Genomic DNA, 144,179 nt, shown 5'->3' on the forward strand with positions numbered 1-144,179 from the left:
TCCCACTTTATCTTTAAGTGTTACAAAATTTACTGATCTTTATGGCCGTGAAAGGCAAGAGGAAATATATTTTCGGTTCACGCCTTTCATGCTGACCCAGCTGACCATGTGAAACGGCTCAGATTTATCATCACCTCTGGTCGCCAGCATTTACGGCCACCTTTAAACATGTCATCTGACCTCGGACTTCTCAGGATTCGGGACACTTTGGGAATTTGTTGAGCAACTCTGATTTCAGGACCAGAACACATAAATGGTTTAAGTGCTTTTGCAGCTCACTGGAAAGAGAATTTGAAATTCACTTGAGGAGATTGTGAACCGTGGGCCACAGAAGCCTAAGGAAGGAGCATATGCTCCCCAAATTTACGTCTCTTCCATATGGGAATAAAAGGAAAGACTCCCTCTGCTAACAGAGGTTCCCATGCTCCCGGTGGGCACCTCTGCTCCCTCTGGGAGGTTTAGGAAAATGGTATTGGGGCTGGCCCCATGGCATAGTGGTTAAGTTTGGCACACTCCGCTTCAGCTGCTCCGGGTTCGTGGGTTCAGATCCGGGCCGCAGACCTACACCACTCATCAGCCATGCCGCGGCAGCAACCCACATACAAAATAGAGGAAGACTGGCACAGATGTTAAGAAAATGGTATTCAACAGCACCTCCATTTTCCAAAGAAAAAGTTATTCCTGATAAATGGAAAGGGAAGTTTTGGTTTCTTTAAAAATGTCCTTGAACGCTGTTTGCCATTAAGCGAGTATAAACAAAACAGCCATTGCTGTGCATGGAATTCAGCTTTTGTTTATGATAAAAGCAAGAGATGGTTTTAAAAATACCAACATTTATGGAAAAAGAAGCACTCACAGGTGTCAAACTCAGTGTGTTCTAACGCGATCCGTGTTGAATTTCGCCAAGAAAGTGGGGGCTCAGTGGTGTCTCCCTTGGCCCTTCACCCCTTCAAGTGCACATGTCCAGCCAGCCTGAGTCCCAAGGTGTGCTTCGTGCATATGTCTGTTCTCTTCCTGTCACTTGGCTCAGTCTACCCTGCCCCCCAACCCACCTTCCTTAAACTTGGTTTTGTGATGTCACCTCTAGGCTCAAATACCTGTAGGTTACTCACTGCCCAGACCCAGATGACAAATGTGGGTCCTGTCTGTGTATAAGGCAGGAATTATCTCTATGTATGTCCAATCTTACACCCCATCATGAGATTTCTGCTCCAAGCAGCCCGGTGAACCCAAACACACAGCTGCCTCCAGACTTTGCTTATAACACCCCACAACCAGAATACCTCCCAATCCTTCTAAAGTCTCCCCACCTGCCAAGAACAGAAGGAACGCCCACCCTCGCTGGATGAGACTGCTCTCACTCCACTAAACCACCGTGGATGTACGCGTCCGAGGCAGCACTGCAGCGCTCTGGGCAGCCGGCCCCTCCCTGCTCCGTCCTCTATAACTCACGTAGGACCCTCAGCCTCACGCTGTCTGTAATTTTCCGTGCATGACATCTCTCCCTCACAAGATTGTACACCTGAGGGCAGGTACAATGTCCAACACCCTGGATCTAGTCCCATGCTTACAAAGAGTAGGTAGGGAATAGACAGGTTTTGAACAGAACTAAATTTATCTACAAAAATAAAATATTCAGGCTCTAAGCTAGAAAAAAAATGATGCAAACTTATTCACGTCGTAGAATTCTGTGGAGAGTTTGTACATGTTCAATTTTTTAACTCACTGTAGTGGTCACCTTCACTGAAGGTCTGGGGATGAACTGCCAAAATGTCTGGCCACATCTGTAGAAGAGGTGTCACACAGGTGTCTGGAAGTGACCGCTCCCTCGCTGTGCCTCCAACTGATAATTCTGCGTTCCCCTTTCCCATAACACATGCTCGCGTACGACACGGTGTGTGCTTCTTGTCTGCAGGGTCTCAGTAGTAATCCATCTTTGAGGCCCAGGACTCCCTGGCACATCATAAGAGCTCAGAAAGTGCTGGAGGAGGGCAGGACAGATTGGTTTTCTCCAAGTGGAGTGAAGCTAGCTTAACTTTATGGGCCAATGAGAATTTGCATGTATTTGGGTTTCTAAACCCATTCAATAAGGCTGGAAAACAACCTGTCTCTTTTAGGCATAGTTGGTTTCTTCCTGCTCTGATTCAGTGAGCCAATCATTAGTGGCCAGACTCAAAACCCAGCATTCAGGGGCCAGCCTGCTGGCGCAGCAGTTAAGTTCACGCGTTCCACATCGGCGGCCCGGGGTTCCCAGGTTCGGATCCTGGGTGTGGACCTACACACCACTCATCAAGCCATGCTGAGGCGGCCTCCCACATAAAGCAACTAGAAGGATGTGCAACTATGACATACAGCCACCTACTGGGGCTTTGGGGAGAAAAAAAGGAAAAAAGGAGGAATATTGGCAACAGATGTTAGCTTAGGGCCAAACTTCCTCAAAAAAAAAAGTTATAAATTGCTTTAAAAAAAAAAACAGTAGCATTCATAGCGCTCTCTGCTCTGTCCCAGAAGGGCCAGCCCTTTTGGAATGGAAAAGTAAAGCCTCCATCTTAGTCTGCTTGGGCTGCTGTAACAAAACATCACAGACCGAGTGGCTTAAACAACAGACATTTATTTCTCACGGTTCTGGATGCTGGAAGTCCGAGATCGAGGTGCCAGCAGGTTCAGGGTCTGGGGAGGCCCTCTTCCCGGCTTGCAGTCGCTGCCTTCTCGCTGTGTCCTCACGTCGTGGAGAGAGCTCTGGTCTCTTCCTCCGCTCATGAGAGGCCCCACCCTCATGACCTCATGTAACTCTAATTCCCTCCCACAGGCCCCACCTCCAAATACCATAAGATTGGGCGTTAGGGCGTCGGCGTTGCGATCTTTCAGAGGCGCGCAGTCAGTCCACAGCGGCCTTCTTTGGCCCTGTCCTTCCCCTCCCGTCACCAGGGCCTGATGGTAGAGACGTAGCCTTGTAGAGCGAGCTGAAAATAAAGCCAGCAGGACATCTCTGCTTTCGTCTGTGAGGGGACAGCGAGCCCGTGAGCATACTCCATGGCTTCCTATCTGGTGACAGCGAAGCTGGCACCAGGAGCCCGGACCAAAACCCCACTTCTCGTCATAAATAGCAGGCAATCTGCTGGCCAGGAAAGATGAGGAACAAGCAAGGAAACAAAAAGAGAAGGGGAAAAAAGCATGAAGGAAAAGACTGCTATTAGAAACAAATACTTCACAGCCTGACTTCAAGAAGTTGGTGCCTGAGATGGGCCTTTGCAAGTATCTGCAGACAGCCCAGAATCGTGTCTTGAAATGGGAGATGCTCATATGCATGAGAGGGTCAGTTGGGCTTCCCTCCCAAATGACCCAGGGTTCCAGATATGAAACTCTCACATCATCTCCTGTGTTACTTTACTAGGGCTGTCGTAGCAAACTTCCACAAACTGGGTGTCTTAACAAAAATGCATTGTCTCACAGTTCTGGAGGCTGAAGGTTGGAGATCAAGGTGTTGGCAGGGTTGGTTCCTTCTGAGAGCCCCGAGGGGGACTCTGTGCATGCTTCTCCCCTAGCTCCTGACGGTTTGCTGGCCGTTTTTGGCGTTCCTTAGCTTATAGCTGCATCACCTTGATCTCTGCTTCGTCTTCACATGGTGTTCTCCTGTGTGTGTGTGAGTGGATTAGGATTCACTCTAATGACCTCATCTTAACTTAATCATCTGCAAAGTCCTTATTTCCAAGTAAGGTACATTTATAGGTACAAGGGGTTAGGACTCCTACATCTTTTGTGGGGACACAGTTTAACCCACAACACCTCTCAAACATAAAACGGTTCCATAGATATCATCAGTGGACTTGATGAGAGGCACAGATAAAGGTGGATATGAGGGCTCCTCAGCCGCCGTCAGTTTATTCAGATCTAGGCACAGGGGGAAGAGGGTGTGAACAACAGCCAAGGCACTGAGGAAGGAGGGCTGGGTTGTGAGACCCCGCCTCGGTCTTCAACCATGTCAAGGAGAGCCCCACCCCACCCCATCCCACCACACAAGTGTCACTATCGCAGCTAGGAGGCCCAGAACAGAGCTGGACACCGGGATGGGGGAGATCTCCTACGACAACTCAGGCCCTGACATGTATGTTCCTTAATTAGTATCCCCTGAAAAATCAAATATTTTCCTAAAAGGATAAAAGATTCAAAAATAACGTCATATCAACAAATTGTCAAAGTCTGTAAAAAGAGTTTCTCATTTGTTCCTTCCTCCCATTTTTTAAAAATCCAAGACCCTCTTTGAAGTACAGCTTTTCACACGGCTACCCCATATTCTTGAGGTCACCCCACTAACTGTCATTTAGCCCCTGGGATACCAGATACTTCACATCCATATCATGTCATTGAACCAGCTGCCAAGGGGCATGGCTTTCCCATCACCACGGTCATTCGACAAGAGTAGATTGGCCCATGAGTTGGCATGAGATGCCACTAAGTGGACCTCTGCTACTGGACAGGTTCATTCATTCATTCATTCACTTGATTAATATTTACTCAGTATATACTATGTGCGTTTGTTTACTAGGGCAGTTGTAACAAAGCACTTCAAACTGAGGGGCTTAAACAACGGAAATGTATTGTCTCACAGTTCTGGAGGCTAGAGGCTGGAGAACGAGGTGTTGACAGGGTGGGTTTCTTCTGAGGGCTGTGAGGGAGAATCTGTTTTCCATGCATCTCCCCAACTTGTGGTGGTTTGCAGGCAATCTTTGGTGTTCCTTGGTATGTAGAAGCATCTCCATGATCTCTGCCTTCGTCTTCACATGGTTTTCTCCTCATGTTCGTGTCTGTGTCCAGACTTCCCCCTTTTTCTTTTTTTTTTTGTGAGGAAGATCAGCCCTGTGCTAACATCTGCCAATCGTCCTGTTTTTTTTTGCTGAGGGAGACTGGCCCTGGGCTAACATCCATGCCCATCTTCCTCCACTTTATATGGGATGCCGCCACAGCATGGCTTGACAAGCGGTGCATCAGTGCACACCCGGGATCCGAACCGGCGAACCCCGGGCCGCCACAGCGGAGCGCGCGCACTTAACCACTTGCGCCACTGGGCCGTCCCCCAGACTTTCCCTTTTTATAAGGACACCAGTTATATCAGATTAGAGGTTCACCCTACTTCCGGTATGATCTCATCTTAACTAATTACACCTGTAGCCATCTTAGTTCTAAATAAGGTCACGTTCTGAAGTACTGGGGTTTAGGATTTCTACACATGAATTTTGGGGGGGGGGTACAATTCAACCCATAACCCTAGGTGTTTGGCACTGCACTAGCCCCGGAGATTGAGAAATAACTAAGACCTGGCCCAGGGAACAAGCATCTCACCTGTAGGGAAACTAACGGCCACATCCACCTCTGTTTTCACAGGTATAACCACATCAAAACAGACACGAGACCAGCGCGAGTCCAGATGCCCAGGACATAGAGGATCTGAGATAACGCCTTTTACAACAGGTAAACAGGTAGGGTCAGGGGAGATTTTCAGATTCTGCGGATCTAAATATTTAGGCAATACACCTAAGAGGTGCGTAAACCGCAGAATCCACCGGCACAGAGAAAGGAGGCACTCAGGTGCCCCAATCTCTCGACTACAGTGAGAGAGATCTCTAATGGAGGATGGAACACAGGTGAGAATCGCTTCTGCTCCAGGGAGGGGGGCTGCCAGGTAAGGCTGGGGAAGACGGCGCTGGAGCTGGGTGCTGAAGAACAGGCAGGAGTTTGCCGGGGGCACAGGATGGGGACACACTGGGCAGTAGGAGCAGCCAAGCAGACGCGTCGCGCAACGACAGGTCCCAGGAGTGTTTCCGAGAACCTCAATTTTGCACGTTGTTCAGACGGTTTCTTGTTACCGAGTTGGTGTATGTGGGAAGTGAAAGTGTAGAAGACGGTGGTTTCAGAAATAGGGTGTTTATGCACCTAAAAAGTTACGAAAACTCCTTGATAGGCTGGCAGACAATTTTAAAAGTTAAAAAAAAATTAAGTCAAACAATGTAACTAAGTTTCTTAACTTCTGATCATTTCGAAGAAACCCCAAGAGCACTGAAAAGTGAGTTTATTTTTACTCACTTATTTTGGAATTTTCTGCCATTTAAGGACCCGAATTAGTCTAAAATTTAATCTGTGTTGTATTAAAAGGGAAAAATCTCTCTTCATCCTCCTTCCTCTCTTCTTCCCCTTAAGTAGATGTGGTGGGATTTCTTGAGATGTTGACTGGGCTCTTCTTCTCTCCAAGGTCCTCTCTTGGGACATGTGACAGGGTCATTTCCTATTCTCTGCTTTAGCCATAGGTGACTTAGCAGAGAGCAGAGGAAATGGAAGTCTCTAGCTTTACCTTTGTGTGCAAAACTTAGGCCCTGGGATGAGACCAGGGTTCAGGAGGAATCACGGCCTTACAAGGCAAGTCTCTGGCCTCAGCTGCAGAGGTCTCCTGAGCGGGGTGGAGGGTCCTGAGAAGGGCCTGTGCCCCAAAGTGTGTGCCATCCCCATTTTGTGCGGTTTTCGGGATCAGTTAGCAGGGTACCCTCAGACCCCAAGGCAAAGCCAAGGGTAAGGCAAAACCCTAAAACTCCCGGGAGAGACGGGCAGAGCAGATACTTGTTTGACATTCAGAATCAGCAAGCTAGACCCAATTGCACATGACTTCTCTCCAGGATGGGTGGGAGCTCCAGGTGGAGGGCCATGGCCCAGAGAGAGCAGGCTTGAAGCAGAGTTGCGATGCAGCAAGAACAAGAGACAACAGCAGTGATCAGCAGGGCCTGATGACCAAGAGCAGGCAGGAGAGCATTTTACAGACTCAAGTGGAGAGACGCCGGCACCAGGACCAGGCGGCCAGCCCAGCCCTAGCACTGGACACACTCTCAGGAAAGGCAGGAGACACCAGCTGCCCAAGAATAAGCCTCCTCTGCCCACGCAGAAGGGGACCCTGAGAAATTACGTTCAACAAAAGCCAAGGTTCATTTCTTGCACACCTGACTCCTGGGCCTGAGATTTGTACCTGCTTCTAAGACACGGGCCTTGTGGACTTGTGGTGGTCTTTTCCTTAGTCACCCAGATAAAGGGCAGAGAAGGGGTGCAGTGATGCACGGTGCCTCGGCCTGTCTTGAACCAAGGAGTTCAAGGAAGAGGTGGGAGGGAAGAAGAGGAGGCAGAGATTTGAAAACACAAGACATCGGTCGGCCCCGTGGCTTAGCGGTTAAGTGCGCGCGCTCTGCTACTGGCGGCCCGGGTTCGGATCCTGGGCGCGCACCGACGCACGACATCTCCGGCCATGCTGAGGCCGCGTCCCACATACAGCAACTAGAAGGATGTGCAGCTATGACATACAACTATCTACTGGGGCTTTGGGGAACAAAAAGGGGGAGGATTGGCAATAGATGTTAGCTCAGAGCCAGTCTTCCTCAGCAAAAAGGGGAGGATTAGCGTGGATGTTAGCTCAGGGCTGATCTTCCTCACAAAAAAAAAAAAAAGAAAGCACAAGACATAAAAACAGCAGGGAAAGAAGTGTTCTGGGAGTTGTCTGCCGCCTTGCCCCACGACAACTCCTGAGGATCAGGATGCTGGCCTCCTAGGTCAACACTGCTTCTCCCTCCATCTCAACACGGTGTTGTTGGCAATCAAAGTGAGCTCCGTAAGGCCAAGGACTCAGCCCTGGGCGCATCGAGGTGGTTAACAGAGTGCCTGGCAGTGACCGTGTTGGAAAGGACAGTCTTGGGCTTGTTGAGCCAGCTGACTGGGAAGCTCCAGGAGCACGGGGAGTATGAGTCCCACCGAAGCTCCCACATGCCTTGGAACTGCCTCTTCCCACCTGAGAATCCCATCTGGCCTCTTGACATGGGTGCACTTCATCCTTTCTCAAAGCGGTTGCGTGGGTAACAGTGGCCACGTGGAGGAGAGGAGCCCTCCTGGTCACCATCCTCGCACCAGCACCACTCACAGCCCACCACTCCCTCCAACCCAGCCCCACCACCCCACCTGCATCAGCCACCTTCTGTGGGAAAGGCCAAAGAAGCCATCAAGGCCTCAGCCTCAGCATCTCTCAACCTCTGACCCTACCCTTTCAACTTTCAAATTTCTTGCAGGCAGAAAAAGCAAACTCTGTTTCTTTAAAACCTCTGCCTTTCAGGTTTTCCATTATTTGCAGCCTAACCAAACCCTGACTAATCTGGTCTGCAGGTGGGGCGTGTGGATGGGGACTTGAAGACCCCCCTCGCCCACTCTTCTCCAGCTCCCAGCTCCCGGCACACAGGCTCTTCATGTGACAGTATAGATGGCCTCCAGGGTCATGAAACCATAGCCAGACAGACCCACTGTCAAAGGCAGGAGAGTCAGGAAAGGGCTGTGTTGGAGGCCACAGCCAGTCCACCCCTCCTGAATGCCATTTCCTGACTTGCACCCTCAGTTCGGGTCATCTGATTATCATGCGCCCCAGTCTAACTGACTCCTAGAAATGTGCCTTATTTATGAGACAATATGCATACTGGTTCTATGGAAGGTCTTCGGTCTGCAGGCCTCTAAAATTTTTGTGCCTTCTTAACCACAACATATGTGCTCAAGAGAACTGGAATTGCTAAGAAATGATTTCTAAATTGAGGATCCAACAAATCTGGGTTACATGGCTTATTTCAAATAGTCTCAACAAGACCTATTTTAACATAGCTCCATGAATCAACATTATCACCACATCAACCCAAACACAAATCCTGCAAAAATTCAGAAACCCCCCTCCTGATGCCTATCATCATCCCACGGGGTGGCGGTAGGAAATAGAAGGTAAAAAAAGCTATTCTATTCTAATCTAATCTATTCTCAGAGAGGAAAAAATAATTCTCTAGAAGAGAGCATGGCCTAGTAAGTAGAGTGAGAAATACTGTGTTTACTGGTTTCAGGAAATCATTTTAGTTGCTGCATTTCTAAGGAATGTTAATGTCCACATAGGGGCTGATCCCTGAGTGATCAGCACACACACTTGGACCAAAATTGGAAGGAGGAGAACTGAGCTGTGGACAGAACGGCAGCTCCTCGCGTGAGCAGGGCATAGACAGAGAATGCCTGTTGGCACTTTGTAAATTTTGCAGGACGTGGTACTGATGCTAAAAGAGACTGAAGTAAAGTGTTTATCAGAGTGTTTAGAGCAAACTTCGCAAAGCAGATAAGGGGGCCTCTTTCTGCCCATGCATGACCCTTCAGGCAGAGGGCCCCAAAAGCTACAGCTCTTTCATTTTGGCCTACATCCCTCAATTCTGGACTTTTCCACTGTTACTGGGTTATAAATCATCCAAAATTCACCTCCCTGGGGACCTCGGTACAGATCCCTCGCTCCCTGTGAGACCAGATGCAGCTTTTCAGGGCATCCTCCAAACAGAACCAATGCTGCAAGTGATAGATTAGTAAGAAATGGAAATGGAAATGAAGAGTCTATGCGAAAGCAAGAGAAAGAATCCACCACATACCACCCAGGGAAGAAGCATCACCCAGCGCAGGCTCAGGCCCAGAGGGGCGAATTGGTGCCTCTGGGACTGGCTGGCTCTTGTCTGTACAGCGGCCACTGGAACTGTTAAAAGGACGTGAACACGGGCAGAAAAAGGAGAGGGCAGAGGAGAGCAGAGAGTTTAAAAAGTGGCTGATTCTGTGCTCCCCGTTTGGCCATGACACCAAAGTCTCCTGCTGAATAATTTGGCTCACAAATACTCGTCATGGGAGAATATCTGAGCATTAAAGAGCAAATAAATAAACACTCAAAACCAAGTACCTCAAATGGCCAGACAAAAAGACACGTGTTCACAAGGGAGCAGACGGCTGCGCAGGCCACCAGTATCACAAGAAGTGCAAGGTGGCCAATCATTACTTCCAAAACGACCCGCTTAGAGATTTCCGACGCAGTTGGCCCATGGCTGCTCAACTTCTGATTGTGTGATCTTTAGGAAGGCACAGAGGAGCCAAACACTTTGTAGATGTTTAAAGGGTGCTTTAGGCGAGGCTCAGAATCAATGCAGTGGTAAATTTGACTTCTCTTTTTACCCAGTTAAAACCAGACCTTGTCAGGCAATGTGGACACCTCTGAGTTCACCTTTTCTAAAGACACCAAGAGAAGAGAGTTTGAGTCTGCTTTCACAAGGAAGCCCCCAGCTAGTCCCACGGTGCCACTCACCCAAGCTCATACTTATTTCAAATGACTAACTAATGGTTTCAAGCCCTTTGTCTAAAACACCACCTTGGATTTATATAGCACCCTTCTTCCTGCAAACGCCTCCTAAAAGTCTCAGGAATTCATCTCCTTTGCATTTTCACCCCATCTCGGGGTTCAGGCCTGTACCCCCTGCACATTAATGGCTCCTGCGCCCAGCCTCCCTCTACCCCTGAGTGATATATAAAAACGGATTTGCTTCAGGGCCTCTGCAAGATTCTTGCCTCATCTGGTGCACTCTGTGACACCCTCCCCACCATCACCACCGCCATAAGCCCAACACTCTGTGGGCCAATTCCCACAAAGCCTTCAGGTCTCAGCAGGAAAACTTTTCCTCTGGGATACCTGTCATTGGCTCCCCTGACTGCCTCAATTTCCCCATCAAAACACTCTGCGTTGCAGTCATGCTACAGTGCAATTGTTCAGAGTGTGTATTGGTTTCCTGTTGCAGCTGTAACAAATTACTATAAACTTAATGGCTTAAAACAACCCAAATATATCCTCTTACAGTTTTGGCGGTCAGAAGCCCAAAATGGGTCTTATAGGGCTATAATCAAGGTGTTGGAAGGGCTGGTTCCTTCTGGAGGCTCCAGAGGAGAATCCGTTCCTTGCCTTTCCCGGCATCTAGAGGCTGCCAGCATTCCTCAGCTCGTGGCCGCATCACTCCAATCTCTACTTCTGTCTTCACATTGCCTTCTCCTACTCTGATCACCTGCCTCCCTCTTACGTACATCAGGGCCGTTCAGAAAATCCAGAATAATCTCTCCATCTCAAAGTTCTTAATCACATCTGCAAAGACCCTTTAGCCAAATATGGTAATGTTCCCAGATTCCAGGGATTAAGATGTGGACGACTTTGGAGGGCCATCACTCGGCTTATACACAGTGTCTTTCCCACCAGGATGTGAGTGATGAGGGTCACGTCAGCTGGTTGGGCTTGTAGTCCAGGGTCTAGCACACTCCAGATATGTTGTTCGGTGAAGGAACAAGGAAACGCAAGGAGTGAGTGAGCAAACTAGAGCTCTTCTCTCACCTCTTGTAGGCTTCTTTTAAAACTCTTATTTATTTGTTTGTTTGTTTTATTCCCTTTCCCTCTCTCTTCCCAGCTTCTTCCTCGCATGTACATCAGGGAGCCCAACGCATTGACTTGTCATCATTTGTCTTAAGCCTGTCTCCTGCCTCAGCTCTCTCATCTTGGTGAAGTAATGTCCAGATTTCCTGCTGCTCCCATCCCTCCCCAGATCTATGAAAAACTTTAAAATGGGCAAAAAAAAAATGCTGCACATTCCATCTAAAGTACTCTTCCTAGCTCTCTCTGCCCTTCCTTGTCTTGGGCCTGTTTTGCAGCTCTGTAGGCTGTAGAAGACCCATGGGAAGGCACTCCATTCTTGTCCACAGACATACAAATGAGCTCTGTCCACTGACTATTGTCAATTCTGCATCTATTTGTAAATTCATTTCAGCACTCACACTTGCCCATCTATGTGTGGTGCTCTTAATTCTCCTTTGGACTGGTTGTAACGTCTTACTGGTTCCCTCATTAATTAATGAATTAAATAAAACCTTTGATGGGTGTTCATTTTACATTTGTATGAGAGTCATGGTTTTTCCTTTTTAAAAAAAAAATAATAAGCCTCTTACAGTCTCCGGAGAGAGGCAGCTGTATCAACAAACACAAAAGCGGGGCATCCTCTCGAGAATCCACGATGGATGGGGGGATTAAATGTACCTGTGCTTTCCTCGCTTCCCTTGCCTTTACTGTGTACGGCAGTTGGAGGAGATACATTTCAGAAGGAACGGTGCAGAAACATGCCCAGTCCGGGGTGGGGGGCGGGGGGGCAAGCACATGTCTGCAAGGCTCCCCCCAAGAGGTTGGGATGCCTGCTCGTGCTGACCTTTTAATCCAGAGGTGGGCCTCTTCTTTCCCTTACACACTCATCTAGGGATGACTCCGAGAGGCTTTGGCTTCTCCCAGCGCTCCTCCCCGACCCCCCTGCTCTTCAGCACAGACAGTTGGTGCCTTCTCAATTTCCTACAAAGCCTACGCCAGCACAGCTTCCAGCCCTAACATCCATTAGATGGAGAAATTCTGGGGCTGTCACTGCCTCCCTTAATCCATGAGGAGCTGCCTACTTGTCCTTGGAGAGAAAAGGAAGGTCTGCTTCCAGACAGGAAAAGGGGTCCCACATCCTCGTCAGGTGACTGTGAGAGAGAAGCCAGGTTTCTGCTGACCAGAGGAAAGACAGGTGAGCAAACAGCCTAAGAGGTGGGGGCTCTGCCCCAGCGTCCTGGGAGCTGCCGCATGCCACCAGCTGTTTCAGACTGCAGATGTTAGTCCCGGGGCATTGACTAGAAGAAGCCACCGCGAGTGAGCTTTCTGCTGCACGCAGACCTCCTGTGCGGTTATCACCGCTGATAGCGCCGAGCTAGGGTTTGTGGTTTGTTCAGTGCACATGCTCAGATCTCGGGCCCTAGTGACCTCGTCTATCAGCTTGGGGTGGGCAGTGATAGGCCTGGAGGACCCTCAAGTCAGAAGAACAAAGCACTAGCTCCTATTCTCTGGGAAGGACTGGCCCAGAGTGAACCGGAAGTGCTGGTCTAGCCTGTGGAGTTCATGTGTCCAAATGTGCTTATTTGACAAATGTCCCCCCTCAGCACTGGTGCCAGCCACTCACTCAGTCATTCATTGACTCTGGTGTGGACACGGCACAGCAACACCTGGCAGACGGCTTCCATCCACAGAGCTTACTGCCTAGATGAAGAACAAACGTTGACCCGAAAGTGGCACAGATACATGTTCGCTGCTGCTGTGCTCATGGCTCCGGGAGAGAGGGTGGGCCTGAGGGAATGTATAGTGGGATTTGACCTAGTCAGGGGGAGGGATGGCTTCCCTGCGGAGGAGTAAATGGGCTTAGGAAACAATTCAGGCTTCCACCTCGAAGCATGGTGCTGCCTGTAGGAATTTTGTCAAGGCCTTTTACCAATTTGAGGAAATTCCCTGCTATTCCTAGTTTGCTGAGAGTTCCCATCATGAATGAATGTCAACTTTTGTTAAATGCTTTTCTCATGTATTGAAATGATCTCATCATTTTAATCCTTCATTCTGTTAATATAGTGAGTTACATTGATTTTGTTTCTAATACTTAACCAAACTTGCATTCCTAGGATAAACCAACTTAGTCATAATATATATGTATCCTTTCTCTAATATCCACGGAAACAGGAGGCAGGGGCCCATGTGTAATTTAATCCTGCCCATAATTCTCAATCTTCTCTTTTAAAGTCACTATCTTCTAAGGCTGGTTGAAACCAGTACACATTAGAGGGACTATGGTAAGTGTTGGGACACAGGTGTATTTATAAATGCCCTGCCTTGGTGTGGCCAGCAGGCTGTGTGGTGAGACAGCTGTAGGTATGACCCAGGCTTGAGTGACAGCAGGGGAAAGCACTTTTAGGGAGGGTGGGGGAGACAGGAGCAGAAGAGACAGAGCAAGTCTGGGAAACAGCCAGCAAATCCACATGGCCAGGCAGAGGGCCATCCACGGACGATCTCGAATGCCCACACCCAGGGATGGAACCTTAGCCTCCTGGTCAGCAGGAGCCATGGACACAGGAAAGTGCCCATAGTGCAAAGGAAAGTGAATAAAGCATGGTATAAAAGTGCAGAAGGACTCCAGTTTTATTAAACTGTGTGTGAGATGAGAGGGGATGGTGTATTAGTCTAGTCAGCCGCCATAACAAAATACCTGTGCAAAATACTGGGCCGCTTACACAACAGACATTTCTTTCTCTCGGTTCTGGAGGCTGGAAGTCCAAGATCAAGGTGTCAGCAGGTCTGGTTTCTTCTGAAACTTCTCTCTTTGGCTTGTAGATGGCCATCTTCTTGCTGTGTCCCCACATGGCCATCCCTCTGTGCACGCACCCCTGATGTCTCTGTGTTTTCCTCTTCTTATAAGGACACCAGTCAGATTGGATTAGGGCCCACCCTAACGGCCTCATTTTAACTTGATCCCCTCTTTAAAAACCTACATTCTGAGATACTGGGCGTTAGGATTTCAACATATGAATTTTGGAGGGACACAATTCAGTCCATAATAGATGTTAATAGTATTTTTCTGATTAAAGAGATTATAATTTTACACTTTCTTTACACGTTTCTATTTTTCTCATCCAACTTTTTTCCCAATGAACATGTATTACTATCAAATTAATTTTAAAAGAAAAAATAGGGCACCACGAAAGTTCTCGTGCATCAAGCACATGTTACATAGAGAGAGCAGGCCAGAGCACAAGGGAGCTTGCCACTGGCCACCCCTCCCGAGTGGACTCCTGGCATTACCGTTCCCCATAACCAAGGAGGCGAGAAGTAACGCGAAGACGGTAGATGCTCTCCCCGGGGAATGAGTGCAGTGTGGAGCGGAATCTGGAGGTGACCAGGTGAAACCCACTGCCTCCTGTCGCTGGGGGAACGGGGCCTCGCTGGTCCTCACTCGTCTTTCCATTCAGAGATACTGCTGCTCTGTCCCACCCCCGTTTGTACAGTCGGCCAGGCTTGAGCACAGTGCCCCGTGGGGCGCCCACCTGAGCAGCCTTGAGCCCTGCCCTTCCTCCTGGGGTGAATCCCAGCGCAGCTCCAGAGGGCTGGCTCAGAGCACCTTCACCTTGAGGCCTGACGGCTGAGAGGCACACACACAAAGGCCCACAGCTAGAGCAAAAGTCACCAACCCTCCTGGGCCAAAGGGCAGACAGGCCAGGTTTGGACTTTGGATTCCTGGTGAAACAAAGGGACTTCCGTATTTTCCAACTTCAAAGTTCATGGACAGGCATTGTCTATACTGATGTGTCTAACGTCTAACAACGTTGGATTCACATCCTGGTTAAGGATGGGATCCCTCTGCCCTCCCATTTTTACTGTAAAAGCATTTTGACCAGAAAAAGAAAACTTCCCATAATCTTACCATCTCAGGCAAAATTCTTCTCGTTTTCTTTCTGGATTTTTTTTTTTTCCAAACTTCTTTATAGTCTCTGTGCATTGCCTATGTACTAAGGGATTTAAGCAACAGATCAGGAAGACAGAAGAGCTGACTTTGAGGACTTCCTTTTTTCGTAGAAATGATTTTGCAGCCCTCCCTCCCCTCAACACACACACCTACACATACTGGGTATTTTGATGGGTTAACCAAAGATCAAAACAGCATCAGCCCTGTCCTTAACTCAGAATGGACCTCCAGCTGTAAGGAAAAAGGCTCTGAACTGGACGGGGGGGAGGAGTAAAAGCCACCAGAACCCTTATTGAGAGCAATTTGGCAACAAGTATTATATTAAAGCCTGATATTTTTTGTACTCTGTGACCCAGTAATTCAGTTTTTAGATACGTCTCACAAGGAAGGAAACAGGGATGTAGAAAACACTTATGATCCTAAATGTTTTACACAGCCTTGTTTACGATAGTAAAAAGTTGGAAGCAATCTCGACATCTAACCGTAAAAGAATAATTAAATACACACGCCACGCCGTGCAAAAAGGCACAGACGCACACGCTCCTCTGGGCAAGAAGGGCTCCTCAGCATCCGTCACCTTCACCCACAAGAAGAGTCATGGGACTTATGGGAATGCCAATGTCCCAGGTGCATCCCCAGCATGTGGCATCGAGAGTGTGGAGTAGGGGAGGCTTTGTGGCCAGACCAGCACAAGTTCAAATCCTGCTCGGTCCTGCCTTAGCTGGGGGGCCTTGGCAGCTCTTGCACCGCCCCCTGTGGAAAGCAGGTTGAAATCCTGAGCCTGCAGGGCTCTCAAAGGAGTCACACTGGGCCTCACTCATGGGAGCTAGCATCTGCCCAGGGTCACCCAACCAGCACAGTGCAGAGCCAGGATTTAAAATTAGGTCCAGCCAGTTCCAGGATCATGACTTTTTCTATTCCTTATATCATGCTGCTTCTTCTAGATCATCCTCCCAAAAGCCCTGGGGAAGCAGCAGCGGCATGAGCCACACACAGTCAGCCAAGAAGTGGGGCCCCAGCTGGGGATCTGAACAGGGTCTTTGCCCTTGGGACTCAGTTGATTTAAGAGGTCATGGAAACCAGCAGCTTTTGCTGTGAGGCCTCAAGTCCTGGAATTGGGGTGCTGGAGGGGGATCCAAAGAAAACAGTCAGGGGTTTGGACGAAGATGGTGTGCTCCATCACGCCCTGCTGTCAGAGGGCCACGGATGGCACTCGCAGGCGGTGAGGGGCATCTTGTTTCACTTGGCCACAATCAGTGTTTTTACAACTGACAAGGGAGGCAGGAGATGACTTTCCTGCCTGTTGCAGACAGAAAGCACACTAGGGCCAACGACATGGAAGAGGTTTTTTGCCCTCCGTTCAGGAGGAGCTCATCGGAGGACACCCAGCCCCGCTGGGCGGCGAGCTCTGTGTGGGCTCTCTCTGCCCCGCATAGGCCCCCAGGCATGCGGCCTCAGAGGAGGCCTGGGCGTCCCCTCCACATTCCCCTTCACCCTGAAAAAAAGATATATTCACAGACCGTCACTCCGTGACATTCCTGTGTCACATTTGTGTCCTTCTTTTGACTGCCTTTCCCAGGGTTTCCTTACACATTCCGCTGGAGATGGGGTATCTCTCCAGAGAACACCTGGGTGGCGATGATCTATTTAGAAGCAGGAAGGTGGCTCGGGAACAAAAAGAACGTCATCTTCACATGTGAACAGGTTTCCTGGGCTCATCACAACCAGCCAAATCAAGTGGTCTATCCATAAACAGAACTCTTCTTCTAGGCCAGGTCCACAGTGACAAAACTGCCAGGCCTGTTTCCTTCCTTCCCTCTTTCTCTCCCTCCTTTCCTCCTTCCTCCTCCTCCTCTTCTTCTTCAAAGAGATGAAATGGAAATAAACCTGAGGATCCTGCAGGTGCTCTGGGTGCCAGAGCAAAGCAGCCCAGGGACCTACACAGGGATGTAGATGCCTACATGTCCACGGGATTTCACCCAAGGTACAGTCACCCTCCCTGGGATAAGAAAGAGAAAGAAGGGGATGGAGGGAACATTTATGGAGCTCCTACTGAGTGCCAAGTGTGCTCACAAGTCTGTGAGGCGGGTATGGTGCTTCCCATCTGTAGAGCTGAGGCTGAGAACTGGAGTCAGAGGAGGTCCCAGCAGAGACAAGACTAGAACGGGAGGTTCTGACTCCAGAGCTCACGCCTCCGCCCTCCTGCAGCAAAGAGCTATGTAAATGGAATCCCTCAAAGAGGGACTCTCTGAAAACCAGTGACTTTTGCCAAAAGGTCACAATGAAAAGACCCCACATATGTTCACACAAGGAATACTAAACAACAACAAGAAGGCATGATATACAACTACACACCACGATGTGAAGGAATCCTGTGGCATAGTGGGGCTGGCTGGTACCAGCTCATAAGAGCCGACTGTGAAATATTCTGGAATTTTGTAAGCTGATTGTTAAGTCATTGGTGGCTTGAAGTCAGTCAAGGTGGGAATATTTACACCACTGAAATTGACAAACACTACACTACAAACAGGGCCTTTCTTTTTTTCTTCTTCTTTTTTTTTTTTTTGAGGGCCAGTTTATCAGCACAACACTGGACGGATCTTACAGATGCTGAGCAGAAGTAACCAGACATAAAGGAGCACACACTGTTTGATCCCGTTAGAAGGAGTTCAAGAGCAGGCAAAGCTAATCTGTGGTGATGGAAGTCAGAGCAGTGGTCACTCTGAGGTGTGACAATGGCCTCAGGGGAGCTGGTCACCTTCTGTGTCTTGATCTTGGTGGTAGTGATATGGGCATGTTCAGTGTGTGGAAATTCATTGAGCCTAACACTTGTGATAGGGCATTTTTCACAGAGGCGGCCTCATAACATTCACACACATCTTGGTGGGGAGGTGGGAGAGGGGGAGCCTCCACTCTATTTTGCTAAAGTGAAGAGATCACTGATTGAACCTTTAAAAGACATCAAGTGAGGCTCCATGAGCGAGACTCTCCAAGGCTCACGGTCATGAGTCAAAGGCTCCGGCTCTGCAAGCTTGGGCCAGTTCTCTAGTCACTCTGGGCCTCAGTTTCCCTATCTGTTAAGTGGAAATAATAATAAAATCTACTTCTCAGGTTGTTGAGGAGACGAAATATGCATCACATTTCCTCAAACACTGTAAATACTTAATACATTGGCTATTGTTTATTTTTACTTTTATTATTAATCAGTCCCAGTGGTGAGTAGGAGAGAAGGGAAAGAGAAGAGGAAGAATTAATATTTGAGAAAATAGATAGTGAAGGAAAGCGCACCATTTCCTGCGATGTGTGTGTTTTTGCCTCTGTCCTCCCCCCATGGTTGGCTAAGCTCCCTCCTGACTCAGAAAATATTGAGTCTGCAATGGGTTAGAATGGCTCTGGGTCAACTAACCCCTGCTTGGAACAAGTTTGATTCTGGGGAAGGCCTGGGGACGTGGTCCGATCTGGATTCACGGGGAAGAATTCACCCAGTTAACCACATAGCAGGTTCCCAGTGTAGCTCTGAAGGAATCAGACCAATCGTGGAAGGGCTAAAGATTCTGGTGAGGATTTTAAAAATGAAAATATATGGAGAAAACATATATAATGAAAATTGTAAACTGTACATTCCCCTCAGAGTGAAGAGTGATAGACTGGTAAGTTTCATGCTTTGATCCCAACATGATTTTCACCTGGTTTATCAGCAAATATTACCAATAATCCACATTATTCTACACAAGACTCTACTCGAGGTTCAGAGAGAATCATAGATTCTCAGGGGTAAAAGGAACCCAGGGGATCCTCTCATCCGATTACCCACCGGATGCCCAAATTTTCAAACAACTTCACTAGCCTAGTGGGTGGCCGGCCAACATTTCCAATATTTGCATACTTCCAGGAACAGGGATCCCATGACGTCATGAGGCAGCCCATGGCATCTGGGCACAGCTCTGTGAAAACATCGCTGTACTGAAGAGAAACCAGCCTGACTGTGGCTCCCCACTGAGCCTGACTGTATGCCGCAGGGCCATCCAACAGCATCAGAAAGATGCCTCTTCCGCTGAATGTTTCCCTTTATATGTGCAGACACCTCCCACTCTGCCCCACTCTCCTATTTTCTTGGCTCAACAATGCCTTTGGAAGGTATCACCTCCATTTCTTCCACGTATAACAGGGTTTCCCTTTTTTTTTCATCTTCTTAGTCTTGCTTCCGTATTTTTCACTACTGCAAAACTGCAAATCAAAACCTAAAGAGCATTATTTTCTGAAAACAATTTTTTTCTTTAAAAAAAACTCTTAAAAAAGAATTTTCACTAAATCCATGGCATCCACATCTTTTGTATTCTGTCCCTGCCTCTATATGTCCAGCCATGTCTCCTGACATCACTCCACATCCACTTTCTCCTTCAGCAGTAGTAGGTTCTCCTCCATGACTCTCGCACATGCTGTTCCCTACACCTCATCATCACCCCCAGAATCTCAGCTCAGATGTTGCCTCTCACCTCTCCATTACACCTTCCCAGCATCTGTGCCTCATCATCCTCCTTTGCCAGATAGCTTCTCCCCTCTAGAACTTTTTCTTCCCTCTATTATAACACCTATCCCACTGTACCAAAAGCATTTCTTTGCATATGTCTCTCCCACTAGACAACGAATTCTTGGATCAGGGACCACTTCTTCTTTTCCATCTTCCAGCACCTACCATCATTCTCACACCTTGCTGACCTATCATTTTTACTGAATGATATTTTTCCCTCCGATAATCCATGTCTGCCAAGTACGTGCTTGCCATGAATTAGCTGGTTGTGTTCCTTTAAGAAATGTCAAGAGTAGATTTCATGATATAATTCACAGTTTGTATAGAAATAATAACTTTGTTAAACAACAGGTCCAGATGCTAATCTTACTTAAGCCCAGCAGAGTAGAGCATTTCTCAACAAGGATTCCGAAGAGAAAGCTACAGTGAGGGTTCAGATTACAAGACTTGCTCACAGAAGCTAGTCACAGTTGTAAAAACCAGTAGAATTGGTATGTGGCATATAGAACACAGCCCCTTCAGTGATGTTTTCATTGTATTTGGATATTGACTGCATTTACAAAATTAATAATCCACCAGGCTGGAAACTGTCATAAGTTAATTAAAATGAGCACGTTTCTTATAATTAAAAATGTGATACCAGAATGTCAGCTTATGGAAAGATGAAGTACATGTACTTTTCCCTGTTCCTTGTGCTAAATCAAACCAAAAACCCAGGGCATTGAGTATAATATATATAGACTCTGAAAGGTGAAGAGAAGAAGGCAGACAGGCTAGGGACTTCAGAACCCGAGTAACAAAATGATGCTGAGTTCTCTGAGTTAACTTTTGCCTCATACATCCCAGACTTGGAGCTGACCGAGCCAGCAAACTGGAAGTTCCAATGGGCAGAGGCAAAAATAGCCCCAATAAAAGCCATCTCTGTCTAGCCAAAGGACCAGGAAAGGGAAAGTCTAGCAAGACAAAACCTTCCAAACAATAACCATCCAACCAAATACCATAGGAAAAACTGTGGCCCTACCCCTACCCACACCAGCAAAACTAAGTGGAGAGCCCAGACTTCCACCCTCACCAGGCTGTACGGAGGTACTCCAACCCCCTGCCAGAGTGGTTTCAAAGAAGGCTGAGTAGGGACCTGGGACTTTCATCCCCACCAAGCAGTAAAGAGCAACCCATGCCACCACATGATGTCAATGGACACCACCTGTAAAGTCTGGATTTCCACCCTAACCCTGCATTAGTAAGGCCTCTCCCTCCCTGTTGGGGTAGTTTCAAAGGAGAGAAGAGAGTCAGGATTTTCACCAGAGCCCAGCAGTAATGAGGCCATCACCTCCCCTCCCCAACTGGTGGTGCCCATTGAGGCCACTTGGTGAGCAGTAATGAGCTACTCGTAACCCTCTCTGCCAGGGAGGCATCAGTAGCTACCAACACTGAGGTGAAAGAGATGTTAGAATAAAACAAAGGTTTTAAAGCCATCATAAAAATGCTTCAACAAGCAATTACAAACACACTTGAAACCAATGAAAGAATAGAAACTCTCAGTAAATAAATTGAAAATCTCAGCAAAGAAAGACATTTTTTTAAAAGAACCAAGTAGAAATTTTAGAACTGAAAAATACAATAACTAAAATGAAAAGCTCAATGGATAGGCTCAACAGCAGAAGGGAAGGGACGGAGGAAAGGATCACAGTGAGCTGCAAGGTAGAACAATAGAAATTATCCCATCTGACTAATGGAGAAAAAATAGACTAAAAAATAAATAAGTAAACAGAATCACAGGGATCTGTGTGGACCCTAACAAAAGGTATATCTTTCATGTCATCAGAGTTCTGGAAGAAGAAAAGAAAAGCAATGGAATGACAAAACTGTCCAAAGAAATAACGGCTGGAGGCTTCCCAAATTTGGCAAAAGTCATAAACCTACAGTCAGGAAGCGAAGCAAATCCAAAACAGAATAAAACCAAAGAAATCCAGGTGAAGATTTTTCATATTCAAATTTCTGAAAATTAAAACAAACGAAAAAAAATCCTTGAAGCAGTAAGAGGAAAGTGACCTGTTACCTGCAGGGGGAAACCAATTCAGATGACAGCAGATTTCTCAGCAGAAACCATGGCCGCCAGAAAAAAGAGGCATATTTTTCAAGTGTTTGAAGGAAAGAACTGTCAATCTAGAATCTTATGTGTAGCAAAATATCAGAAATGAAGGGTAAATCAAGACATTCTCAACTGAACGAGAACTAAGAGAATTTGTAGCCAGCAGACCTACTATAAAAGAAAGGCTAAATGAAGTTCCATAAATAGAAAAAAATGATGAAAGAATCTTGGAAAATCAGGAGGAAAGAAAGTTTGTAAGCAAAAAGATGGGCAAATAGGCTTTCCTTCTCCTCTTGAGTTTTCTAAATTTTGTCCAACATTTGAAGCAAAAATTGATGTGGTTCTAAATATTTAGCAGAAATATTTAAGACAAGTATATTATAATGGGGAGAGTACATGGACATAAAGGAAGATAAGATTTTTACACTTCACTAGAACTGGTAAGATGATGACACCAGTAGATTGTGATAAATTATGTATATATAATGGTAATATAATAATAACCACTAAATGCTATACAAAGAGACACACTCAAAAACTGCATAGTTAAAATCCTATAGTTATAGAATTCTAAAAAATGTTCAAATAACTCAAAGAAAAGCAGGGAAAAAGAGAGAAGTGCAAACAGAGAGAGCAAACAGAAAACGAACACCAAAATGTCAGAGTTAAGCCATAACATCAATAATTACGTTTAATATAAATAGCTATAATATACCAATTAAAATACAAAGATTAACAGAGTAAATTAAGAAACATGACCCACCTACAAAATGTCTGTAAGAAACTTAAAATACAATGATATAGATGGGTTGGAAAAAAATAAGAGATACATATATTACAAACATTAATTAAAAGAAAGGAGGAGTGAGCGGCCAGCCCAGTGGCATGGTGGTTGAGTTCGCACACTCTGCTTCAGCAGCCTGGGGTTCACAGGTTCAGATCCTGGGCATGGACCTAGGCACCAATTATCAACCATGCTGTGGCGGCGTCCCACATATAAAGTAGAGAAAGATGGGCACGGATGTTAGCCCAGGGCCAATCTTCCTAAGCAAAAAGAGGAGGATTGGCAATGGATGTTAGCTCAGGGCTAATCTTCCTCACCAAAAAATAAAAATTAAAAAAAATAAAAATTTTAAAAAAGCAAAAATTTTTTAAAAAGGAGGAGTGGCTACATTAATATTGGATAAAGCAGATTTCAGAGCAAAGAAAATTACCAGAGATAGAGATGGACATTATTTAATGATAAAAGAATCAACTCACCAAGAAGATTTCGCAATCACAAGTATGTATACAACAGAGCTGTAAAATACGTGAAGCAAAAACTAATAGAACCAAAAGAAGAAATAGACCAATCTACAATTATAGTTGGAGCCTTCAACATCCTCCTTTTAACAACTGATAGAACAATTAGACAAGAAATCGGCAAGGATACGGAAGAATTGAACAGCATCAACCAACAAGACCTAATCAACATTTGTAGAACACTCCACCCAACAAAAACAGGACACACATTCTTTACAATTGCCTATGGGACGTATACCAAGACAAACTATATCCTGAGCTATAAAACAAACTTCAACAAATTTGAAAGAACTGAAATCATACGGCGTGTTCTCCAGTCACAGTGGAATCAAACTAGAGATCAATAAGGAAAGCCTCAAAACACTTGGAAATTTGACAACACACTTTTAAATAATCCATAGGTCAAAGAGGAAAGCTCAAAGGATTTTTAAAAAATACATTTAACTGAACGAAAATGAAAATACAACATATGAAAAGCTGTGAGCCATAGCTAAAGCAGTGCAAAGGGGGAAATTTATAGTACTAAATGCATACATTAGAAGGAAGAAAAGTCTCAAATCAATCTAAGCTTCACCTTCAGAATCAAGGGGAAAAAAAGAGCAAAATATACTCAAAGCAAGCAGAAAGAAAAAGATAGTAAATATAAGAGCAGAAATCAATGAAATTAAAACAGAAAAACAATAAATAAAATCAATGAAACAAAGAGGTGGTTCTCTACAATAAATAAACAGACAAATAAATAAATCTGGACTAACCTCTTGCAATTCTGAGTAAGAAAAAGAGAAAAAATACAAATCGCCAATATCAGGAATGAAAGAAGGGTCAGCGTTACAGACTGTGCTGACATCAAAGGGCTAAGAAGGTTAAAACTACAAACAACTCTAGACACATACATTGGGACTTTTACACAAAACGGACCAATTCATCAAAAAGTACAAACTACCACAATCTACCAAAATGAAATAGACAAGTTGAAGTCCTAAACTATTAAGCAGATTGAATTCATAATTTAAAAGCTCCCAAAAAAGAAATTCCAAAGCCCAGATGGTTTTACTGTAGAGAAAACTTCTTTGTAGAAGTTTTAATAACAATTTATGTAATCTCTCCCAGAAAATAGAAGAGAACTCTTCCCAATTCATCCTATGAAGCTTGTGTTACCCTGATACCAAAACCAGACAAGGATGGTATTTTTTTTAAAAAAAGAGAACTACAAACCAATATCACTCATGAATATAGATGTAAAATTCCTTTATAAATATTTGAAAATAGAATTCAGCAATATGTAAAAAGAATGATACGCCATGACCAACTGGGCTTTAGTCAAGGCTTTTTCAATGTTTGAAAATTATTCAATGGAATCCACCACGTCAACAGTGAAAAAAATCACATGATTGTATCAAAACATGCATAAAAAGCACTTGACAAAATTGAGCACCCAATCATGATGAAAACTCAGAAAACTAGAAATGGTGGGGAAATTTTTCAATTTAACGAAGAGCACCTACAAAAAACCCTACAGCTAACATCTACCAAACAATAAAACCTATACCTATAGCTAACACTATATTTAAAGGTCAAAGACTGCTTCCAGATGCTAAGATTAGGAACAAGACAGGGATGTCTGTTCTCACCATTCTTTATTCCACACGATACTGGAAGTTTTAGCCAGGGCAATAAGGCAAGAACAGGAAGTAAAAGGCATACAAGTAAGAAAGCAGGAAATAAAGCTGTCCCTATTTGAGATGACCTGATTGTCTATGTAGAAAAATCCAAGACATCTGTTATTATTTGTTTTTTATTTTGTTCCCTCTGTTTCTTGTTTCCCTGTTTGTTTTCTCTTGCCATCCTGTGGTTACTTGAACATTTTTTGGAGCTTCATTTTTATTGCATTATAATGTTTTTGAGAATATTTCTTGGTATAGTTTCCTTAGTGGTTTCTCTAGGTATTGCTATACGTGTATATAACTTATCACTGCCTACTGGTGTTGATGTTTTGCCACTTCTGGTGGAGTATAGAAATCTTACTTTCATTTAGGTCCCTTTATCATCTTCACTTATTAAATATAACCATCTTAAAAATATTTCCTCTGCATGCACTGAACACTACATCAAATGGTGTGATAACTTTTGATTCAACCATAAAATCATAAAATGTGATTAAAGAAATTCATGAGGTGAAGGATAGTCTATTATGCTTATTTCTATTTTTACTCTTTCTGGTGTTCTTTTTTTTTCCCGATGGTTCTAGCCTTTTTCTATTATCATTTTCTTTCTGCTTGGAGAGGTTTCTTAGGCATTCTTTAAGGATAGGTCTGATAACAACAAATTATCCTAGTTTTCCTTCATCTGAGAATTTTTTTATTTCTCCTTCAACTCTGAATGATGTTTCACTGGATATATGATTTGAGGCTAATGGCTCTTTTCTTTCAGCACTTGAAAAATGTTGTACCTCTTCCTTCTGACCTCCATGGCTTCAAATGAGAAATCCCCCATCATTCAAATTGATGTTCCTTTAGAGGTAATGCATCATTTTTCTCTGGCTATTTTTAAGAATTTTTCTTTGTCTTTAGTTTTTACGAGTCTAACTATGATGTGCCTTGGTGTGGATTTCTTTGGATTTACCCTATTTGGGATTTTTTTCTCAGTTCATGAATCTGTAGATTTATATCTTTTGCCAAATTTGGTGGGAAGGTGAGTAGTTCAGCTGTTATTTCTTCTAATACTTTCTCAGTCTTCTACTCTCTTTCTTGGACTCCCTGAGGCTCTCCGATTTTTTCCAGCCTATTTTCTCTCTGTTGTTCAGATTGAGTAAATTCTATTGATCTCACTTCAAGTTCACTGATTCTGTCCTCTGTCAACTCCACTCTACTATTGAGTCCATCCAATGAGTTTTTTATTTTGGTTATTGTATTTTTCAATTATATCAGTTCCATTTTCTTTTTGTGTGTGTGTGTGTGTGTGTGTGAGGAAGATTGGCCCTGAGCTAACATCTGCCAATCCTCCTCTTTTTGCTGAGGAAGACTGGCCCTGGGCTAACATCCGTGCCCATCTTCCTCCACTTTATATGGGATGCTGCCACAACATGGCTTGCCAAGCAGTGTGTCGGTGCACACCCAGGATCCGAATCGGCAAAACTCTGGCCGCCTCAGCAGAGCGTGCACACTTAACCGCTTGCACCACTGGGCCAGCCCCCATTTGTTTCTTTTTTATACTTTCTATGTCTTTGCTGAAATTTTCTCTTTTTTCTTTTGTTTCAGGAGAATTTGTAATTGATTGTGGAAGCATTTTATGATGACTGCTTTAAAATCCTTGTCCACTAATTCCAACATGTGATTCATCTTGGTATTGTACCAGGTGATTATCTTTTCTCATTCAAATTGTGGTTTTCCTGGAATGATGAGCAGTTTTTTACTGTATCCTGGACATTCTGATTATCATATTAGGAGATTTTTGATCTATTGGAATCTTCCATTTTAGTAGGCAATTTTTCTGTTCAGATTTAGAGTATAGATTCCATCCTACATTTTTGGGCTTTAGTTCCAATGACAGTTTAGTTTTTTGAGCCTTTGCAATGCTATTTGGTCTGTTTTTTTAGTTCTGGTGCTGGTAGTACTCCTGCTCAACCCATGATGATATTTTCTGCAGAGACAGAAGGTGCTCCTCTGGGCTGTTTACTGTCTCTAGGTGACCATCCAGGGAGGAAGGGGCAAAAGCCACTGGGCCTGGGTCTCCTTATGCCACTGGGTGGAGCACAGGGAGACACAGGGCTTCATTGTTGCTGCTGTGGGCATATGGGATCACTCACTGGGCCAGTTTGTGAGTGGAGACTGGAAGGGCCAGGGCTTTGCTGCTGCTGTTGTAAACACATCAGGCTTCCTGCAGGGACCCCAATTGCGGAGCTGAGGCCAAGGGTTGCACTAGGTCTCTGTTGGGCTTCCCTTCCCTAGTCCTTTGGTCAGAGAGAACTGGCTTTTCTTGGATTATTTTGTCTATGCCTGTTGACAGTTCCAGGGTGCAGATGTCTCCTCAATTCAGTCTGGGAGAAAAAAAGAAAACACAGGAACTCGCCACATTGTTGTTCCTCAAGTCCTGAGGTCCCTATCCAATCCTGCTCCTCCTTTCCAGCTCTCAGAGTTCTTTTATAATTATCTGTTGAATAATTTCCAGGGTACTTAGTCATAGTTAGAGGGGAGGATCAGGGGAAAGTGCATATACGCCGTCTTGTTCCGGATCTGGAAGAGCTAACATATATTTTTGATGCCCACTCTGTGCAAGGCACTCAGCTTCCCCAGGTAACCAGACAGAGGCAGACTCTCATGGACTTCACTGACTGCCTGGACCATGAGGATGGGTTGTCTCTGCTACAAGGCTGTTGGTTTCTCATTGGTAGCCCTTAAGGAAGATAAAGTTTCACAAAAGTGAATGTTCCTTTAATCCAAAGTTTCAAAGTTGCTTTTATGTTAATCATATAGGATGAAAAGTTTTCTCGATGTGTTGCACCGTCACTAAATGGGTCAAAATCTGAACTCCTCTTGGTGCCCTCCATCCTTTGCTGTTCTTCTGTCTCCTACCCTGTGTCCAGCTCAGTAAGTGGGTTCCTCCTCCACCGGCCTTCTGTAGCTTCCTCCTCTCTCGGCTTAGTGTCAGCCTGCCAGCTACCACTCTGACTTCAAGGTGCCTCCTTTCGGAAGGCTCCTTATTTCAGTCCTTACCCTAATATGTTGAGGGTCAAGGAAATCATACAGCGAAGATCGTTTTTATTGTATCTAAATTAGGAGTAAATTAACTGTGAAGGAGCACACAAGAGACTTGTATGTTACGAGCCAGAGCTTGGGCACTTGGAGTTTTGATAATATTTTGGCTATTCGGTGGCTGTTTTTACTACATTCTTGTTGTTGGCTGTGTTCCAGATAATCAAGACTGCTAGAAAAGTGGCCTCTAGATAAACGAAGTATTTTTTCATTGTTTTGTAAATACTCTCCCCACACCCCATACAACACCTAACAGTTTTAAGTTCTTGACTCGGACCCAATAAGCCCTTGTTGGGTAAAATACACAAACGTGGAGATACTTTTTTCTACTTTCTATTACAAGAAAACGGCTGAAAGGATGTTTTACAACACTCTCCAAAAGAAATTGTTTCTGTGCCAAAATCAAACGAGATATTTCAACCCAAAATAAAATCTGACAACGCCATGGGTAACTTAATTACAGCTCATCTATAAGAAAACAGTACGAAGGTAAAAGGGGATTTTCAGTTGAGCTTTGTTCGAAATTAAATCCAATTACAATTAACGTTAACTATGTACTGGATAACACCATTTCCAAAATGTTCAACACGGCTAGCCTAGGTCCAGATTTTAATTGTGAGGCTCAGTGCCAGGCACCTTCAATCGCCAAGATGGAAACCTGGAAGGCCATACTGCAGGCCCTGGAATTAGGCCTAGCTGATAAATGGACCTGTGTGACTTCATAGGACAAAAATAATAGACTGCCAAATACTTCTAAACTCGCTTGCTTGGACTCAAGATACGTCCCTAAAATAATCATACACCTGATTTCCTAGTAGCCTTTGGCCAAGGCTACTCAATCTTTATTAACAGCACACACATCAGGACTAGACCAACCACCCTCCTCTTCTTGCTGCTGTCTCCCTTTGATGCACAACAAGAAGTGCTATTTGGATGATTCAGCATCCCCCTCCAGACACGCTGATTAATTAATCCTGACCTGCCAGATGATTATTTCACTACAGAAGCCTCTCTTTCCCACCTTGCCGCTGCATGATGTGGGCAATTGCATCCTCTTGAGGCCATGCTTCCTCTCACAGGCTCAGCCCTGTCTCTCTCCCCAGGGCTCAGAGAAAAGATGCTTTTTAAGGAAATTGGCTCTCAGAAACTGTTGTTTCTATGCACTCTATCCTTCCGTGACAATTGTGGCCTGCCACCAGCCTGAGCAATGATTTTGGTCCAGCGACTTCTGCATCTGGCTGTGGATGAGTGTGTGTGAGTGTGTGCGTGTGTGCGTGTGCACGTGTGTATGAATGTGCACAAACGTTCCAAAATAGAAACATGCTCGTGGGCACTTTTTTCTTGACCAGCTCTTGGGACTTCAAACAACCTCTTAACAATGCCCCCACATATAACCTCTCCCACCCAATCCTTCCTGTTCACACCTGCCAGATGAGTCTTTCTGAAACTCAAAACCAAAGGGAGTCTCATCTCTCCTTTTCAGAACCTTTTGGAGACTCACTCCTCACTGCCTGGAGTGGGGATTTGGACCCACCGTCCTCCTCAGAGCCTCACTTTCCACAGTCCTTTCTCCCTTTACACTGCTCAGATGCCCACTCCCCTTTCAAGACTCAGTTAAGACTCACGTTCTCTATAAAACCTTTCCAAACTGGTCCATCTTTCTCCCCACCTCAGCAAGTAGAAACAACACCATATTGTATATTTTGCAGGTACTATAACCCTACACAAAGATCTCTATTGGATGAAAAGTCCCTACAAGGTAGAACCTCTGCGAATTATCTTTGTATCCAGATTTTCACCTAAGTACCTAGCATATAACAGCACTCAACAAATGTTTGACAAGTGAATGAATGCACCTTTCGTCTGGCAAAGAATTCCAGGCCCTTCCTGGAATAAAGCGCATGTTAAAAAGAAAAAAGTTTGAGCCCAAGGGGAACTCCCATAGCAAGAAATGTGTGGGAGCCTGCTGGGTCCCCCAAAGAATACACAGATGTGCCTCACAAGAGGCCCACCATGTGAATGCCAACCACACAGAGGGGGCTTACAGCCGGCAAAGACCAGGGGAGAAGGGCCCAGAGCCATGGCCAGTTTCTCCCTTCAACCTGCCCCAGCACAGGAGAGTGGGAGGCTAGGACAGGCAGAGGGAAAAGGAGGGAACGAGCAGACCTTATCTGTACCCCTGCTCAGTGATGTTCTCCAGAGCCTGAGCCAGGCCAGTACTGTAGGAAGGGACATGTGGAGAGGATTTTAACAGCTGGATCCTTTCCTACTCCCTCTCTTCTGGGTCCGTAGGCTCTCACTTCCCTTTTAAAACTTACTCCCAGAAATGCATCTGAGAAGAAACTAGCCAGAGCATACATATCTGCCTTCCCTCTCACCCCGAATCTCTAGTGATGACAATAAAGTATCCTTTATAGAAGAAAACAATCCCTAACTGAGCTAGACAGCCAGAAGGGGGTGCTCAAAGGACCAGACCCTTATAAGACCCCATGAGAGACTGAGGTCAGGTGGATGCAGAGACAACATCCAGAGACTGCCTACTCACCACACAGCCTGTTCTGTCCCTGCTACACCCCCAACACTAGGTTGTGGTAAAGGAGAGACAGCATTCACGCCACCTCCAGTACCAAACTGGAAAACACATCCACAAAAGGACAAGTATTTAAAGAAAGTGATTATCAAGAAAGAAGCATCAGGCTCATAAATGGAAGAATAAATTGTTCAGAAAAAGAATTAAGAGAAAACGGAAGGAGACCTAAAAATGAATATAATTCATTTTCTACCAATCATATGTACATATTCTTTCACAAATTGAAATTTAAAATTATTTCAGTAAAAAGTGCTAAAAAGAACAGAAGTAAAATCTTCCAGGTATAAGAGAGGATAGGCTTTATTTATAAAAGAAGAAAAACAAGGAGGAAGAGAAGAAGGGAGAGGGGAGGAAGGGAGGAAGGAGAGGAAGTAAAGAAAAGAACACAAAATTCTATACTCAACCAAACTATCATTCAAGTGTGAGGGGAAGAAGATTTCCAGTTACATCATAGTAAATTGGATTACTGTTCTTATTTCTTTACTCCCTCCCTTGGCTATGGGACCAGGAAGTGGTTCCTAGCAAAGAAGGAGGAGTATACACTCCCACTCTATTGGCTTTGATATTGGACATGTGACTTGCTTTGGCCAATGATATGGGAGCAAAAACTTGGGATGTGTTTGCATGGTTTGGCCCAGCCTCTCAAGCTCCTGTGATTTGCCATGAGAAGAGTATACCCCAGAGGGCTGCTTCACCCGGAATGAGACACATGGAACAGACCCAAATCCAACTTATACTTGAAGCTAAGCCCAGACAAGCCTAACCAGAAGCAGCCAAACTCCAGCTGACCCACAGACCCACAAATAAGCAAAATATACGTTTGTCATTATAAGTCACAGGACCCTGGGTTAATTTTTATATGGCATTAATGCAGCAACACCTGAATAATAGACAAACACAGAAAGTTTACTATTCAGGCCCTTTCTCTGAAAGAATTACTAGAGGATAACTTTCAGTAAAGTGGAGAACAATCCAAGAGACTGGGTATAAAAAAAAAAAAGTGCTAATAAAATATATAGTTACATCTAAATAGGTACTGATTTTAAGAAAAATCAACAATAGTCTTGATGATTATTCCAGATGATCTCAAAATGAGAAGTGATGATGGCAGGGTAAGTCAAGTTAAAGTTGTTGTCTTGTTCAGATGAGACAGGAGGTGATGAGGAAGACAGATGTAATTAAATCAACATTGACAGGAGAAAATAAGTGTCAATGTGTAAATTAAAGTTTTAAGAGCAATAACTAAAAAAATATAGAATTAATATGTGTCACTTTCAAACCCTTATAATAAAAAGAAAGCAAGAAAACCATCAATCCAACAGAAAACAAGAATTTTTTAATTAAAAAGGAGAGGAAGATGCAGAATGTTAGAGGTAAAGCATAGAATAACATGACAGGATTAAATTCAAATAGGTAAGTAATCAGTAAAAATTCAAGGTTAAATTCTTCTGTAAAGGCAGAAATTCTAGGATTAGGAGACACTCCTGAAACAAAATAATGCAAAACGATAAAAAGAAAAGTTTAAAGTGAAAAAGGCATAGCAGGCAAACGCTAACAAACAGATGCTGGAGCAATATTACTTCTAGACAACAGGATTCAAAGATAAAAGCATCAAAGTGGGAAAATAAAAACAATATCTAATTAATAAAAAAGTAAAATCTTTTTAACAATCATTAACCTTGATGCACCTATCAACTAATTCTGAAGTATTTAATACAAAAACTGATAGAAAGGCAACAAACAGACAAGTCCACCTCACAATGGATACTTTAACACACCTCTTCCAAAACTCAACAGATCAAATAGACCAAAAAACGTGAGGATTTAGAAGATTTAAATAATATAGTTAACAGGCATGATTTTAAAGAGAACTTTGTGTGCAACAAGCAGAGAATACACATTTATTTTGAACACACAAAACTTTCACAAAAATTGGCCACTCTTAGGCTTCAGAGAAAAACTCAAAAAGTTTCTCAAAGCAGAAATCTCACAGGGCATCTTCATTGAGCACAATTCCATAAAATATAAATTAATAGCAAAAAAATGAGCCAAAAACTCAATTCATCAGAGAACTTGAAAACAACAGAAAAACTCAAACAGAATTGCAAATTATCTTAAAACAAACACAGAATACTGCATATCAAAACCCATAAGCTGCAGTCAGAGAGATATTCTGAAAAAGATTGTCTTTAATGCAAATATTACAAAATTTTAACAATGGAAATAGATGCACTAAGCATTCAATGCAAGAAGCAAGAAACAAAAAAAAAAAGCAAAGCAAAGAAAGAAGTGCAGAATTAATAAAAACAAAAGCATAAATAAATGAGTTTCTTAATGAAACCAAAAATGCTTTTCTTGCAAACTAGATTGATAGGTAGATAAATAACTCTTAAAAAGTAGGGGGGAGTCGAGAATTTAGAATTTATTTGTCTGTGTTTATGTGTATGTCTGTGTGTAAGCAAGTGAATATAAAATTGATGGGATCTCAAGTCAGTGGTAAATTTAACAAATTCTATTGGGACAATCAATACAATCTACTGGAACAAAATTAAGTTTAAATCCCCACCTCACACCATATACACAAAAATGAATTCCAAATGAATCAAAGAACATACATAAAATACACACTATAAAAGTGTTACGAAAAATATACGATAGCATTTTTGTAAATTTAGGGTAGAGTAGAAATAAAATGCAAAGGCTATAAAGAAAAGGACTACACACATTTTTTTAATTGCGTACAACAGCCACAAAAACACAGGTCAAAAACAACAGATTGGAACAAGATATTTGCAACATGCGTAAAAGATAAACAATTAGCATTCAGAATTATAAAAAATTTATTTTTAAAAAGTAACAACCCCCTTTTCTTAACAGGAGGATGTGGATAGGCAATTCACACAAGGAGAAATACAAACAGGCACGAAGTGTATAAAAGGATGCCAGCCTCACTAGTCTCTGCACTAAGGATGCCACCTCCACCTGGCAGTGGGGAAGAGAGAGGGCAAAGAAAAGCACAAAACCTTGCACTTGACCCCTTGTAGGAGATTTGCAAAGTGGCAATGGAGGAAAAGAACTTCAGTGTGCTGGAAGGAGCATTAATCCAGGATGTTTCCCACCAAAATTTGAATCGTGACTTAAAGGGCCTCTTTGATCCACCACAAGTTGTGCCTAAGAATTTCTGGAACTTTGAGAGCAGCACAGACTCTTTTATGTTTCCATCTGCACCATAAATGGCATCACACTTTGTTTTCCTTTTTGGATCACACATTCCACAGGGAGTCTCATGTGTAATTACTCCTTAAAACTCACCCACATGAAAATCAGGCCACAACGTTTTCTCATGCAAAAAGCACCCAGTCCTTCTTCCCAGGGTTGCAACATGAAACCTAGTCAACGTCTTAGAAACCACAGACCCAGGCTTGCCCACAAAAACACCACTCCCAGGGGCCCAAGCCCGCTGAGCCCGGGTAGAGAGTGCTCAATCATAGGATACATTAAGAGCTAAGCGTAAGAGGCAGAATTAATAGCTAACAATTAAGAAAACATCAGGAGACAAGGGCCAGGCCAGGGTAAGACATGTGAGTTATATCAGTACTTCCAGTGCATGTCACACGGCATCTGAGGACACCACAGCCTGTCCTAGAGATCAGCCCTTGCCTTCAGGAAGTACTGCAGTGAGCCATCTTATTTGTTTTTAATTGTGGTAAAATACACATAACACAAAATTTACCATCTTAACTATTTTTACGTGTACCGTTCAGTAGCATTAAGTACACTCACATTGTGAACATTCTCCACCATCCATCCACAGAACTCTTTCTATCACCTCCTTTGAAGCTTTGCACCCATTCAACAATAACCCCTTATACACTCTCTTCCCAGCCCCGGCAACCACCGGGGGTTCCCGGTGGTGGGTGCCATTCCCAGAATGGCAACCACCATTCTACTTTCTGTCTGCATGAATTTGATTACTCTAGGTACATTATTTAGCTGGAATCATGTGTTTGTCTTTTCGTGACTGGCTTATTTCACTTAGTATAATGTCCTCAAGGTTCATCCATCTTGTAGCGTGTGTCAAAATTTCCTCCCTTTTTAAGGCTGAATAATATGCAATTGTACGTCTATACCACACTTTGTTTACCCACTCACCAGCCATGAACACTTGCGTTGCTTCCACCTTTTGGCTATTGTGACAGGCATCCTATGCCTTTCTTTTAAGGCATCCAGAATTCCACAGGCTCCTAGGAACCCATTGCAAAACCTTGCAGTGAGCTTTATTTTCCCCAAATTAGTCTCATGTCTAACCTAAACACTTCGTGCTGCATCTTAAGGTCCTCTCTTCCTCATGTTCAGGGAAGGCTCTGCCTCAGCTCCACCACTTACTGGCTGTAGGCCTTTGAGCAACACCCTTCACCCTTCACTTTTCTATACCAGTTTTCTCGTTAGTAAAGGGGAGAAATCTTGCAGAGCTTTAGGGAATATTAAGTGAGCTAATGCATGGAGAGCGCCTGGACCCAAGCTTGACACATAGTAGGAGTGTGATATTGGCATCACTCTGAAATAAGCACGCTTTACAGATTCAAAAATTGTCACTCTTCTGTATTCAATCTCACTTCTTTTAACTCCTCTGGATGACTGATGTTTCCTAACCAAGCACCCCCGTGTGTGCGTGTGTGTGTGTGTCCACTGGGTCAATTTTCACATGCAAAGATGCCAGCTGAGCTATCCACGCATCCTTCTGCAGAATGGCTCAGGGCTGCGAAGTGGGGCCATGCTATGAAAACCAGTCTGGGGATGCAGAGGGCATCATTTCAGCCACCTAGGGGCTGGGTTCTAGACCCACATCTCTTTAGGGTCCTTTGAAGGAAAGAGATCAAGCCAACCCTTTGCTTCCGCTTTGGGGCGAGGCTTTCCATGTGCTAAGGAGGCTCTCGAACCCAAGGTCAACTCAGTTAGCAGGAGATTTTCCAGATTTCATTAGATGGCCCTCTCCTAAAGAGCCCCCATTTCTGGCTATGTTTGCCCCTTATTACAGCCAAATTAAACAAATAAAAATTACTATTTCCTCTCAGCCCAGAATAGCCTGCACAATCCCATCTCAGCAAATTCGTTCCTGTGTTCAATCTACAGTCAGGTAGTGAGCGCCCAGATTTGCCGAGCATTGTGTTGGGGGCAGCTGCGGCCTATTGTCCACCAGCGACCACTCGTGCTTCACAGCTGGGATCTTCCCTCCTCCTCCTGGGCCTTCCTGCAGGGCTCACCTATTGCAATAACAAATTAGGTGCAGCTTTTCACAGTATCTCCCCTGCCCACAGCCCCAGGGCCGGGAACCCTACCCGGCTTCAGGTGTCTCTTCCTCTGCTCACCTTTAGGATGGAAACACTACTGGGAAGGACAAGAAGGTTAGTCAATAAGCAGGCTGTGTCCTATGACTGTTCTATGGGGAATAGAATCATGGAAGAGGTTGCATTGTGGGGGTAAACACACCTGGGTTCGAATTTTAGCTTCCCCACTTACTAGCTGTAGGGTGGTCATCGCAGGGTGGCTGCCCTGCTCACGCCACCTCCCCTAGGGGCTGGGGGCTCTGTGACCTGTTCCCTGGCCTTAACGGATGGAGCTTGGGGAGAAATACTTGACCCATCACCTTCACATTATAGTAAAACAGCCAGTGCAAACCCTCTTTTTCACTTTAGGAAGTGTTTTTATTTCAAACTGGGGATCCCAGTGCAATTCCAAGCTTTATCTGCTCCTGAATTCAGATTCAGAAATGCCTGAAAACCTCATATATGCATGTAAATGCATGATTGTAAGATCCCTCTTCTGGAACATGTAGCTTGAATGGCACATCTCCTAGACAGGGAGCTCCTGGACCCCAGTCCTGCTCCCAGCAGCATTCTAGCCAGAAGCCCTATCACTCTGCTGCTGAGGTCCCAGAGGTTCCCAGGTACCTGCTCCTCCTGTGGCCTGCTTGTTTCAACTTTTCCCAAGATTCTGGAAATGAGCTCCGCAGCCCTCCAATAAATCCCTGTTTATTGCCTGAGCCATAAGAACCTTAACTTAATATACTGTGCGATCTTAAGCCAAGCAGTTAGCCTGTGTGAGTCTGAAATGGTGCAGACAGAGCACCTAGCACAAGCCTGGCCCTCAGCAGAACCACCATAAAGAGTAGCAACTTTCCCTTCCTCATAAGACAGAGGTCAAGATGTTGCCGCACCAGGTCCATTTTTGCCCACAGCCCAGACAGCCAAACACCAAGATGATGAGACTGCAGAGAGAGAGAGGGTTTATTAATCACAAGGCAGCCGAGTGAGGAAACGGGACAATGAATCTCAAATCCGCTTCCCCGAAAATAGGGACTCAGGTATATTTATGGGGTAGGGGGCAAGGTGGTCTGAAATGATTGGAGGTGAGGAGAGATGAGGTAATTGATGATCTGCGCAAGCGTGGTCAGGCTGCATGCCTCTTCGTAGGACACGTGTTCACAGAATTAGCATATGCCTTGAGGGTGGAGTCTTAACCTCTTGACATCAAAAGGTCGCTTATCTGGCATATGTCTGCGTGGGCCCAGGTGATGGGTTGGTGGTCTCCAGCGGCCTGAAGTGGACAAGGGGTTCCAATTCCTGAAAAGACAGTTCAAACACCCATTACCATGGTGACCCAGGCTCCAGGGAGATGTTGTCTATAGGAACCTAGTGGGAGTCAGAGAGCATATTGCCTGAACAACGCAGTTAACAATGGGTAAGTTTACCAGGCAGATTTAAGTCCTCACCTCCCGTTCTGATAAGCTTCTAGGTAAAGCCGTCCCCCAGGCTTCTTCCTGGTACGGAGAAGAAGATACCTTTACAAATGGAGATTTCCTTTACAAATGTAAATGTCTCTTACAAAGGGTAACCAGAACTAAGAATGGGCTTACCGAGGACCCTCCCAGATACCCGGAGATGTCTATGGTGATGGCCCGTTCTGGGGGCAGGCCTCCCATCCCAAACTCCTTTGGTCACTTAGTTGGGGTGAGGGTGAAAGTGTCTTTCAGGCAGAGACATATTTTGAGGTGGCCAATTCCAATCCCCCATAGTTACTAGCTGATTAATCATCAGTGGCTGACCGTTTGCCGGTTTCAAAGAGGGCATCAAAAGTGCAGGGAGCAAGGTGAGAAATCGAGAATGTGCGAAGCTGGAGTGATGGGCAGGCTGGAGCATGTAGTGCAGAAAGACCAGCTTTACTCAGTTCCCACTTTTGCCTCAGACCACCATCCCTGACCCCCATCCCTGCACTCCCCACCCCCAACACACACCCCAACATTATCCACTCTAAGATTTCAAGAAGCCCATAATCACTGGTGAGCATCTGTGTGTCTCTGCACCTGAGTCCTGTGTGCACCTGCCTTGAGGTCGAGTCCTGCATCTACTTTCTCTATACCCCCTGGATGAGGATGATGACTACCATGGTGTGGTAGGAAAATAATAGTCTCCCAAAGATGTCCATCTCCTAATTCCCAGAACCTGTGAATGTGGCAAAATGGAATTAAGGTTGCAGAAGAAGACATTAAACTTGCTAATCAGCTGAAAGAGAAATTGTTCTGGATTATCCAGGTGGGCCCAATACAGTGACATGAGCTATTACAACCAAAAGAGGGAGCAAACCCTAGATGGCCTAGTGGCTAAGTTCAGCACACTCCACTTTAGCGGCTCGGGTTTGGTTCCCAGGCACAGAACCACACCACTCGTCTGTCAGTGGCCATGCTGCGGTGGCGGCTCACAGGGAAGAACTAGAAGAACTTACAACTATGCACAACTACGTACTGGGGCTCTGAGGGGCAGGGAGGCAGAAAAATGGAGGAAGATTGTCAACGGATGTTAGCTTAGGGTGAATCTTCCCCTGCAAAAACAAAAAGCCAATAAAAGCAAAATAAGGAGGCAGAAGAGTTAGGCAGAGACGTGACGTGGGGGACTCAACCCACCATTGCTGGCTTTGAAGATGGAGGAAGGGGATCACAAGCCCGGGAATGCAGCAGCCTATGGAAGCTGGAAATGGCCCTCAATTTATAGCCAGCAAGAAAACAGGGATGTTAGTCCTACAACCACAAGGAACTAGTTCTGCCAACAACCCAAATGAGCAAGGAGGAAGATTCTCCCCTAGAACCTCCAGAAAGCAATGCAGCCCTTCTGACACGGTGATTTTCACATGGTGACACCCATGTCGGACTTCTGACCTCCAACAATTAAATAATAAATTTGAGTTGTTTTAAGTCACTAAGACTGTGGTGGTTTGTATGGCAGTAACAGAAACTAATATAGATGGTGATGATGCATGCACTGTATCAGGCCTGTGCTGACTGTTCTATACGCACGGTCATGTTTCATCTTCACTACAGCCCTGTTAGGTAACAACTATTGTCATCATCTCCATTTTGTAGAACGGGAGACCATGTCAGAGAGAAGCTGTGTTCCTTTCCCAAGGTCACACAGCCACTAAGTAGGGAGTTGGAATTGGATTCCAAACCTATCAGACTCCATAGTTTGTCCACTAGCCACCGTGCAATTGCGCCTGTGAGGTCCCAGGGCCCAGCACAAAGTCACTAAATAACTGTGGTGCCCCAAAGCACGTACATACACACATGAATACGAACACACACATGACTACGAACACACACACACACACACACACACACACTCATGCACACAGAGAGTGGTAACATCCTGGCCACCTTTTGCTGTGCCATTGTCGTGCTGACACTGAGGCCCCTTTTTGCAGGACAGTCTCCTTGCGTGGTTCGGTTATGAGACCACTCAGAACTCTTTGTTTTCCCAGGTTCTGGTAACACGGGACATAAAGCAAGAAAGAGGCTCTCCAAGGCCAGCAGCTACGCCAGTAGGAAGAAATACCACATGGAAGGGTGTTGTGTCGCTTAAGAAAGAGTCAGAACCAAAGTCCACACCCCCTGCCACTCCCTACCATGAGAGATCAAACCCACTGCTCAACCAAACTAATCATCTTAAGAATCCTTGAAAAAAAAAGTCAAGCAAACCCTATATAAATCTAGGCTAAAAAGTCTTTGGTTAATGGAGGGGGGGAAAGAATCCTTAATCAGTGGCGTGGTTTCCTTTACTCTCTGATGAAGATCAAGACGACAAACATGACAAAATTGTGAATTGACCCAAAGGAGGCACAATCTGACGTTTCTTTGTCACTAATTCTCAGAATTCTAAAATAGAGTAACCATCATCATCATAAACGCTGGTTTTACAGACTGTGATCTACCGAACTAGAGAAGGGGTTTCACCCAATGTTAATCCCTCAATGACTTTTCGGTTTTCATATTTGGTGTTATTTCCTCCTTTTGCAAAGAGCAGACGTGACACAGCAACATGACCGAGGGAGGGACCTTCATTTTCTGTGAAGACCCGTGCATCAGCCCCACCAGATCACTGTCTTCCCACAGGGCTTTGCTGAGGTCTCCAACGGAAACTTCTCTTTGTATTTAAAAGAAGTAAATCTGCAATTTTGTGAAATGTAGGCAATCCCAGGAATGAAGAGCCTTTCAGTTTAATGAATAACAAATTAGCAAAGAGTCCCTAAAAGAGCGTAACGGTTTTTCCATGAGGCCCATGCCAGCAACCTCAGCTGGGAACCACGGGCAACAGAAGAGACAACTTTTGCACTTACATTCTTCCTGTGATTCCTGAAGTAAAGAGCGAAATCACAATTTGACTTGTTACTCAGACACCTCTAGGCCAAGAAGAAAAGAGGAAATGGATGTTAAATATTTACCATGTCTCAGAGACTGTGGAAATAACAACCGTTAACGTGTATTGAATTAGGTACTCTACTGTGCCCATTACAAGCATCATCTCATTTATTATTCACAGCAATGACATAAGTCCCCAGTATGCAGATGGAGAAACAGAGACCAAGACAGATTTCCGTCCCAAGGTGCCTTAGTTAGTGGAACACGAAGACCAGATTTGAAGCCAGGGGCCAGAAGCTTTCACACATATCCACTGCTGTAGTTGTTACAGAGGAGGCATCCTTGTCACCAATTTACCGAGGCGTCCACCAAGTGTCGCCCATCGCAAGGGGCTGGAGACAAGGTTGAAAAACACGTTATCTTTCCCCAAAATGAAATAGGTTTAAGGAATATGGGTGGGATGTAAGGGAAGGCTGCCAATGAATGGATTTCCTACTTTAAAAGTAAGCAACGGGCAGCTGTGGGTTTACCCCGTGGTGGGCTGACAGGTGGGGCAGTCAGTCTCACCAGTTGGAACAAGGTAAATGCAAGAAGCCACAAGAGGAACTGCTGCTGCTGGTGGCTGTGGATAAGGGGCTGAGTGAGCTCTGCGGGGTGAGCTGACAGAGCCCAGGCAGGCCCCAAATCACGCCTGCACACGACACTCTCCCAAACAAGCAGGCCTTCCTTCTGCACAGGCACCTATTTGCCGTCTGAGTATGAGAGACCTGGTGTCCAGAACCAGGAATGCAGCGCACAGGAGCACGCCGAGGAGTGTAACCAGATGAGCGAAGTGGAGCCAAACACCTTCCTCCCTTTCCCCACGTTCTTTCTCCATAGGTTAGTAGCTTCGTCTCAACGAAGAGCTTTTAAGCAGTTGTGGTTCCCTTCCTTTGAAAAATAATCTCTTTCCACCATTAAATATAAACTACGTCTTGAGGAGAGGAAGAAGTTTCCACTCGATGAGAAGACTGTCCCGTAGAGCTCCTACTGTCCCAGAAGCAACATAGGAACATTACTGCTTCATTCGTGACTCACTGAGTCATGTGTCAGACGTTATAGCAGGCACTTGGGAGTCGTGCAGAGGTGAAGAAGCCAGCACACGTGAAGACAGCTCTGCAGCTGTGCAGCAGGGCAAAGGTGCTGACTTGGGGCTCCGGGAGCACAGGAAACGTCTGATTTGTGGTAGAGCAGGGCAACCAGCATCTCCTTACTCCTGTATGTGAGGAAATCGTGGAGAAAAACTTACAAATTAGGCAAGGCTGTTCTGTCTGGAAGCCCTGAGACAAGGTGAGAAGCCACCAGGATGGTTGACTTCAGAGCTCTGTGCACAGAGAGATTTTGTTTTCAGACATCTCACAGACCAATAAAGCTAGAGGAAGACCTAAAGATGTTCCACGCCAACACCTTTCTGTTACAAGTGAAGAAAATGACCTGAAGGAAGTGGCCCCAAGAGCGTTTCAGGGACCTGTTCCAGAAAACCGGATGAATGTCAGATCAAAATCTGAAGCCCACTTATCATCAGTTTGGCCTGATTGTCAATTTGGTCTGATTCATTCATTCATTCATTGAAACATTTACTGAAACATTTCATTGAAACATTTACAGAGCGCTAATTATATGCCAAGAACTGGGCTTGGCTCAACATCTCTCTAGAACAAAAGGATTTAAGTTTCAAATGAGAATGAATTTTATTATTGCTATTTCAAATTTATTAATCATTACACGTGTTGCAATTTTTTTGTCATTTGGTATTTCCCTGCTTTGATCTCAATCTAACCACCTACTGGAGAAAGGATCTAAGGGAATACATGTAGAGCATTGGCAGAGTCTTCTATGGTATACTATAGTAGAATTACAGAAGACCAAAGACAGAAAAAGTCCTGAAAGCAACCAGAGTGGGGAAGACATGTTACCTGCAAAGAAGCAACAATGAGAGTGATAGTTAACTTTCTAATAGAAACCACCAAAGTCAAAAACAATGAAATGGTTTTTAAGTGCTGAAAGAAAATAACTTACAACCTGGAATTCTATACCAAGTAAAATATCTTTCAAAACTGAAGGCATAATAAATATGCTTTCAGACCTCAAGTCCCTCTGACAAAAACATGACAGTATTCACCAAAGGAAACCTACACTGAATGACATACTAAAAGAAATTCTTTAGTAAAAGGAAAATGTCCCCCTGCAAAAAAGGAAAGAAAAGAAAACCACAGAAACAAAGGGAAGGAGAAAGTCATATATGTGGATAAATGTAAACAAATATTAATTGTACAAACCATAATGATGACTTATGCAAACTATAATATATGTAGAATTAAAACTCATGAGTACTATAATAGCACAAAAGGCATGAGAGGGGTAAATAGAGTTAAAGTGTTCTAAGGTAATAACATTGTTTGAGAAATGATAAAAATATTCATTCATATTCAAGTGTAAAAGGCCAAGAATATAAAACTAAGAAGGTATTGGAAAAGGGAAACCTGGATAATAAAAATGTTTGATTAATACAAAAGAAAGCAAGAGAGGAGAGAAAAAGAAACATAAAACAGATGACACGAGTAGAAAACAAATTATAAGATGGACATAATTATATAAAATGGAAATGTTCCAATTACAAGAATGAAGTGACATCAGCAAAAATGGAGGAGTAAAGACCTCCAAAAATTTGCCCCTCTGTAAAAACAATCAGAAACTGGCAAAATCTCTCAAAACAACTTTTTCAGAACTCTGAAAATTAACCAAAGGCTTGTAGCAACCCAGGGAGCATTTAGTCAAGAAAATTGACTAAATCTTATGAATAAAAGAAGTAAAAGGTATCCTATTGTAAAATAATAAGTAAAACTATCTCTATTTGCAGGTGACATGATTATATATATATATATATATATATACACACACACACATACATATATATATACATGTATGTATGTATATATAATATACATATGTATAACCCTAAAGAATCCACAACAGCAACAAATCTATTAAAACTAATACATGAGTTCAGCAAGGTTACAGGATACACAATCGATATTCAAAAATCAGTTGTATTTCACACTAGCAATACACTAGCAATACACACCAGCAATGAACAATTCGAAAATGAAATTAAGAAAACAACCCCATTTACAACTGTATTGAAAAGAAAAATACAGAAGAAAAAATTTAACCAAAAAAGTACAAGACTTGAATATTGAAAACTACAATACTTTGTTGAAAAAATTAAAAATCTAAATAATGGAAAGACATTCCATGTTCATGGATAGGAAGACCTACTGTTAAGATGGCAACGTTCCTCAAATTCACCTATAGAGTGAAGGCAATCCCTATCAAAATTCCAAATGCCTTTTTTACAGAAATAGACAAACTGATCCTAAAATTCATAAGGAATTACAAATGACCCAAAATAACCAAAACAATCTCGAAAAAGAAGAACAAGTTTGGAGGACTCACACCTCCAGATTTCAAAATCTATAGAACTCTACAAAAAAAGCAACAGTAATCAAGACACTGTGGTACTGGTATTAGGATAGACCTATAGACATAATGATCAGTGGAATAGAACTGAGAGTCCAGAAATAAACTGAACAATTCCTGGAGTATTATAAACCCAAATGTGAAAGGTAAAGCAATAAAGTTTCTATAAGATTACATAGGAGAATAATTTTATGACCCTGAGCTAGGCAAAGATTTCTCAAATAGGACAAAAAAATCACTAACAATTATGTGAAAATGTTGCTAAATTGGACTTCATTAAAATTAGGAATATCTGTTCAGAAAAAAGATACCATCAGAAAGTGAAAAGCAAACCACCTACTAGGAGAAGGTAACTGCAGCAAATACATCAAGAAAGGACTCATATCCAGGATATATAAAGAAAATCTCCAAATCAGATAAAGACTGAGAACCCAATTTAAAAACTGAACAAATAATGTAAACAGGCACTGCGCAAAGGGAGATATCTATACGGCCAACAAATATCTAAAAGGTGCACAACATTCTTAATCATCAGAGAAACGCAAATTGAAGCCACAATGAGATGCTACTACACACACTCCAGAAAATAAGCTAAAAGCGCCAAGTGTTGGTGAGGATATCAGCAAAAGAGTGCTCATATACTGCTAGTGGGGATATAAATTTGTTCAACCGCTTTGGACAGCTGTTAGGCAATATTCACTGAAGCCAAACATAAGCGTATCTTACAACCCATCAATTCCACTCCTAGATGCATACCCAGCAGAAACACCTACATATATTCACCTAAAGACATGTTCAAGGCAGCACTATTCATGATAGTCCAAAACTGAAAACAATTCAAACGTCCATCAAGGGAAAATGGATGAATAAATAGAATGCATGAATAAATTAATACAATGGAGCTCTATACAGCAATGAAAAAGAAACTGCCACTATCAACAACATGGAGGAATCTCACAGACAGAATATCAAGCAAAAGAAGCCAAGCTCAAAAGAGTACATACTGCATGGTTCCATTTTCAATCTATTGTGAGGGAAGTAAGACTAGTGGTTACCTTTGGAGGAGGTGATGCTTGAGAGGGGACGTGAAGGAAGCATATTGAGAGGAGACACGAAGGGAGCGTCATTCAGCACGACGCACACATTGTTCCCTATGTAGGTTATACTTAAATTAAAAGGTTCACCGCAAAAGCATTGGAAAGACCAGCCAGAAACTGCCAGGAGTGTGAGTAAAAAACAGTGCAGGTGAGAGTGAGGCTGAGCAGAACCCGAGAGCAAAGTCAAAAAGTACGACCGAGATTCCCCTCTCCCCAGCTCTGCCAGGAGGGAGCAAGGGCTGGTCCTGCTGAGATGGAGCAGCTGCTTCCCAGAGTATCAGAGACAGACATTTGAGAAGAGCTGATTCGGTCCACATGGAGAACTTTATCTCATTTGCCTCTTCCCCGTAGTTTTGAACCATATCCAACTCCTTTCTTTCTGATAGCACAAAAGGAAGGAATGTGCATACACTGAATTGACTCAGAAGTGTCTCTGAAGATGACCAGGGAAAAAACTAGGCAGCGTTTGGAAGGGAAGTGTGCAACATCAAACTCGAGCACACAATTCTACTGCTCTTGAAACTGTCACAGCCACCTCCACAGCACACTAACGAGCACCGTTGAGTGTGGGCCACGTGTCAGGCAGTGTTCTTCACCCTCTATATGTACTATTAACTTGTTTAATCCTCCCAATAAAATTATGAAGCATATTTTTCCATCATCATCCCCAATTTATGGATGAGAATATTAAGGTGCAAAAATGTAGACACCTTGCCAAGTTCCCACCAGTAGTTAGTAGTGGAGCTGGGATTTGGTCCCCACGGTTCACCTCTACACTAGTCCTGATAACACAAGTTCAGGTCCCCTCTACAGATGACCAAGTTCAGTTTCTGCAAGACTAGGTTCATTTCTGGAGAAACATTCATAAGGACTTCAAATCCAAAGCATGTAATCCACGCAGAGGGTAAAATGTTTGTTCCAGAAAAAGATGCTGCACTTCTAAGTCCAATTCCCCACGGAGACATCACATTGTTAGTGGAAAGACTAATGTCAAGCTTTTTATAGAAACGAAACACAAAATTTCATGAACTATAAATGATGTTCTGTTCAAGAGGTTCACATATGCTTTGGAAAGTTTTATTATTCAATCCCAGCCTCGACTCCTCCTCTTTGTTCTATAAAACTGAATTACCACCAGCCCTAGAAAAGGGTTTCCCCGAGGGGAGAACTTTTCAAGGGCAGACTGTTGTCAGTAAGGAGAAGCGTTTGTGTTGGTGTTTCTAACCCACTACTCCAGATAATGCCCGTGGGACGGTGGCTCCTAGTCCATGATGCCACAGCCACCTGAAGCAGCTCCCCATTTGCCTCCAGAAGCAGTTCATCAGTGTCGTGGGAGAACTGTCCCCCTGCGTAGTACTATTGAAACACCTCCCCCCTCCTCTCTTTCTGGAGCATTCCAGAAGCAGGCTGACGGATGTTGATTCACGTGAGCATTCCTTGCCTCTTCCAAGGGCTGGAATGTAGGGACATGGATGTAAATGGCCCAGGGATCCCTTCCTAAATCACAGGGCCCTGAGCGGTTCTAAATTGGGAAGGTCTGCATTGGGGCATAGCTGCTTCTTTTCCAGAAGGGACCTTGTCTGTCATTATGGGGATTTCTGAGACATCAGTTTCAATGGCGGTATAAAGAAGTGAATGCACAATTTGGAACATGTTATAGATCAGTTGCACCGCGATTAGTAAGCCCACTATTTTCTAGCACCCAGCCTATTAACGCCTCTCCTAAGTCACTCACAGTCACCCTTCTTTGTTCACAACTGATGGCACCGACTCCTTCAAAAAGCATGGCTACGAAGGGAATTGGCCCTTTTTATGCTGAAGCTGGAAGTCCTCACTTCCACTGGGACAAAAAGGAAATTAAAAGGGATAATGTGGTTGCTAAAGGGGTGGGCCTGGAGATGCTGAGCCGTAAGTGGAAGGACACTGTTGCCTCAGGGATCACCGTCCCAGGGAAGGGACTATGAGTCTTCATTGTTGGTGCACATCCATATCCCTTTCCAGATCGTTTCTATAAGATTTCATGTCTCAGCCGCTACAGTACAAAGTTCTGTGTAAATGGAAAATGTCATCCAAAACAATGCAAGACATAAAACAATTGTTCTGATTTCTAATAGTTCTATTAATCACGACATTTCACCCTGATGCACAGATACCACTACAGAGTTTCCACACCCGAATCCAGTTAGAGCCTGACGCCCACCTCCTGCCCTGGGAGAACTCTAGCTCACCCTGAATCCCAAATCATGAAAAAGAAGGTAAATCAGGACCTCATCTTTGAACTTTCCTCCGCACCCCCTGCTCTGGTGTTGGTGACCCAGACGTGCATCAAGCTCTTAGGGCAACTGTGGAGACACGGCCCGAGGGCTACACGTCTGCTTGAACTGCCTGCCCTCAGACAGCTGGGCATTGAAGGCCCTGCCCTAAAACCAGGGCAGCGGGGGGTGGGGGAGCTCTGCGCAGGCTGACCAGCAGCCCAGGGAGCAGAAAGACCACCTGTGCGGAATCCCAGCTTCACTGCTCATGGCTGGGTGACCTCAGAGAGGCTGCTCCGCCTTTCTGAACCTCAGTTTCCTCACCTATAAACCCAGTTAGTTAGATCTGTTGACTGGGTCATTGTGAGATTTAAATAAATTAGCATACTGAGCCTAGCTCAGTGACCAGCAGAGACACCACTCTTTCGTCTTAGAGGGATAGCGCCGGAAACTATATCCCCATCATGTGGTTCCACGCTGGGAAGGAGGGACCTGCCTGGGGACGCTTCTAACTATTAACAGCCCTGCGCCAGCTTGCCCCGTACACCCTGCCACCCACCACTCCCAGTCTCGGCAGAAGGAAACCAGAGCTCTGGCATTTATTTCCATTCAAAAATGATGTTTCAGTGATTGGCAATAAAGGTGCAGCTAATTCTTAAGCTTAATGACAAGAAAAGAATGCAGAGAACACACGGATGTGCTCTCTGATGACCCTTGGTGATAACCTCAGACCACTCTGCCTGGTTTCTAGAGCAGCCCATCGGCCAGGGACGTGACTTCATAGCATCTGCTCCATCTCTCCCTACGCAGACACTGGCTGTCAACCTTGGACCTTTCATTCGTCCTTGGGTTTCTCTCCGAACTGCCATTGCTCTTCTTTGATTCTGTTTCGCCCCAACTTTTGGTGAACGAAAGTTCCATTTTTTTAGAAAGGAAAGAGAAGTCAGTCAACCTGAGGGAACAGTTTTGAGTTTTTCACCCAAATCCCATCAATATAGGCTGCAAAATCCTTTCCACCAGAAGAGAAAAAAGAAAATCTAAGGATGCAACTGGCAAAACTCTGAAAAGAGTTTTTCAAGCCCCTCACTCCCTGAGGGTCTTCAGTTGGTGAAAAGGTTTACAAATTTTGTTAAAGACCAAATTTATTTTTAAAAAAACAATGCCTGGGGTCAGCCCGGCAGTGCAGTGGTTGGGTTAGCCAGCTCCACTTCGGCAGCCCAGGTTCACTGGTTCAGATCCCGGGCATGGACCTACACCACTCATCAAGCCATGCTGTGATGGCGACCCACATGCAAAATAGAGGAAGATGGGCAGGGATGTTAGCTCAGGGCCACTCTTCCTCACCAGAAAAAAAAAAAAAGCAACACCTGAGCTGTTTCCCTCCTTCTATTCATGCTTATCTACAATGTTATGGATAAATCACTCTCCCAAGAGTCCTGCTCTGGGAACTTATTATTTTCTCTACTAGTTTTTAAGCCACTTCCAACCACCATGGCGTGTGCTCCTGGGGTCACTAGTGAACCAGCAATGGTCTCAAGCCCCCCACAGTGTGAGACCCACGGGCCTGCCACCTCCAGGAAGGCACTCAGGTGTCTCCACGGCCTAGGCCAGTTCTGACCCAAACCTCCATTCACAGCCTGAAAGTACAAACATTTCTGGTTGGATTCATGTTTATTGGTTGACAAGGAGGTGGTAAGGCAGGGGGACAGGGTAGGGGGTGCTGTGTTGGAGACACACAAGATAGCGAGGTAAGCTTCTCAGAGACGCAGAACAGAGAAGAACCATCTCTTACTTTTGCGACTGTCCATGCACCCAGTCCACCCTCCAGCCGAGGTGGCACAATACTGTCACCATCTAAAAAGGCAAGGAAAAGTATGAGTCTTGACCAGGGAGCTCTGTGAGGCTCCTGGGCATGGCGTGAGGACGGAAGAGGACCTGCTCCTTGCCTGCCATCCCTTTTTCCACCGAAAAGGACAACAGATACGGGTTTTCCCTTTGTTTTCCAAGCAAGGGTTAATAAAAGTAATGACTAAAAATTTCTTTGCCAAATCCACAAAATACAATCTCAGCCCCGAGACCAAATGGTTTCAATTCCTTGCTCCCTCTCCTCCCTTCTGCCTTCAAGATAATTCTGGGCAGATGAGCTGTGTGGAGAGCAGGTTAGAAATCCTCAGTGCTCCGTCCTCCCACAGCCCACAGACAAACCTGCTCTGTTTTTCTTAGGATAAGCTTGCCGTGGTTCTCGCTTCTGCTCTGTGTCACCTTATTTGAATGTTTTTTTATGTTATTGTCGGCCACAAGGCAAAGGTCTAAATGTTTCTTCATGGAGGGCCATCACCACAGCTCCTGAGTACCCACAGGACCATCCTTTACTCCTGGGCAGAGAATGACCAGGACGCCCATGGCCAGCCCTGAGCCAGGCCCAGGAGAATATGTATCTCTCATCCAGGAGATTGGGGAGCGCTCTCTCTCTTTTGTTTTTAAAATCTTTCCAGATGTCTTATACCATATCCAGCCTGCCCTTTCTGTTGGGGCTTCTCTCCACCAGTCTTCAGTTGTTAATAAAGCCAGTTTACCCTCAACTCTTTCTTACCTTGTTTTTGACTCACTGGGCTCAGGCACAGCTAGACTCCAACCCAGCTCCCTAGTGAGTAGCTGAGAGACCCTAGAAAAGTTGCTCAGCCGCTGTCCCTCGATCTCCTCATCTGGCAGGTGCTGCTTCCTCAAGTTGTTGCCAGGGAGAAAGGAGACTGGGTGTGGAAAGAGCTGACACAGGGCCTGGGACACAGCAAATGCCCAGTAGGCAGCAACACTGGTGGTGGTCGGATCTTCTGTTTCATGGACGGTGAGAACTGGAAACAGAAGAATAAATGCTACCTGGTTGAATCTTCTCATTTTCCAAAGAGGAAATTTCCCAGAAATTGGAAATTCATTTTCCAAGGGTACTCAGGCCCCTCTGGGCACAGCTGGGATCAGCGGTCCCTTCTCCTGACACCCTTGCGCAGACCAGGCTGCGCGAAGGCCTGTGGCTCTGCTCCACTTTGGACAGCCCTGAGGCTCCTGTGCCAACGGCCTCAGCAGTGAAACTGCCCAGGTGAGGATGAAGTAAGAGAAGACCTGGTTTGACTTGACACGTATTTACATCCAAGAGATACTTCTCATCACAACCACGAACTCAATTTCCTAGGAATGAAATATGCCAGTGTTTTCTAAGCTCATTTCTCCTGCTGAGAAACAATGAGTGTAATAAAGACAATTACAATAACTTAAGAAAGGCCGTGGGCTATTAAGAGTAGGACGTGTCACTCACGGTCCTGGAGATGTGGTGTTTGTAGAAGGACCTGACCTTTCCTGTCAGAACCAAAGGTCAGGGGAGTGGCCTCTAAAATGCCCTATTCTCCTCATAGCCCATTAGGGCTCAGTCTTAGTGCCAGCAATCATCACCCTCAGCAGTCTGCAAACTATTTAGGTTTTCAACCAAGATCTTCTCTCAAGACAACAAATTCCAAAAGTTGGCCAAGTTATGCGTCCTGACTTTACCTTTTGAGAGCCCTAGGAGTGTTTTGGGGATGTGTCAGCAGTGTGGTGTTTGTGCTGTGGTACCCTTCACCCTCAGCGCCTCCACCAGCCTGAATCCTGGTGTTTCTTGAGCTCCCGCAGTGCCGGACACTCCACCAAGCCTTTACCAGACTTATCTGTTCACTGCGATGACAACACTGAAGGACAGGTCCCGTCACTATGTTCATTTTCCTAATAAAGAACGCCAGATTCTGAGAGGGCAGAGCCTTGCCCAGCTCGTGATAAGAGATGGAACTTTCAGCTCCACCCCTGCTCTCCTGGGAGGGGCTGGAGATTGAGTTCAATCCCATGGCCAATGATTTAATCAAGCATGCTACGTAATGATACCCCAGACGAGACCTGAAACGAGGCTCAGAGGGCTTCCTGGTTGGTGAACATATTGATGCACTGGGAGGGTGGCACATCCTGATTCCAACAGGACAGAAACTTCTGCACCTGCCACTTCTGCCCTCCCCTGACCCAGACCTTGCTGCCCTCTGTATCTCTTCATCTGGCTGCTCATTTGTATCCTTTATAATAAAATGGTGATTGTAAATATGGTACTTTCCTGAGCTTTGTGAGTCATTCCAGAGAATACTGAAGAGGGGAGGGGTCATGGGAACCCTCAAATTGTAGCCACGTTGGACAGAAGCGTGAGTAGCCTGGGGACCTGGGACTTGTGACTGGCATCTAAAGCAGGTGGGAGTCTTGTAGAACTGAGCCCTCAAACCTGGGGGTCTGCACTACCTCTGAGTAACGTCAGAATTGAGTTGAATTGCAGGACACCCAGATGGTGTCAGAGAATTTGTGTTGGAATGGACGTCCCCTCCACCCCTCCCAGCCCCCGGATAAAGCGTCTCCATCCTCTTCCTTAGCCTCTTTCCTCAACAGCTTCTCTTTGATCATATGCCTGTCTTCTGATGCAATAACAACCACCACACACTTTTTCCAGCTCAGATGCTTCCTGGTTGTGCTCAACATGGTACCAGATTGTTAAGAGAGCGCTAAGAGGAGGGTTAACCAGGTAATTTCATTACTGAGATGCAGATAACCCAGCCTGTTGCAGGTTGAAATTCACAATGAGAAACTCAAAAAGTAGTTAGCTACCCTCTCCCAAAATAACAAGAGTTCTCAGAGCTAGAATAAAGCATCATGCTCAAACTGAAACATTTTGAAAGACTCATCATCGATAATGTGATGAGTAGAACACATGTGAACCTCTATTTAGCAGTACATGCGCCCCAGTATCACTGGTGTAACCGTCTCACAAATGTTTAATGGAGCACATTTGAGATTAGCATACCTGGTAATTAGGGACTCAAGGAGCCTGCTCCCATTCTGAAACTTGACTTTGCCCTGGATGATTCGCTCCCACACTTACGGCTGTTACCCACACGTTGTTGATATGGTCGGCAGGCCCTTTAAATCAAGTTTCCTTCCTTTCCTTAAACTAGAGGCCAGTGATAGGGGATTTTATGCTCATTCCACAAATCTGCTGGGAAAACACACAGCTTTATTTAAGACCATTTTTTTTCTTTTGAAATCCAGCATGTGATTCTCTATCTTGTTCTCCTAACTTAACACATAAAATTCCCCACGTCCCTGACGTTCCTCCGTCTCCCCAGCAAAATTGAACTGAAGGTTCCTCCAACAATAATACTATATCGCAAGTTTATATTTCCAAATGACTCTCACACAGATGGCCCTTTTCATTTTCTTTCCAGAGCAGGAAAGCTATTTTAGTCTTCCTTTTTAAATACAAGAAAACTGAAGCCTCAAACGTAATAGCAAACGTGTATTAATCATTTATTCTGCAAGGGACTAAGTGATTTCCATGTATTTCTCCATTTGGTCCTTTCAACACCCTATGAAGCCAGTACTATTAGAGACCCACTTTGCAGATGGAGAAACTGAGGGTCCAAGGAGCCAAAGGGATTACTTAGGGCCACATAATGAGTGAGTGGCAGAGCCAGGCTTCTCACCCCTTAGTGCACAAAGCCACCTCCATGGGTCCCCTGCCTGCACCTCTTAACCTTGGTGCCCATCAAAGGTTTAAGCTCTGAGGGCAAGCCCCACCCTGCCTTCTTCCCTTGGGATAACAAACAGCTCTTAACTCAATGGCGTGCGGGGACACTACCAGGTCTCTGTCAGCTTCTTTCCTGCCCCAGCCCCTTCCTACTAACTTTCTCCCTTATGAAGTTGATGCAGTCAAGGTCAGCGGGCAGCAAATCCCTGATTCTACTCGCTCCTCAGACCCCTGCCCTCCTCCTGCATCTCAAGTCTCTCTCCTGCCTTATTACTCGGCTCCCTTTCCTTGCTCTCCTGCCTCGAGGAGCACCCTTTCCCAGCCTCCTTCTCTGGCACTGCCTGTTTGCTGAGGTCCAGTCCAGTCTCCTCCCATTAATACTCAAAGCCCCACCCACTGCCGTCTCTTCAGCTCCCGCCTCCCGGTGGAAACTGCAGATTTCCAGAGGTCAGGCTAAGGCTTTGATTTGTCATATGTTTGGCCATACTTGGCACATAGTATGGACCCAATAAATATTTAATTGAATGATAAACTCATAAATAGGAGTAATTAACGGTTTACATGAATAAGGCATTGTAACCATTAATAGCAGAATAAGAACTATTGATATGCTACGCAGTGTGCTAAGTATTGTGCATACTTTTTACCTATTCAATCCTCACCTCAACACTAGCGTAGATGGCATTATTGTTCCCATTTTACAGTTGGGAGAACCAGGTTTTAGAGAGCTCAGTTGGTTTTCCCATGATGCCCTGCTAAATAGCACAGGCACAACCCCAGTCAGGGCTCTGACTCCAACCCCTTGGCTCCTCTGCCCCGTAACTCACTATGCGGCCTTGGTCAGAGCCCCTGCTCTGCCAGCCCTAGAGGTCTCTTCTGTGAGATAAAGGAATTGGAGGAGGTGATCTCCAAAACCCACCTCAATGCTAAAATGCTGAGTGCCTCTCTAGAGTCCTCCCGTTTGTGACGTGCATTCTGCCAAAGAAAGTCACACAGCAGGAAGCTTAGATTTTGCTGGTAGGTGGAACTCACTGTACTCCCTGCCAATGCATGAAACGTCCACGTGAAGGCCTAATATCATTGCATTGGGAGTGTAGGCTTCACCATAGGCATTCACACAAACATTCAGTCCACAGCGAGGGGCGATCAGGCGATTGTTAGTGTTCACAGCCCTGACACTCAGCTCTGAGTCGACCCAGAATCTGCCAGAGAAGGCGAAACCCACAGGACAAACCAGGAACCTCTGTGGCCCTCAGCCCTGATGGGAGCGAATTTTAGACCCTCCCGGAACTGGCAGGGAGGACAAAGAGGCCTCAGGGAGCTGCGGGCCAGCAGCTACCCTGGAAGGCCACCCCTGCCACGCTTCATCTCTGTATTCACCCCCCAGGCAGCAAGCATTCTGTAGGTGGTACTAACAACCAGGATGCCAAGAAGCCTCCACAACTACTACACAACTGTAGGATAAGCAGGAACCAGCTTCTTAGGAGCATCAACAGCTTTGATCACGGCCTGGACAACAGGCAAGGGTGGGGGGCTCCAATCCCCTCGTGTCACCTCTGCTGCTCTGTCATCCTGGGGGTCCTCATCCATGAATTTGTCCAATTATTTGCTCAGAGGGTCATTATTAGGACTGGATGTGGGAAGCCACTTACGGTATTTCACATAGCTCTTGTCATCATCACTAATGCAGCCGTTCAGAGGCTCTTGGCTCCAAGTTGAATGCCATAACTGTGCATGTCCGTTGGGTAACAAGCAGGATGCTGTGAGGAGCACTGTCTGAGAACGCTGAATTCACTCCAAATGCTGTCTCCCTCTGCTGGCTCTTCCTAGCCTTCTGAAATTTATCCTCAATGCTTGGAATCAACATTCATAGTCACTGCCTTTGTGAAGGCCAAAGGCACAGCAGGAGGGACCGGACAAACACCACCATCTCTCCCCAGGGCCCATGTGCCAGGCAGGACATGATCCATCTCACTTTTTCCATCAACACCCGAAGGATTGAAGTTGTGATCTTTCACTGATGAATGATAGCCAAGCAGTACCTGGACCCAGGCCACAGTCAGGACGACGTCTCCTATTCCTGAAGAGTTCTTTAGGCTGTATTTCTTCGCTTTGGGAGTTCTAACTCACCAAAAAATGTGCTCTACTTTTGGAGCTGATTTGCCTTGAGGTCTAGATTTTCCACTACACTCTTTAAGTGGGAAGCTGTTCTGGCCAAGTCCTCCTCTTTAAAGGCATCTGCCCGAATTTATGTCTCTGAAAGCTGGCTCTTAAAGGAGCATGAGGAAAAATAGACTCAGAGTGAAGATTCTGGAAGAGATAGGCCTGGGGAGGAGGGGAGTTAGAGGCTGCAAACCCTCCTCCTGCCTTAGCTGCAGAAGCTCATCACTCACCTGCCTCATTCGCTGTTTTTTGAGTTTTAGGTAACAGTATTAAACACACACACGCAAATTTTGAAATCCCCACACCCCATCCAGTTCTCTCATTTTACAGGTAATAAACAGGTGACCAGGGCAGGGGTAGTTAGCCTTGGTGATGGTTAAAATACAACTCCTCACCTCATGACCAGTGGTCTGAAAGCAAACTGCTTTCTGGCCCTGGGAAAGGGCCTCGAACGTCCCGGCCTACCAGAACCATCTCAGATCGGGGCTCCTCTCCAACAGATTCTTGAGGGTTTGCTGGTGGGGAAAATGGATCTTCACCAACCAAGTCCTCTTTAGAAGTAGATATTCTGACATGTTTTCTGTACCTTTACTTGGAGACCAGAAATTCTTTATTGAATAGAACGGAGAGAGAAAACCAAATATCTGAAGCCAGATACTATTCCCAAATGCGTTCATTTGACCCGCACAGTACTATAATTTTTAAAAAGTAATATGTTGTCGACATTTAAAAATCAGGCATTTGGGGGTTTAAAAAGTCCAGATTCTGGCTTCTCTTGGGGGAAACAGCAAAAAATGTGGCAACAATGGGCTCTTGTTTTCCCGTGGCAAAGGCTAGCTGGAGCTGAGTGGCTTTGTTCCACTGAGATGGGGCAGGAGCTCTGCATCTCTCCCAGCCCCCTGGCGCCTCTGCCTTACAGTGGCCCTCTGTGCCCACAACCACCACCTGCCCAGCCTGTGGCCATGTGAGCCTGCACCCCCGAAGGAGACCTTGGAGCCTCGTGCTCTCATTACACATCCCTCTCCTGCCTCAACTTCCCCATCCTCACTTCTATGCCCATCGATTTCTCCTCAAAGCAGAAAAAGAAAGAAAACTTTAGCTAGCATCTGGAATGTGAGAAACATCCCCCGGCCTCACAGGGTTTCCGTGTCTGACACAGCAGTGCAAAGAAATAATTGTTGAGTAAATAAACGAAGGCTGTGTCATCAGTGCTGGACCTGCTGGTAAGTCTCAGATCTGTTTCTGGGCTGGATTTTGACCAAATATGATGTGTTTCCTATCTAATGAGAGCATGTATTTTTCCTCAGAGAGTAAAATTTCAAGGGAGGGAATTATCCAATAAGACGCTCCAACACTTGCTATCCAAAAGGGACAAGACTCACGCCACTGACCTCAAAGATAAGATACGCCAGAAGGGAGTGCGGAGAGAAAATCTCCCAGAAAAGCCCGCCTGGGCCTGGCATCGGAGAGGAGTGACCTGGCAGTGGGCTGCAGACTGGAAGAGAATGCTTGTCATCACCCTGAGTCTGCAGGAAAGCTTCACAGCCTCCCCAGCTGTTCTTCCTAAACTTAGATTAGCCTAATCTCATTCTGAAAATACCTTGAAACAAAAACATTTGACTTTTCTACCTTCAAGTTTTCTTTTCCTCTTTTTCTTCCTTCCAGCTGCCTTCTCTGACGCCAGAGCAGGAGTGTGGAGTCCCCACCACCACCCAAGGTGACCCTGCTCTCCAGTGATAAGCAAACCTACAGTGTTTCTGCGTGCTGTGATTTAAAATAGTTTTGAGGCCTGGAACTCTTCAGATGGAGTTTTATGAGGAGCCCCAATATGACAAGCAGATAATGAGAGGGGCCTCAGATGGAACTATGAGTGGAAGAGGATGGCCCAGAGCCCCATCTTCTTAGTGGCCTTAGTGTCCCCACTTCTACTCCATCCCTCAGGGCTTCATCAGAGACTGAGGGTTTCCCACGTGTAATCTGACAACCTTTGCTAAAGGTCCACCTGTGGGGCGAGAGTGTTGCTAGTGGTAGCAGCAATGGTGGTGTTGCCATTGATGGTGTTGGTGATGGAGATGGTGATGGAGGTGATGGTAGTGGTAGTGATGGCAATAGCGTGGTAATGATAATTGCGGTGGTAGTATAATTCTGGTGGAGGTGGGATGGTGATGGCGGTCAGAGTGGGAGTGATAGTGGCGATGGTAGAGGTGGTGATAATGGTGACGGTGGTGTTGGTGATGGTGGTGGTGGAGGTGGTGGATGGGTGGTGGTGTAGACAGGGATGGAAGTCATGGTGGTGTCAATGATGGCAATGGTGGTAGTGACGATCACTGGAATTGTGACGTAATTTTAACAGTGGTGGTGGAAGTGGGGATGGAAGTGATGATGGCAGCAGTGATGATGATGGTGATGATGGTGATGGAGGTATTAGTGTTATTGTTGGTGGTGATTATAGTGATCATGGTAGTGGTGGCAGTGTTAAGATAATGGCATTGCTGGTAATGGTGGTGGCAGTGATGGTGGAGCTGATGGTGGTGGTGGTTATAGTGGTAGTGATGGTTGGAGGTGGTGATGGTGGTGGAGGTCATGTGTGCAGTGACTGCAGTGGACTGATTGGTGGTGACAGCAGTGGTGTGAGTTGTTGTGATGGTGGTGGTGGTAATGGTTCTTACAGTAGCAGTAGTTATACAAGGTTGTATTGAAACAAAGAGTTTATTAAAATGACATTAACTTTAGGCACTATAGTAGGGACAATAAGAAGGTAAACCCCTTTTTGAAAAGCATCATCTTCCAATTATTTTTAATTTCTCAATGGTATATAAATTACAGACAAGGCACACAGTAGGTATTCAATAAATGTAATTTAATTTGAGATTTTCATGTCTTAAAGGAAACAGCTGATCCAGAACATTCTGTTTGGATATCCCTAAGCCCCAAAGGACACACTTTAGAAGAAGGGAAAATTTTTCTTTTTTTTTTTTTTTTGTGAGGAAGGTGAGCCCTGAGCTCACATCTGCCAATCCTCCTCTTTTTTTGCTGAGGAAGACTGGCCCTGGGCTAACATCCATGCCCATCTTCCTCCACTTTACGTGGGACGCCGCCACAGCATGGCTCGACAAGCAGTGCGTCGGTGTGCGCCTGGGATCCGAACCGGCGAACCCCAGGCCGCCGCAGCGGAGTGCACGCACCTAACTGCTTGCGCCACTGGGCCGGCCCCAAAAATTTTTTATGAAAACGGGATGAAGGTATTTTGATATGAAGGAAAAGACAGTAGAGGAGTAGGGTATGAAGAAATCCCTTAAAATTGGGGATTTTAAAACCCCGTCCAGGAAGAAAAAGGAAATAAGAAAGCCATCGTGCGTTGAGCCCCTACCGACTCTTAACAACCTTGCAAAGCAGGCAGGATGACCCACATTCTGCAGAGAGCACTGAGGCCCCCGCACCAAGGTGATGGCACTGCTGACATCACAGACCGAGGGCCAGAGGTGGACGGACTCCAGTCAGTCTGGCTCTCTCCACTGTGCAGTTCTTGAACAAAAATTTGAAATTAGCCAGAGGAACCAAAGAATTCCATTTCACGGCCCTCTCTGAGCCATAGTAAGCTCTGAGGACAGTGTCGGGTGTGGTCCTGTGGCTGCCATGCATGAGAATGTCTGAGGGGGTGGTTTTCCCTCAATTTTTAGAAACTTCATAGTTCAGTTCAATTTCTGCCTTACGCTTTCACTCCGAATGGATTGTGGCTAAGGTGGCCAGCGTGTCGTTAGTTAGGCTCCACCGCACATCTGGTGCACACAATAAAGAACCAAGCCTGCATGAATCGCGTGTGCTGAGCACATGACCAGACAACGCTGGTGGAATCATCTGTGCCTGCTTCTGATGCTGCCAAAATATAAACAAATATCTTTACTCTTCCCCTAAGGCACCTCCAGCCACTACGTAACCGTGCGATCCAGGCTGGGCACCCCCGACCACTGAAGGCCCAGCTCTTCTCCACCATTGATTTGATTTTTATGACTCTCTAGTCTATATAGAAAAGAAAATATAAAATATATGGTTTTTTGGTTTGTTTCTTTTAAGCTGATTTGTTGTGATAAAGGCAATACATACTTATTGACGACATTTTGGAAAATATTAAAAATTATTTTTTTTCAACATTTTTTAGGAAGTCGTCCCTGCCTCCCCATCAGTAGACAGCACAGCTAACATTCTGGAGTCCAGCTATCGCAGGCTGTGCATGTGCAGACGTGGGGGATTTTTTTTTTTTTTTACAGAATCAAGCTCAAACTCTCCAAAACAATTTTGTATCATTTGTTTGATTTGAAATCGTCACAATCATTAACTCAAGCCATTAAATCTAAAATAGCACCCATTCATTTATTCTTTTCACAACTTTTTATTGGGCACCTACCAAGTGTCAGCCACAGTCTGGGGACGCGGGGACAAAGAAAACAGAAAAGTCACAACCTTACGTCTAGTGGTGAAGATGGCGTCAAATACTCACCATAAGCCACAGGAGGGTTGAGTCGGGGAACTGAGAACACCACAGGCTGTCATACTCACAGGCGGATGGCTGCCTGAGCAGCCGCTGATTCAGTCCCACCAGCACAGTGGAAATGTGGTCCTTTCCACTGCATTGTGCCCGCTCCACGTAACACGTGCTGACTTGGTTTGAGAAGGAATGTAGATTTAAATGTATTTAGTGATGAGAGCCTGCAAGGTTTAAGATACCATCTTGTCACACTGGAGATGACCCAGGATGTCTCCAAACCAGTGTCGCAAATCAACCAATTAATCGATCAGTTGTAAAACAACCAGAAGCCCCTCAAAAGTGCTTGATCCCCACCTTCATCCCCCTCTAGCTCAGGGGCCATGACCCGAGGAGAGGTCTTGGGCTGTGGGTCCTCCCCGAGGGACAGTCAGCATGAGGTTGCAGCGGGGTCCTCAGTCCGCTTCCCCCTCTGGCACAGAAGGTCCCTGAGCTGTCCCTCGGGAGGGGTCTCGTGGCTGGGAGGGCACTGTGGTGTTCTGGAACACCCACAACCAGGAAATACACTTCTGGCTCAGGGAGTGCCCTGTGCCCAAAGGGCAGCCCCAATTCAGACATTCTCTCCCCAGAAACACGGCTTCAGAGAGGTGGGCCTGCAACTGGGGGGTGTGAACTGTCGTAAGTAGTGCAATGGTGCAGACACTGTGGCCTGAGCTGATTCTGCAGGCCAGGCACCGTGCTGAGAACCGAGCATATTGCAAAGGGATTTAACTTAACACGAGCCAAGGTGGCCGCAGACCTATCTACCTCACCTCTTTATGTCCCAAAAGTGTAAACACCTAGCTATTAGTACAACTTAACCCAACAGCCAATGGAGGCAGCAAACCCAGAGGCCCTCTATAAAAAATTGTACATGTTAGAGGCAGCCCTGATGGCCTAGCGGTTAAAGTTTGGTGCTCTCGGCTTCAGCGGCCTGGGTTTGTTTCCCGGGCGCAGAACCACACCACTCGTCTGTCAATAGCCATGCTGTGGCAGCGGCTCACATAGAAGAACCAGACGAACTTACAACTATACACAACTTTGTATTGGGGCTTTGGGGTGGGGGTGGGGAAGGAAGGGGAAAAAAAGGCAGAAAAAGGAGGAAGATTGGCAACAGATGTTAGCTTAGGGCGAATCTTCCCCTGCAGAAAAAAAAAAAGTTAAAAAAAAATTGTACGTGTTAATAATTTTAAGTGAAGCTGGGTTTTTTAATTTATTTTTTATTTCAATTGCACAGGACCAAGCGCAGGCCTGGGAGTGGAACGTGTGATTTATATTTAGGGATGAGTGACTCTCGAGTCTAAACAAGACAGAGTGCCCTATGAATCAATTGCTCTTTAAACTATAGGTCCCCAGCCACCTGCACCATTAAACTGTGCTTTTAAGCATAGACACTACCCTCAGCCTCCATCCCCCACCCCTGAGTCCACGGATTCAAACGCTCATCTCATCTGGAAACACCCTCACAGACACACCCAGAGATGATGTTTAATTTGGGCACCCCGTGGCCAGCCAAGCTGACACATAAAATTAACCATCACATCATCCCTGGGCAATTGAATGCTGCCCAGCTGTTAAAAGAAATGATTTGGATTTGAGCATATTGATGTGGAAAGATGTCCATGGAATATTAAATTTAAAAAAGAAACCTAGCCATAGAAAAATATTCGTATTAGGGTTCTTTTTGTGTTAAATGGGATGCTCATATATTGTATACGGATACGAATAGAAAAAAATCTGGAAGGACAATCATCAAATTATTAACCACGGTTACAGCAAGAGTAGATTTTATGGTGATATTTACTTTATAAATTAAGCTATTGGTTGATTATTTTTCTTACTAGCGTATATTATTTAAAAGTGAAAAAAATCATCCATTGTTTGAAAAACAGGAGACAAACGGAGGCCACTGTAAATGCTGACTTGAACGGTACAAATATCAACGTTTGGATTGGCTTAGCGCTGTGGACTCAGATATTTATTATAGGGAGTGAGGTATTTTTACTTCAAAAAAAAAAGATTGTTCATAGTGACTACAGACCTGGGCAAAACTCCTCAAGACCCTTTTTCACCCTTTCACGCACGTGAGGATGCGCTGCAGCTCTGCCTGAACAGCGGAAGGGTGGGAATGACTGGCTATCCGCTGAGGGCCCAATGGAGGAGAACAGGCTTGTTCAGAAGTTCGGTGGAACCAGCCAGTCAGGATCTAGAAAGATACACATGATGATGATGAGTCAAAAGAAAAATCTTTTCCATTTACAGAGAATTGTTGCCAAAAATGTTGACCCTGCCTCTGAAGTCCAGCCTTTAGATGAACTTCTGTTTGTTGGGACACAACAGTGGAGGATCAGGGTCGCTAAGGTCTAAATGTCTGTGTCCCCCGAATTCATGTGTTGAAACCCTAATGCCCATGGTGATGGTATTAGGAAGAGGCGCCTTTGGGAGGTGACTTGTGATTAGTCTTCATGAATGGGATTAGCACCGTAGGAAAGTGACCCCAGAGAGCCCTCTCCCTGCTCCCACCACGTGAGGATCCAAGGAGAAGTCTGTGAACAGGAAGAGAGCCCTCACCTGACCGTGCCGCACCCTCCTCTCAGACTCCCAGCCTCGAGAACTGTGAGAAACAGATCCTGTTGTTTTTCAGCCGCCCAGTCTGTGGTGTTTTGTTATAGCAGCCTGAACGGGCGAAGACAGAGCTCTCTGCCTCTCCAAGAAAAGAAAAGGAGACCCCAGAATGGGGGCTGTTCTCCAGGCATGTAGCCTGGTTTCCTCAGGCTCATGGCGTGAAAATAAAGTGGGGGATGGAGGGATGCTCCATTGGTAGTGCTCGGATTCCGACTCAAACAGACCAGCTCTAAAAAGACGTTTTTGAGACAGTCAGGAAATCTGGTTACGGAGTGGGTGTTAAATGATAAGGAATTGTTACTCGTTTTGTTACATTTGACGGTAGCTTTGTAGTTACGTTAAAAAAAAAATCCGTACATTGTAGCACTGTATCTGGACAGCTGTCAGGATGAATGACAGGGTGACTGGGATTTGTTATAAAATATCTCAGCAAAGAGGAAGAGAAGAACAATAAGCAAATGTGGTAAAATCATGCTAACTGCTGACACTAAGTGACAGGTAAATGGGAGTTCAGTACAAACTTCATCATCTTCCTTTTTCTGTGTATGTGAACTGTACACACACCTGGCAGCTCTTGGGGCAGGGTAGGGCCTGGGGGAGTGGGGAGAGAGTGTAGGGTGAGAGCCAACGGACCCCTCCTCACACTCGGTGTTTCATTTATACCTCACAACAACAACGTGGGGCAAAAATCACAAGGTGGTGCTAACTACCCGACCTGAACGGTGTGATCACAGCAGTTTGTATGTTCTCTGTACTTCTGTGTATTTTTTAGTTTTTCAAAATAAAAATGATTTTAAAATAGAAGTCAAAGGAAGATAAAACAAGAGTTTGTGTGACTCAAGCTGAGGATGGGGGCCCTGCCCGGCTCATCGAACCCCGTGCAGGACAGACTCAGGAGCTGGGAGCCTGGCCTTGCAGGTGGCTTGGGCTTTGGCTGCACCGACCACCAGAGCGCCACAGCCGTGGGAGCACGCAGTGGGCACCAAATCACATAGAGGCATATACGGTCGGGTATGACAATCCGAGAGAAACCCAGCTGGCCATCCTGCATGGATAAGAACAAGGGGCCCAGAGGAAGGATTTAGCCGTCAGGCATCCAGGGCTAGGGTGGCATGGGGACTTTCCTCTTTAGGAACAACATTACTTCCTACAATACCGTTAATTACTGGTTGGTATTTAAATCACCATACATTTAGCCATTACATAAATATTTATGGGATCCCTACTATCTGCCAGACACTCAGGTACCATACAAGAGTGGCTGAAACCATAGTACACAGACTGGGCATCGTCCTGGCTGGCCAAGGCCTGTAACAGACAGCTCCCCCATCCTCTCACCTCCCGTGGTATCTGCAATGAGACAATCCCAGTGCCTGCCCGGAATCCGGTTAATTCGCGTCAAGTACTTGGACCAGTGCTTGCCCACCCACTATTATGGGTGTGTCCTCCAAGGTCCTTGTCCATCCCCTTCTTCTGCCCTTGGGATCCACCTTGAATGTCCTTTTTTAACAAGGGCTGTCTTCCCTGTGGGTCTCGAGTGGGTTCCGCATAGCCCTGGCCCAAAGCTCCCCTCACAAGAAAGGCCAGGTGTCCATCCTTCCCTGAGATCCGACAGCAAGAACATCCTAGGAGAGATGACAAACGCATCCAAGAGACTTCCAGGGAGGAAAAAGATGAGGAACTGTCACTCTGAAGAGATAGAGAAATGACAAGTAGATTAAGGAACCCCAAAATAAAATTGGTGAGAATGCAAATCCTGAGTGCGATTACATGAGATTTTTATGTTTTTCTTGGTGCTTTGCTGATTTTCGTATTTTGAAAAGTGGGTATATATTACTTTTATCATCAGAAAATGTAAACCTAATAAATAAAGACCTATCAATTCAAAGTGAGTGAAGTAATTTTTGTGGCAATAAGATTTCACCTATTTTTCATTCATAACACCTTGTTGTAGAATAGGGATAGGAACCATAGTTACCCACATAGAACCAGGCACTTGCAAAACTGCGTTTGGGGAATATTATCACGCGCAGCAAATCAGGCCACGCCAGCTCAAGTTGACAGAAAGGTTTTCCACCTACTGGGGGCATCAAGTGACAGGGCCCCAGCCGTGGAATCACAGCTAGAATAACCACATGCTGGTCGCTTTAAAAATATACATCTTTTCCAATTCTAAATCAGAAAATGCAAATGTAAGAATGCCAGCCTGTCCACATATCAGTCCTTTAAGAGTAAGGACCGGCCTCGGAAAATCCGTGACCGTGGTTCTGTTCTGAAATGGAAACCAATAGAAGCTTCACCTTCGGCCTTGCTGGTGGGTGGCTTAACCTCTGGCCCTGCACTGGCCCCTTTCCCCCAGGTCTAGTCCTTTGCTTCCCTTCTCTTAAGCAGTCAGGGCTCACGGAGAGTGCCTGAAGCTTGTGTTTTTCCTTTATCTAATGATGCTGAGTTGGGGGAGCGGGTAGGTGAGGAATAGGAGGAAGCAATCTCAGGGGTGGAGGGACCAGGAGGCTGTTGCCTTGGGAAATGGAGTGATATTTTAGGTATCTGATAAACCAAAAACTGCGTGATTAATTTGCACTAACATGAGCTGACTTGTAAAATACAAAGTGGTCATGAATTATCCATACAAAGTAAGTATGATTACTTACTGATTAGGCACCCAGCGTACACAAACCCACAGGAGCACAGCCCCATGGCACCTACAGAAAACCCAGGGGCAGAGGGATGATTCCAGGCCCTGTCTGCCAGGCCGAAGCTGTCACCTTCTCACAGCGTCAGACACAGCTGCAGAATGCAAACATGAAGGTAAGAAGAAATAGTGTAAATTTAATTACAACTTAATTACAAATAAAAAAATAAAAATAAATGAAAAGATAAAAAACCTTCGGGTGGTCTGTTTTATTTACTGCGAGATCCCCAGGCCTCTGACAGTTCTTGGTACAAGATATCCGCTCAATAAATATTTGTGGAATAAATGAATCAGAGAATGAAATTGCCAAAATAACTGATGCCTTCTAAACTATAGTAAAGCACAATATTAAATATATATTAAAAATATATTAAAAGGAAAAGTGATCACAGTTAAGAGGACATTGAGTTAAATGGACATTAGGATCAAACACCACAGGCTTGCATTGTCATTTTAAAAATCACAGCTATGTGTTGAAATCAGGACCCCTGTGTGCATTCGTGAGGCTGCAATGCCATCAAGAAACTTCCTGGTGACAGCATCCCCTGGGACATATCCTGTATCCACATGAGATGGGGTGGAAAGCCTTGGTCACATCAGTGGTACCATAGTCTCACACCTAGGACTGAATTTTTCAGATGAGCAGGTGAAAAAAATTAAATTCTCCTCAAAAAAAAAGACACCGCAGCACACGCCCTGTCAGAGAATGGAATCAGTCACATTAGGTCACGTTAGGGATAAAAGTGATGTGGGCATTTTCTAAGCGGCAAAATGGGACACTGTCTGGAAGCCATGGGGAAGAACAGGACTTACAGCCTGTGCGGGGTAACACAGAGCATCCTTTAGGTCCTCAAGGCTGCAGGATTGTCCCCCTTTCTCTCCATCTCCAGTTAATCCTGAGCATCGTATTTCCTAAGTTTAACCTTCTCCAGAACAATTCTGATTTGTTATCATTCCTACCACCCTCTAAAAAGAGGGCCCCACTCGCTGGGCCACCATGCATTCCACTGAGCGCTGTGACAGCACTGGGATGTGCACTGGGAACTGGAGCTGGGGCAGAGCGGAGTCACTCCTGGCAATCGAGGGATGAAGACTTCACAGCTGCATTGGGGGTGGTAGGAAAGAAGAACACTAGCACCATGGCTGATAAACCTCCCAGCTCAGAGACTTCTCACAAGAAAGCTCTTCCTTGCTCACAGGCGGTCCAGTGTGTGTGCGCAGCAAGCAGCCTTCCATGCGGCAATTCGGGGATCCAGGATCCTTCTAACTCCCGTCAGAGACAACCACTTGGGTCAAGAAGTGACCTGCATCACATCCACTCCCATCTCACTGGTGAGAACTGGTCTAGGGGCCCCACTTAGTTGCAAAGGGGACCGGGACTCGGCCCCTGCCTGGGCAGCTGCTTCCAGCCACAACTCCATACAATGGAATCTCCTCAGGGAGGGGAGGGAAGTCCTGGAGGATGAGAGAAGCCACTGAGGCCAGGCTGGGGTGAGGAGGAGTCAGAAAGAGAACGCTGCAGGCACCAGCGTGGATGGGCCGGCTGGTGGCTGTGAATCACACTTTCCCTAGAAAATTTTCGGTAGGGTTTTGTGGTGCGTAATGTTTTCGTATGACTGGCTTCTTTGGGGGCAGCTAGAAAGTCACTGAGTTCTGTGACTGGTCTTAGGTGGAAAAAAATACGAGTACCAGAGCCAACCTACATTACTCTTACATCACATAAATGGGCAATCCTGACTTCAGGATAGCCAGGTGCTACGCATGCAAATTTTAATACTATTATGATTTGCAATCGTGGTCCTGAAATTAGAATCCAACATTTTGCCCACAGAGAGTTTGAAATGTAAGTTGTAATGAAGGTGTACTGGGTTGAATAGTGTCCCTCCAAAAATTCATGTCCCCCTGGAACCTCAGTGTCCTTTTGGAAAGAGGGTCTTTGCGGGTATAATTAGTTAAGACAAGGTCATACTGGATTAGGGTGAACCTAAAGCCAAAATGACCAATGTCCTTATAAGAAGAGGAGAGACACACAGACGCACAGTGACGAACACCATGTGAAGACGGTGGCAGAGATTGGAGTGATGCACTTCCAAGCCAAGGAACACCAAAGATTCCTGGCAACCACCAGCAGCTAGAAGAAACAAGGAAGGATCCTCCCCTAGAGACTTCAGAGAGGAGATGCCCCATCAACACCTTGATTTCAGATTTCTGGCCTCCACAACTGTGAGAGAATAAATTTCTGTATTAGAAGCCACCCAGTTTGTGGTAATTTGTTACGGTAGCCACAGGAAACTAACAGAAGGGGCTGGTCAGAGGGGAGGGTTAACAAAAATGGGTGTGTTAGAAAGTATGGTTATCAGTGGCTCCCCATAGCCCATCCCTGCCTCTCTCCTTAGCTCTGGACATTTTTTCCAACAGACTCTAAATCTCTCCAGCTGACTGTCCCCAGGCTCGTCAAGGACATCACGTATGGAACCTGCCCCACGCCTCCTCCAGCCACCTCTCTCTGTTGTGTTTTCCTTCCTGCTCCTCCATCTGCCCGCGAGTCCTGGCTGGAAGCGTTGCAGACGTGCCCGCCTCCTCTGTCTCCCACACCACCCACATCCTATCTATCACCAGTCGCTCACTTCTGCCTGCCAGGTTCCCTTCTCTGAAATAGGCCTCCTACCCCACAAGGCCTCCTGCTCTCCAGTCTCTGTGGTCCTTTCTGCCAGCAATGCGTCTGCATCCCACCACAGATGGAGCATGCTACTGCTCAAATCTGGTCACATCCCGCCCAGCTTAGGCATGTCTGCTCGCTCCTTCCCCAACTTCCCCCCAACCTTCTGCCGATAAGATGATCCTAGATAGATCCCTCAAGGACATACAAGTCAAGCTCTGGACATGGATTACCTAAATTACCCCTCGCAACCACCCTAAACTGAGGTCCCGTCATTAACCTCCTCTGACACACAAGAGAACTGAGATTGAGGAAAGATTACCTCGTAGGTGGCACACAGGGGGCTGAAGTATTCCCCCAAATTAATCCAGCTCTGTTGAAAACCTTCAACTTGGAATTCAAGGATAAAACATGGACTCTCCCAAATATCATCCATCTGGACCCCCCATTAACACACATAAATCATAGGGGCCGGCCTTGTGGCATAGTGGTTAAGTTCGCGCACTCCGCTTCAGGGGCCTGGGATCCGTGGGTTCGGATCCTGGGCGTGGCCCTACACACCACTCACAAGCCACGCTGTGACTGCATCCCATATACAAAATGGCGGGAGATGGGCACAGCTGTTAGCTCGGGGCTGATCTTCCTCAGCAAAAATAGGACCATTGGCAACAGATGTTAGCTCAGGGGCCAATCTTCCTCACCAAAAAAAAACACATAGATCATCACGGTAATTATGAAATAGTAATCATAATAAATGATGTTGGACTACTTGAAAACTGTGTTGAGCCTGTTACAAGATCATCCATGAAAAGTCCCATCACTCAGAGTCTTTAAAGTCTGATGTCCACCAGCTCAGAGTTCCCTGTTGACTGGAGTTGGGGAGCACAGAGGAATGAGACGTGCCTCTGAGGAGTCTTTATTCAGAGCCCTTGTGTGAAAGGCTACCCCCAACATGTCTGGGCACTAAAACTGACTATTGCACACAGACTGAATGTGTATGACCCCCCCAAAATTCAAATGTTGAAGTCCCAGCTCCCAGTGTGGTGGTATTTGGAGGTGAGGTCTTTGGGAAGTAGATGAATTTAGATGAGATCATGAGCGTGGTGTCTTTTAAGGGATTCGTGCCCTTAAAAGAAGAGGAAGAGAGAGAATTCTATCTCTCTGTCTCTCTGTCTCTCCCCCTGCTCCCCCTCTCCCTCCCGTTGTCTCTCCTTGTCCCTCTCCCCTTATCTCTCTCTTTCTCTCTCCCCCACCACACCTCCCTGCTAGCACACACTACCAAGGAAAGGCCATAAGAGGACATAACAGAAGGCAGTCATTTGCAGGCCAGAAAAGATCCTTCATCAGGAACTGAATCTGTTGGCACCTTGATCTTAGACTTCTCAGCCTCCAGAACTGTGAGAAATAAATGTTTGTTATTTAAGTACCCAGTTGATGGTATTTTGTTATGGCAGCCCAAGCTGACTAAGAAAGCAACTGAGATCTCCTTGAGAAAACCGAATAACATTTAACCAGAAAAAGTCAACATACAACATATGACAACATTCTGACCGAGCTTCAGCATGCCTGCCTCCACCCCCAACCCCCTCCTCCCTTTGTGACATAAGTGGTTAACCAAATATTTTCAAACTATATTTTTCCTACTGGACTGAGCAGAAAAACATAAATATCATACTTAAAATATTACAGTTGTCTTTACCAGGCACAACCATTTTAAGAAAACAATAGTTCTTGCCTTCATATACTGTCTTAACGATTTTTCCTACAAGAAAAAGAGAAGAAACTAGATTTTGCATACAAAATTAGCTTTAAAGTAGAAAAACTATGCCTTTCAGATTCCAAGCACTTGATTTGTGACAATTCTGACCCATAAGGTCATTATAACAAGATGAACACTGCTATCCCATGGGCACAGGGCTACACCACGACATGTGTTCTTATGGTCATAGAGATCCCCTCTTGTGGCTGTATTAGTTTTGTATTTCAGTATATCAAATTATCCCAAACCTAGCTTAAAACAACACCCATTTGTCAGCTGACAGTTTGTTAGGTTGAGAAGTCCATGGCTGGCGTGGCTGGGTTGTCTGCCCGGGGTGTTACAAGACTGAAGTCAAATTATCAGATGGCTGCATTGCTTGCTAGAGGCTCTAGGGAAGATTCTGCCTGCAAGCTCATTTGGGTTGTTGGATGAATGAGTTATAGGACTGAGGCCTCCATTTCTTTACGGGCTGTCAGCCAGGGGTTACTTTCAGCTCCTAGGGCACCTGCCTTGCCTGCCACACCACCCCTTCCATCTTCAAAACCAGCAAAGGAAAATCTCCCTCACATTGAGTCCCTCTCACACTTCAAATCTCTCCCACTAGGAAGAGTCCAGTCCCTTCTAAGGGCTCACCTAATTAGGCCAGGCTCACCCAGGATAACCTCCTTGCCTTAAAGTCAACAGATTGGGGACTTAATTATATCTGCAAAATCGCTTCACAGCAGCCCCTCGATTAGTGTTTGCCTGAATAACTGGGAGAAGGTGTGTGTGCACCCGAGACAGAGATCTTGGGAGCCATCTTAGAAGTCCACCTGCCACGATGGCTTGGCCTTGGATCACCTGTCTCGTTGTCTTCTCTATTCAAAAGGAGCAGGAAAAGGTCCTTTATTTCTAATTACTTCAATATGCCCCATAATGAAACTTATTTTGGAGCTGACAATGTATTCTGTGGCCAAATTGGCAAAACTTCAGGGACCAAAATAAAACCCAGCCTACTCTGAGACCCGTTTGTGCAAGCCCTAGCATTACAGTCTCTTATCAGCTATTACTATCGTCAGAACAGCGGGACACCTCAGCACTGCAAGCCCCGAAGGGACACTCCAGGGACAACGTGGGTCTGCACAGAGGGGCCTGGTTGTCATCTCACCAGCACTCACTGCTCTTAGAAGGGGCTCTGCTCCCATAAACCTTCACTCCCCTAAGTGTGGTCCTGACCCGCAGCATCGGCGCCCCCTGAGAGCCTGGAGGAAATGCAGACTCTCAGGCCCCACCCCGGACCTGCTGAACCTCAATCTGCCTCTCAGTACGATTCCAGATAATTCACGTGCACGTTAGAGTTGAGGAGGCCTGGTGTCAACCACACACCCAAGGACCAGAAGTAACTCGTTCTGCTCTGCAACATGCGCTGAAGACAGAGCGGAGACGGAACATGTCTCTCCTCCCCCGAACCGCTCCACTTGGTCCCCGCCCAGGCCGAGCTGTGATAACAGGGAGATCCACGCCAGGCAGTGATTGCCTAAAATCGCTCCCATCTCCCGCTCTGCAGGACTGAAGCCAGTGAGGAGAGGAGGTGATGCGGGGCTGGCACAGTTCAGTGAGCTGGTTGGGTCACTGTCCTCTCAGACTCACAGGCCTTCTCTGTGGCACAGGACAGCAAGTGCCGCCTGCGCAGGGTCGAAGGTGAGCACCTGGCATGGAATCAGTGCCCAGTAAAGGGCAGGGAGGGCGAATGAGAGGAAGACCAGGCTGGCCTCTCCCTGCATAACTGATAACGGCTTTCGGAGTCATCCTGGGCCGGTGTTCAGATTGACTTTCCAGCACATCTTCTGCCCTAATTAAGTATAGACCCACTATGTGTCCAGAGAGCCGGGCACTATGGGAAGCAGCCTTCTGGCACTGACCCCTTGGCCCTCTCCTAATCATTGCTTCACAGCTGCTGCATCCCATAACCCACAGTTATTGGGAGGCAGGACGCCTGTACCCTGGAAACATCTGGGTTTGAAGCCTGACTCCCCACTTTCTACCCACATCACAGTTTGGACCAGGTGCTGAAGCTGTCTGGGTAACACTTTCCTTGGATGCCCAATTCCCCTGGTCTGGCTCTCCTTGCCAGATACCCCAGAGTTACCCAGGCTGCAGGGTCTTCATTTCTAACTGCAGCCCCCACCTCTAGTGCTCTCTGAGCTCACTCAGGGACCCCAACAGACAGAGGACCCTCCACCTCACATGGTGCCCACCTCTGCTCCGGAGGGTCTCGCACCAGCATTTAAGTTAACAGTGTCACTTTGGCTCACAACTCACTGTCCAGAACTAGTCACGTGCCCCACCCAGCCGCAGGGGCGGGAAGGGCCAGCCTGCCACAGCAGGAAGTGGAGAGCTGCAACTACTCAGAGGGTATCAATCACGACGTGCCAGCCCACCGATGGGAAAGGCTGACGGAGAGCATGTGGGTGGTCCAAAGGCCCCCAAAGACCCCTTTTGGCCACCCCTGTCTTGAAAGTACTCTGAGATGACAGGACATGAGTCAAGGAGCCCCAGAGCCCCTTCTCCAATGGCAGATCTTCTGACGATGAGGGTGCAGGGGGGCCCCGCGGCCTCAGCTCTCAGTGTGAGCAGTGACCTATTCTCCCCACTCGCTGGGCTCGACCCAGGGCCCACCTTACTGAGGGGGCTGGGCTGGCCCTCAGGTTTCTTACCCTCTCACGCAGCAGGAAGATGGGCCTTCCCTGGCAGAACTCAGATCTGCAATTCTGGGAAAGGCCTGTGGCCAGGTGAGGGGCTTCCCTGTGCCAGGAGGTCCCAGAACCCAGGTCTTTGGGTTTGTCATCATCAGAACAATGCCGGCTCTGCACGGCTCCAGAAAGCACAGCTTTACCGCCGGCTGTGAAGCCACGGCCTGCTTCTGGCCTGGGCGCTTTCCCTTACCAGCAGGTGGATTTGAGCCAGTCACTGACCTTCCTGGGCCTCAGTTTCCTCATGTGTAGCATGAGGACCTTAACAGCATCTCCATCACAGGGCTGTGTGAGGGATAAGAGAGACAAGGATAAAAGAGCCAGAGGACGGAGAGCCACAGGGACTAACGGTGCAGCCTTCACTGCCCGAACTCTCAGCCTGCAGACTTGCTGAAACACCTCAGGGAGTGAATGGATTCAGATGTGGTTTTGACAGAGACCTGGTGTCCCTCCCTGTGCAAACTTCACCACCTGGCCAGCGAATCGGGAATAGAGCAGCCTTGCATCCTGGGGCCGTCTGTGCACGTGCCAGCCCAGAGCACACGGAGCTGTTACCATTAGGAGCACTTCAAAAGCACAGCCTGTGGCTGACAGATGGTCAAGGGGAACTTGGCGGTCTCTTTCCATTTTTTCTCCTGTGAGGAACCAGCTTTCCACTTCTTACATACTCTGCTCGGCCCCTATCACCATGCCCAGTACAGCTGCGGGAGCTCTGAATTTTTCTTGTGCAAACTAACTTCCTGATGGGGAAGAGTCAGCTCCCAAATCAGTCCGGATTCTTGACGGGGGTGGAACCGAGTTTGGGACAGTGCATGCTAAATGTCTCCTGGCTTTGCCCCCAATCTCTGCTGGGGACACCAGGGATGGGTGGATATCCAGCCTGGCAGAGGACAGCGTCCCCTCATCCCTTCACTCAAGTCCCATCTATGGATAGAGGTGCCTCAGAGTTCCCAGAAGTGCTGCCCAGCGAGAGACCCTGGGCACTTTCTCACGCGGCAGCATCTTCAGCCAGAGGCTGTGCCGGGAGCTTGCTGGCAGTAGAGATGCACCAACGGTGCTGAAGACAGAATTTTGCCTTTATCCACAGGGTAGTTGGGGCTCCTAAAGCATATGGTATTTCACACACCTTATTGAGAAATTGGCAACATTTAGATAAGTGCCGGCACTAAGAGCAGCTGGCCTTCAGATTATCAATTTTTTTAAAGGGTATTTTCGTTGGTTGTTGTTTTGGAATACGATAGTCATTGTCTCATTTCGAGCAGTGTAAGAAGAAAACATCACCTGTCCAGGAAAACCATTGTAACGTGTTGTGTTTCAAAGGGGCTAATTTTGGATGAGCCCCAGAAGTTTCTAGATTTCTAGAACGGTCATGCGTTCTCAAGGGGAAAGAGAGAAGCATCCCCTTACCAAACAGAGGCTGTGACGTCTACACCTCAACTTTTTATTCTTTCCAAATGTCTCATTCATGCAGGTGGGTTTCATCGTGGGTGGGTAAGGCCTCCTTGGGGACACTTAGGTAGTTGGTGGGGACTTTTTGTTGTCACTATGATGGGGGAGGAACACTGACAGCATTTGTCAGATACAAATCAGGAATTCCAGGAGAGTCCCTCACGACAAAGAATCACATCCTGATGATTTTCAAACATCCTCCTTGACATCCGGGTGGGTGAAAATCCATTCATTATTACCTGAGCCTGAACCGCACTCCACTGACACGTAAACATGGTGTGTTGTTGTTTTTGTTTGTTTTTTGGGGTTTTTTTGCATGATGTAAAATACACTGACTCTCCCAGGAATCAACCACTGCACACATGCAGAGAAGATTGTGCTTTGATTTGTTTGGAATCTTTCCAAGAGCCAGTCTGGACAATCGGGCACAAACACCGTTGCTTTCCAGGCATTTCAGTTGTCAGCACCAGGCCCTGCTCTGGTCTGCATGTATAGCTGCCGAGTTTGTGGTGATGCTATGTTTAGAAGCAGTGCAGAAGTTACTCAGAGAATCCCCTCGCCCACAGGGCACAGTGCCAAGGGACCTCTTGGGGCAGCAGATTAGAGGGATGGGCAAGGAAAGGAAGGCTGAAATATTTATGTTCCCCAACATTTAAATTTACACCACTGACCCAAAGTACAATTGAGCCCAAGAGGAAAACAAGCCCATGTTATAAAAGTCCCCTTTTGGGACAGGGTGGGGTCAGTGTAATCAGAATCAGGACCTATGACCTCCAAATCCCTTCCAAGTTTCTGTCTTTTGCGCTAAGAAGGACTTAGGTTCACCAAGAGACCTCCCTAGGCTGATATCCTTGCAAACTGCAGCCTTGCCTTTCTCAGCAATTTCTCTTCCCAGTTAAGGCCAAATGCCACATCCCCAGCCTGATGGTAGAGCCTGGATTTTGCAGCAACTGGCGCCCTAGCTCTGCTCTCATCTGCTGGAGAAGCCCCGTCATCTAAACAGGGGCAATGAGCCCAGATTCAGGTCCCAGCTCCCCTCTTTCCAGCCAGGTGACCCTGGGCTGAGTCCTCGCCCTAAGCCTCTTTTTCCTGAGGGAGGACAGGAGTATCTACCCTATAGGGTTGTGGTGGGGGCTGCATGGAGTAGTAGGCAATGGTCCTAGGGCAGAGTTTAGAGGGAGGGGGCTCTCCCTTAGCGATGATGACCCTCCGACTGCTGTGATCTTTGGATTCCACTGTCCTGGAGCAGGTTTGGCGCAGCTTTGGGCTCAAGTGAAGGGTGAACCCCTTCCTTCATTTTTCATCCCAAATGACATCCCATCTTAGGGGTCCCTGGTCCAACTTGGAGGCATCCTAACACCCCACTGGGGTGACACTGGAAACTTTGGCAAGCTTATCACCCTCACAGTCTCAAAGGGGTGCTACTCTTACCAGGGCTTCTGTAGCACCCTGACTGTCTGCAAGGTGTAGTTACAAGGTTCTCCCACCATGATGCTGAGCTCTGCAAGGGCAGGGGCTGAGTCCCATTACCCTCTGTCCTCCCAGAGCCCTGCATACAGTGGGTGCTTAATAAGTGCTCATTGGTTGGATGGATGGACAGATGGATGGATGGATGGATGGATGGATGGATGGATGGATGGATGGATGGACGGACAGACAAATAAGTGGATGAAGGGATGGATGGATGGACAGATCTGACAGCAAACTCAGTCCAGGCGGGAAGTCCCACATAGATGACCATGGCTTCAAAGTGTCTCTCTCCACTCCCCAGGAGAGAAAGGAGCTCTCCTCTCTCCCCGCTCCGGAGACCCCTTCTCCTTGGCTCTGTGCACCATCTGAGATGGGAGAAGCTGGTGGTAGTTTGGGTTCAACATGACATGTCAAATCATTTTTCAAACTCTTGGCCCAGCCCCTCAGACCCTTTGCCAAGCACTTTTCTCCTCAGTTTTTAAACCCCAGGGAAATGTTATCTGAATGTTTCCAATTCATTTAGGCTCAGCTCATCAAAATGCTATTTTATAGAGCTGTTTGAACTCCAAACGTTCTGGGAAACTTTCCCCTCGTATATTTATATATGAAAAGCAGCCTGGATCCTTCTATTAAGTGGGGTGCCCTGCTGTGCTGCCAGCCGTGCTCACCCCACTCACCCCTACCTGCCCCCATGACAACCTGGGCAAGCTTAGGAGCAGATCCCAGGCCATTTCAGGGCAGTAGGTCAGGCAGGGCACCTTCTAGGCCACCTTACCTCCACAAACAAGAAAGAACTCTTGGACCCAGGTAGGAGATTTGAGTCTCCAAATGCAAACACTTTCAGAAAGATTCCTCCCAAGCAAGCAGTCCTTAAGTGCAAATGAAGAGTGTCCAGAGTTCTCCAAACTTGTGCTACGAGAGGGAGGGATGCATTCCAAGACACAGGGTTAACAGAGTCTCAGCTTGCTCTTCTATTTCTTCCTGGCTGGGTTTGAGATTTAAACGGGATAGTGCCTCCAGGGCCCAGAGCACTGCTAATCCAAGATCCCCTTCAAGAGAAGCCTGGAAGTGTCTAGTGGGGGCTGCTCCTCCTCACTGCCTCCAGCTCCCTCCATAATGCAGCCTGGAGTCAGAAAGAGAGCAAGTCTACAAGATCTGCTGGAATGCCCCTCCTCTATTACTTGGGCTGTTCCTTTCCACTCCTCCCATCAACAACCCTCCAAACATAAGGATGGAAATAGCTTCCTCACTCCCACTCACTTCTCCACTCTTACCTCTATGACCCAGTTCAAGCCTCTCCTTCTTGGGAGGAGGAGGATCACTAGAAATTAGAAAAAGCAGAAATCACTAAAATTGAAAACAGAAAATCAATGAAACAAAAAACTGGTTCTTTAAAAAGATTAATAAAATTGACAAAACTCTAGCAAGTTCAACAAATCTAAAAAAAGAGAGAAGACACAAATTACCAATATCACGAATTAAACAGAGGATAAAACCATAGATATAGCAGATATCACATGGATAATGAGGAAATACTACAAACAACATTACATGTGTAAACTTGACAACTTAGCTTAAATGAAACAATTCCTTGAAAATTGCCAACCACCACAACTCCACCAAGATGAAATAGATACTATGAGTACCCTATAACTAATAAATATATTTAATTCATAATTTTAAAACTCCCTAAAAAGAAATCTCCAGGCCCAGATGATTTCGCTGAAAGGAATTTTAACAAATGTCTAAAAAAGTTTTAACACAAATTTTACACAACGTCTTCTAGAAAATAAAAAAGAAGGGAACACTTCTCAATTTATTTTATGAACCTGATATTACTTAATACCAAATCAGACAAAGACAATACAAAAAAGAAAATTATAGACCAACATCCTTCATGAATACATACGCTAATATAATTTAGAAGAATACCACATGGCCAGGTGGGGTTTATTTCAGCAATGCAAGGTTGGTTCAATATGTGAAAATCAATCAAGGTAGTCCACCATCAACAGGTGAAAAAAGGCAAATCACATGATTATATCAATTAACACAGAAAAAACATTTGACAAAATTCAATATCCATTTATGACAAAAACTCTCAAAAAAGTAGGAATAGAGGGGAATTTCCTCAACTTGATAAACAACATCTACCAAAAACTACAGCTAACATCAAACTTAATGATGAAAGACTGAATGCTTTCCACCTAAGATAAGAATAAGTTGAGAATATCTGCTGTCACCACTATTATCAACATAGTACTGGAAGTTCTAACTAAGGCAATAAGGCAAAAATTGTAAATAAAAGGCTTACAGATCAGAAAGGAAGAAAGTAAAGTGTTGCTCTTTGAAGATGACATGATGGCCTCTGTAGAAAACTCTATGGAATCTACAAAAAAAAAATCTCCTGGATCTAATAAAAGAGTCCAGTCAGTTCACAAGGTAAAAGATCAATACACAAAAGTTAATTATATTTCTATACACTAGTGTAAATACAAGGAAACCAAAATTAAACATACAATACCATTTACAATCTCTTAAAAATGAAATATTTAAGTATAAACCTAACAAAACATATACAGGATTTATATGCTAAACACTAAAAAATGCTGATGAAAGAAATCAAAGAAGACCTAAACAAATAGAAAGACACACTATGTTCATAGATTATAATACTCAAAGTAAAGATGTTAATTTTCCCCAATTTAAGGTACAGATTTAACATAATTCCTATCAAAATCTCAGCAAGATATTTGTAAATATAAACAAAATTATTCCAAAATTTATATTTTGGAACTAGAATAGCTAAAACAATTTCAAAGGAGAAGAAGAAAAGGGGAGGAGTTACTCTACCCAATTTTAAGACTTATTATATAGCTACAGTAATCAAAGCTATATGGTACTGGCAGAGGAATAGACACAGACCAATGGAACAGAATAGAAAACCAAAATATGGCCCCATACAAGAACAGCCAACTGATTTTTGATAAAGGTGCAAAAGTAATTCTATGGAGGAAGGGTAGTCTTTTCAACAAATGGTGCTGGAGTGATGCATATCCAAAGGCAAAAATAAATAAATAACCTTGACCTACACCTCATATCTTGTGCAAAAATTGACTCCAAATAGATTATATATTTAAATGTAAAATGTAAAACTATGAAATATTTAGAACACATATGAGAAAATCTTCTCAACATAGAGCTTGGTAAAGAGTTGTTAAACTCTACACCAAAAGCACAATTCATAAAAGAAAATAATTGATAAGTTAGACCTCATCAAAATTAACAAGTTTTGCTCTGTGAAAGACCTTATTAAGGGGATGAAAAGCCAAGCTACAGAATGTGTGCGAGTCCTCTATTGCGTCCATAACAAATTACCACTAATTTAGCCCTTAAAACAACACCTATTTACCATCTCACGGTTCTGTAGGTCAGAAGTTTGGTAGGCTTGGCTGGTTTCTCTGCTCTAGATCCCCCATAGGAGGAGGGCTGTGTTTCTTTCCAGAGGCTCTGGTGATTAATTTGCTTCTGGGCTCATTCTGGTTGTTGGTAGAGTTCAGTTCCATGCAGTTGTAGGACTAAGGTTCCCATTTCCTTGATGGCTGTTGGCCCAGGGTCATTCTTAGCTTCTAGACATTTCCTGCATTCTTTGGCTCATGGCCCCCCTCCCTCTGTCTTCAAAGTCAGCAATGGTGGGTTGAATCCTTCTCACACTTTGAATCACTCTGATCTCCTCTTCCCCTCACCCTCTTCCTCCTCCCCCCATTCTCCTCCTCTTTTTTATTCTCTTTCTTCTTCTGCTTCTCCTTCTTCTTCTCTCTCTTTCCTGCTTCCTCTTCTACTTTTAAGAGCTCATGTGTTTACATTGAGCCCACCCACATCATTCAGGATAATCTCCCTATTTTAAACTCAACCACTTAGTAAGCTTAATTGCATCTGAAAAGTCTTTTCACAACAGTGCCTAGATTAATATTTGATTGAATAATCAGGCAATGAGAATCTTGGGAGGATGTCTTTAAAATTCTGCCTATCAGACTTGGAGAAAACCAAGTATATTTGCAAACCATATATCTGACAAAGGACTCATATCTAGAATACATATATGTTTTAACTCTCAAAATTCAAAAGGAAAAAAATAATCCAATTAGATAATGGACAAAGAGATGAAGAGACATTTCACTGAAGAGGATATACAAGTGGCAAATAAGCACATAAAAAGATGTTCAACAACACTAGCCATTAGAGAAATACAAATTAAGGCCATGGTGAGGTATTACTACATACCTATCAGAATTGCTAAAATAAAAATAGCAACAATACCAAATGCTGGTGAGGATTTGGAGTAACTGGATCTCTTATACATTGCTGGTAGGAATGTAAAATGGTACAGCCACTCTGGGGAATAGTTTGGCAGTTTCTTAAAAAACTAAACATACACTTACCTTATGATCCAGCAATTGCAACTCTGGGTATTTATCCCAGAGAAATGAAAACTTGTGTCCACACAAAAACTTACACAGAAATTTTTATTATTGCTTAAAAAGAGCTTTTATAAGACAAATGAAACCAGAATCAAGAGGAACAGACAACCAACCAGCTGGGAGAGAATATTTGCAAAACATACACCTGACAAGGGGTTGATCTCCATAATATATAAAGAACTCACACAACTGAACAACAAAAAAACAAGCAACCCGATCAAAAAATGGTCAGAGGAAATGAACAGACACTTCTCCAAGGAAGATATACAAATGGCCAATAGGCACATGAAAAGATGTTCAACATCACTAATCATCAGGGAAATGCAAATCAAAACAACACTAAGATACCACCTCACGCCCGTTAGAATGGCTATAATCACCAAGACAAAAAACAACGAATGTTGGAGGGGGCGTGGAGAAACAGGAACCCTCATACACAGCTGGTGGGAATGCAAATTGGTGCAGCCTCTATGGAAAACGGTATGGAGATTCCTCAAAGAATTAAAAGTAGAGATGCCCTATGATCCAGCCATCCCACTACTGGGAATCTATCCAACGAATCTGAAATCAACAATCCAAAGAGGCTTATGCACCCCTATGCTCATTGCAGCATTATTCACCATAGCCAAGAAGTGGAAGCAACCTAAGTGTCCCTCGACTGACGATTGGATTAAGAAAATGTGGTATATATATACAATGGAATACTACTCAGCCATAAAAAAAGACAAAATCGTCCCATTTGCAACAACATGGATGGGCCTGGAGCGTATTATGTTAAGTGAAATAAGCCAGAAAGAGAAAGACAAACACTGTATGATCTCACTCATATGTGGAATATAAACCAACACATGGACAGAGAAAACTGGACTGTGGTTACCAGGGGCAGTGGGGGTGGGGGGTGGGCACAAGGGGTGAAGGGAGTCATATATATGGTGATGGACAAACAAAAATGTACAACCCAAAATTTCACAATGTTAGAAACCATTAAAACATCAATAAAAATAAATAAATAAATAAAATAAAAATAAAAAAAATAATAATAATAGCCAAAAAATTGGAAACAATCAAAATATCCTTCAATGAGTGAATGGTTAAACAAACTGTGATATAACCATACTATGGAGGTATTAGTCAGGGTTCTCCGGATGATATAGATATAGATGTAGATAAGATATAGATACAGACACATGAGAGAGGGAGAGCGATCTCAGCAAGCCCCTCAGCTTGGTGTGGATCATTACCTGATGGAATGACCAAAACCTTCATTCCTGAAGGGTCTGGGTCATTCATAGTCCTGCCTGGATTGGGTTGTTGTAGGTTTCCACTGACATTCACAGACTGTAGCAATACTAAGAGACACCATAAGAATATCCTTTATTCCAGATATACTCTTCCTTACCTCCACTGGGGAGTAGGAATCCAACTTCCCTTTGATAGCATTGAATCACTCCAGCCAGCATAGTAACTCTCTTCCTCATCTGTTGAGTCAGGGGCATGAGGAGCCCAAAGTGGCCAGGTGGCCATCCTTACTTCCAGTTCAACAGAACCATTGTTGTGTCTCCTAGTGGAAGCATTCCTCTCTTTGGAACTAGGCCAGTAAAGCATAAGGTTGTGGGGACCAGAAGTAAAAATTTTGCTACTAGGTTTCTAAGGGTAACAGTGGTGGTGTGACTCCCATATCCCCACCTTGATTCCTGGACTCGTGAATTCTGGCTGTGAGAGAAACACTACTATATTTTGGGTGCTGATTTAGAACATATGCAGCCTCCTGGAGAACCTTTCCCAAGCCCTGCATGGTAGTGCCACCTAGCTGGCACTGTAACTGAGTCTTTAAAAAACCATTTCACCATTCTATCAAGTCAGTTAGATAGTGCTTCAGGGTGGTGGGAAACATGGTAAGACCCATGAATTCCATGAGTATGAGCCCACTGTTGCACTTCGTTGCTGCGAACTGAGTTCCTTGATCAAAAGCAATGCTATGTGGACAGAGAAAGACAAATATCATATGATTTCACTCATATATGGAAGATAAACAAACACATGGATAAGGAGAATAGATTAGTGGTTACCAGAGAAGGGGCTAGGGGGAGAGCAAAAGGGGTAATGGGGCACATATGTATGGCTATGGATGGAAACCGGACTGTTGGTGATGAACATGACGCAGTCTATACAGAAACTGAAATATAGTGATGTACACCTGAAATTTACACAATGTTGTAAGCCAATATGACCCCAATAAAATTTAAAAAAAAAAAACGCAATGCTGTGTGGAATACCATGACAGTGGATAAGACATTCTATAGAAGTCCACAACGAATGGCAGTTTGGGCAGAAGCATTCTGTGTAGGGAAGGCAAATCCATATCCAGAGTAAGTGTCCATTCCAGTAAGAACAAAACACTGCCCCTTCCACGATGAAAGTGTCCAATGTAATCAAGCTGCCACCAGGTAGCTGGCTGATCACCCGGAGGATGATGCCATATCAGGGGCTTAGTGTTGGTGTCGGCTGCTAGCAGATTGGTCACACAACAGTGGCTGTAACCAGGTCAGCTTTGGTGAGTGGAAGTCCATGTTGCTGAGCCCAGGCATAACCTCCATCCCTGCCACCATGCCCACTTTGCTCACCAGCCCTTGGTGATGATAGAGGTGGCTGGGAAAGAGGCTTACTGGTATCCAAAAAATGGGTCATCCTATCCACTTGATTATTAAAATCCTCCTCTGCTGAGGTCACTCTTTGGTGAGCATTCACATGGGACACAAATATCTTCATGTTTTTTGCCCCTTCAGAGATGTCTATCCATATACCTCCTCTCTGGACCTCTTTGTCACCAATTTTCCAACCATGTTCCTTCCGAGTCCCTGACCACTGGCCACAGCCTATGAATCGGTATATAATCACACATCTGGCCATTTCCCTTTCCAAGAAAAATGAACCACCAGATGCACTGCCTGCAGTTCTGCCCACTGAGAGGATGTCCCAAGAAGGCTGCAGTGCTGCAGCCGTCCACTTCCAGGTGGTGCCTGCGTGTTGCCAGAACCATCTATAAACCAGGCCCATGTCTTCTCTTTGTCTGTCAACTGACTGTGGGAAACTCCCCCATGAAGCCACAGGTACAGGCTGGGAAAGAAAAGGTAGCGTAGCAGGAGTGGGGACCATGGGCGTTTGGGCCACTGCTACATATAACATGTTTGTGCCTTCAGGGACTGCTCAGGCCTGATCATGTAGACATCACTCCCATTTGATGATGGAGTGTTGCTGTGTACACCCAACTTTATGACTTGGTGGGTCAGATAACACCCAGTTCATGATGGGCAGCTCAGGTCACATGGTAACTTGGTGGCACATGGTTAAACATTCAGTCTCTACTAAGACCCACAGCAGGCCAAGAGCTATTTCTCAAAAAGAGAGTAGTTATCTGCAGAGGATGGCAGGGCTTTGCTCCAAAATCCTAAGGGCCTTCACTGTGATTCACCTAGTGGGACCTGCCGAAGGCTCCAAACAGCATCCCTATCAGGCACTGACATCTTGATCACCATTGGATCTGCTGGATCAGACAGCCCAAGGGACAGAGCAGCTTGCACAGCAGTTGGGACCCACTGCAGAACTTTCTCTTATTCTGGGCCCCACTCAAACTAGCAGCTTTACTTAGCACTCAGTAAATGGGCTGGAGTACCACACCCAAACGAGGCATGTGTTGCCTCCAAAATCCAAAGAGGCCCACCGGGCATTGTGCCTCTGTTTTGGTTGTAGGAGAGGCCAAATGCAACCTTCACCTTAGAAGGGCTATCTCGACATGCCCCACACCACTGAACCCCTAGAAATTTCACTGAAGTAGAAGACCCCTAAATATTATTTTAGTTTATTCCACACTCCCTGACACACAAATATCTTATCAATAAGTCTAGAGTAGGGGCTACTTCTTCCTCACTGGTCCAATCAGCTTAATGTCATCACTGTAACGGATCAGTGTGATATCTTAAGGAAGGGAAAGTCAATCAAGATCCCTGTGAACCAAATTATGACACAGCGCCGGGGAATTGGTATAGCCACGAGGTAGGAAAGTGAAGGTGTACTGATGGCCTTGCCAGCTGAAAACAAACTACTTCTGGTGAGTCTCATGGACAGGTATGGAGAAAAAGGGATTTGCCAGATCAATAGCTGCATACCAGGTACCGGGGCCGGGGGTGGTTAATTTACTCAAGCAATGAAACCATCTGGTCCAGCAGCCGTGAGGTCACCACCTGGTTACGTTTACAGTAATCCACTATCATTCTCCAAGATCCATCCGTCTTCTGCACAGGCCAAATAGGAGAGTTGAATAGGGATGTGGTGGGAATCACCACCCCTGCATCTTTCAAGTCCTTGATGGTGGCACTAATTTCTGCTACCCCTCAGGAATGTGGTACTGCTTTTGGTTTTTCTTGGTAGAGGTGATTCTAGAGGTATCCACTTGTCCTTTAAATGTAATCAAATTAGAGAACCAATTCCAGAAACCCCAGAACCAATTCAGAAAACTCGTCCTTAAGTTTCTATTCTTCTAGAAAAGCTCTCAGCACCAAAATTTGTATTAGTCAGAGTTCTACAGAGAAACAGAACCAACAGGATGGAAAGAGAGAAAACTGATTTATTTTAAGGAATTGGCTCACGCAATTGTGTAGAGTGTCAAGTCTAAAATCTGCAGTTTGGCTGGCAGGCTAGAGACCACAGAAGAGTTATTGTTGCAGCTCAAATCTGAAGGCAGCCTGCTGGCAGAATTGCCTCCTCCTTAGGAGAGATCAGTCTTTTTTCCATTAAGGCCTTCAACTGATTAGATGAGGGCCACCCACATTGTGGAGAGTAATCTGCTTTACTCAAAGGCTACTGATTTGAATGTTAGTCTCATCTTAAAAATACCTTCACAGAAATACCTAGAATAATGTTTAACCAAATATCTGGGTACCATGACCTAGCCAAGTTGACACATAAAATTAGCAACCCAACAGAGTACTACTCGGCAATAAAAAGGAAAGGACTATTGATACACACAACAACTCGGATGAGTCTCAAGGGACTTCTACTGAGGGAAAAAAAATGCAGTCTCAAAAGGTCACATACTGTATGATTCCATTTACATAACATTTTCAAAATAACAAAAACCCAGACACGGAAAACAGATGAGTGGTTGCTAGGGGTGAGGGATGGTGGGGAGATCGAGGAATGTGACTGTAAGGCAAAGCATGAGGGGGATCTGTGTGGTGATGAAGCAGTTCTGTATCATGATTGTGGTGGCGGTCTCAGGAACAAACAGCTATTGAGCGCAGCTCACATTAACACATGTTAATAAGGCTACCATATTCAGGAGTATATATTTATAAAATAAGAGCTCTGAAAGAGTGCCCCTTAGTGGTGTGGGGAAGTATAATGGGGACTGGGGTTTGGCCTAACCAAAGAGGGCTTCCCCGAGGAAAGGACAATCTCCTGAGATCAGAAGAAGTAGGCGAAATGGGTGCAATGTATGGCTGTCCCGGAAGCGGGAAGCTAGGACCACCAGGCAGGTGTCGACGGAAACCAGAGAGAGGGAGGGAGTGTGGCCTGGAATGGAAAGGGAGGGCTGACAAGATGTGAGGTGGTGCACCAGGGCAGAGTCTAGTCTTTATCCTGAGAACAATGAAAACTCCAAAGGTTTTCAAGCATGGGTGTAATAGCGACTGAAAAGCTCGCTGGCTGCAGTCTGGAGAACACATTATTGGGAGATTAGAACCTGCAGGAAAAAGATCAGAGGAGAGGCAATCCACTAGGTCAGAGAGGATGATAATTTGCACTAAGGTGGTAGTGGGAGAGAGGAGGTAGTGATAATGTTAAATTTGAGAACTATTTAGGTTAGGGGGGAAAAAAAACAACCTGTAAATGTATTACTATCGATTTATTTATAGTCATACGTCCAGCACAAGCATATGTGCTCAATAACGTTCATTCAGTATGAGACATTAAAGGAAGACAAAGTCAACAGGTCTTCACGCTTTAAAAATAAAAACACAATACTTGGCTCACGTAATTTATATAAATTTGGGTATCTCATTAAAAATGGGTTTATAAAAAAGAACCAAAAAGACTCAGAGCAAAGAGTCAATATGCCAATTTTCAATAATAAACACATATTTCTCTTGAAATGATACAGCTTTTTTCTTTTTTTTTTTGTTTTTTCAAGAATATCCTAAACTTTTCCCTGAGAAGGAATTTAGACAAGCACCAATTAATGCAGTGATGCCTGTTAACGACTGTTGGAGGAAGAGGTAAGGGAGGGTGACTGCCTGAGAAGGAAGCGTTAGGATGCCGTCCGCCTGATTACCAAGAAGCCACGGAGGAGGCCGAGCCCCAGCTGTCAGACCCCAGAAAGAAGGTCTGAACCCCTTGCTCTCCTCCTCATTCCCTCCTTAGGTGATCTGGGATCGCAGGGGCAGCGACAGGCCAATGGCACTTGGAAGCAAACGCTTTGGAACCAGATGTGATCTTTTCCATTTCCTCACCTTTTTTTTTTTTACAGTTTTTTTTTTTTTTTTTGAGAGGAAGATCAGCCCTGAGCTAAAATCCATGCTAATCCTCCTCTTTTTGCTGAGGAAGACCGGCTCTGAGCTAACATCTGTTGCCAATCCTCCTCCTTTTTATTTTTTTTCCCCCCAAATCCCCAGTAGATAGTTGTGTGTCATAGCTGCACATCCTTGTAGCTGCTGTTTGTGGGACGCGGCCTCAGCGTGGCCGGAGAAGCGGTGCGTCGGTGCGCGCCTGGGATCCGAACCCGGGCCGCCAGCAGCAGAGTGCGTGCACATAACCGCTAAGCCACGGGGCCAGCACCCCTCACCTTCTTAAGACAATTTCCTTTCTTTTCATTTCTATCTAACCCAACGACTGTAAATAAATAAGAACCACTGTCTGCAAAGGCCACACAACTCTGCGTTATAGATTCCATTCACATGAACATATTAAGCCCACGGAGATGAACAACTCTTCCCAAAGCAAGTTATTTATAACTATTAGTGATGACGATGGAAAAATACATTTGCAATTTATTTTTTAAGCCACACAGATTCATTTAAGCTGACCTTCTAGTTATAGGACTAGACTGCATTCAAGTTGCCTTTCAAACAGTACTCTAAAATAAAAATAAGAACCATGTAGACGGGACTTTAGGGGGGCCTAAAGGAATGCCAAACAAGAGGTCAACAGCCAATGGCTTCTAGTCAAAGGGGCAGGACAGGTTTGGGATGACACACCCAGGGCTGGCTCATGGGAAAATGAGCCACAGTGATGAGGCTTCTCTGGGGTGTCCCCCAGTCCTTTCCCTGCAGCCTTGCCTTCTTGTTGCCCATCAAGATCCTCCTCCCCTTCGACCCTGTCAGTCAGGCGTTAACTGATCTCCCAGGGCTCTGCGTCTTCTGTCAGGGCTTCCTCTCCGTCTCCCTTTCCTTGGGCTTGAGTAAGCAGGGTTTGGCTGGCTCTGCCTCTTGCCTGTGGTTATTATAGCTGACACCAGACCATCCTGGTACACAATTTGGAGTATTGATGCAATTCACTTACCATTAGATCATATTTCTCTCTGTCATTAAATATTCTTGGAAAATATGACTTTTAATGGCTGCTAACATTGCCAGGACCATCTGCTCACTTGATGTTGGCACTCAAGCTGGCAGACCTCGTGTCTTCCTGGTCTCGGATTCATCCAGCGGAGAACATTCACCCACATGTGGTTGTTCGCTGGAATTCCAGGTCGTGCACTAGGTCCCCAGCAAGGCTACGGCTTTCAATCTAGATATCTAAATATCAAAACGTGATAGACACAAAAAGAAAAAAAAAACAAGCCCTACAATAAAAGTTATTGTGGCCCTGAAGTTCAAGACCTTTAGCCCAAATTTACCTGCCCCTGGGATAGCTCCATCAGTTTAGTGCAGATAATGAAGGAACTAGTTAACTTTCTTTCCTCCATGGGCAGTGATAGACATCCAGCTCACAGGCCCAAGAAGACAATACTGAAGGATTCTTGACTCATAGATATTTCAAAATAATTATGTTTACCACACATAAGATATATTTACGAACCAGATGCCCAGAACAACACAATAAAAAAGTACTTAAAATATAAAGTATTTAAAATAAGGCAGTTTTCGGGCCGGCCCCATGGCTTAGCCGTTAAGTGTGCGCGCTCCACTACTGGCGGCCTGGGTTTGGATCCCGGGCGCACACCGATGCACTGCTTCTCCAGCCATGCTGAGGCCGCGTCCCACATACAGCAAGTAGAAGGATGTGCAACTATGACATACAGCTATCTACTGGGGCCTTGGGGAAAAAAAAAGGAGGAGGATTGGCAATAGATGTTAGCTCAGAGCCGGTCTTCCTCAGCAAAAAGAGGAGGATTAGCATGGATGTTAGCTCAAGGCTAATCTTCCTCACAAAAAAATAAATAAATAAAATAAAAATTAAAAAAAATAAAATAAGACAGTTTTCTATCCATTTGAACAGACACTGTAATATTAAAATAGTTATCACAAAGCTCCTCGGCTCTCAGGAATTTGAGCTGGTGAGAGTGAGTCGACTTGTTAAATCCTTATTGCAGCAGGCAGGTAGAAACCTCCTTCACGTGTTCCACCTTCAGATAGGTCTAAAAAGAGAAGGGGCCCATTGCTCCCCTGCATGAAGCACTCATTAAAGGTAATGAGAAAGTCAGACAGTGATAATAACAGGCTTACTGTTGAGCATGTACTAGGTCCCAGGCACTGCACAAAGCATTTTTATGGAAAACTATCACCATCCCTTCATGGCAGTATTGTTGGCCCAAAATGTAAAGGGGATGGATGGTTAGCTACATAATGCAAGAGCTCAGATTCAAGAGTCCAGAGTAGTGTGTGCAGCCAGTAAACAATTTTCTGAAGCCAGAGTCCCTGAGCCCTCAGCCCTGCACATGAGTATTTCAAATGTATGAGAAACCCACCATCCTCTTTGTTACTGGCTCTTCCAGAGAAGCTTTCTCACCAACTTCTCGTCTCAACCTTGTGCTGCCAGTAGAACTAGACAGACGGAATAGGGAGCTTTTGCAGTTTCCTTCTCTCTGTTCTGTGGCAGATTGTGTTTCCAAAGGTGGCCACAGGAACACCTCCCTCTCTCAGGGCTCTTCCAGAACCTTGCATTCCTCCCTCAAGAGGTGGGATCTAATTCCTTTCCTCTTGATCTGGGCAGGCTGGCGTCTTGCCTATGACCAAAAGCATGTAGCAAAAGTATCACGCCAGGTTTCCAAAGCTGGGTCATAAAAGGCAAGGCAGTTTCCACCTTGTGGTTGGAACCCTGAGCCCAGGCAAGAAGTCTGACCCCTTTGAGGCCGCCATGCTGAGAGCTCAGGCCTCATGTAGTTGTTCTGGCCAACAGCGCCAGCTGAAGTCCCAGTTGATAGCCAGCATAAATCACTACAAATACAAGCAAGCCTTCAGATGATTCCAGGCCTCAGCCTCGAGTCAACACCAGCCTTTGTGTCTCCCCAGCTGAGGCCCCAGACACCGTGGAGCAGAGACTGGCCAATGAGGTCAGTGCAGCTCATAAGTTGTTACTACAACAAGGACATGGAAGGCGAACTCATTAATGAATGTTGTCACTTCTAAGAGTATTTGTGATCAGTCAGTGCTCAAGAAAACTTGAAATTTCCCTAAAATCTTACAGCTCATACATGAAAGAAATTTGATGAAAATAAGGACCAACTGGGCCAAAACCTGAACGTTCACAGCTCCCTAGAAAAGCTGGATTGGAGAACTTGGTTGGTCCCAGAGGCCAACCTGGAGGCTCCTGGCCTCACCACCCAAGTCTGGGCCAAGGAACCGCCAGAGGGGAGGCTGGGTCTGCTAGGCACTGTTTGGAAGGTTATGCCCTGGCCCATAGGTCCCGCAGATGGCAGGAAAGAAGTGGACTATGAAACAGACTGATTCTACCCCAGATGTGCTTGCCCTCTGGAAGGGCAACAGAGAGCAGCCCTGGCCCCTCCTCCCAGTGGGTGAGACTCATGGTGTGTGCAGAGGTGTGAAAGAGCACATTAATGAAAACGACGTGGTGGCCACATTCCCTTGTAAATGTGGCCCCACAGGTGCAGGCTCTCACCAGTCTCCCCAGTCAGACAGGACATGGCTCCACCCTGGGGGCAGGTCAGCAAGTTGGGTGGAGAAAAACAAAGTGTTCACCCCACTACTGCTGGAGGTTGGGGGTGAGAGATTTTCCTCCCCTTGAGGTGACCTTGAGAACAGAGGAAGAAAATCCCCACACAGACACCATAGTAAAGGATTTTACTGCAGTTGGCCCACTAAGACGTTGTGTTAAAGTGGTTTTCACAGCTCACTCTCTCCTCAAAGAGTGAGCTCACAGCTTCTCAGGAAGGGAGACCCAAATAGCGAAGAACGCCTCCCAGGTGTCCACAACTCAAGGCCTCTCGACTGCTCAGAGAGGGAGCACGTGGCTTGTGCTGGGAATGTCTACACTGGGCTCCCTGGCTCCTTTCTCTCTCCTGAAGGAAGAGCTCTCTGAGGACAGAGCAGGCCTGGCTCTCTGTCCCCTGGCCACATGCTACTTTGCACAAAGTGAGAACTCATTCTTGTGGAGCATTGACTACGGGGGAAGGAAAGATGGCGGTCACTCGACACGATGGGAGAGTAAAGGGAATGCAGTGCCAGGAGGAGAGGGACAATGGAACACATGCAGCAAAGTTCACCCCAGACAAGATTGGTTTCCTTGGAAGCCAGGAAGACAGAGGAGGGGGCCATCAGGCTGCTTTGTGGGGTCTCCTGTTTCCTCTTCTGGGCACCAACCCTGCTTTGTGTCCAGGCCCAGACTCAGATGGGAAGATCAAGCCGAGCAGGTAAGCGGCAAGTAAGCATGTTGGGGCAATTATGTTTCTAGAGCTACTGCCAGATGGAAAAACAAAAACCAGGGATTGGATTTTTTAAAGAAAAGAATAAACACTTCTCTTCCATTGGCAGTTTCTGAGGGCCGCTGCTCCCCCGTTTCCCTGAGAAACTCCTCTGGGCTCCAGAGGAGGTGGCAGCAGCTCCTATTTGGATGTCGCATCTCATCTGTTACCAGCAACAGCTACATCCTTTGAGTCTGGTACAGTTACTCGTATACAATAGGTGCTCAATAAATGCCAGTCAAATCGAGGAAACCCAAGGAGTAACTCATGCGGATTTTAAGACCCTTGTCCACCTCCGAGCCTGAGTCTCCGGGTCTCAGGTTTTCATGGTCCCCACCAGCATGACAAATGTCTCCTGGGGCCAGAAGGCTGAGCAGAGCCACCTCTGCACGTGATGAGCGTGGCCAGCAGGGCGGATGTCTCACCACCCAGCCTCATCCGCACTTTCGGAAGTCGACTGGGCTCCCAGTACCTGAGAGAAAGCTCAGACCTTTCCAAAGCTCTCAGCCCTTTGCACAGTAGCTCCTTCCAGCTTGGTTGGCTGGGGCGGAGCCACGTGAGGCCTCTTGACCACAGGCTCAGGGGGTACAGTTACTCTCAGAGCATGAGAATTGCAGAGACTGAAGGAGTCTCTCATTTGCTGCAAGGGCAGCTTCCAGCTCGTGCTGGCCCTCATCCTGCTGAAGTTTCAGCCTCTGGCAAGGACGCGCTGGGGAGAACACTTTATCCACAAGCCAATTGCTTCGTCATTTGCATCAGCCGGGTTCCTCCACCATTGCCCACTGCCCAGGGGTCCTGCAGGCCCGCTCCAGCTCGCTTCCCACAGGCAGTCCACCCCTCGGCAAGGGCGGGGCAGGGCCCAGGAGCCCCGATCTGATGTACTCATTCATTCACAACAGCCCTCTTGCTTACACCATCACACATCCCTCCAATAATCACATAGGGGAAGAAGAAGGTAAAAGATGGCCCTTAAGTGACCGGTGATGCATTGACAGGTGCCCCACCCTGCATTGCCTCTTTCCTCCCAAAAAGAAGAAAATGGCTTCATCCAACCGATGCGCTGACTACTACACACCAGACATGTTCAAAGACTGGGGACACAACAGGGAGGAACACAAAGGTGACTTGCAGCCACGGTTTCTCCCAGTTGCACCACTGGCACCTCCCGGAGAGCGGCTGGTTGGAGGGCTGTGCCTGCCATCTCCCTCAGAAATGACCTCTGTGACATTCATTTCTAATAACCTCGAGCATCTGACTCATCTAGCCACCCTGATTCTTCCTGCCAGCTGCAGTGATGTGGCGAGGCAGCAAATCTTGGGAGCTCCCAGCCATAGAAGGAAAAGTCCAAGCACCCCATGATTTCCAGGGGACCCCGCAGCCTTAGTGTCTGGCTTGGTGGCAGAAGACCAGGAGGCATGCACTGGGCAATTGCTATTTGGCAGCCCAACCGCCTATGCTCCCAGCTGTGGATTAAAACCCCAACCCTGCAGAGCTCCGGGTCTAAAGGTCACAGGCATAGTTATAATGCAGGTGCAGCGAGGATGGGGTAAAAGGAGGGCATTTGGGGCCACCTTTAACTCCTGGTGAAAAAAGGTCTATGTTTTTCTGGCAGACCCCAGCCACTTCCAGTTCCAAGGCGGAGGGCTCAAGCTGGCACCTCCCCTCCCTTTCACCCCTGTGAATAGAGCAGACTTGATTGGAGCCAAATATTCTCATTTCCGAAGGTCTTTGCAGTAAAGCCTGAAACTCATCCTTTCAGGTCTTAGGACCCGAGGGAACCAGTCGGCACCTTCAGCAGGGGAGGCAGGAGTTCCTATGAGCTCCTGGTCCTGGAAACATGGAGTGCGTGCACTGATGTGAGTGAGAACGGAAAAGCTGCCGTGTCTGGCAGCCTGGTCGGTGGGAAGAGAGCCCAAAGCAGTGTTTGGACACAGGCACTGCTTTTACTTCCATCCAAAATGCAACGGAACTCAAGGTGAGAGCTATCAGCCCATCCAGGCTGCACGTAAAAAATCAAAGCCAAGGGCAGAGCACACGCGCTCCCTTCCAAGAGGGGAGTGAGCTCCAGAGGGGCCTGTGAGGGCCCGGGGGACCGCCCACCAAGGGAGCAGCTCAAATCTGTCAGGTGACTGATTCCTCCAAGGCCACTTTCCCTCTTCGGGAACATCACAAGGATCTGAGGTTGAAGGCTCGGTACTGGGCCCAGGGATGCCCCGTCTGCAGGGTTTGCTGGCTGCACCTTGTTTTCAGTTATCCACTTAGTGTCAACCAAACCGGGGCCGCCATGTGACTACAGTAAGCTGCTAAGAGCAGGGCAGCACGGTTTCAAACAGACACCCAAGCACCTGTTTTTCTTGTTAAGTCAAAACAAGTTAATAGTCACAGCAAAACCATGAAAGAAAACCGCAAGTGACCTAAGGATTTCTGAGTCACCCCCCGCCTGAGTACTGTGTGACATTCCACCAAAAGCCGTCAGCCACCTGCAGCAGCCCGAGAACTGCTGATCAGCAGTCCCTTTGTCTCCTAACCTGGGTGATTACCCATGTGTGCCTGCTCCCAGATGGCTCTTGCCTTCAGATAAAAAAAGAAAAAAAGAACAACAACAACAACAAAAAACCCACCTTCCCCCTAAGCCTGAGTGACTAAGAAAAGCTGGCAGGGACCCTCCCTAGACCATAATTGTGGGAAACCTCTTGCAAAACAGTTTTCTCTGCAAGATAAACTGTGTCTGTTCCCAGCAGCCAAGGGCCACACCCGCGAGAACGGGTGAGAGATTTCCTTTAAGAAACCTCGAGAAAACGTCAAGAATGCTCAGTCCTCTATGCGCTGGGAATAACTGTGTAGAGTTCCTTACACCCTGAGAAAGATACGCTTTTTGTTGTTGTTGTTGTTTTAAAAAAAAAAAAAAAATACAGCCCCCAGGATAGGCACACCATACACACAATTCTGGAAACCAGGGTTAGTGAGCTCCAACTCAGTCCAGGACTCGGTCGCCTCCTGTTAGTGGAGGGTCTGCCACACACCAGGCACAAGTCAGGCCGTTTCCTCGATAGCTGGGCCGATCGCCACAAGCCCAGCTGTCCAAGAGCACAGGGCCAGGCCCCACAGCCATGGCAGAGGAGGCGGCCAGCGTGAAAGTTGCCACGCTCTGTGTCACGTAGCTCAGGTCGCATGGTCGCACCCCCAGGGAACTGGGCCTGCGCTGCAAGCCAAACGCTGCCTTCCTTGGACTGGACTACAGGCTCAGTGGGCTATGAAGCTGCCTGTTCCCGAGTGGTGCCCTGGGGAGGACTGGGGCCGTGTGACCCCATCAGAGTCACACATTCAGAGTCTGACAGGAGCATTGAGGTCACAGCAGGGGCAGGAGAAGGGACAGCCCCACCTCTGTCTGCCTGTGGCTCAGCACTGCCCGTGGGCCTCTAGAGCCTCGATTCACCTGCCTTGCTGTACCCTGCCCCCGCCTGGGCTCCCTGCAATTCCCCAGACTACCTAGACACCCAGGGAGCACCTCTGCTCCCTGAAAGCTGACCAAGGGGCACAGCGCTCAGGACCTCACGGCCAAGGCAGCCGCTGGGGTTTCAGAGAAGACAGAGAACAGGAAGATGAAGGGGCTGCCCGGGGCGCCAGGGTGAGGAGGGTGCGGTTCCAAACCCCCCATGTAGGAGCTGCCCTGCGTCATGCCTGTGGTGTGAGCACCATCTGAGGGCACAAGAAAATAGCTTCCTGCTCAAGGAAAAATACCTCCCTCGGAGGTCTCTCCACATACTGGAAGTCTCCCGTTAGAAGCATCTCAAGTGGTTCTAGGCTGTTGCCTCTGCTCCTCTGCTGATTGTTCTGTGGGATGAGGCACAAGAAAGGGAACATTTATCCAGCACCTTCTAAACTTTTCCACTCCATCTGCAATATATGATCTTGCAATATAGGACCACAGCCAACTGAAGAGGTGGGAGTGCCATGAGCCCATTTTATAGATGAAGAACCTAAAGCTGAGGGAGATCACGTAATGTTTGCAAGGCCACATGGGCAGCAGTCGGAGCCCCACTTCAACCCCATGAACGTCAGATACAAGCGCCCGTTGTTTTGTGGCCCCACACACTGGCGTGCCCACTGTTTCTCACTTTCCTGCTGAGCCCTGGCAGACGCCCTGGAGAGAAAGGAGCCTGGAGGGTCTAACGCTTGACCCTCTGCACCAGGGTGGTCCTCAGCACCGGGCATCTCAGGAGAAGGTGGTGGTGGGTGGTTCGAAGGGCTTTTGCCCCTGGAGGGCACTCTTCGGGCAGCCTCCCTGGGTGCCGTCTGTTGCTTCACGCTCGTATCACCAACATTGGCTGGCTGCATATGTCACGTCTTTTAGCTAAGACATTTCTACAAATCTTTTTTATGGGTATTTAAAAGAAATAAACCTAAATTTGAGAATCACAATGTTCCGCTTCCCCATCACTCAGAACCTACAGCACCCCTGAGGCTCTGAACTCAGCAGTTAGCAAGAAAAAAATCCTCTGAACCTGAAAGAAAGAGAAAAATCACCTCAGAAATCCAACACCCTTCTCTAGACACCCTCAAGACCGCCTTCTTCACAGCCTACATACTTAGAATGACATGTAAAGTGACAACATGGGCATTTCCTTGGAGGAAGCATATGGCCTGGGTCTGAGTGTGCCTAGGACACACTGGCTGTTGATCAGGGGAAGGAAAAAGCCAGAAGTAACAACAGCTGGTGCCCAGGGGTCTTCACACCCGCTGGGCGTTCTGCTTATCACATCTTGGGTGATTTATATGACTTTTACCTAAAATACAAAGTCTTTAAAGCCTGGATGCTCTGAAGATGAAAATAATAAAGACTTTAATAAAGACTCTATGAAGCCAAGAAAGTGTGTGGCATGTTCTAGAAAAGAGCCTCTTCCTGGGCATCATATTATTATTGTTGTTGTTTCCAAAGGGCGGGACATTCTCAATATTCGTTCATTTTCTTCCTCTCTTTTGGCCTAGAGCTCTGGAAGTAACAAGTCAAATCTCGACCTTTCTCTCCACCTCAGGAATGACAGGAAGAAAGTGAAATGCAAAACGGACCCTTCCGACACCTCCACAGTCCGCAGCTGAGGGTGCTGACAGGTGCGGCCAGCCTCATCCGTCTGCATGGGAAGAGCTGTTCTGGAAAGCAATTTGGCAATCTGGGTTAACAGCCTCAAAAAAAGAGTTTGTACCCTTCCACCTGGCGAGGATCCTCTGGCAACCCACGAGTAGGAACGAGTCAGAAACGTGGATTTATTTGCAAAGATGTTCACTGAAGCTTCACATATACTTGTAAAAAGTTGGCACCAGTATATTTGTCTCACAATGTGGGAATAGTTAAATAAATTATGGTACATCCATAAAATAGAAGAAACAACAGCAATTTCAAGATGGTGATTTTCACGACTACTTAATGATGGGGAAACACAGTTAAGCTACCATATTAAGTGGAAAGCTATAGCTATCCAAAATTATACACACAACAAATTCCAAAACTACAACAAAATCACGCATATGTGTGTATATACATGTAACTGGAAAGAAACATGATAAAATGTCAAAAGTTGCTATCTCTGGATGGTGAGATTATGGTTCTTTTTTATTTTCTCCTTTGTCCCTTCATTATTTTCTGTTAGTTGTCTTGATAATTTTAAAAAGCTATTGAAAAGAAATTTCCACCAAAAATGACAAGAAAGAAATTTTCCATCATTAACAGTGCAAGTTCGGAATAATAGGAAAATTTTCTATGTGGAGCTTCAGTGAAACACTGCCCTGGTCTGGCTCTGCCCCTGCAGAGCCGGGCTTGGCATGCGGTGCCGTCCTCTTATCCCCGTTTCCAAGAAGGAAGTGGGGCAGGAGCTAAGGCTGGACAGCAAAGGATCGCTGTAACACTTGCAACTCACGACAAAATGTCTCAGTACACCTGACTTAGAGCATCCAGCTGTTTTTTGGGTCTTTCAGGATTTTTTCAATGCTGTAATGGGTTGCAGGAGAAGGTTATATAATTACTCTGTTCACACTGGGAGATTTTGAAAAAAAACAAAAGTATCAGGTATAAGCCACAGGATACATGAGGGTGTCTGAAGATGCCCATTCACCCCGTGTGGAGCATGACGACACCACAGCTTCCCTGTCCCGTGACCGCTCTGATTCACGGGCCACTCCACCTGGAGCGCTGGCGGACGGCTCTGAAGCTCCACTGGCTGCAAAGAAGAGGAGGCCGGACTGATGAGCCCATGTCCCACAGAGGCAGCCAGAAGGACGGGGCAGGCGTGTCTTCCCTGGTTAGGGCCTGAGCAGCACTGATGACCTGTCCCTCACCTGGCTGTGCACGACTGCGTAATCATCCACATGACTCTAGGGCTCTCCCATCTGTCTTCCTCCACTCCCCCTTCAAACGCTTAGGTAGTAAAACTTCCCTCTACAATAAAGGCCAAAGAACTCGGCTTCAGACCCCTGCACGCCTCGAACGTCCCGACAAACACCAGCGCAAAGAAGCCCTGCTCTTGATGCAGAAGCCAAGCGTCCCCAGGAAGGACATTCTGCACCTCACACCCCCGAGCCTCTGGAAGTAGAGGACATGGCTTTGTGTGGCCGGCCTGGGAGTCGGCCCAAATACCCAGTGGCATGCCCATGGGAAGGGGCCGCGTTCCAGCCAGCCTAGACGCTTTGGTCTACAGAGCCGGCCGGGCCACCGAGTACAGGAGGACCTGAATGAAGGACTCCTGTCACTGCCAGGACAACGCGACGGGTGCCCTCCGCCTCTTTTGCTCTGTGGGCTGCAGGGTCTACAAATACATCTCTGATCACTACCCTTCCAGACTTGGGAATTTGAGACAATTACATGAGATCTTGAGTGAGGGCTTTGAAGAGTGAAAAAGCTGTGTATATGCAAGTGATTTTGATTTTCTTTTTAATTTTTTCAAGCCATAGAATATAATAAGCCTAAGTATATAGTCATTAGTGACTTCAGGTAAGACTTGATCGGTTCCTGCTTTAAGCGAGGACGCAGGATGGGAGGAAGGGGTAACTGGAGCTTGCTGAGCCCGCTCTCCTGAGAGCAGAACCAGGATGGTGGGGACAGGGTGGAGGGGGGTGCGCAGAGGAAGAGGAGAGGCTGGGGTCAGCTAATGATAGTGGTCCAGAGGGAAGGCAGAGGGGGGCTGGGGCCTGCACGGGCTACTCTGGGGAGCCTGGCAGGGAGGACAGGGGAGGGAGGAAACAGAATGGAGAGGCCCAAGGGTCGCTGGGGTGTGCAAGGCTCGGTGACAGAGGAATGATTGTAGGCTCTCTGTTGTGTGCTGCACACCCCCCAGGAGCCTGTAAGGATTTCAGGTGCTGGGTTTGGGACTAGAGCTTCTCTGGATGCCACGCTCCGGGAAGCTAGTGGCAGGGCTGAGCTATACGACGCTGCCCAAGGCTTTCCTTCCTAAAGCAGAGATGAGCAGAGGCACGCTCAGGCCTTAGTCACCAACGTGCACTGTGCTGGCAACGATTTTCACATCACAGGGCTGAGAGCAGGAAGGACGCCTAGACCAATATTTCCCAAACTCTACCCCCAACACCGCCATCACCACAAAAAGAGGGGTTTGTGGTCAGAAAGCGAGGGAAATGCTCGCTGAATGCCCTGAGAAGTTTTCTCCCTGCCTGTACTCTCACAGCCTCTAATAGGCTTCTCAGTTTTGTAAGTGAAAGGACGTGGAGAATCAGCGTGTTCCAGACATACTTGACCAAGGAACCTTCTAGATGAGACACCTGTTAGCATCTGGAACACTACTTCCTGTTCCTCATTTTAAGGAAGAAGAAGAAAGAGAAGCTAAAAGGTTGAAGGATCTGCCTGAGGTCACATGGCCGGTTCACCATGAAGCCAGAAGCAGCCCCAGACCTGTGTCCACCCCCTCCAGATCCACCTGGCCCAGGTTCCCCCACCCAGGTCACCTCCCAACACTCCACCGTGTTCTCCTCATGCACCTCCCTTCCATATAACCCCATAGCAAGGCTATGAAGGTAAATTTTGTAACCGAACCTTAAACCATGAGTCCCAATGCGAAATAGACGTATTGATCATGTATTGTTTGGAATGGCACTGTGGCTCACCTTAGCATGGACTTACGTGATGGTTCCGTCAAGTAGGAGCTGACAGAACAAGAGAATCTAACCAAAACAGTGGGCTTTTAAAATCATTGCAGATCCCTGCTCACTCCCACCTCAGGAAACCCTGCGTCACTCATCCTCAATGGCTCACGGTAAGACAAGGGCAGATGAATGCCCTCCTGCCGTGCTCCAGGACTAAGGGTGAGCCCTGGAAGAGAGTGTTTTGTTTAGCATTCTCGAAAGAAGGCTGGACGGTGTGAATTTTTTTTAAAAACTTGTCTGGGTATAATTCAAATACCAATGAACTTCTGCTCTCCCCATCTCTCCTTTCTTTTACCTGGACCAGAAAACAAAAGAAATCATATTCTTTCCTTGTTGGACAGAAACAAATTTCTGAGCCCCTCATTGCTTCCATGGTGGCCCTCAGACTCAGGATCACCAACCACTAAGATGAAGAACATGGGGAGGAGGAAGAAAAGGGTCCATCGGATTTCTGGACTGTAGTCAAGGATGTGGCCATAAGAGAAGAGGAAAGACAGGGCCAAGAAGAGCTCACTGCCCAAGATGCTCACGGGCGACATCGCCATCAGAGTTCCCCACCAGCGTGCCCACCCCCATCCCTCCCAGTGGCGGCTGCAGAGGGTGAGACTAGGAGGCCTGGAGAAGGCCACCCAACTGGTCACCTTCAGCCACCAACAGCCTCCTCACACCAGTGCCCCAGTGTGTGTGGCACCAATGACATTCTCCATGTGGATGGGAAGTGAGGAAGGTTGGTGCCCTCTTACAGGCAGATGCTCTCGGCCCCTCCCAGATTGGGTTAAGTGCCCTTCCTCGGTGTTGCCACAGTTAGAACTCCTGAGCTGACTTCTATCCCACAGCCCTGACTGTGTGTGCATGAGAGAGAGCTGCTATGGCATTTAGTCCCCATGTCCCCAGGGCTTACACATTAATAGTCAATGTCACTCTCGTCAAAGGTTTGCACATGCCAGGCTCTGTTTATAACACACTCAAGCACTAGCAGGAATGTACGAGGTTGGCACTATTATCAATCTCCACTGTAGAGATGAGGAAACTGAGGCACGGAGAGTTTATGGTACTTGCCCAGGGTCAGACAGGCAGTCAGGCTCCAAACTCAGGTGGTTTGGCTACTGAGCTGTGTTCTTAACTGCTCATCACTCTGCCTCTCAAGAAATGTGTGTTGAGTAATTAGTCCAGGCCATCAGTCAAGGCCGTTAGAAACCAACTTCTTACAAAATATTACTAGATACCTGCCCCCAGGGTCAGGAAGGGGAAGAAACAGGAATGATAAAGAAGTGCGGGTCAGTTCCCACAACAGCGATGGCTAGGATGATCCCATCTGCGTAACAACTATGCAAACACCACGTGGTACAGGTACAGAGCGAGCTAACCAGAGGGATGGTACAGCGGACGTGGGCAGTGGTGGTCTCTGGGGGGCTGGGTCGCAACTGAAATTGACTTTCTTCCTTGCACTTTCCGGTGTTTGAGTTATTTTCCTTTACAGTGAGTATGACTTGCTTTTACAGAAATCTTTTGAAAAGGCCATGGTTTAATCCCTATCCCCAGGGTTCCACTGTCAAGTTGGGGCAATCTGCCATAAGCTAATGAAAAGGAAAATGTAAGAAGTTCACCTTGACCGGTGGAGAAGGAAGCCCTGTGGCCGGGCGGCTTGGGGAGGACTCACAGAGCGGGTTAGACCTGTCCAGTAACCCGGTGTGAGCAAGGTTTGCACAGGAGATGGGACCATGCCAGCTGAGTTCCAGAGGGCACGAGGTGTTTCTAAAAGGTGAGTGAAGTGGAAAGTTGGTTTTGATGTGTTGTTTTTTTTAATTGAACTGAAAATGTTCACAACATGCAAAATAACACGTCACTCTCCATTTCTTTTCTCAACCACTAGAAAACTGCACACCGCAAACCCAGAAGCTTTCCTTGGAAGGTCGGGTGTGGTAAAGGCGCGAGGCAAGGCCCTCTCAGGCGTGGGAAAAGCAGGGCGCACACAGCTCCCCTCAAACCAAAACACAGTGGAGGAGGTTCTGGGAACGAAAACCACAGGTGAGTCAGCTCAGGGGAAACCTGGATGAAGCCTTCATTTCACTCCTAGGACTTGAAAAGAACTTTCCAGGGAAAGGAACTCTCACCCCCCAGGTAGGGTGGCCGCAGCTCAGATCACGTGAGGCCTAAATGAGTTCTAACAGTCCTCCGGCGGCCACCTCCGAGCCCCTGCCCAGGCTGATGAGGACCAAGCAAACCTCTGCCCCTGGAAGGAGCTCGGCCTCGCGGCCTGCCCCGCGTCGCCTGATCCCCTGCACGCTGCGTGGGAGTGGAGAGGCAGCCAGCAGCGTGCAGAGACTGGAGAAGTGACTGGTGAGCGAACCATCGGCCACCAGGCTCGTCTGTCATCACTGTGTTTACTAAAGAAGTCCGTTGATTCATCATACTCAGTTCCCTAATAGTAAAAAACACTCTTCAAAGCTTTAAAGAAGTACGTGTATAGCGATGTGGGGGAAAGGGGCAACAGAGAAACAATAATGCCCAGAGAAGTGGGTCAGAAATGCCCCCCACCCCGTGCCCCGATAAACCCTAATTAGAGCCAATGACTCCGAGTACTTCTCTGTGCCCAACGCAGAGCTGAACTCTGTAACAGTGATCTCATTTCGTCGGCAGTGACCCCGTAACGGGGCATCTACTATCATCCCCATTGACCAACAAGGCACCTGAGTGCCTGGGAGGTTGGGAAATGGCCCTTGGTCACCCAGCAGGTAAGTGGCCGAGCTGGAATTTGAGTGCAAGCCAGGCCGACTCCGAGTCCTTGGCTCTTGGCCGCCCCGCTGCACTGAACAGCGCGGCAGACTGACTCACCCTAATGTCCAGTGAAAATGGGAATGGGCCAGTTGCCCAGGCTCAACTCAGAGAGAAACCCAAGCTGGAGAGGCAGCTCACCACAGGGTTTGTCACTCCAAGATGCCAACGGCATGGCTGGGAACGGAGGCGGGCTGTGCAAGGCGCACTCCAGGACCTTTTCACCAAAACGTCAACAGAGACCCTCGCAGACTTTGTGAACTGCAAAACCAGTGGTACGTACAGGTCCTGTGATGTAACAGCAACGTCGGCTGGAGAGAGAGAGAATGGAGAAGGCAGGGGAGAAAGGGTGGCGAGGATGGGGCTGACACTGTCTCCCAGAGTCTGATCCCAACTGTAATGTACCCTCCACAAGCTGACTAGTTGCTTTCGGCAGGCTGGAAGGTTTAGCAGAAGCGACTAGTGTATGGCGGGAAATGCCGTGGGTCCCTCAGGCATCTTGGTTGGGGGTTCAAGGGCCCCCTCTCCGTGTTCTTGGCTCCCCATGACTCTACAGTCTCCTGGAGCCCTGCCAGCAGCAGGCACCCTGCAGCCCAGGCCACATTTGGGGCTCAGGACCATCCCTACCTTCACCCTGAGCATCACCAGTCCCGCCTTCTCTTGCTAGGGGTTCACAGCTCCAGGTCACTGGTGAAGAAGGACAGAGGGAACATCTCATTGCTCGAGGAGCAGGCACTTCCCTAAGACACAAGCTTTTAACTCAGGCCCATGGGTTCTAAGATGTCATGCGAGCTACGCAGCATCAGCGCGTTTTCACGGGTAGCAGTTCAATGCTTGCCTTGGGTTCTCAGACAGGCCACCCTGGGTAGGTGGATGAGTCTGGGAGGAGAGGGAGAGATGTCTTAAGGAATAACCCTCCTCTGGCTCCGTGGCGAGGCTCTGAGAGATCCAGGACAGCAGCCCAGTCACAGCGAAAAGTAAGCATCATTCGCAGCAGCTGCGAGCCTCGTGATTCCCAGCCGTTTCCTTCCCAGATGCGAGAAGCCAGCTCTGGAAGGAGACTTACCCAGAGTGACCCTCTGCTGGGCCTGCTACATACTCTTTCTCTTTACTCTTGTACTATTGTTTGCTTTTTATGTATTTATTAAATATTCGAGTAATAGATAAGTCCTTACTCATACAAACCTTACAAAAGTCTATCAGGATGTGCTAGGGCATGTGCACACCCGCAATCGTGTTGTCCACTTATTCAAATTATTCTGGAAGAGGCCGAGCTGACCCCAAGGTCCGAGCTGCCTGCAGACAGTGGCATCCAACAGGCAGAAGGAGACAGGGGGAGGCGAGAGCCTGCACAGGGCAGCCTGGGGATGCCAGGGAAGGCCTGATGGCAGAGGCAGAGAAAGCCCGACGGCAAAGGCAGGGAAGGCCGAATGGCCAGAGGAAGTGGGTGCTGAGAACATGCCCAGCCCCAGGCCCTTGAACTGCCCAGGCCTTGCTACGTGGCTGAATCTCAGACTCCATCACCCACTTAGCATCTTAGGAATTACTTACCTGATTGCTCCGGGCAGAATCCAGGAGCTTGAAGGAGGCCGCAGGCCCTGTGTGGAGGCCTGCAGAGCAAGGAAAGCAGCCTTTGATGCCAAACATCAGCAGAAGCCCCAGAGGATGCATTTTGCTATTTAACATTTACTGTATCTCTGACTGCATTTGAAGTTTCCAGTCCTCTGACAGAAGAACTTGGTGGTGAGAAGTGTATCAGTAGAGAATAGTTAGGTGACGAAACCACATTCAGGACTGTCTTCCATCAATCTAGTAACTTCATTGTTTAAAAAAATCAAAGTACATGAGAAGAAGGCAATGCACGATTGAAAACTTATTATGAAGAAGCATCAGGAAAAAAATGGAGAAAAAAAATCAAAAGCTCCTAAGACTCTCCTAACGTTCTTTGATTTTGTATTGATCTAGTTTTTTTCTTGCCTTGTGAAAAATGTCTTCCAAAACGGGTTCTCTAAAATGTAAAGGATGGCTTTGTAAAATTGAAGCTTGATGAAGAAAAATTGCCAATAATAAAGCCCATGCTGATGAAGGAAATTAGCAAGTATTGATAACAGGAATAAGGACTTAAGCCAAGACATTAGGACTAGAGTTATTAGGACTGGAAGGCTATGAGACAACTTGAAGTTTCCAGAATACGTGCTTTCTTCATGTGAGAGTCAATGGAAGTTTTCAGTGTAGAATTGGCTTTGTGTTTTCTGAGGTATTTTAGATGGCAAGGAAAGTACAAATTGTATGTATTATGTGATAAATCATGTTTTCAAGAATATCTGAAATTCCTGGGGGGAAAAGTCTATAGATTCAAAAATAAAAGTTCTCCTTTGCTCTCACCCTTTGTCAACGGTTTAGTGGGCGACCTTCCAGAACCGTATATATTTGCATACATTTGTAATAAAAATTTGCTACACACGTCATTCCACAACTAGCGTTCCTTATTTAACAATCTATCGCAAAGATCTTTTGATCTGCTTTTTTAGTGATATACAATAAATTAAGCCACGTCAATAGCTTCACTTCAATGCTGGCCACCTCCAGTGTATCACTTACCAGAAGCCTGGGAGGAAATCAGAATTTGCAGGTGTCTGGGGTATGGGGGTCACGCCTGAGGGCTGGGGCCAGGTTTTAGTTCAGAAATGACCAGGAGAAGATGAGAGGAAGCCAAATCACCAATGACCCCTTTTCCCGCCAGATTCTCTCTAACTCACTTCAGGGGTGAGTTAAAGGTAGATGCTTCCAGTGAGAGCCCAGACATTCCCCAGGGACGTCTCAGCTGTGTGTCCCTTGGAGACACCAGAAAGGGCAAGTCTGAGGGCACTGCTGGGGCACAGAGCTCTCACAATGGAAAGCCCTCGCCCCTTGCAGCCCACCCTCCTCTGAGTACCTTACGGCTTTGTAATGAGTCCATCCTGGAAGCATTTTGCTAGAAGACTTTGATCCGGTCACTCACAAAATCCAAGAGTCAGTTGAGGCGAGAGAGGCAGGGCTGGCTTTCTAAGACCATCACGTATGACCTACGGAGTCAGACGACCCCCCTCAAAAGACAAAAGTAGTTCGCCCACTGATTTCAAAACCCACTCCTTTGCATGAGGGTCTGTGTTCCCTCATCCCCCCTCTTTTTATTCCTGGCAGTGGTTGCCTGTTGCGCACGTCTACCTCAGGCCGTTCCCCACGAATCACCATCTGCCACTGAGCTCCTGCTCAATCTGCGCTCCTGCTCTATCTGGAGTCGCTAGCCATTTTGGAACAAGGAGGGAGAGCTCCCAGAGCCAAGCCAGCCGGAGGCGCCCCACTCCCACAACCTCCCTGGTGTAGCCGGCTGGGGGCTCTCTGCTCCTCCCGTGTGCAAGCCGAGGTTGGGACCATTCTTTTCTCCATCAAGGCTCCACGCAGGTTTTCCTCCAAGGGCCTGCTGTACCATCTCAGCCTGCCTACGGTAGCACATTCCCCAACAACAATAATAATAATGGCCTCCAGATACTAGAACCCCCTTCCCACGAGCCAGACACCAGGCTCAGAGCTTCCCACATCGTCCTTACAACAGTCTTGTGGGGCAGGCATATCATTTCCATTTTCCAGATGAAGCAACTGAGGCCCACAGGCATGACCAGTGTCCCAGCCCACGCCTGTCTGATGGCCAAGCCGGGCGCTCGGCCATGTTGCTATAAGGCCTCCCTAAAAATCTACCCCTTCAACCACAGAACCTACCAAGTCCAGCTAGCCCTCCTCATATTAGGAGTTATTTTATTCCTTCTGAGTAACGAGAGGACTATCACAACACAGTGATCGGCCTTATTTACTGAGTCCACGGTTCCAAATCCAGGCCTCATGGGACTCACTTATAAAATATTTAACTTAATGGATTTCTAGATGGATGGGTAGGTGTTGAAGGACAGGAAACTAGGTGGCGGAGAAGAAACGTGCTGGAATAAAATGAACGTTCCCTGTTCACAACGCTATTTGGCAGAAATGTGTCCAGCTGGTTAGTAGTGTCACCAAGCACTCTGCCTTCAGTAGTTGAAGGAGGTTTACAGTCAATTTCCAGTGGTTTGCTGATAGCCAGGCAAGGATGCTCAGAGCCCAGACGGACACACAGGACCATCCTTTACTTCATCTCAGGCTAAATATTCCAACCCTTACGGAATCCACAGGGTCGGGGGCTGGAACCAGTCATCACCCTCACCCCAAGACCTTTGAGCCAGGCTCCTGTGGCCACCCTCTTACAGGTGATGGGGGAAAGCTCTTTTTTTGTTCCCTGTGGCCCCTTCCCCCCTTTGGTGTGGTCGGGTGGGGAGGGGGAAGGCCCTCACTGTGGTCTGGCCTCAGGGTAGAGTAACCACAAGACAATCAGACTGTCGAAATTAAACTCACCATAGCAGAGTTCCTCTGTGCTCTGATGGTAAAAGGGCCTCTTTGTAGTGTTGAGTAGTATTTCAAAAATATCCTCCTCTGTGTGTGTGTGTGTGTGTGTGTGTGCACGCGCGCGTTATAGATACATACATGTCGACCCCAGGAAGGAGTGGGGAAGGGGAGAGAAACCAGTCCCACGGCATTGATCACACTGTGAATTTTCAAAATCCATTTGTGGTTAATACAAGAAGCTGCATTCTACCTGAACAGGTGAACCTATGTAGTTATTTCAAAACGGCAGCCCCCATCTCCGTCCCCACCAGAGTAATATTTTCCACCAAGCTGAGTCAATAATGTAAAAGCAAGCCCATTTTTCCATGAGGTAAACAACACAGTAGGTTAGAAACACAGCATCCGTGGATATTGCCCCTGGTAAAGGCACCTTGCAAAAAGGAGCATTTTAAATGAGACCCAGGAGGCAAATCTATTTAAAAGTCGCAATACTGAGAAAGAGAAAGGCATTTACACAGAGCAGCATGTTCTAAGACTCCCGCTAATTTCAGGACGGACCACTCTCAGATCCGAGTCTGTCTGTGAGCTCAGAGTCAGTGGGACCCACCCCACCCGGCCCAGGCCAGCCAGTGCTCAGCTGCAGGAAATCGTCCACTCCTCCTCAAACTCCACTGGGAGCACCAAATTCTGTCACAGCTCCCCACCACCCTCAGGCCTGGTCACGTACTTCAGAGCCATAGAAACTCAAGGCTCAGTGACCTACAGTACAGCCCAGCGCCTTAGTTTAACTTTTCTACAGATGACTTTTTGGTAATGTTTGGTTAATGGTTTTAGAAAAACAAGAACCACTTTCAAAGCTTCTTTGAACAGAAAGCTCTTTTGACTTTAGACCTGAGGAAATGCAAAATGAGGCAATTTCTGGAATGCTGTAGCCCCTATCCTCCCCACTCCCACTCACCTCAAGGAGAAAAGGATGGTCCTGGTGACCCAGACCCCATGACGAAAGCACCCACGGATTTCTCCCACCTGGAATAATGATACTGCGCAAAGCGGTTTTTTCTGGCATGACATTGAAAGGACGTGGAATCATCCTTTATCCTTATTTGCAACTTTTGGATAATATTTTTCAGCTTTTTCTACACAGACTTTCTTGCTCTCATTTGTCTCTGTATCTCTATCAGGTAGATAAGGGAGGTAAATTTTCCATGTTGGCCCTTGGGAAAAAAGTAAGCCCCACAGAGATGAGTAGTTATTTGCAACCCCAGCGTGAATTGCATACAAAGCTAGAGCTGGGGCAGAACTGGGGCCTCCAGGGGGCGCCAACCTCAGAGAAGACACAAGCATGTGGATTACAGGGTGGTCCAGGATCTGCATTGCACCACACAGAAGTTCTGCTAAGACCTTCCATCTCCTAATTGGTGGAAGACAAAAGGACATACGTCTCCTAATTCCCAGCCCAGCACCCCTGCCCCACGAGCAAACTACAGGATCTAGTTTAGAACCCCTCCTCTGAGGCTGGAGAATGTCTTTGCAGATCATCCCCCTAACCTTAATTACAGCCTTGCCAGGGCACCAAGGACTTGTTGCTGGATCACATTCTTCACGTTTTTAAGGACAATTTATTAAAAGAAAGCAGGAAGTGACCGAGCACAGCAAAATGGCTGGTCTAACTTGAATTGACAGTGACGTCCTTTCTCCACCTTTCGAACAGTTCTCCGTGAGAAATGCATGCTAAAAAATAGAAAAAGAAGGTTAAGTCTTTTATAAAATATCTGTGACACTGACATCATTTTATAAGTTTGGGTTTACACAGCTGGGACATGAGACTTCTTATCTTCTCTGTCAAAGCATCATTTTCAAAATATTAGAAACTTGGCTCTCATACTCTCATAAGTATACAAAGCACATTTATTCAGCTCATTAATGAGGGAACCAACAGGATGGTACGGCTGGTTCTCAGAGTGTTTGAAGAACAGAGATATATAGTCAGTTGGAGGAAAAATGCTGAAATAAGTTTGCTAAGTGTCTTAGTCTGTTCAGGCTGCTAGAACAAAATATCGTAGACTGAGTAGTTTAAAAACACTCACAGTGCTGGAGGCTGGGAAGTCCAAGATCGTGACGCTGACAGCTTCCGTGTCTCGTGAGGGCCTGCTTCCTGGTGCATAGACGGCTGCCTTCTCGCTGTGTCCTCACATGCCAGAAGGGGCAAGGGAGCTCTCTGGGGTCTCTGTTTCATAAGACCACTAATCCCATTCATGAGGTATCCATCTTCATGACCTAATCACCTCCCAGAGGCCCTGCCTCCTAATCTTATCACCTTGGGGGTTAGGATTTCAACATGAATTGGGGGGGACACAAGCATTCAGTTCATTGCACTAAATTACCTACAAAACTGATTGATATTCTATGGTACAATAAAACTGTAACATTTGGGGTTAAATTTTCAACTAGACAAAAATCGTTTACATTTTACTGGACAAAAATTATATATAACTTATCTTCTATGAGTTAACATGTAACTTCACAGAGTCTTAGTCCTAATTACTAGTAAATAGTACGTAAAGCAAAGGTACAATCTCCTATAGATTTAAATAATCCTTAAGTGGACCTATTAGGCAATGCTCTGGTATGACATTGAAATGACATGGAATCGGGGCTGGCCCCGTGGCTTAGCGGTTAAGTGCAGGCACTCCGCTACTGGCGGCCCGGGTTCGGATCCCGGGTGCGCACCGACGCACCACTTCTCCGGCCGTGCTGAGGCCGCGCCCCACATACAGCAACTAGAAGGATGTGCAGCTATGACATACCACTATCTACTGGGGCTTTGGGGGGAAAAAAAGGAGGAGGATTGGCAATAGCTGTTAGCTCGGAGCCGGTCTTCCTCAGCAAAAAGAGGAGGATTAGCATGGATGTTAGCTCAGGGCTGATCTTCCTCACACACAAAAAAAAAAAGACATGGAATCATCCCTTTTTCCTTATTTCCAAGTTTTGGATAATTTTTCTTAACATCTCCTAGGCCCCTTGCTGGCAATTTGGGCAACTTTCAGCAAGTCAATGGTGATGTCTGAGTTACAGCTTCATGACTAAAAATTTGGATAACCAAAGCACAGATTAGCAGATAACTCCACACCTCTATGAAAATGAACCACATACTAAAAACTAGGCATAATATGAAATTATTAATTTCAAATGGCCATACAACTGGGAGCAAAATTTAAAGAAGTTCAAATGCCCAGGTACAACCTGGTACCTTTACACATCTTTACATTTTATCACATCACAGCTCAATTTTATTTTGGTCTGTCCCACTTCCCTTTAAAGAGACCCTTTAACTTTTCCTCCAAAGGTCCATCTACAACCTCAGGATTAACGACTTGGGTTAAGGTTACAGAGTGAGAGCTGAGGAATTTGAGCAGGGCCTGGGATGATGGGACAAGGGGTTGGCATGGGAGTGGACTAGATACCAGGAGGTATCTGAAAACCGATAGCTAAATCGCATCGTGAGTCTGAAATACAGCCCTTATAAAGAGTCATCCAAAGCATAGCCACCCAAGCACCCCTCTCCTGCAATATCCAATCTAAAGACCCCTCCCCATTCACTCCTTCCTTTACATCCCTGAAGCCACCCCTCTAGGCTAAGCCTTTCTCACGCCATGCCTAGATTTCCACAATAGTATGCAATGACTTCCCGGGCCAGTCATTCCAAATACCACTAACAGACTAATTTGTTCAGTTCATTCAGCAAGTACTTACTAAAGAGCTTCCAAATGCCAGATAATCAGAAAATAAGACAAAGTTCTTTGCTCTCACATATTTCCTTAAGGGCAAAGAGACAAACAATTAACAAAAGTAATGTCAAGTGGTGATAAGTATAAAAGAAACAAGCAAGAGTTAGTTGAGGTATAAAAGAATGATGGAGGGTTTATTTTATTGCAAACGCTCACAAAATTTCTTGGGTAACAACTGGCCTCTTAACATTCTCATTGTAGCCAGTGCAATGGTCCAATGCAAAAGCAGATGAAATCCTTCTGTCAACTCAAGTGAACTAGAATTTTTTTTTGTTGCTTGAGCAAGCCCCTAAAATAGAAATGTTTTGTTAAAAGTTTTTCTGTGTTTTGGTGTTTTAATAAAGACCACGTGATATAAGGCTTATTTCTTAATTATTTCAAAAAAAGAAAAGAATGATGGAGGAGGAAGCTACTATTTCCTAATGATGGCCCAGGTAAGCCTCTATGATAATGGACCTGAAGGGAATGGAAGAGACAGCCATGCAGAAATCAGAAGGAAAACGTTCCAGGTAGAGAAAACAGCTAGTGCAAAGGCCCTGGGGCAGGTGCACGTTCACTTATTAAGGAATGTCAAGGAATCTGGTACAAAAGAAGAATGTGAATGGGGTGAACTGAGTCAGAGGTGAAGATACAGAGGTACCACAGACCCCACTATGTAGAGCCTTGTAGGCCACGGAAAGGACTTGGAATGTTATTCTGAGGGAAATGAGGAACGATTTGATGGTTTTGAGCAGGGGAGTGAAATGATGCGACTTGTTTATAAAAGATGCAGAGAACGGCCTGCAGTGGGGCCTGGGGGAAGAACCGGCTGGCAAGGCAGCAGGGGTAAAGAGTTCAGCCTGGGATATGTTGAGTTCAAGATGCCTGAGAGCTCCAGGTGGAGATGTGAAGTAGGCAGTTGGCTCTATGCATCGGGAGTTCAGGGGAGGTTCCAGACTGGAGACGTAACGCTGGACAGCGGAAGGTATGTAGCTAGTATTGACATATCTGCACGTGCCCACACACACACACAGTAGTATGTGTTTGACATTCAGAGAGTCGACAGAACGTAATGTTTCTTGGCAGAGGGATGGAAGCTCACAGCATTTAGAAGGAATCTAAAGCCAGACACAGCCACTCACGTAGACAGTGAGTAGAGAAAGAGGAAAAAGCCCTGCACATGAGCCTGGGGCCCTCCTAGCATGTTTGTCTAAAACAAGGCTTCACGTGCTCCCCCTCCAGAACCATCCAAGACGGCCCGTGGTCCAAACGCTTTGGGCTGATCTCTGAGGGGCACAGACTCTGGTCATCCCCCTGCCTCCGAAGCCCACTTCCACTCCTCCACGGGAGCCTTCATCGCGGCCAGTCCCAGCCCTCGCTGCCCCTCACACAGGCCGCCCACCCCTGAGCGCCTGGGTCACACCGTTTGCCTCTGCAGGGGGTCTCCGCACCCCTCCATTCTGCTTGACTCATTCCTACCATGCCATCCAAGACTGTCCGAGCCCCATCCTTCCCATAAGCGCTGCTGTAACCCCTGTCTCCCGGAGCCCCCCGTGATATGCCCTTCCCTGGCCAGACCTCGGCTTCTGACCTTTACCATTAACCAGGCGCCAGCCGTGTCACCCTGTAGCAGGGGCTCTTTCTGTCTCCTAGGGGAGGGTGAGACCTGCATCCCTGTGTCCTGACTTCCCTACTGCTTGGCACCATACCCAACCTAGGCTGGGCATTCAGTAGACATTCGTTCGTAATGCTGATGCAAGTTGTCTGGGCAAAGAGAAGGGCCACCCATCATGCCACCCTAGGTGACCAATGCCGGCGTATGGCCCCCGCAAGGCCCATGGGCAGCCTTTCATCTGCAGCCAGCTTCAAGCTGGTCTGCCCGCAGAGTGAGCTTTCTCCTTCCGCTAAGCTGTGCTCAGCCCAGTGCATTCCGCTTTTCATGAGACAAAAAAGCAGGGGCTCTTTCCCTCTACACTACGACCTTCTGCTCCATTTGGCTGCCCTAAAGGTGGAAAAGAACAAGAAGAGGCTCACCGGGACCCCTACCCACAGCCCCCCAAGACCACCCTTTCCAGCCAGAAGTGTCCCCGCCTCGGATGAGAGAGCCTTCCTCTAACTGTAAATTATTTCTAAATTGTATATCCTGTTTAGTGTGTTTCAAAATTGAAAGAAAATCCTTCTGCCACGATTATAGTCATTTTGTAACTAAACCCCGCAGTTTCCCAGCTCCTTCCAAAACTACTTATTTTAAAACAGAAAAATACTGCCATTTCCCAACATGTTCTTTATTGAGTAAGCCGGGGTGTGTACAGGAGACCACTTTCCTCTCTGGGATTATCCAGAGACTATTGGATTAAAGACAAATTAAGGAATATTGCATGCTGCTCCTTTTCAGAGAGATTTCCAAAGCCGGGTTTTACGGGGGGCGGGGGCACACTGGAGCAGCCACCATGGTGGGCAGGGACTGTGTCGCTCAGACCAGCAGAGGTGACAGAAGAAGCTGACCCCCAGCGAAGACTTGGCTTCTAGAGGTCAGAGGGCTGTGTGCCGGAGATGGCCTCCCACTGCCCACCGGGAGGACAGGGTGGGCCTCACAGGGTCTTCCAGCACTGGGACAGGACCCTCATGCCTTTTCAAAGAATGAGCTACAGTCCAGCAGTTCATGGTGGGACGTATTGTAGTGTCTAGTCACTGATCTCAATAGAAAAGGAGAGATGCCCCTCTAAACAAGGTTTTGGATGGGGTGACCCTCACCTAATCTTGACCCTGGTCTTAACCTCCACGTGTATCCCCAATCAAAGCCTGGATTCTCACCACTGAGCTGTAAATAAACTGGGGGTCCCTTAGCAACCGCAGCCTCAGAAACTGATGAAAAGGAGTGAGGCAGCCTCCAGAGACTTTAGGACAATGGAAGAGAGGCTTTTTCTCAGAGGCCAAATATTACCGAGTAGTAAATAAACGACACAGTCTAAATGTCACAGATCACGGGATCTGGAGCTACCGGGGGGCCCACAGGCATGGTACCTGCCGGCAGTGAAAGACACAAGCTCAAGTGGAGGAAACTGACTCCCTGAGAAGGAGGTTGAAGGACTCCAGGAGATGCAGCCGCTTGGCACTTGGGAAGGCCCGGAGGTGCTGTGGGCAAGAGACTTCCAAGGGAAAACACCGTGACTCGGGTGCTGCCAACAGCCAGGATGCCCCCCAACTCATCCACAGGGCATGTCAGTCCCGAAAACCTTGCAGGAAGTTCTAGCCCAAAGCAGAGTCGACAAGTGGTTCAGACCCATAACTTCTTTTAATCAGAAGTGACTTTTCACCAGGTGTGAGACACAGAGCCTTTGAGCCCAGGCCAAGCATTCAGCAGCAACCTGACTCAGCCCCAGACACCTGTCATCTTGGGTTTAAACTTGACCCCACCTGCCCCTGCCGGCTCGTGGGGTAAAGGTCAGGGAGCGAAACAGCTCAGTGCGCCATAAAAGTCTCCGTGATTACTCACTGCCCACCTGATTTGACAGCCACGGATATTTTCTCCTCTTGTCTTCAGGCATTTATCCCAACACAGGATGAACTTGAAACTGCCATTTGAGGCACACACAAAATTGACGTGGGAGGGACGGAAGGACACTCAGGAGGCCTGACTCACACACACATTGTGGGAGGATGTGTTCGGTTTCCACAGGAGGACAACACAAACCTTTGTGCAGCACCCGGAGTCCAAAACTGGGGTCATCTCACCCGTAGACATGTCATCACCTTTTGCCTAAAAGCCATGTGCCTTTAATTACATGTGGGATCCAATGAACTTCTTGAAAACCATTGCACAGGATGGATACCCACAGCTATCAGGAAGGCCAGTTATATGTCCTGCACTAGAAGTGCCCCTTTTGGAAACAAATTGGTATAACCACTCGGAAAAGCAGTGAGGTGGCACCTTGCAAAGTTAAACTACACCTATCCTATGACCCAGCAAACCCGCTCCTGGGTTTCTACCTGAGAGAAATGAAAACAGAAGTCCACACACAGACCTGTGCATGAATGCTCATGGCAGCTTCATGCGTAACCACCAAAAACTAGAAACAACTCGAATGCCCATCAACTGGTGAACGGGAAGTCAGATTGTGGGGCATCCAGACAACATAAAACCACTCGCAATAAAAAGGAACCAATCACCGACACACACGATGACACGGACAAGTCTCAAATAGATTATGCTGAGTGAAAGAAGACAGATGTAAAGACTACATACTGTATGATTCCATTTACGTGAAATTCTAGAACAAGCAAAACCATAGTGACAGAAAACAAGTCACTGTTGGCCGGGACCAAGGGGAGGGGGTGACTCCAAAGAGGTTAAGGGAACTTCTTGGGTGACAGAGTGTTCTGTATCTCGATTGTGGTGGTGGTTACATGACTATATATAATTACCAAAGTTCATTAAGGGTGCCCTTAAAAAGGGTTGATTTTATTTTATGTAAATTAAATTGCAATGTTTTTTAAAGGCCTCCACCTCTGTTCTCCAAAAAGTCTCTGTCCCTATCCTTCCTTACCGTACTTGGTGTCTGTGCCTCTGTTCCTACAGAAAGCTGTGGTTACGTGGAATGAGAGGCTGGGAGGGAACCCTGGTGTCCTGTCCCTTCTAGAACAAAGTGGTCTATGTCAGGGCAATGACACACCTTCAGAGAGCCAGAACGGGATCCACAGCCTCGCCACTGATGTAGCCCAGGAAAAGCAAACAGACAGAAAGCATTCCACCCCAAAGGTGGGGCATTCCATCCCCTCACTTAAAAGAGTCCTCACAGACAAGGGGGTGTGTCCGAGGAGACCACTCGTGCCACACCACTCTGGAGCACAGGTGAAGCAGGAGCAGGTGTTCCGGGTGCCCAGAGGGGAACACGGCCTCAGGGACCAACCCTGTGAGTTCCCAGACCACCAAGGATAGGCCAGTGTGAGCTTTAGAAATTCACCAGAAATAACGCGAAGGATCCTGAGGAATATGAGCCACGAGCATCTGTTGTTCAAAGGAATAAGATGAGTCTGTGAAAGTCAGAGGGACGGAAATGCAGCAAATCTAAGTACGGAGACATGTCACCCCTGGAAGGTCTGGCCAGATTCCAGAAAAACAAAATTCTCTCTTTCTTCCTCACTAGGAAACAAACCATGAAGCTTCCTACTCTTTAGGGGACAAACAGTGAAGGTCAACTATATTATTTTTGCAAATTTGCAAATGCACGGAGCCTGGGAAAACTCTTGAGAAAGAGTATGAGGTACCCACAGTTGGTGTTTGCAGATCAGCAAACTGACCACACTCCCTCCCCTCCGCCTCTCCTGGAAAGGTGTTGGGCACAGACGAGAGCACAGCGCTACCACATGACGTGCCAGCTGTTGGGACAAATTTCTATGAAATAACAAAGGAATCATCACAGATTCTCTTAAAGTCAAAACCCTGAATAACACCAACAATACCACAAAAGTCCCCAAATTACAGGTTGCAAGTGCCAGGCATGAAAGGACTGTGGGGGCGCCCCCAGCCGTGGCCCTCAGTCTCTGCCGAATGCTGCCCACATTCCCAATTTCAAAAGCCACAGGACGGTGCTGGGCCCTTTGCAACCAAACTCCAGTGAATTTGCAAACAACAGAGGAGGATAGCTAATGCCCCGACTCAGCAAAAGTATACAACCTTTGCACGTCCCGGGGGTCGGAGGCCAGGGAGCCGGTCCCACTCTCTGCTCCTCCTTCCTCCCACGAGCTGTGCTCCTCACCATCCTCCATGCTCTGTAGCTCCTCCAGGAGAAGAAATGGCCAATCATGTCCCGCCCTTGGTGAGTTACCAGAAGAAGAGCTGTGATGGGGAGAGGGATTTAGGCTACGGAATAAAATGCGCAGGGTCATGTGGCTCATGAGCGGCCGAGCAGGGATTTGCGTTCAGTCGGCCCTCTCCCCACGTTCACACCTGGAGGGGTAACTAGGTTGTATTTTTTTTGTGTGTGTGAGGAAGATCAGCCCTGAGCTAACATCCGTGCTAATCCTCCTCTTTTTGCTGAGGAAGACCGGCTCTGAGCTAACATCTATTGCCAATCCTCCTCCTTTTTTTCCCCCAAAGTCCCAGGAGATAGTTGTATGTCATAGCTGCACATCCTTCTAGTTGCTGTATGTGGGACGCGGCCCCAGCATGGCCGGAGAAGCGGTGCGTCGGTGCGCACCCGGGATCCGAACCCGGGCCGCCAGTAGCAGAGCGTGCGCACTTAACCGCTAAGCCACGGGGCCGGCCCACTAGGTTGTATTTTAAATCGCCTGCCCTAAAGCTGAGATACGAACTGGGTTTCTCCCCGGGAAAGGAAGCTTCTCAAAAGCCAGCAAGTGCATCTCAGGACCACAGCCAAGGGCAGAGGCAAGTGCGCAGGCGGAGCTGATGTGCGCTGGGAAGTCGTGACCAAAAGGAGCACGTCCTCCAGACCCCCCAGGTCTGCTCCGGCCGCCCCCTCCCGGCCTTCCTGCACCTTAGTCTCAGCCTCTGTCTCCCCATCTGTAAAGTGGAGCACCCCGCTGTCACACGGGCATGTCATACAGAAAGAATGAGGTGAAATCAGTGAAGGCAAACTATAAACTGGTCACCAAGATGATGACTGGAACAACCTGACAGACGTTATTAACTTCCATTTGATAAAAAGCCATTACTCACAAAGCATCTCAAAGCTTGCAATGCTCAATGAATGTGATTTTTTTTTTTTTTTTAAATAATAAAACTGGAGTTCTCCTGCACTTGTACCTGCCTCTGGGCGGCGGGACAGCTGGCTGATGCAGGAATAAAGCAGAAATCCAGCAGAGCCTTCGCTTGGAAAGCCGAGCCCTTCCCAAGGCCGAACCCCAGTGTGACCAGAAAGTTGCAGCTACTGTGTGGAGACCCATCCCGGGCCATGGGGGGCAAAGAGTCAGAGCTGGAGAGCCTCACTTGCTGCCTCCCTCTCCCCACTGCAGGGAGCGCGTCCATCTGTCCGTCTGTCCATCTGCTGGGCAGCCGTCACTGTCGGCTGTCCACTGAATGCCGGTGGGTGAGCCGGGCTCCCACTCTCACACTCTGACCTTGCTCCTCTCTCTGCCTACCCTGGACTCAGCAGCTCTCTCCTCCCGTCCTGTGCCGAGCAGACGATCAGAGGAAGGGGGAGGACGCTGACAAGCACCCCCGCTATTCCAGATGCTTCTATGTGCATCCTTAACTCCTTTAAACCTGCCGACAACCCGGCCCAGCTATCGTCACCCTCATTTTCACCAAGGACACAGAGTAAACAAGTGGCCAATCAGGGACTCAGGAGCAGGCCTGCCTGAGGGTGTCACACCAGCAGCGCCCCCAAATCCGAGCGCTCTGACCCTTCGCTGAGACTCACTACACCCCAAGTCGCGTGTCTCCCTCCCCCACGAACCCCAGCTCTGTGGAGCAGACTGCCTTTCACTGATTTGTATCTGCCACAGAACATATCTCTTAGGAGAGGCAGGCACAAGGAAGTTTTTTAAATAAATAAAGCTAGCAATAAGAGGCCGACCCGCAACGATATAGGGCAGTTGATCCCAAGAGAACGTTTAGGAGCCGACTGGGGGACACTGTGAGCAGACACTTCCGGCAACTCCTGCTCCCTTCGGATAAATGTACATGAGCCATGTCCCCCCCAGTGTTCTTGGATATTTCAAAGGCCTGAAAGTTCAGTGGCCAGGCCGAGGGCTTCGAGCTTCCCAACCCTCCCAGCCCCACTCCAGGGAGAGGCCCGGCGAGGAAGGGCCACCTGGGGCCTGAATCAGCCGCCTTGCTCCTGTCCTCAGCGGATCTGAAGCTGCGTCCTCTTCAAAGCAGTGGCCTAGTGACACCTCGGGAAATTCTGGTGACCTAAGTTTGGTCCAAATGAAGTTGCTCCCTAGTGGGTCCCTGGGGTGCAAGGGCTTGACCTGGATGTACCCACACATGGAGGGCTCTGTGGGAAGAGGCTCTGAGGAGAGGGCAGAGGCAAAGATGTTTTCTTTATCATAACACCACTATCATAAGGAGATATCAGGGAGCTTACACTCAAGAGAAAGTTCTAGAAAAAACAAACTCAGTGACTACACACCATCTCACACCCATTAGGACGGCTACTATCAGAAAAAAAAAAACAGAAATAACAAGTGTTGGGAAGGATGTGGAGAAATTGGAACCTTTGCACTGTTGGTGGGAATGTAAAATGGTGCGGCTGCTATGGAAAACAGTATGGAGGTTCCTCAAAAAATTAAAAATAAAACTACTATATGATCCAGCCATTCCACTTCTGGGTACGTACCCAAAAGAATTGAAAGCAAAGTCTTGAAGAGATATTTGTACACTCATGTTCATAGCAGCATTACTCACAATAACTGAAATGTGAAAGCAAGTGTCCATCAATGAAGGAATGGATAAACAAAATGTGGTCTATACCTGCAATGGAACATTAGTCAGCCTTATAAAGGAAGGAAATTCTGACACATGCTACAACATGGATGAACCCTGAGGACATTATGATAAGTGAAATAAACCAGTCACAAAAAGACAAATACTGGACGAGTCCACTTAAATGAGGTACCTAGAGAAGTCCAATTCGTAGAGATAAAAAATAGGATGGTGGTTACCAGGGGTTGGGGAAGGGGAAAATGGGAAGTTAGTGTCAAATGGGTACAGAGTTTCAGTTTCACAAGAGGAAAACATACGGAGATGGACGGTGGTGATGGTTGCACAGCAATTTGAATGTATTAAATACCACTGGACTACTGGACTGTACACTTAAAAATGGTGGAAATGGTACATTTTATGTTACGTGTATTTTACCACGAGTTTTTTAAAGTGTCCACACATGTTGAAATTAAAAGCACCAATCCTTATGGCTCCATCGTTGACCAGATTTCACTTTTTGTTTCGCCGTGATGTGTCTCCTCCTCAACTTCATATCCACCTGGTGCCAATTTTATTAATGGCAGAATGAGATTCAAATCAACTTTCCTCCAGCGAAAGGATGAACCCAAGAAGCATACAACTTGCCAGGACCGAAGGATAGGAAAATAAGCCGCCATCAGTCCAGAAGGTGCTGGCTCTGTCCGCAGCCCGGCCCTGCAGGGGCTGGGGTGGTGGGCAGCCTGCCCTGTGTCAGGAGATCTCGTCTCTCCTTCTGAAACTTGCCATTTGGGGGAAGGTGGAGGGGGCAGGGTGGACCGAGGACCAGATTACAATCCACAAAATGTATTATCATTGTCCTTCCGGGTTCTAAATGTTTCTTTCAATGAGTCACAAAGGTTAACTGCAGAAGCTCTTAAATTAAAAACCCACAGGGTTTTCCTTTTATAGGCTGTCCCCAGGAGACCTCTCACTGAGCGTTCCCTCTGTCCTCACTCCGACTGGCAGCTGCTCTTAGCATGCGTGTTTACTGAAATACCAGTAGTTATTGCACGTTTCTTTCCAGGTGATTAAGCGTTGCCATAGAGCCCAGGCTGGATCAGAAACAGAGCTTTTCCTTCTGAGACAGCCCTGCATGGAGCACAGCTGGCTGCCCAGGTGTGTGACTTGTGCCACCTACTGGCCACTGGTGGGATCACACACCAAACACCAAAGGGGTGAGCAGGGCTTTGCCCCCGACAATGAACTGTCCAGAACCACTGCCTGGCCCACCCTGCAGGGCAGGAGGCGACTGGGAAATGCCACCAACCAACTACCCCACCCTGGAACCGATCTCCAGACCCATGCTCCCTAACAAAGGGCTCCTATGACCTGAGCTATTATCCAAAGAAGCAGCCCGTTGGGTCTCCTGCTCCCAGGAGAAGGGCACTTCAGGACTAGGCAACCTTACATCTCACCATTATTCTACAGGTGTGTTCAGACTTGGAGATGAGAGGCGTACACCCACTATGGTTTGCAACTCTATGGCATTTGCCAGATAGCGTTTGACAACTGTATCTGCTTCGATCCTCATGACAGCTGTTTGAGGTGGGTTCTATCATTCTTATTTTGGGGGTGAGGAAACCGAAGAACAGCGAGGTCCCATCATTGGCTTAAATACCTTTCTGACACAGAAGGAAACGAAGTGCTGTTGGGGTGCTCGTTGGGAAGTGGAACTATGACATCATCGTTCATTTTTTGTCTATTTTCCAAAGCAATCTCCCCAACATAAAGATATCCAAGTGTTCTCTTGGCAGTTTGGAAGATTCTGTTGAGAAGTTCTGCAAGCAAATGAGCGTCCCCTGCCTCACTCCTGGGTTCATGTCAACAAATATGGACAGACCGTCTTCTGGGTTCCAGGCAGAGCAGCAGGGGGGAGCTACCTCAGCCCCCGCCTTATGGTAGGCGCACTCTTGATGCCAGCAAGTGTTTGGCCATTTCCCAAACAAAAACTAATCTTAAATGATGACAATTTGCCACCACTGAGGATATTTGTGTTCTGAAGCCTGGTGACAAAGAGTTTGGAGCAATAATGGGAACAATGTGTAAAATCTCCAAGAGCGACCCCTTCAAAGAGGATTACACCCATGAAAGGGCATGTCCCGATATGTTTGTTTTAAAAAAAAAAATTGGTGGTGTCCCGTTTAGAGCCAGCCACACTTGATAGTTAGGAAAAGAACTCGTTGTCATGACAACCTTCCCAGAGAGAGCAGAAAGGACCCACCCCTCTAAGAACAGGATTCTAGAAACTCTGTCTCCTCCGTGACCCCAAATCTGTTCTGCTTCTTCTTCACTATCCAGTCCCAGATAAGCACCTCACAACGTGCCTCGTCCATCCTAAAGAGAAAAGGAGAAAATGCAGTCTGATCCCATTACTGCCCATTGTTTTGTTTTCTTTTTTCGGTGAGGAAGATTAGCCCTGAGCTAACATCTGTTGCCAATCCTCCTCTATTTTATAAGTGGGACACCTGCCACAGCATGGCTTAATAAGCGGTGCACAGGTCTGTGCCTGGGATCCGAACCTGTGAACACCAGGCCACTGAAGCACAACGTGCAAACTTAACCACTATGCCACCGGGCCAGCCCCTCCACTGGCATTTTTAAGAGCGCGTCTTACTCCACAGAAGGAAGGCAGCCTCCAGTTTAATATGAGGTAGGGCGGCATCGCCTCCTCATCACGTAATCGGCTTGCCTGAGGCAGGGAGCCCGATGTGCGGTCAGCCTACAAGGAGAACCAGGACGACACCAGTGAGTAGAACACAGATTTTAAGGGAAAATCAGATTATTTGTTTTGGGGCTTCTTATACTCAGATTTTGCCTAGGGGGCACAGCCTGCCTACAGCCGAGATTAAAAATAATACCTGCCTCTCTCTGTTCAGCACTTTCCATCTATCAAAGCTCTGTAGTGGCCGTTTTCATATCAGAACGCTGTTGCTAATCCCTGAAGGTTGTAGGGGGGGAGTAGTTACTCCCTGGAGGAGAGGAAGGCAGAGGGTTTGGGCCGTGTGCCCAAGGTTTGAGGCAGACTCAGCATGGAAAATCCATTTCCTGGCACCATTCTTGTTCATGCCCCCGGGTACGAAGCCACCTGAAAGAGAAAAAGAAAGAAGCTCTAGTGCACAGGAAATTGGAAGATAAGACTAATAAAAAGTTCTTATTCATGATCCCTCCCTGACAATTTCCTTTCTCTTTGACTTTAAAAGAAATCTGCAAATGGAGAGGGAGTGGGGAGTGAGGTGAAGGGTATGTGCTTCAGGGTGTTTTAGGGGGGCAGAAGGAGGAGGACGCAGCATCCACATCTGGAGGGAAGAGAGAGAAATGTGATCAAGGGCAAGCCCATCTCACAGTGCAATGACTTTTTTTTAACTTGCAAGGCTGAAGATGCGCTCTCAGAACAAGATTCATTTCTGTGATTCCAGGATGAATTCTGGAAATGTAAGAGTTGGAAAGGAGTGTTGATGGAAACTAATCCAATCCCCCTCATGTCCCACCTGAGGAAACAAAGTTTGGAGAGGCTGAGCCGTTTTCCCAAAGTCAACCTGACTTTGTAAAGTATATTAAAGACTTTAGCCCCAAGATCAGTGGGAAAACGTGAAGGTATTTTCAAGGTATAGACAAGATTAGAAATTGAGTCTCCTGGGTCCCTTTCTACTCCATCGTGTTTCTGCTGAAATTAATGGCTGCTTTCAGAAGCCCAGATAAAATCAACCCTCTATTGGTGCTGCAGAGAAGAAGGCCAAGAAACGAGAAGAACAGGCGACAAGCCCTTGTGAGAGAGAAAGAGCTGTAAACAGGTGAGTGTCAAAGCAAAGTGGCAGATATGCCCAGTCACCACGCTGACCTGCCTGAAGCCAGAGGGAAGGGGTAAGGATGTGGAGGGCGAGGAAGGCCTGAGATGGTGGCATGAATGGAATCGAGAAAAACCATCAAAGGGAGACTATAGCGCCTCACACAGAGTTTCAGAGGGGCCGTTGGAGACTTTCAGAGGAAGACACACATGACAGCACAGGCATATGAAGTCTACACTAAGGCTCAAAAGGAAACTCCCACAGCTCCACCCGCGGTGAAACATCTATGCATTCACGAAATATTTATGGAGCATCCACTCTATGCCAGCCCTGAGGATTCAGCAACAGAATGTCCAAGCCAGCCCACACCCTGCCCTCATGGGGCTGGCAGTCGAGAGGAGGATGTAAACATCAAACACAGAGCTATTTAATGACAAGGCAGAAAGCACATGGAGGAAGCCTGAAACAGAGTGCTTTGCCTGAGCCAGGGCTCACGGGCAGGGGGAGTCACGACGGCTTCCCTGGGAGGGCGCTTGAGAGAGACTTGATGAATATGTGGGTGTTCACCACATGAGGCCAGGCAAGAAGAGTGTGCCAGGGAGAAGGGAAAGCCCTGAGTATGAGGGGTGCAGCTCACTGGCCACTGGACAGTAGGTCAGGGTGGCTGGAACATAGGGAGAGGAGAGGGAGGGGCCTGGCGATGACCTTTGTTGTTAGAGATGTCACACTGGCTTCAGAGCCATGAGACTTCGTTAAACTCATGATCAGGCGTGAGCTTTTCAAAGACCACTCCAGTTTGGGAGTCAAGAGTGGAGTTTGAGTGTGCATGAGAGGATGAGGGGAGACCAGCATAAGCTCTACTTGGGTGACCCCAGTGAAAGCTGGTGGAGGCTTCATCTGATGGGGTACAGGGGAGGTAGGGAGAAGTGACCAGGTGCAAGGGAATTTTAGGAGTTAGGATCAAGGGAAGGTGCTGATGGATTAAATATGAGGGGCCCTGAGGGGAAGTGTCAGGATGACCCCCAGGACGGTGGTGACATGTTCTGAAACAGGGAACACGAGAAAAGGGTACCTTTGAGCTGGAAGGTAGCAGCACAGTCCTGGGTATGTTGAGTTTGAGACATGGGAGGCCACTAAGGAGGCAGCCAGAGGTCCAAAATCGGGTGTCCTCAGCATGTGGATAGTAAATGACCAACAGAGACGCGGGGAAGAGTGAAATTAAATTGAAAGAGAATACAGCAAGAACATAAAATAGACTAGTCCCAAGGACATTCAGCGTCTGGGTCAGGGAGTGGGGAGCAGCCAGACAGGGGCAACCAGGGAGGTGGGGAACCAGCAGAGCTTGGGACCCAAGGACATGAGGGTCACCAATGACAGAGACTAAGACCGGTCCAGGGGATTTTGCAGGATAGCCTCAGAGGTCCCTTCCCGGACTGCTCCACCCGAGTCAACAATGGTTCAACACACCCAAAAAAAGCAAGCCAGCTGGCTAAACAGTCCGCTGTGCCCTTATGATGTGTGCACTTTTCAGTCGTGTGTTTTACATCGATAAAAAAATGTAAAAGCAAATTTTTGAAAATCCTCATCTGTACTTCTCTCTGGTGGTATAAAGGATTATTCCTGCCCAAGATTACCACTTTCAGAAGAAATCAAACAGGTAATTCTTTCTGGTGGCTTCATATGGTTAAGAAGCCTGAGAATTCATTCACTCACTTATCCGCAAACTCTTTATTGGGCACCTACTATGTGTCAAGTACTGTTCTAGGCAATCAGGATACCTCAGTGAACAAGAGAGAGAGAGATGCTTGCGGTCCCAGAGGTTATAGTCTAGAAGAGGGAGACGATCACAACAATTAAATATAAGTTCTATCGTGTAGTAAAAGACGATGAGTGTATGGAGAAAGAAATGGAATAGGGTGAGGAGAATCAGGAGTGCCAGTGGGGAAGCGAGGGAGCTGTGATTACATTTCACATGGAGTGGTCAGGGTTCGTCTCACTGAGAAAGTGACCCTTGAGCAGAGATAGGGCTCACTTAATGCTGGACCTCTCCGTCCCTTCCTGCACACAGTACACAGATGAAGTAGAAGAACAGAAAAGTCTGGGGGCATCTAGAAGTTTCCATCAACAGGATTTGTTATGAATCCGTCAACAGAGTTGGGCACAAAATTTCGGAAGAGCGACCAGGAAGCTCTCCAAGATGTGAGACTTGGCAACCATGATTGTGATGAAATAAGGAACCTGCCCGGGAAGTCCCTAAGGGTCAGTCTTCTGAGTGGCCTTAACCACAGCCGGAAAACACAACACACCACCAAGGGAAACGGTGACGGTGGTGTCAAGCCCCAAATGACGGACACCTACGAAGCACGCCCAGGAGGTCACGCAAGGCAGCTCTGAGTCATGTCCACGTGCAATGACGGAGGAAGAGGGGGCTGCTGCTCGTAGCCAAGGTGGGAGTGTTGGCATGTGAGAGAAAGGAGAAACTCTACAGGTTCTAATTCTCCTTCAGTTGTTTCTCACCGATATGAAAAGGGAGATTCTGCTTCCAGGGAGAAGCTGAGTCCTGCGAATGGATCTGTGTCTCCTGGCCAACATCAGAGCTGTCCTCTATGACCTGTTGAGAACCATAGGGAAAAGAAGAGACACCAGAGACTAGAGACGGGGAAATGTAGCTCTAGATAGCAAAAGGGAAAAAGGTGTCGCATAAGAAGTGGAATGATGGATGGAACTGGCCTCTTGATGATGCTGTTGAACCGTTGAATCACTGTTGGGCCTCCTGTTGTGTTCGGGCCTGTTGAGTCGGGGTTTTCCTTTCTTACAGCTAAAGCAAATACACTGGTCAGTGTTTCTAGTTATAGACACCAGAATCCCTTCCAGCTAGTTTAAGGAGTAAACTGTTCATTACAGGATAAAGATAGCGTACCAAATCATTGAGTGCTGGAGAGCAAGACCTACCAGCGCCACACCATAGAACTGACCCAGCAAAGGGCAGCCACTCTGGCACCATCTTGAATCAGAAATCCACTGCCACAGCTGTGGGCCCCAGCCTTTGCCCCTCCGCCACAATCCACACCAGCAAATGGTGACTGTTCAGAGTGAAACCCTGGAGTGGATGCATTTGACTACCAGACCCTAAATCACACTTGCACCTTAAAAGCAAAGAACGCTGTGAAATGGAGGGTTTGGGAATTCCACTTTGGAAGGTGGGATTTATGCTGTGGGGAACGATCAGACTGCAAAAAGGGTGTTGAAAGAATTTGGGGGAGCTACCAATGCCAGAGGTGCACCAGAGCACACTCACTGGTTCGTCCAACAGGTGACAAAACAAAGGGGAGAGGCTGTTATGCTCTGTGTGCTACACTCCAGAAGAGCAAGGAGCATCACATCTGCCTCTGTTTGGGCAATGGAGGAAAACAACGCTTGGCAGTAGAAAAACCAAAAAGAATGTGCTGTTCACCAACAAAATCTTTTTCACAAAGGGACTCCATATGGGCAGCCACATCTCTGCAAACTCTCCGGGCAGTTAAAAATCTGGGGCAGGGGGCTGACCCGGTGGCATAGTGGTGAAGTTCACGCACTCCTCTTAGGCGTCCCAGGGTTCACAAGTTCGAATCCCAGGTGCCGACCTACACATCACTCATTAAGCCATGCTGTGGTGGCGTCCCACATACAAAATAGAGACAGATGGACACAGATGTTAGCTCAGGGCTAATCTTCCTCAACAAAAATAAAAATAAAAATCTGGGGCAATTTTAGGGCTCACCTCTTTTGCTTCCCCCTCTCTCAGGGACCACTCTTCTGCACTGCCTGATGTACAGTGTCTCAAAAACTGGCTTGTTTAGGGGGTTTTTTTCAGATATTTTGTCCTCTGTTTAGTTATTTCAGGTGGGAGGGTAAATTCAGTCCCTCTTACTGCATCTTATGTAGAAGCAGATATGCAGAGCAATGATTCTTGAAGTTTGAGAATTGGATGAAAGCTGTAGGCCCTTTCCTTGTCAACCACAGAGGAGGCGACCCCGGGCAAGGGAGCTCTGGAGCCCTGGAAGACGTGGTTATTTTTCGTGCGTGTGATAGATTAAATGATGGTCCTGTTCCTTCATGCCCTGTAGTTACATATCACGTCCTTGTCATGGCCTCATGGTGGGTGGGGCGTATTTCCGCATCCTGGAGTTGGCCTGTGACTTGCAGCCTTGACAAAGCAGAGGTTTGCAATGCGCCTCCCAGCTAGCCTTGGACACGCAGGGCACCCAGAGGAGCCATCGCCCTGGACCCTGCAGAACCAGTTCCTCTACTCCGCCCTGAGGGGTGTTTCCTACAGAAGGTCATGGTCATTGTTTCAGCTGGAAGCACAGGGAAAATGTCATTCAGAGCGAGTTTGGTTTCAGATACTGAGTGTGGCTTGGCCTCAGATGCAGTGCACTAACTAAAAGAATTAAAGAGAAATTGGTACTGGTCTGAGAGCTCTGGCCACAGCAGTACTTGAAATTCTAGTGGGATTCAACTTTTCTCCCCAAACAAGATGAAACTGTTGAAGCAAAAATAATGAGGCCCTTACTGGGAGAATGAGCAGCCTTAGGAGAAAGACCCCAAGAGAAGCAGGCCCTCTTCTCCTAGGTGGTTTCCTGGGGGAGTGGGCCAGGGGGGCAGGAGCCCAGGGCAGAACGGGCTTTGTGGATGAGAGAGGGTGGGAGGATTTGAGCCCAGGTCCTGAGATGGGACTGCAGCTGGCACCGTCTTCCTCTTGGGCTGATATCCTGAAATCCATCAGGACCCCTGGGACTTCTGGCCTCCAGAAAGACACGTGATGGCAACCACTGCAGTCTCTGGCCTCCACTCGCCCAGCCACAGGGACCCTGGGCAAAGATGCACAGTGGCAGCCCTGGGGAGACAGGAGAAGGGCCGGGTGGAGTTGGCTGTCACCTCCTCTGCACCCACCAAAAGCCCACTTTTCTGCCTTCTCAAGAGCCACGTGTGAAGATATTGTTGATGGGCTCCATGGCCAGGTCAGGGAGGATGAGGACAGCTTCCTCCAACCCCAGCCCAGTCCTGGTGCCCTGGCACCTCTGACTGCCTGGAGCCTCTCATGACCTACCCCCACCTCTGTTCCTCCCAGGAAGAAGATTCCTCCCCCTCTGGTCCCCTCGCAGACCGCACTGCTTCTGGGCCATTTCCTCTACCTTACTCACCTCGCACATTCCCTTCATTCTCCCCCACCTTTGCCGAGCTTCAGTGCCCCTCGTAGTGGACCCCAGAGGTCGACGTGCAGGGAGGGAGGGAGAGGTCCAGCATTAAAGGAGCCCAGTCTCTGTTCAAGGGAACTTTCTCAATGAGGCCAAGTCTGATCACTCGAAGTAAAATGTGATCATAGCTCCCTCCCTTCCCGACTAGCACTTCTGTTTCTCTTCACGCTTTTCTATTTTTTCCTTCTCCATAGCTCTTACATCATTTACTACAATATAAACTCGCTTCATCTGAACATGCCCCATTCTTACTGCCTTTTTACTCCCTACTCCATAGACCCACTTCCCCCTCACAAGAACTCAAGCTAAAGAGAATGCCGATGTGTCTGTGTGGCCTCAGTGCCTGCCTAGTTTGTTTTTTTCTTCTTCTTTTGTAAGAACCCAGTATGTAGAAACTGAATTTATTTCATGCATGTAAACCCAGGCACTGAACTAAACTTTTGTGATGAACAACAGAACAGAAAAAAATAAGAATGGAAACTGACATCAAGTCCTTGAACGACGTTTTCTTAATTTAAATAAATAGAGGACCAAGTAAACTATAGCCTCCATCTTCCTGTCACATCATTTCTCAGCAGTAACCAAAGAGAAAAAAACTTCGCATTTCAGAGAATGACACCGTTTTCTTTGGCCATATTACTCCGGGCCATGACCATGATTTCAGTGGCCCTTTCTCTGGCCCTGCTCACTGACCCTGTAACTCACAGGCCCCCCGGAACCCCTGCACCCACCATACAGGACTGCAGACTGCGCGGCCCAGTCAGCGTAACTCAGGATTGGAGGCCCACGGGCACAGCCCTTCTTCATCTTGACCGTCATGTGGCCAAAAAGCCCACGGAAGAGGAAACATCGCCATGGACCCAACCTCCACTTACAGCAATACAAAATGCTTACCAACTTCTCCGAAAGAGAAATAGTCCCTAGATTAATCAACATCCATAAACACATTTGAGCTTCCTAATAAGTTGTCCTATAAATACCACACATTATTTCTGATCAAAACATTATAAATTCCTCACACTTATGTGACCCTTTCCTCTTTCAAAACACTCTCCATACGTTATCGTGATAGTCCTTCACGAACCACGTGAAATCTCTAAGCTACTGGCTTATTTCACAATGGACACAAATAAAATTCCTGTATATTAACAATTTAAGATGGTAACATTTTCGCAGTAATTTAAGTACAACTCCCCTAAGCGTATATGTTCTCTGAAGCAATTCTGACCAGAGCATTTTTGCGCGGTAACAAGGATGCTCGCTCTTCAGGCCTTCTCCCAGTAGGGGGCACTCTAAGCCAATCTAAGCATTTCCACCAGCTAACATCAGCACCTGACACCTGGCTAGGCCTAAGCAGCTTGCTAACGGAGCATGCACCAGCCAATTTTCCCAACAACTCTGGGAGGTGGGGATCCGGCTGTGTTGGCACAGGAACCAGGGATTCATGATCCCATATTCGATGCCAAAGTGTTTTTATAATTACATCCTGGAACAAAATGCTGCATTTTGAGCAAAACTTTCCCCCTAAGGCATTCTGCAATCCTCAAAGCCCATCTACCTAAAACGAAGGAACACAGCAGTTCTCTTTCTTTCTCATGGACCGATGAGGGGAAAAGGAAAGGAGGCCGGGGAAAGACCACAGCAGTGTTCCCCTCACTGGGGAGAACGTGCAGCCAGGACTAAGAGGTCACAGAAAGAGAGAGAAAGGCCTGGGTGGTCTAGGGGGTCCTCAGACAGCTCGCTTCTGTGGGCTTTTCTCAGCCTCCTTTGGGGAAGAACAAGCAGGCATTTCCAGAGCAGGAATCAAGGGGCTCCCCGAGACCAGAACTACCTCTCCCTCCCTGCCCGCCATGATACCTCAAATGCCAGGTGGCCCCCAATGAACCACACCTCTCAGTGTCACTGAGCCACACGCCAAGTGAGTTCCCTCCTCACCAACTCAGCACAGCCATGTGTTTCCTTTCCCAGCCTTTTACTTAAAGTGTGTTTTTTGTAAATAGCATACGGTTGGGTCTTGCTTCTTTTATGCAGTCTGGCAATTTCTACCTTGAGTTTATATCATACCATTTTACACCTAATGTAAGAAACTCTGGTAGCCCAACCCCAGCCTCCTGCATTGCTGCCATTAAAGGACTCATCTTTTCCCTGTGACTGGGCTGGTGGGTGGCCATTGTTTCAGAGAGTTTGAGTTCACCTTTACGTTCACCTCCTGCAGGGCTCAGAACCCAAGCACGCCAGGAACGTGTAAGACTGCCTGCATCCTCTGCTTAGGAACCCCTTCTCCAGTGCCCTTCCCAGCAAGATCCCAGGGAAGGGGAGAGAGTTGTGGGGCTGAGAGATGGATATTTCATTTGGAATGCTTCCAGATCCTAATCTCTCCCCCCACCCAGGATGCTGCTTCTCAGCCCTGCAAAGCCCCCTGTGTGTGGCAAGCCTGCTGCTTCTCACACCTGTGCTCACCCAGGCACCTGCCCCCAGAGAGCTCCAGGGCTCCCTGCTCACCTGCGGAGGGCATCTGTCTGCAATTCAGCCCATCAGAGCTTCCTTACATCGACCAATCTTCGAAAGGCTGAGGAAACGGATGCTTTTTGTTCCATACAGTTAATTCTTGTTACCGTCATGGGAGGAAAGTGTTTATATCTTTCTACACTGTAGCCAGAAGCAGACAACCCTATCTTGCTTAAGCCACTGATATTTGTGTTTTCGTTATACACAGCCAAGCTTAATTCCTGGGTTCATTATATTAAAAAACCGATCACAACTTCTACTGAAGCTGGCCGGAGGGCTGAGACTGTCAGGTGCATAGGCACGAGTCTCCCTGGAATCATTCCCATGCCTGCGAGTACCACAAGGTTCAAAAATTGAATTTGAAAATATCTGTACTGAGCCCATGATCTCCAGTTTGTTGACAATTCCCCATACTTCCTATTATTATTTATCCACTTCATATGTTCAAGTTTTCTTCTGCCCCTTATTGACATTTGAGTTTGAGACCCCTCATACTCAACGAACATTGAGAATTCTCGCATTTCACCTAGCAATCATGTCCACTTTGCACTAAACTACATACATAAGGGTATTTTCTCTGCTTTCTGTCCATATATTTTGCACTTTGTGGCAAAGTTTCCATAAGCTTGTTCATTTCTTTGCATCTCAGTTTCTGAAAATATAACCACTTTCTATTCAAGTCAGATGATACTGTTCACGAACACAGGGCGACTTTGCCTACCTGACCCAGCAGGTGGATCCTGCAGTTTACCTTTAGAGATATGAGAGTGCTTGGTACAACGTAAAGCAGCTCACAAATCTAGGCTCTAACTCTGATCTCCTCCTTACAGCCACAAAAGTTTTCCAGCTCACAGGCACTTCTCTCGCCCTTGATGTCTCAAGAGAGACCTCGAGGCCTGAGTCTGCTTACAACGTCAGCCTCCACGGGAGACTCACATATATCTTCTGCTCTCCGCCAGCAGGAGAGAGAGGACTGAGGTCTCTGGGGAGTGTGTGGCCCTTAGCATCTTTGTTTAGAGGCTATCTCAGTGGATGTAGCCTCAGGACTGCACAGAGGAAATAATCCAAGCTATTCAGAAGTGCATTGAGGACACAGCGGGGAGAGCAACTGTACCTACAGAGGTCAGGGTCCCAATCCTAACTCCAGCTCGCTCCATCAAAACCCAAACAACTGCTCACCAAGAAAAAGGCAACTAGCCCTTACACAGATGAGAAAAATGGGTTCTGTGCACACAGAGGCCATTAAACAGAAGCCTCATTAGGCTGTCCATTACTTCTTTGCTTGCACCAGGGAAGGGAAACAGTGAAAACACCTGGACATCATATATGACACATAAAAAGACTCTGAAAGGTAGAGAGAAGAAAGCAAATAAGATAATAACTCCAGGACCTAAGAACAACATGGCAATAAGTTCTCTGGGTTTTCTTCAAGGCTTCTTATATCTCAGACTGGGCTGGAGAAGCCAGCAACCCAGAAATGCCAATAGGTGCAGACAGGAAAAAAAAAAAACTCGAGAAAAGTCTGCTTTCTTTAGTCAAAAGACCAAGAAAAAGAGCAGCCTAGCAAGATAGAAAACTTACGGACAATAACTCCAGCCAAAAACCATGAAAAAAATTGTGATCCCAGCACCACACTTGTTAGAAAAGGCTGAGTGGAGAAGCCAGACTTCCACTCTCTCCTGGCTGTAACAAGGCACCCTGTCCCTCCCACCACAGCTGGGGTTGTGTCAGACAAGGCTGAGTGAGAGCGAGGAATTTCATCCATGCATGGCAATAATGAGGCATGCCCCACCCCTTGCAGCGCCAGTGGAAGCCACATGGAGATCTTGGACTCTCACCCCTTCCAGAAAGGATCCTTCCCCAGCCAAGGTGTCAACAGAGCTAAGTGGGGAACTTGGACTTCCACTCCTACCTGACATTAATAACGCAGTGCCCCCTTTCCCCTGCTGGCATGTGTCAGAGGAGACCGGCTAAAATAGAAGACTTAAATAAGGTCTGGTCTCGTAACATAATACCCAAAATTTCCTGGCTACAATAAAAAATGACTTGTCATACCAAGAACCAGGAAAATCTCAACTTAAATGAGAAAAGACAAGCAACAGACACCAACACTAGATGACATAGATGCTGGAATTATCTGACAAGGATTTTAAAGCAGCTATCATAAAAATGCTTCAGGGAGCCATTATGAATATGCTTGAAAAAAATGAGAGAATAGATACTCTCAGCAAAGAAATAGACGATATAAAGAAGAACCAAATAGAAATTTTAGAATTGAAAAAATATAACTAAAGTAAAAATTTTAGTATACGGGGCCGGCCCCGTGGCTTAGCGGTTAAGTGCGCGCGCTCCGCTACTGGCAGCCCAGGTTTGGATCCCAGGTGCACTGAGGCACCGCTTCTCTGGCCATGCTGAGGCCACATCCCACATACAGCAACTAGAAGGATGTATAACTATTACATATAACTATCTACTGGGGCTTTGGGGGAAAAAAAAAAAGGAGGAGGATTGGTAATAGATGTTAGCTCAGAGCCAGTCTTCCTCAGCAAAAAGAGGAGGATTAGCATGGATGTTAGCTCAGGGCTGATCCTCACAAAAAAAAAAAAAAAAATTTGGTATATGAACTGGACAGCAGAATGGAGAGAACAGAGGAAAGAATCAGTGAACTTAAATGTAGAACAACAGAAATAACCCAATCCTAACAAAAGAAAGAAAATATACTAAAAAGGGGTGGGGGGAGTCTCAGGGACCTCTAGGAATATTACAAAAGGTCTAACATTTATATTCTCAGAGACCAAGAAGGAGAAAAGAACTAGAGTAAGGCTGAAAAAAGTAGTCAGAGAAACAATGGCTGAAACTTCCTGAATTTGGCAAGAGATATTAACCTACAGATTCAAGTAACTGAGTACACCCCAAAGAGGATAAACCCAAAGAAATCCATGCTATGACACATCATAATCAGACTCCTGAAAATTAAAGAAAAAATCTTGAAAACAGAGCAAAGTAACACTTTACCTACAGGTGAACAACAATTTGAATGGTGATGGATTTCTCATCAGAAACAATGGAGACCAAAAGAAAGTAACTCAACACGTTTCAAGTGCTGAAAGAAAAGGGCTGTCAACCCACAATTCTATACCTAGCATGAGTGTCCTTCAGGAAAGAAGAGGAAGTCAAGACACTGTCAGATGAAAGAAAACTAAGAAGATTTGTTGCCAGCAGACCTAACCTAAAAGAATGGCTAAAGGACTTTCTTGAGATAGAAAGGAAATGACATAGAAAGAATTTTGGAACACCAGAAAGAGAATAGAACAAAAAAGTAAAAATAGGGATAAACACATATTATAAACTTACCTTCTTTTCTTGAGTTTTCTAAACTATGTTTAATGGTTGAAGCAAAAAGTATACCAATGTCTGATGTGGTTCTCATGGATACAGAGGGACTATTTAAGACAACTATATTATAAATGTGGGAGGGTAAAGAGACTTAAAGGGAGATGAGCTTTCTACACTTCATTTGAACTGCTAAAACAACACCAGTAGCCTGTGCTAAGTAACGTATATAAACAAATCTTCCTTGATGTATAATGGGGTTATGTTCTGATAAATCCATCGTTTAGGTTGAAAATGCATTTAACACACCTAACGTACCAAACATCATAGCTTAGTCTAGCCTACATTAAAAGTGCTCAGAACACATTTGCCTACAGTTGGGCAAAATCATCTAACACAAAGCCTATTTTATAATAAAGTGTTGAATCTCTCATGTAATTTATTAAATACTGTCATGAAAGTAAAAAACAAAATGGCTGTATGGGTACACAATTGTTGTAAGTGTATCAGTTATTTAGTCTCATAATCACTTGGCTGACTGGGAGTTGCAGTTCACTGCCACTGCCCAGCAGCACAAGGGACTATCATACCATATATCACTAGCCTGGGAAAAGATCAAAATTCAAAGTATGATTTCTACTGAATGCATATCACTTTTGCACCATTGAAAAGTCGAAAAATTGTAAGTCAAACCATCGCAAGTTGGGGACCAACTGTAATGTAATGTCTAGAGCAACCACTGAAAAATCAATACAGAGAAATACACTCAAAAACACTATAAACTAAAATAGAATTATAAAATATGTTCAAGCAACTCACAGGAAGGCAAGAAAGAGAAAACAGAAACAGAAAACAGAGAGAACAAAAAGAAAATAAAAAATAAAATGGCAGACTTGGCCTTAACATATGAATACCTACATTAAATGTAAATACTCTAAATCCATGTAAATACTCTAAATCCACCTATTAAAAGACAGAGATTGACAGAGTGGATTAGAAAACATGACCCAACCATATACCATCTATATGACATTCACTTCTAATATAACAATATAGCTAGGTTGAACATAAAAGAATGTGAAAAAGATATAATATGTAAACATCAGTCAAAAGAAAGAAGAGTGTCTATATTCATATCACATAGATTTCAGAGCAAAGAAAATTTCTCAAGAGGTATAATAGAAAATATTATCTAAATGTTCCCAAAATACCTGGAATAATTCCAAGTTCTTTCTCAAAGCCAAACCTGTGATAACTCTACTTGGGAACTCCAAGTATTTCCTTTAATTGCCCAGCTGAGGTTTTGTAATGGTGATGTAAGGGACCAAGCTCACTCTTCTCCCCTAAATGGAAGAAGGTGAGCACCCATGTGCAAAGGGGGTCTTTGAGAAAAAGGTTCATAGCAGACTTGTCCCATCAAGAGCTCCAGCCAGGCCTTAGCCAAATGAAGTGGCAAGACAAGAGATACACAGGACAAAAAGATACTCCTCTTTGGTCCCACCCACACCCTGGGGATCATGTTAATAGATGTTAGTCTCAGATGCACCAAGGGAGTGGGTAGAGGAGTGGGGAAGGGTGATTCAAGACTCTTGAGAATATGCCGAGATTTCCCCCAAACCTGTCACAATTCAGGTCAATGCTACAAGCTCCTCCATAGGCTCTGGCCATCTTAGGGCAGCATGCTGGGAGTGCACAGCCACAGGGAGGAGACCGCTCACTGTGAGGTTTGGGGTCATTGTCTGTGGAATTCTCTTTTCTGACTTGAATACTCTCCAGGGGAATCCAACATATCTCCATTCACAATCTAAAGTAGTCTCCAAGCCTTGCCAAAGCATCTACCTTACACCATCTATCCATCACTGGTGTTTCCAAGAAATGGATTTACAGTATTGTGCTGGGTCCCTGGGCACATTCCAGAATAAGATGTTGTCACTCAGCTTTAAGGCAAAGGAATAGGTTTTACCCTCCTGGTCCAAGCTGTGGCCTCTGCCCTCATTCTACACCTTTACGCAATGTCCCCCCCTAGGATAATAGTGTATTTATATATTGCTGGATTATATATTGTATGGATTGCAAAGATATCTCCATGTTTATTATCTTACTGTACCCTTGGGATCATAGGAGTTACCTAATTTGACCATAGTTATTCAGATTAGTCAGAATGACTTGAATCCAGAACACCCAGTTCCTGGTCTAATGCTGTGTCTTAGTGCAGGACTCACTCTGGGAAAAACAGCAAGTCCCTTGGGATTTGCTTCCATTCATCCTCTGTGAGGATGTGAGACCATCATTCTTCCTCTATGTGAGATCATCATTCTTCTCCTGTTGCTAATGGTGTAACCGTGACAAGGCCTCCTCTAATTTCAGTAATCAAATATGACCTGGTCGTCAGAGAGCATAGGGGGATGCCCTCATACCCCCAGACTGGTGATGTGTTTCAGGAAAGTTAGGTGCCTTCTAACATGCAGCAACAGCAGCAATGGCATCTATCAAACATACATGCTGACACGCATTCATCCATTCCAAAAATACTGTAGAGTCTGTGCTATGTTCTTTAAAGGGTGATGCAAGAGTCATCTTCCTCATCCTCTCCTAGATTCATAGCAGCAAACCCCCAGTGGAAAGATTAGGGTGTGGAGCAGCCAACATCCTACCACCACCACCAACACCCACAGAGACAGCCAGGTGGGTTAGCAGTAGATACCAAAATACAGAGGGAAAACTGGGTGTGGAGGGACAGAGGGACAGAGGGCACACTCATCAGCTCCCACACACCCTAGAGGAAGTGGAGGAAACCCACAGACATCTTCCTGGCATCATCAGCCAAAGACAGAGCCCAGCTGCACTCTGCTACTAGCAAACTCATAAAGAAAAGGAACACAGAGCCCACACTGCAGCTGGCACCACCACCATTGACACCACCACCACCACCACTAGAGGAAAAGAAACAAGCTCTGCAGTGCCACTATCACAGGAAGAGTGGAGATGGAGGTAAGAGCTTAAGCAATAGGCCAAGATATCCTCCTCCCCCTACGTCACTCCCCCTTCATCCTAGGAGAGCTGACACCATCAGGAAAGGAGAGAAGGAGGCACAGCTCACCTTTCCTCCCCTTGGCTCCATCAACACTCTATTTAACACCCAAGTCACAGGAAGATTGAGAGAGGGAATGTTTTAAAGGAAAAGAATGACCTCTTTCGATTGAGCCCGGCATAGACATGGCCTGATGATAAGGAAGAGGGGAGAAAACGATTCCTGTCAAGGCCCCATCACCCTGCCACCCTGGAATCCCCTGCCAATGGTTCTCAGAGCTAGATCCTGAAGAGCAGAGTACCTAGCCAGGCTCAGCACCTGGTTTGTCCTGTGTGCCCTCCACATAGCACTCTTAAAACTTTTAAGAGTGTTGTCATGGTTTAAAGTTTGGAAGATTTAACACTAAAGTCTGGATTTCTGGCTTCTTTTGAAACATCACAAGCCCCTGACCCCCTAGAGTATGGATCCTCCACCTAAGCCAACATATGGAACTGGGTGGCCACAGGTGACAGCTGCTCCCCTTGACTGAGCATGCCCTCTCAAGCCCTCTAGCCTCCAGCTCTATGCTGGCCTCACTCTGGGTGCTGCTGACTGGTCCCAGCAGGCATCTGTTGTGCAGTCCAAGCTAGTGACAATGCCAAACTTGTCTTCCCTCCCACCATCTATGCTGAAGATGTCAAGGAAATAAAAATTTCCAGAATAGAGAGACTCCATAAAGAAGCTTCTGCTCCCCTCCCTTCTCCCCCACTCCCAACAACAACAAAAAAAAACCAACTTGCCCTCCAAGAGTCATATTTCACTAGGAAAACACTTATCTGGTGTGAAATCTGAAGAATGTAGGAGGCAGGAACCTAGCCATCAATCTGAAGGGGAGCCCTGGCTTCAATGATAATCCCTCTGTGGGCTAGAATTGGGAATGGAGACCACAGACCCAACCAGGGTCAGGAATCGCATCTAGGAGGGAGAAGAGAAGAGGGCTGCTCCTCATCTCTTTCACCTATGGACTCCGCAGTTCTTATGGGGTACCACTACAACGGAACCACGGCAGAGCCTGCGGCTCACTCCACACCAAAGCTTGTCCCTCACATTCCCAGTGGAAAGAGCACTCTTCAAGGGACCTGGCTCTGCCACATGGTGCTCGTGTGTGGTCTTGGGCTAGTACGGGGTGCTCTCAGGGCCACTGTTTGCTCATTTATCCATAAAGGTCTTGAAATGAATAAGTTTTAAATGACTTTCAGTCGTGAAATCTTTTTATCAAACAGATTTCTCCACTGATCCCAGTATACAAGCAGACACAAAGGAAGCTGGTCTGGTTGAAATGAGAGAGGAAGGCAATTTCACCCCCTTATTCTACTTGACTCACACACAGACACATTCCTGCCACCACCCCTCAAAAATCACAGCACCTTAGCATTGGAAAGCCTTTTTGAGTGGAAGAGAGAGAAGGAAAGAGTGAAACCTCTGCCCATCTCCTTCCCCACTACCATCTTCTCTCCATGACCCTGAGTGCTTCCATTTAACCTAATGTGCCCCAGACAAGGCACGTACACCCCACCAAGCAGCCTGTTCCACGTGTGACCAGTTCTGTTTGTTTAAAAACGTTCCTACTATTTTTGACAAGAGTGCGAAGACCATTGGCACTTGGTCTTGGGGAAATAATAGTCACTTCAACCAATGGTGCTGGGACAACTGGATATCCACATGAAAAAGAATGAAGTTGGACCCCTACCTCACACCATATACAAAAATTAAAGTAGATCGAAGACCTAAACGTAAGAGCCAAAACTATTAAACTCTTAGAAGAAAACATAAGGATAAATCTTCATGACCTTGTTTCTTAAATATGACACCAAAAGCACAAGCAACCAAAGAAAAAAAAGTAAATTTAATAAAACTTAAAAATTTTGATACTTCAAAAGGACACCATTAAAAAAATGAAAAAATATATAGAATGGGAGAAAATTTTGCAAATCATATATCTGATAAAGGAATTGTATCTAGAATACGTAAAGAACAATTATGGCTCAATAATAAAAAGACAAATTACCCAATTTAAAAATGGGCAAAGGATCTGACTTGACATTTCTCCAAAAAAGATGTACAAATGGCTGATAAACATCATACCACTAGCCATCAGGGAAATGCAAATCAAAACTACAATGATATACCACTTCACACCCACCAGGATGGCTATAATAAAAATACAGGTAATAATAAGGTAATAAAAGACAGAATGTGGAGAAATTGGAAGCCTCATACATTACTTGTGAGAAATGTAAAATGGTGCAGCCACTTTGACAAACAGTCTAGCAGTTTCTCAAAAGGACAAATACAGAGTTACCAGACAACTGCAAGAAAAATGAAAACATATGTCCACACAAAAACTTGTACACAAATGTACATAGCAGCATTACTCATAGTATACAAAAAGGGGAAACAACCCAAATGTCCATCAACTGATGCATGCATAAATAAATGCAGTACATCCATACAATGGAATATTATTGGGCAATAAAAAGAATGAAGTACTGATACACGTAACAACATGGATGAACCTTGAAAACATTATGCTACATGAAAAAAGCCAGTCAACAAAAGACCACATATTTTATGATTACATTTATATGACATGTCCAGAATAGGCAAAGCTATAGAGACAGAAAGTAAATTAATGGTTATCTAGGGCTGGGCATGGGAGTGGGAGACTATGGAGGGGTTGGGGGTAATGGCTAAGGAGTGTAGGATTTTTGGGGGGGATGTTGAAAATGTTCTAAAATTAGATTGTTGTGATGGTTGCACAACTCCGTAAATATACTAACAGCTACTGAATTGTACACTTTAAGTGGGTGAATTGTATGGTATGAGAACTATATTTCAATAAAGTTGTTTAAAAGAAAAACATTGCCTCAGTTTCTCAAAAAGTTAAACATAAATTTACTATGTGACTCATAAATTCTACTCCTTTGTTATCTACCCAAGAGAAACGAAAACATATGTCCATACACAGACTTGTATGTGAGTGTTCATAGCAACATTATCCATAATAATAAAAAAATTTTTAAAAAAACAAATATTCAACTGTGAATAGATAAGCAAAATGTAGTATATGCATACAGTAGGTTAATATTCAGCAACAACAAGTAACCAAGTACTAATACATGCTACACCATGTATGAACCTCGAAAACATTATGCTCAGTGAAAGAAACCAGACACAAAAGAACATATATTGTATGATTGCATTTATATGAAATTTCCAAAGAAGACAAATCTCTAGAGAAAGAAAGTAGATTAGTGGCTGCCAGGGGCTGGAGGTGGAAATGCAGAGTGACTGCAAATGAATGAGCAGGAAAGATCTTTTGGGGTGATGGAAATGTTCTAGAATTAGATTGTGGTGATGGTTGTTTAACTCTGTGTAAATATACTAAAATTCATTAAATTGTATATTTAAAATGAGTAAATTTTATGCTATGTAAATTATATATCAATAAAGCTGTTTAAAAATAGGGTTGAAGAACAGATAGAGGGATGGACAGATGAATGGATGCGTGTGATAAAGCATTTATAGTAAAATGTTCATCGTAGAGTCTAGGTCATGTAGGTCATGTATATACAGGTGTTTATTACACAATTCTTTCAATTTTGCTGGATGTTTGAAAGTTTTTACAATACAATAATGAGAGAAAAATGTTTTTAATTTCTCTGAGCTAGAGAATAAGATCCTTATAATATCACCTCACCAAGTTTAGTTTTGGCTCCTCTTCTACTTGGCAAATTTTCAAATATTTTAAAAAGCACTTCTTTAGTCTCCATAAAGTCTTATCTTTTCGTGGCTAAATGTATTTCATTAGCACAAATTACTACAACTTTTATTCATTCTGACTCTTCACCATCTGTCCATTCCTGGTAGAACATTCCAGGTTGTCAAAATGCTTCCCAGAACCCCATGGGAATACACATCGTCCAAGGTGGCTTGACTAGTGTGGTCCTTCCTGGGTCAGGAGGTGAGTGACTGCTGGGAAAGGTGAACCTCATGGGTATGGATGTCTCTTCCCTCAAATTGGCTCTAAAAAGAAGGATAGAAAGAACTATCCTTGGTAGCTAGAGTGAGGTAGACAGTTTCCCAAAACTTTATTTTTCTAAGTTGGAAGAGACTTGAGGATAAACAAATGTGAAAAGTATGTGAATAGAGAAATCAACTCCAATAAAGGCAAGTTACAGGGATGAGGAAGTAGTTAAGTATTTAAACAAATAAATTTATTAGAATAATATCAAAAAAACTCAATAAATTTAAAAGGATTGGAATCATACAGAGTATGTTTCCATGTTCGTAAATTCAACAACTTAGAAGAAACAGACCAATTCCTCAAAACCACAAACTATCAAAACTCAACTAAGATGAAATAGACAACTTTAATAGTCCTATAACCATTAAAGAAATTGAATTTGTAATTCCCAAAAAGGAAATCTCTAGGCCGGCCTGGTGGTGCAAGCAGTTAAGTGCGCGCGCTCTGCTATGGCAGCCCGGGGTTCGCCAGTTCGGATCCCGGGTGTGCACTGACGCACTGCTTATCCAGCCATGCTGTGGCGGCGTCCCATACAAAGTAGAGGAAGATGGGCCCAGATGTTAGCTCAGGGCCAATCTTCCTCAGCAAAAAGAGGAGGATTGGCATCAGATGTAAGCTCAGGGCTGATCTTCCTCACAAAAAAAAAAAAAAAAAGGAAATCTCTAGGTCCAAATGTCTTCACTGGAGGAAATTCTACCAAACAATTAAAGAATAATTAACACACAAATTTTAGAAATTATCTTTCATAAACTAGAAGAAGAAGGAACACTTCCCAACTCATTTGTAACAGTACAAAAACAGTACAAAAAAAGAAAACTACAAATCAATATTTCTTATAAACTTAGGTGCAAAAATCCTCAACAAAACATTATCAAATCAAATCCACCAATGTATAAAAAGAATTATACACCATAACTCAAGTAGAACTTACTGCAGGTATGTAAGTCTGTTTCAACATTCAAAAACCAATGTATACAATCCACCATATCAATAGGCTAAAAAAAGAAAAATCACATGATCATATTAAGTGATGCATAAAAAGCATTTGACAAAATCCCATAACCATTCATGATAAAAACTCTCAGAAAACCAGGAGTAGAGGAGGAACTTCCTCAATTTGATAACACCTAAAAAATCCTACAACTAACATTATACTTAATGGTGAAAGAGTGATATTAGAAACAGCCAAGGATGTCCATTTTTACCACTCTTATTCAATATGGCACAGGAATTTCCAGCCAGAGCAATAAAGCAAGAACAATAAATAAAAAGCATACAGATCGGAAAGGAAAAAGTAAAATTGTCCTTTAGATGCAGAAGACATGATTGTCTACGTAGAAAATCCCAAGAAATCTGCACAAAAACTCCTAGAACTAATAAGTGAATTCATCAAATTTGCAGTACACAATTTAATCACTTTTCCATATACTAACAATAAACATGTGGAAACTGAAACTAAAGACACAATAATACCATTTACAATTTCTACAAAGAAACTTATGTATAAAACAAAACATGTATAGGACTTTTATACTGAAAACTACAGTATGCTGATGAAATAAATCAAAGATCTAAATAGATTACCTATAAGTAGACCTATAAATAGATGAGGTATAAATAGAAATCAAAGACTTAAACAGATGTACCATGTTCATAGATTGGAATACTCAACATAGTAAAGGTGTCAATTTGCCCCTAATTAATCTAAAGGCTTAATGTAATTCTTGTCAAAACTAAATATGCACTTTACCACATGACCATGGATCATAAGCAATAAAAAGGAATGAACTATTGATTTATGCAACAACTTGAACTGTCTCAAGGGAATTATGCTGAGTGAAAAAAGCTAATCTCAGAAGATTATACACTGTCTGTTTCTGTTTATATAATATTTTTGAAATAACAAAATTATAGAGATTAGTACTTCCCAGGGGTTGAAGTGATAGTATGTAAGAGTAGCATGAGGAATTTTTGCAATGGAACTGTTCTGTATCTTGACTGTTCTGTATTTTGGTGGTGGTCACACAAGTGTATGCATGTGATAAAATTGCATAAAACTAAATACAACTATACACAAGCAAGTGTGTATAAAACTGGTGAAATCTGGGGGGCCAGCCCTGTGGCATAGTGGTTAAGTTCAGCACATTCTGCTTTGGCCACCCAGAGTTCATGGGTTCAGATCCAGGGTGTGGATCTACACCACTCATCAGCCATGCTGTGGCAGCGACCTGCATATAAAGTAGAGGAAGATTGGCACAGATGTTAGCTCAGGGCTAAGCTTCCTCAAGTGAAAAATGAGGAAGATTGGCAACAGACATTAGCTCAAGGCTGATCTTCCTCAGCAAAAAAAACTGGTGAAATCTGAATAAGGTACAATGTCATTGTACCAATGTCAATTCCCTGTTGCGATATTGTACTATAGTTAGGCAAGTTGTAACCTTTGGCAGAAATCTGATGAAAGGCAAATAGGATCTCTCTATATTATTTCTTACAATTGCATGTGAGTCTACAATTACAGTCACGTGCCACATAAATGACGTTTCAGTCAACGACGGACCACATACACAATGGTGGACCCATAAGATTAGTACATATAGCCTAGGTGTGTATTAGGCTATACCATCTAGGTTTGTGTAAGTACATTCTATGATGTTCACAACAACAAAATTTCCTAACAACGCATTTCTTAGAATGTATCCCCCTCGTTAAGCGATGCAGGACTGTATCTCAAAATATAAAAGTTAAAAAATTTTTAATCTTAATATAATAATAGCTAAACACAAATAAGAAGAAAGGCAGTAAAAATAAACTACATTAGTAACTCTATTATGGATGAGAAATTAATCAAATTTAATTCTGTATTTTTTCATTTTTTTGATATGTGGATGTATCACTTTCATTTGGAATCATTAATTGATTTGATTAAACACAAGATGTGGTTCAAAGTGGAGGTAATGTTGGGATCAGAGGAGGTGACCCCGGTATTCAGGCTGGGATGCTAACTTCGTCCCACTATGGCCTTTCCTAGAGTGCCTTTTATAAACCAGAGCAGCTCCTGGTGGAATTGTGTGATGTCATCAGTGACTTGTGTAAGGGCTCCGGAATCTTGGAAGCCATTTGATCTCAAACACTTGGCCAGTGCTCTTCTCACACTATTGTGAGGCTGCGCTCTGGGTAAGTGTGGGGGCCTAGATCTTGAGAGAGCGACGAGGTATTCACTAGGGATGAGTGTCACTCACTCCTGTACTAGACTGAGTCTTGGATCCTGAACTATGTTCCTCTAAGGAGTCCCAGGGGATGTGGAAGGGGACATGGAAGGGATCACCTGTGAGTTTCCAGATGAGTGACTGGGGATGCAGTGGGAATAAAAATAGGTCTCAAATTTAGGGAGAAGAGAGAATAACAGGGGGTGTGGGCAAAAGAGAGAAGAAAATGAATATGGGGGAAGGAGGAGAGAGAGTAAAGCCAACTGTCACAGAGAACTCGGCCGTCAGTGGCTGCCTTGAGAGCCCTGGAAGCCATGGGGACAGTGGGGAGGAGTGAGAAGAGACAGCACTCTACCAGTCAGGAGGAATATTGTCCTCAGATGGGGTAAGTGGCACTGACCTTCTTGAGGGAGCACTAGGCACTGCCTCAATCAGCTTCAAGGGCTCTTTCAGACAGGCATGGGCCACTCTAGTCATATTTTTGCCAGGCTTGATTGCCCATGATTTTATAATGGTTCACAGGGATATTCTGGTAGAGCTGATGACATCAGTATGTAAGGTCATCCAGCTTGACCCTAAGGGAAATGTGACTGAGGCTCAACTGTCAGGACCACTAGCCACTCTTCCCTTGAGCACTGGTCAAACACAAATTCTAATCCCAAATCCAGAGAGCTTTCGCCACGGTCAAGGAACAAATCCTAGACAAGTTAAGTCATCATCCCTCATCTGTAAATGAGGTAAATAATACACCTTACCTCATAGATCATTAAAGGGTTGAATGAGGTAATCTTAGTGCACTGATCAATACCTGAAGTTCAGTAAGCAATCAATAACTGTTAGCTACCATTATTGTCATTTTAATGATTATTAGGTTTCACAAGAAGCAGATTAAGCAGAAAGAAACGGCCCGGTCAAAATCAGGTGGGTTCCTTTCCAATTTTTTGTACCCAGAGAAGACAGGATTCCTCTGAGCTCAACCTCAGCCTCCTCAGAGACTGCTCCAAGCCAACAAGACCAGCAAAGGAGGGTCAGAGGAAAAGACTGTGCATGAAAGGGAAGACAGGTTTGTGTGGTTGTTCACCCTTTATCCACGGTCTCTGAATGAAGGAAAGGGATAGAACATTATGGTTCCAGCATCACTTCTTCCCCTCGACTCTCACGAGCGTGGGTCGGCAGGGGGAGGGTCCCCAGGACGAGACAGGGAGGTCAGTATCTTGATCACTTTTGAAGCTACTGAAGACCTCTATGACCAGAGAATTTCACATTTGTCTCCATAGAGGTGTCCTCCAGGCAGAAAGATCCATGGAAAGAGGCACAGGAGAGTGGCTTTTGCCTGGCAAAGAAAGGTAACTATTAACTCAATTCCTACCCTCCAATATAGATAAGTGCAGAAATGGTGGTGGTCATTCTTC

General features: G+C 46.1%; 1 protein-coding gene across 1 annotated transcript in view; it reads left to right on the top strand.

Annotated features, from left to right (window-relative positions):
• Window positions 1–143,081: 143,081 nt before the first annotated feature.
• Window positions 143,082–144,179, top strand: part of LOC131399979 (putative speedy protein E7) — a 4,558-nt gene continuing 3,460 nt past the window's right edge. The window contains exon 1 of the mRNA XM_058534647.1: window positions 143,082–143,152. Within this exon, the coding sequence (XP_058390630.1) occupies window positions 143,082–143,152 (71 nt within the window). The remainder of the gene's footprint in view (window positions 143,153–144,179) is intronic.

This window comes from Diceros bicornis, chromosome 40 (genome assembly GCF_020826845.1).
Source record: "Diceros bicornis minor isolate mBicDic1 chromosome 40, mDicBic1.mat.cur, whole genome shotgun sequence".
Classification (NCBI taxonomy): domain Eukaryota; kingdom Metazoa; phylum Chordata; class Mammalia; order Perissodactyla; family Rhinocerotidae; genus Diceros; species Diceros bicornis.